Consider the following 144179-nt stretch of genomic DNA (forward strand, 5'->3'; position numbering starts at 1 on the left):
TTTGTGTAATTGTGTTCCAAAAAAATATTTTTGAATTTTTAATAAATATTGAAATTTTTTTTGAAAAAATTATTTTTTTTTGAAAACGAGTGAATGAATTTTTTAAATTTTGTTTCATTTTGTTTCATTTATAATATCTTAAGAATGTCATTCGATATTTTTTTTTATAAAAAAAAACTATTTTATAAAAAAAATCTCCTGCAAACAATTTAAAAAAAAATAAAATCTTTTGAACACAATAAATTCGTTATTCAATTTATTATATGTACCTACTGAGTTTTGTGGTCTAAATACATAGTTTAAAATTATGTTTTTGTAATTTTCTATTCTTTTTAAAAATATTCGAAGGTAACAATGTGGTTACAAAATAATTACTAAGTAGATTTCATGTATTGATAGTTTTGGTCTCTTACAGTTTTACGAGGCAACAACTAAAGAATTTGTATTTTCATAAAATATTTATATGCAATTTTTCGGAAATAAACTACTAGTTTGATGTTTACCTTTACTTGGAAATTACCTTATTTCAATTAGCACCGAAATGCTTCAAGGAGTTCAATTACAAAATATATTTTTTTTTTCTTAAATACAAAAAATAAATAAATGAAAATAAATTAAACTCTAGAAAATGCACGCTTCCAATAGAAAAACTAACATTAAATGGAAACGCTATCTTTGTGCTGTATAAAGCTCAAATGAATTGAAATAAAAATATGCCCTCTAGGGAAGTTTTCTTATTTCAAATAATTCACATAGACTGCAATTGTGTGCTCGTGAAATAGCATTTTATTTCGCCCTCACAGAGTGCGGGAATAGTTGCTTATTTTCATTTCCCTACAATAAATATTGGCTAAACGGTACCAGCGTGTCACATTATGAGCTTTACACTTAACAAGGATAATTAACGCCAAGTGCTTGCAGCAATAGCAGAAACAGCAGCAGTAGAAAAATATCTACTATGCTCCTAGGCTATAAAAATACGTGTGCTATTTTGCAATAATATCATTTCCAACAACTTTTGTTTTTCCAATTGGTTGTTTTTCTTTTCGTGGAGACTTTTTTGTGTCCTGATGGTACTATGGTATATAATAGTGTTACCATAGTCTAAGTTTATCAATTCATAGAAAATGCATGAAATAACTTTTTCTATACAAACTATATAAACAACAATAATCTGGCAATACTGTTAAATAAAGAGACAATTTTTCTCCTTGAATTGTGGTTCGTGGTTTGCTGAATTCAAGTTGAATTTTTCAAAGAAGAGACCCGACCAACATTTTGCTGTGGTTTATCAAATGCAGATGTTGTTTTTTTTTTTCATTTTTTTTTTTTTACATAATAGATAATCTACTTTTTTTGCTAAAAATAAAGTTGGAAGTGTGGAGGACCACAATCCAACAAGCTATGAGATTAAAGTAATTGCAATCCAATATTAAGAAAAACAAATGATATCAAGGCTAAGAGATATAATAAATGAAAAAAAAATTAATTACAAAATAAATCATGAAGACTGAAACTGACTACATATAAAACAGTTATTATTATTTAAAAATTAAAAGGTAAGCTTGTTAGATTTTGGAAGGTTTATGTGCAATAAATTTGGTAGTAGTTTATGAACTGAAAACCATGTTGCCTTGGTGATTTTGGATGTTTTTAAGTCAAATTTAAATTTACTGAATATTTCTACAAAAATTTTAAGTTTTATATAAAAAAAGTATTTAAATCAAATACTTAAATTTACTTGACATTTTACTACTATACTATGGCTAAACAGTCATTTGAAAAATTCCAAACTATTCACTGTTTGTCACAGTTGTAACAAATTTTCTATTAATTTTTAAAATTTAAAATTAAAATATTCACTGTGGTGTATGAGTGACATTTTTTTGTTTAACAAATGTTATAGGATAGGTTAAATAGTACCAAAAATCAATAGATAAAATATGTAGGTATCATAACAGCTGACATATGTAAATTTTGTTTATTTTTTAAAATTGAAAAATTTTCACTTTGTTATAAGAGCCAAGAATCTTAAGAGTAAAAATGGTACCTTTATGAAATTCACTAAGAATATTAACTTTGCTAAAAAAATTACGAAAACAAAATCAGTTGTGCATTTTTTATGTTAAAAATTTTTTCATGTACCTAGGCAAAATGTGGGTTTCTTGCAAAAACTGAGTAACTGAGTTGTGATAATGGTAGAATGTTATGTTAAATTTGAGACTGAAAACAAGAAAGTGTAAAAATAATAATATCATGTTTTTTTTTAGAAACAAAGAATATAGATACTTTTCAACAAAAAATTTCTATGAAAGGGTGTAAATTCTATTATAAATCCCGTTTGTTTTTTTGCAAAGCATTGAGTTTTTATTTTATTTTAATTGCCAGTCTTTTTTATTAAGTTTTTTGTATTCAAAAACTTTTATATTACTTAAAAAAAAAATAGTTATTCTATTTTATAGAAGAAATATGAATCGGTACATAAAAAATTTCAAGAGAATTTATTGTTGCGTTTCAAAAAAAAAAAAATTGAGTTAAAAGAAAATTTCGAATATTTTCTTAAGAATCGAAACATTTTTTTTGCTTGAAAATTTTCATTAATTATAACTTTAAGGTCACTAAAGGGTTATTTCACGGAAGTTTATCACCAATAGGCAAAAAATGAAAATGAAAATATACCTAAAAAATTGAATGATGATATTAAAATACTACTATATATACACATACATTTTACTTAAATAACACTGGCCAACAATTTTCAACTTTTTAAAATGTTCAAGAAAATTTTGTAGATTTGGGTTCAGTAAGCTCAAATATCATATTGGTTTTTTTCTAGCAGCTCTAGTTTTTGAAATGTTTAATTATTTATATTTGGGGAATATTCATACTTATTTTTCAGTTTTCCTTATTTTGAGCGTTTATTAGAGTTTTCCAGAAAAATTTATATTAAACTTAATGTATTTAGGGTCATTTAATCTAAAAATCACATTCACATATTTGTAGGAGCTCTACTTTTTGAAATATTCAAGTTTTCCAGATTTTGGGGTAATTTCGTACTAATTTTAAAGTTATGATTATTTTAACTGTTTGTTATAATTTTCCAGAAATTTTCTTATCAAATCTAATGGATTTGGGTTCACTTAGCCAAAAAGTCACACTGGTTGCTTTCAAGGAGCTCTATTTTTTTAGATATTTTAATTTTTTACATTTTTGGGGTAATTTCTTACTATTTTTTTTTTTTTTTTTAGATTTTATTGTTACAAGCGTCTTTAAAGTTTTGTTGGAAAATTTTGTTTCGAATGTAATGTATTTCCGTTCAGTAAGTAAAATAAAAATACAAAAAAAATAAAATGCACGACTGGGGTCGCACGTACTTGCTCTTGCAGTTCAAAGCAATTTTATGTTAGTCTACTTGTAGATTTTAAAAGCTGGCACTAAAATAAAACAAAATTGATATTTGGGGAAGAGCCGACATTTAGGGCAACATTTTGTTAAATGAAAATTTTTTTTTTTGTTTTTTGACTTTTTTGAGAAAAAATAAAAATGCAGTTTTATTGCCACTGCTTTAAATATTATGTATACAAAGTTTAATCAAAATCGTTAGAGTCGTTTTCGAGAAATTCGCAATATCGTATTTTTTTGTATGGGTGGTATACGTTCTAAACGAGATATAAAAAAACAAAAAAAAACCAACTTTCAGAATTCTATAAAAATCATCTGTACCAAATTTGAAGAAAATCCGTCCACCCGTTTAGGCTGTGGAAATGTGTACAGTGGAAATGTGGACGCACAACCGCACAGACGCACAGACGCACAGACGTACAGACGCACGGACGGAATTGCGAGACCCACTTTTTCGGAATTCTCCATCATGGTAATGTTGGTTTTGATTAAAACCTCAATTTTTTTTTTTCGACACGAAACCAATACTTGCCCTATAGAGCAAGTAAAAAATATTTTTAAGTAAGAAAAAATTTAACAAAAAAAAAATTGTATTAATTTCTATGCCTTTTCATGTATGAATAATTTAGAAAACTAGAGCTGCTAGAAAAAAACTAATGTTATTTTTGGAATCAGCACCCTAAATTTAGTAAGGAATGATAAACAAATGAAAATGAAAATGAGAAAAGAAATAAAAAAGTTCATTTTTTGCGCATTTTTTTGTAAAATATGACTGGGTTAAAAATTTTTTAAATTTGTATTAGCAACGTACAAATAAATGAATAATGTTAATCTTTAGCTTGTTAAGACAAGATAGGAATAAAAACAATACATGTTGTGAATGTTATGGTTTAATTCGTTCATTGCTTATAAAGTTTTTCATGTGAGCGCTGTTGTTCGTTCAACTCGTGTCTGGTGATTAAAATAATTGGTTTTGATAAAGTTGAATGTTTGCGCCAAGCCTAAAAAAAAGTACATACATACATTGCCGGAAAAGAAGTATTAATTCAAAAATTTATTTGAACTCTGACTTTGAGTCCAATAAAAAATATTAAATGAATATTTTTCTTCTTTATCTCGTACTTTCTTATCACGGAACAAAAATTATCAAAAACCTACAGTTTCATCAACAACGAAAGTCTTACTGTTTACAAATGTTATTTTGAAATTGTATTATGTACCCATCTCCTAAAGCCGGTCCACGTGTTTCGGACTAAAAATTTCCTATAAAAATCTAACAACTGCGCAGTGAAACATTTTTGATTTACTCACAACTTTCGGAATTCTGTATATATTTCTCCAAGCAGGTACTTTCAACTTGCATTTAGCTTCAAAAAGTGAACTAAGAATAATTTTCCCACTGTTCGAATAAAAAAAAAAAATACTGGGTTTTCGGAATAAGACTATACGAGAATCTTTGGTCCGAATAATAAATCCTTACAATATCCTTTTGTACACTTCAGTCATACGTTGGATTTACATCGTACCGCAACACCCAAAAAAGAGGACTAAGAGTGTTAAGAAAAAATAAAAAAAAGTCGCCCTAGGGAAAACCAAAAAAAAACTAGCCAGAGTGCAATTGCAAAGGAATTAACAGTTTTTTTTTTTTATTTTCAAATTTTTGACAGAAAAAAAAAATAGTCCTCAATAAGGGTCGGATAATCGGTGATATTCGATATCATTTTCACCCGTAAGACGTGGTCTTGTGAACGGATAAGTGAATTAAAAAATTTAAGGACATTCTGAAATGTCCTCCCATTCCAGTGTACCAGTGAATTATTAATATCCTCCCACCACCGCTACCTTTCTCGAAACGGGTCAGCAATCCAATAAAGTTGTCCCCAGTGCTAACCCACACCAAAGCAACAAAAAAATAGAAAAAAAAAAAAAAAAATAGAAAACCTAGAGAGGAAATCGAAGTCGAGTAACATCTGCTTCCGTGTTAATCCTTGATCAATAGATAGATATAGGGCTCTCCAAATAGAAAGAAAAACGAAAAAAATAAAAAAAAAATAAAGAAAAAAATTGGAAATAGTGCAGAATACTGTTCTCGTGTGTCCTTGTCCCGTTTTGCATGATTTGACAACACACCTGGCATTGCTCTTCCACCTTCATCATCATCACCACCTCCACCATCACCGCCGCCGCCGCCATATCACTCGTCAAATGCAATACGATGAATGAATGAGTTGGCAGCCTTTGCATTTGCACCCTTCATCATCGACCACCACCATCAGGATTCTGCAGCAGGTTGCTGCTCCTGAGCTGCCATAGCCGTCAGTCATTTGAGTAGCATCAGGTCCTGCTATATAGTGCACATTCTGCTGTGCACTAACCACCCTCAATATGCATCAAAGGACGACACCTGGTCTGCTCACATGTACTGCAATTGTACTCCTTTGTAGTTCCGGTAAGTTTTATTTATTTTTTTTTCGTTTTATTTTCTTCGTATTCTTTTTTTGTACAAGTTCAGGCGAATCCTGATTTTAATTGAAAGCAAGGAAGATTGCTCCATGTTAGATATTGAGATGGGTTATAGATAGTTGCTTAGTTGTACGATAGATGCAACTTGGAAATTGTGAGATTGATGTTCTTTCTAAACAGAGTAGTAGAAGGAGAAGTGTTCTATGAAGTGTACACTGGTATATCTGTATATCTCGGATTACCACATATTCGACCCTTAAATAACATCTCGTAAGGACTTTTTTGTATAATGCTTTTGCTTAGTAAAAAAAAAGGTGAATAAGGTTATGTTTGAAAAATCCATACATACACTCTTTGTAGGTCAGTTCTTGTGGAAATAGCATAATTGAAGAAACTGAAGAAATTTGTAGAAATAAACCGAAATCAAAAGATTTCTGTTTTTTTTTTTTTAAATTAGAGCTGTTTATTTAAACATTTTGAACTCTTAAAATGAACTACTTCATTGGTACTTACTTTTATCACTCAAGGCTACAAAAAGAAAAAAAAATACTGAAAGAAGCGTGAAAGGTTAATTAAAGTTTAAGGGTAAAGATAATTGCAAAAAAAGGAAATAGAAAAACCAAGAGAATTTTTTATAAAAGTTTCTCTAGAGGGTGCAAGTACCTATTGCATTTGTATTGAAAAAAAAAAGAATTTTTAAATAAAAGTTGTTTTGTAAAATGAATAGAACATTTTTAGTTCCTTCATTTTTCACAATTAAAATTAAAAAGAAGGACCTACTTGAAATTTAATGTTACTTCCATTGCATAGAGGGCGTAGTTGCCGTTAATGAAAGTTATATAAAATTTATAACTCTATTTTAACAAAAATCTAAATATATTCACAGAAATTACGTAAGAAAATTCGCTTATATAATTTCGCTCATATTGTTTCCCACCCGTGATTAAAGAAAAATCCTTGTCTATTTTCTAAAATACTTAAGTTGGTAGATTTGTCTTTGCATATTTTAATCAATTACAAATTCTACTTTTGATATTAATAAAAGTTTTTGTTAATTTTTTGTTCTTTTAATGTGTAGAATTTTAAAAAGAAAATTTCTTATACAAGTGCCCCACCCGTGACAATGAAATACTCACGTTAAAAAAAAATTTCAAAAATTAGTTTTAATTTCTTATTGACTAAATTCTGATTGTTTACATTAATTTTTTAATGGAGCGATTTCCTTCAAATTTGGTAATTAAGGGTTTTTGGTAATTACCAAGAGTTTAAATTGAATTTTGTTTAGAACAAAAATTAGCGGTACCTACTTTGCGACATGATTAAAATTGAAAAAGTAGTTTTTCTCAAAAAATGGCTCAAAAATTTTGATTTAAAAAAGTACGGGTACTGTACTTTGTAACGTAATTAATGCCATACAACCTTTTTTTTAAATTTGACTTAAATTTTTTTTAAATGACTTGACGGATTTCGACAAAAAAATTTGTTAAAAATGTTTCAGTGAATTTTTTGTTAAAATTTTTTTATATTACAAAAAATTCAAAAAATTAACTTTTGGAGTTTTGAAAAACAATCTTAAGAATTTAAAAATCAATTTTTTGAAAAGGGATCGATACATTTTTTTTTGAAACTTTGTTCTCAATGGCAAATTATTTTTGTTTTTATTTTTTTTTAAACGACTAAGACAATTTTTAAAAAGTTTTTCTAAAAATTAAAATCAGTTTATTTTAAATTTTTCCTTATAAATTAAAAAAAAATATTCTTGCAAATAAAAAAATATTGTACAGTAAAAAAAAAATATTTATTGCAACTGAAAGAATTTGCATTGGAAAAGAAAAATATTTATTTCAATTAAAAATATTTTGCATTAAAAAAAAAATTATTGGAAACAAAAATTTTTTTTTCTGCATCGAAAAAAAAAAAACGTGTGCATTTATAGCTTCTAGGTAGGTACTATTCAAATAGAAAAAAATACAAAAACTGAGAAAAACAAAAAAATCATGTGTGCAAATTCACACGGGGTAGAAGTGAAACCTTAAAAAATATTTTTTCTTGAAAAAAAAAACCGAAAATAAAAACTTTTTTTTGTTTTATCACCTTTAAATTCAGTTTTTATGACAACTTACAATAAATTTTATATCATCCAAAAGCTTATTGTTCAGCTCGAAATATTTATACCTATCGACCATGTCTATACAACATCTACAAAAGGAGCTAGAATTTTTTGAACCCGATCAGTTTTCTCAAAAAAAGCAAAATAATCATTCTTTTTTTTCGGGAACCCGTCAAAAGTGTGAAAACAAAAAGTATTCACGACTTTTAGTATTAGGTAGGAAAGTATGAAACAATAAATGTATTCAAGGAAAAAAGTATGCGCGACAAAAGTTCGAAAAATGGAAAACTATTATTTTGACCGGGTTTTGAGCTGGCAACAATTACAAAGAGAAAAGAGAATTTGCGAAAACAAAATTGGCGGTGTAGTGGAGTCAAATTAACTTTATACCTCGGAATCCAGGGAAAGTCGATGCATCTGAAAAACGAGTATAGGGCTGCATTATAAAAGGGTCAAATAAGAAAGTTAAAAAAAAAAATTTCACCGCTCTCGATTACAACAGTTTTTATGGACCGTTTACTGTCATTCCGTATGCAAGCGTCAATCGGAATTGCTGTCTCATTTTAGATTTTGATCAAACTTTGTAGGGATGTTCTCTAGGACTGTAAGGAAGCAAATCCATGATGATTTAATTTTAAGTTGCGTGGTTTCCCCGCTACCCGCATTCGAACTTTTTCAGAAGGTCATTTTTATGTTATTATAGCTTTGCGTCTACTAAAGATATCTTTTTGTTTGAAACGTCATTTTAAAGCTTAAGAGTAGTAATTTTTGAATATATATTAAAAAATTACGTAATAATTATCCCTGAATTAAAAATAATTTTTGAAAAACTGGTAATTTTGCTGATTTTTCATGGTTTTTGACTGGCTCCAGAACCTTGGCTATTATATGTAGGAAGCTTATACTTACCAAATATTAAATATAGATATTTTTTAACAAAATAAATCTAAAATGAACTCGATGGCTGGACTCCTTATGTAAAAATTTTAAGTTCAAAGTATTGAGTATTTTAAAAAAGCTAATTTTTATACTGTCATTTTCTACGATTTGACTAAACGAAGAACTGTGAAACTTACAGTGTGTTAAGCTAAGAGTACGAACTAAATATACTATTGATTTCATGCTTCTATCTTATGTCAAACATAGTGCAATCATAGCCTTAAGTATTGGTTTTTTTTTGGCTTTTTAGCATTTTTGCGAATTTTCAAACAAGCGGTACACTAAGAAGATATGAAAATAACACAGTTTTATTTAGAGGACTTAAAGTTTAAAGTTTCAACTTAACACACTGTTAGTTTCATGTTTCTATCTTTAGTCAAATCGTAAAAAATCATAGTATAAAAAAATATTTTTTCAAAAAACTCAAAACTTTGAACTTAAAATTTATGCATAAGGAGTACAGCCATCGAGTTCATTTTAGATTTATTTTGTTAAAAAATATCTATATTTAATATTTGGTAAGTATAAGCTTCCTACATATAATAGCCAAGGTTCTGGAGCCAGTCAAAAACCATGAAAAAATCAGCAAAATTACCAGTTTTTTCAAAAATTATTTTTAATTCAGGGATAATTATTACGTAATTTTTTAATATATATTCAAAAATTACTACTCTTAAGCTTTAAAATGACGTTTCAAACAAAAAGATATCTTTAGTAGACGCAAAGCTATAATAACATAAAAATGACCTTCTGAAAAAGTTCGAATGCGGGTAGCGGGGAAACCACGCAACTTAAAATTAAATCATCATGGATTTGCTTCCTTACAGTCCTAGAGAACATCCCTACAAAGTTTGATCAAAATCTAAAATGAGACAGCAATTCCGATTGACGCTTGCATACGGAATGACAGTAAACGGTCCATAAAAACTGTTGTAATCGAGAGCGGTGAAATTTTTTTTTTTAACTTTCTTATTTGACCCTTTTATAATGCAGCCCTATACTCGTTTTTCAGATGCATCGACTTTCCCTGGATTCCGAGATTTTACAAATTTTATGTCTAATTTGACTCGACTAGTGGACAATTCTGATTGGTCAAGAAGGAAGAAATAGACGAATTTATTGTTAGATAGGGCTGGGGTCTCAGAAAAAAAGAGAGTATACAGAAATATTTATTCATAAGGATAGGAGGTCTAAATTTAATTTTCAGTCTCGCAGGTCGCAGCTGCGATGAGCAAGGCAAGAACAAAAGTGTGAATAAATAGACGAATTTATTGTTAGATAGGGCTGGGGTCAGCGTTGTTCCTAAGAAATAAATATAAGGGGCCACTTTCGGGGCCATTTCAACATTTTAGGGGCCATTTCATTTTTCATGTAAAAAAAAATTAAAAAAAAAACACATAACCAAAGCACATAAATTAGGTATATATATTGTTTATTTAATTATTATTTCTAATAAGTTAAACACAAACTAAAGATATACATAAGTAGGTACTATAGTCTATAGATATGTACAAGTAAGCAGTGATGCCGTATCCTTTCTCGTATCCTTTTTGCTTGTGAGTAATTTTGGCAGTTAAATCGAGAAATTATCTCGATAATTTTCTTACACACACAGTTTCATTCACATTTTTCCAGGCTTCCAAGAATTTTTAGACCGAAATATTTCAAGTCGAGAAAATTTTGGTTATAGACACAAGCGAATGTGAGAATTTTCGTGCCGATTCACATCATGTTTGTTCCGATTTGCGTGTTTTATGCTAGAAATTTCTAGATGCTAGAGTTTCAAAACGTAGGCACTGCTGCAATTGCTGTAGATCTACTACATTTCTTGATAAAATAAAATCTACTGCCACTTAATCAAATCTACTGCACTTCTTCAAATCAAATTCCAAGTGTTTTAAGGAAATAATAAACCAATTAGTTTGTAATAAATAGTATTGAAATGTACAAAATCTGCCTTGACTCAAAACCAGCTCTAAAAAAGCTGCAAAACACCAAGATTAACACTGTTTAAAGTGTTTTTGGCCCAACAGATAAAGTCTGGATTTGTGAAAAAAATCTAAAAGGAAGTACAAATGCTTGATTTAAATTCTGTACATGAGTTTGGTTGTAATAAGAGAGGTATTCTGACTGTTAAATCAACTTACTGGTATTGCTTGTTAAGTAAAAAATCTACTGGGAGTTTTTTTTTAATCTACAGCATTTTTTGTATGAATCTACTGCGCAAATTTTGTTTGGAAGTGGCAGCACTGGCCTACGTGACCGTAATAGTTATTAATGGGTGCGTTCACGTACGCACAGATACCCTATCCAAGATACCTAAGAATCCGATACGTTTTTGAACACGAATCAGCTGATCTATAAATCTTCCATAAGATACACGGGTATCCAGAAATTTTTAGGATACCTTTGGATTTTTTTGCTTGTCAACACATGTGTCCGATCAGCTGAGATTTTATATGGGATTACAACAACACAAAGGTATCCAGATACCCTAAGATCCGTACGTGAACGCACCCAATTTTAATGATGCATCACCAGGAGCTATTATGTATATCTTGATAAGATTGAGATAATGTCAAATTTTAAAAAAAATATTTGATTGCTTAAATTTTTCAAAAATGTCCATGAGAAGGGATTCCAACTGCTTTTTAATTTTGTTCCCTTCTGTTCAAGAGAAAACGGAGCAAAATCTTACTGAGCTTTTTAGTTGGGAGTCTCGGAGTCTTAATTCATTTAGGTAATTCAGAATAGGACTGATTTTATAAAATTTCTTGATTTGAAAAAATATTATGATTCATATCGATTATTGCAAAATGGAAGCATTATGCCGAAATATTGTTTCTACAGCAATTTTATCTTCGATGGTTAAAACGCAAGAAGTTTTTTTTTTTTGGTCATAAACTTTTAAAAATCATTTTAGTCTTTTTCCAAATGAAATAAAAATAACAGTGAACTGAATACTTCAGAAGCCTTAATCAATCAGGTTTAAACTAGATACTAGACATAGATACAATTTAAGATTAAAGATAAAGGAAGACAAAAATCATTTGTCTTCCTTTCTCTTCAGTGAATGCATTCGCAAAATATATTAAAAATCTATATTTAGTCGATAACTAGTTAAAAAATCATCAAATTGTTAATACAACTAATTTGTTTTGTAAAAATGCCTGTATTTATTAAAGAATTTCATTAAATGGGGCCATTTGCTGTTGGCTCGGGGCACGGGGCCAAAATATAAATTCTTGGGCCAAATGGCCCAATTGGGCACATTTGCACAACGCTGGCTGGGGTCTCAGAAAAAAAGAGAGTATACCTACAGAAATATTTATTCATAAGGATAGGAGGTCTAAATTTAATTTTCAGTCTCGCAGGTCGCAGCTGCGATGAGCGAGGCAAGAACAAAAGTGTGAATAAATAGATGAATTTATTGTTAGATAGGGCTGGGGTCTCAGAAAAAAAGAGAGTATACCTACAGAAATATTTATTCATAAGGATAGGAGGTCTAAATTTAATTTTCAGTCTCGCAGCTGCGATGAGCGAGGCAAGAACCAAAGTGTGAATAAATAGATGAATTTATTGTTAGATAGGGCTGGGGTCTCAGAAAAAAAGAGAGTATACCTACAGAAATATTTATTCATAAGGATAGGAGGTCTAAATTTAATTTTCAGTCTCGCAGCTGCGATGAGCGAGGCAAGAACCAAAGTGTGAATAAATAGATGAATTTATTGTTAGATAGGGCTGGGGTCTCAGAAAAAAAGAGAGTATACAAAAATATTTATTCATTTAATTTTCAGTCCCGCAGCTGCGATGAGGGAGGCAAGATTAAGAGTGCGCTCGATTATTTTTTTTTAATTAGGGAGAGTGGTGTTTTTGTATGGAAGGTGGACGTCCCGCGGCCAATATATTGTTATAGGCCAGTCATTATGTCGTAAAAAACGGCTTAGAAATGCAAAATGACCGAGAAAGCTAAATTTTGGATATGTTGTAGTGGATGCTTAAAAAAGCTTAACTTGAAGTTTTCGACCAAGATTTCCTATGAGCTTTTTCCGCCACTTTGAAAAAAAGGATAAAATTGGTTTTTTGACAATAACTCGGCTATCCGACGAGATACGAAAATTTTACAATAAGTTTTTTTGTAGCTTTTACCATGTTCTACAATTCATGGATACATATTTTTTGCGTATCATGAACCGTTTTCGAGATATCGATTAAAAAAGTCAAAAATTTGGGACATGCCATTTGTTTTTTGACATTATCTATTTTTGTGTGATGAATATCGAAAAAATTATTAACATAAAATTTGTAGACCATACTCAGACCTACAATTTTGTATTTTTAGTTTTTTTTTTGGACAAAAATTACGACTTCCAGCTGGCCGCAAGGTCGTTAAGTCCGCGCCCACCGCCAAGAAAGCCGCTCGTTCGGTTGTAAAAAAAACAATCATTCATGTTTTTTTTAATGTTTATATTATTATATCATTAACACATGCATACATATGTATGTATTTATTTAATAGATAATGAGAAGAAAATAGTAATGGTTTCTTTTAACCCCAATTTTATTAACCCAAATTTTGTAAGTACATATACCGGCTTTTTGTGTTGAGTGTGCATTTTGTAATTTGTTTCAATCTCTATATTATTTAGTTTATCAAAATTGCAATTAGATCAGTGTCAATAACTTTTGAAAATAAAAAAATTATTAGCAGCATATGGCTGGTTGGAAAATTTAGGATAAATGGATAAATGAAAGGGAAAAAATAAATTGCCCACAAACTAGTTGGTAGAAAGGGGTATCTTCGTATCTCGTCAGATAGCCGAGTTACTGTCAAAAAAACAATTTTATCCTTTTTTTCAAAGTGGCGGAAAAAGCTCATAGGAAATCTTGGTCGAAAACTTCAAGTTAAGCTTTTTTAAGCATCCCCTACAACATATCCAAAATTTAGCTTTCTCGGTCATTTTGCATTTATAAGCCGTTTTTTACGACATAATGACTGGCCTATAACAATATATTGGCCGCGGGACGTCCACCTTCCATACAAATACTCCACTCTCCCTAATTAAAAAAAAATAATCGAGCGCACTCTTAATCTTGCCTCCCTCATCGCAGCTGCGGGACTGAAAATTAAATGAATAAATATTTTTGTATACTCTCTTTTTTTCTGAGACCCCAGCCCTATTTAACAATAAATTCGTCTATTTATTCTTTCTTGACCAATCAGAATTGTCCATCGCCACATTTGTTTTCGCAAATTCTCATTTCTCTTTGTAACTTTTGCCAGTCAAAATAATAATTTTCAGTTTTCGAACTTTTGTCGCGCATACTTTTTTCCTTGAATACTTTTATGTGTTCATACTTTCCTACCTTATAAAAGTCCAGAATACTTTTTGTTTTCACACTTTTGTTCTTGCCTCGCTCATCGCAGCTGCGACCTGCGAGACTGAAAATTAAATTTAGACCTCCTATCCTTATGAATAAATATTTCTGTAGGTATACTCTCTTTTTTTCTGAGACCCCAGCCCTATCTAACAATAAATTCGTCTATTTATTCACACTTTTGTTCTTGCCTTGCTCATCGCAGCTGCGACCTGCGAGACTGAAAATTAAATTTAGACCTCCTATCCTTATGAATAAATATTTCTGTATACTCTCTTTTTTTCTGAGACCCCAGCCCTATCTAACAATAAATTCGTCTATTGTCCACCGCCAATTTTGTTTTCGCAAATTCTCTTTTCTCTTTGTAATTGTTGCCAGCTCAAAACCCGGTCAAAATAATAGTTTTCCATTTTTCGAACTTTTGTCGCGCATACTTTTTTCCTTGAATACATTTATTGTTTCATACTTTCCTACCTAATACTAAAAGTCGTGAATACTTTTTGTTTTCACACTTTTGTTACGGATTCTTTTTTTTCTTCTAACACGATTAAATCCATTTTTTTTTAAATTAAAGCCTATGATAAATAATTTTAAATCATCAATTTTATAATTTCATCTTTCAAATGAGGCTTCAATCATATTTCTATGATGCCTACAAAAAAAGTAAGAATTTTTTAAAGTCAACCATGTCGATATTTCAAACTGAGATTACGGTACTGGTTATCGGCAACAGATCTCCACAGGTGTTTTGGTGAACTTCTCAAGTTTTTCAATTTACAATTGAGTAACTTGTAGAACACGTACTGTTATTTATGATATATCAAATGAAAGGTAATATTATCGGCATGTGTATTAATTTTAAATCAAATTTGTATATGCTCTTGATCAAAAGATATAACGTGTTTAGTAAAAGATTATATTTTTACTGTTATCTCAGGATTTTGAATATGAAGTTGATTGAAATTGTCCAATTATAGTTTATTGTATTACCTATTTACAGTATAAATTTCATTCATCTATCTATTAAAACAAAAAAGTTACAATCAATTGATTTTTCGTGTCGCTTTTTCGTATCATCTTGTTTCAAATCACTACGATACTAAAGAAGTTTTCACTTCCAAAAATTGGAACGGAATGGAAAAGTAAACTTATAAAATCAAGTAAATCATCCCAAATCCATGCCTTTAAAGTAATTTTTATTTCTTCGTTTTTTTCACTATCATCATCTTCAATAAAGTTAATTTCATTAAATATATATACTATTGAAGAAAAACATTTCCTTTTTATGTAGGTAATTTCAATACCAATTCACTCTATCAGACTTGTTTTTATTTTCATAATTAAATTAGTTTATTTTTTTCTTTTCAAATTCCTTCATTTCACTTGCAAACAAAAGCAGGGATCTTTTTTAAGTCTATGTGTTTTTTTTTTTTTAGCAAAAAAAAGTACAAAATTATTTTTTCTTGTAAACATGTTTCCAATAGAATTGCGATGATGCACACTTTTATTTTAATTAGATCAAAACAAGATAAAAAAAAAAAGAAATTTTCTTGTTTGTTTGGCAGTCTAATTAATTGAGTTCAATGTCCCGCGCGAACTATGAGCTATTCATTATCCCGTTGAAGTATTTATCTATTCGACTAGACAAGTTTTCTCCTTTTCATAGGCCAACATAAATTACGTAAAACCTTTTCAATTGAAATAAATCAGTGATAAAGCCAAAGATCATAATCAAATCACACTCAAAATATAAAATTAAATTATACGCCAGCCAGCAACCAGCAGCGTGTAATCCACTTGGTCGTCATTGGCACACAACAATTTGTAAACATTATATCAGACGCAGTGCTTTATCACTCTTCAATATCCTCAATTGATTCATCTACTATTTTAGCTGAAACATCCTGCCGAGTAATCCACTTTGATCCTGTGAGTGTGTGCGATATTGAAAAAAAAAAAAAAAAAAATAAATAAAAATCCCTATAGACCATATCCTCTGATGGTCCTGGAGCCCTACAACATAGGCAAGGTAATTCTATCGATTGCATAATACTAGCACTAGACACACTCGCTCGCACTTGATGTTGCTATTGTATTATGTAATAATGCCCATAATCCTATTCATTATTTACATTAGATTTGACATTATGGTGCGGAATATCCTTATGCTCTCGCTCTGCTATATGCCTTAGACGACGACATAATCTCTACCAAAACAAGACTGACTGAGGACTGGACAGAGGATAGAGGACAGAGAACGGACAGGAAAATGTTCGAAATGAACATAAGGAAGCCTAAAATGGCCCTTTTCTTTGAAGAATTTTATGCGTATAGTATGTTGACATTTATGGGGAATTATATTTGGACAAAACAAAAAATAGTGTTGTTCCAGCTTACAAACATTCGCATTAGACCTTTTGATTAATGATTGTTGTGTCTGGTTGTGGTACATGCCATTTTGAGGAATTATTTATTAGTGTCGGAAGGTGAACGACCGAATTACAATGTCAAATTATTGTAATCCTAGTTAGAGTGCAATTTTTTTAAGCCATTTTTTTCGATATGAAAAAAGCTAACAGGCTTTTAGATTGTCATTAAGAAGTAGTTTTCAAATCTGTTGCCCGTTTTTTGATATAAGTGCAAGTTTAAGAGATATCTTGATTTAAAGTTGTTAAATTTTATGCTTTTTTAAAAAACTTTTGAATTTTCGAACATGACAGAAAATTAAAGCAAAATAATTCCAATTATGACAAACCAACCAGATACCAGCTGAGGTCTATTAGTTTTATTGATCGTTTAAAAGTTAAGTTTGAATAAACCAAACAAAGTAAATAGATATACTCGTAAAAGGTAGGTAAACATTTATCTAAAATAATAACAATGTCAACTTCCTGCTGACTGCGGTTATTCAAGGACATTTACAACAGGAGCTCGTGGCGGGTGGTTAGTTTTGAAAATTTACATAGTGACTCGAGATTGTATAGAGATTATTATTTTTTCAATGAAAATGAATCTCGGTGGTGGTGGTGTTGGTTAAATTGCGTTTATGAAACATCGTGTTATGTTTTGATTACAAGTCGCGATAAGGATTGCGTGAGACTAAAGTTTGAAAGAAATTCAATTGTGTTAAACAAACGAATGGAGTAGAATGTACCTACAACATTCTGATGTATTGTTCCGTACACTTATATTAATTGTTGTTTGAGAAAGTCGGGGCTGATAAATATTTAATAAAGATATTCAATTTTATGACAACAAAAATACTGTAATTTAATCAGCTTAATTGTTAGAAATCTTATCGAAGCTATATAGAGGGTTATTATATGAAGAAAAGAATAAATGAATTTCGATTTCATAATAAATGAAACAAAATTCTTTTTCTGAGCAGATAAATACATATATACAGTGGATATGTAATTTAAAAAAAAGATTTTTTCTTTGCTTCCAAGCTTTATATTTGGGGACTTATTTAAAAATTAATTTTGTTTTCAAATTCACTATAAAAAAAAGTTATTGCATTACCTTTTACACTTTGAATCTTGAAGTATTAAAATAACGGTTGGTAAACTAAGAATATCTTCGAGTTGGGTTGATAGTTGAGGATTTTGGAGTAATTCTCTAGAAGGAAAATTGAAATTTTGTTAAGGACCAAAATTAACTTGCCATATGACCAAAATGGAGAAAATTGTTTTTCTCAAAAACGGTCGTAACGATTTTGGTAAACTAAAATACGTGTACATCTGAAAAAAATTTGTACATACACTGAGGGAAAAAACGCAACGTAAAATGTAAAATGTTCAATGTTGATTTAATGTTGAAAAAATTAACATGAAACTTCTTCAAAATAAAATTGAAACAACGTAAGAATTTTTTAAAGCATTCGCCTAGTAACCCAAGAGTTGTAGGTTCAACCCCCAGCGGCTGCCCATTTTTTCTGTTTTTTTTTTTTAATAAATTGATGCTTTTTTTTAAAGTTGAAACAACTTTGGTTTAAAGATGTTTTATAACGGTAAACCACTTTAAACTAACGATGTTCTACTTTGATTTTAAAATTTTCGCCTTCAACGCAAAAATCATTCCGAAAAATAGTTGAATCAACGTGGTTTTCGATGATTTTAAGTTGTTTTTTCCCTCAGTGTATGAAATAAAGAAATTGGAACCGTTACTAAAGATACTTGCCATAGAATCGTTTTCTATGATTTTATGATTTATGATTTTTTCTTAAAAGAATTAACAGACTTCATAGGTATCAATTTTCTTTACAAATATTTAAAATTTTAAAACTAAGAAAATAATTGCAAAAAAATGATTTTTGGGTTAGATTAGATAAAATATTTATTTTTCCAAAATTAGTTTATGCGAATATTTTTGAAATTCTATTTTAATGTGTGAATAAGTTCTTTTTTGAGAACGGTATACCGATACCATTTTTTTTTAATGTTTGAAAATATTTATTTACAATAAGTATTTCTTTTTGAGAAACGCCTGCAAATTTTTTTTTTTGGCTTCAAAAATGCTTTGTTGTACAAGAAATTAAATGCCATGCTTCGTTTGGAGGTTTAAACAACTTGAAAAGTTCTTTTCGTAATTTTAAAAACAACCTTTTATATTATTTTTAAATTTTTTATAAGAACTAAAATAAAATTAAAATTATTCTTATGAATATTTACATAAAAAGCTTTGATCGTTAAAGCCACTTTTACCATAAGAACAAGTTTGTGAGACCTAATCTTGAATTTTAATTTCCCTTATACACAAAACAAGAATAATAACTGTATGAAATTTCAAGAATTGAAAACTGAGTCAGTTACTGTTTTGTGATTTTTTAAAAGTTATTTCTTATTTCAAAAACTGCACATTGTGTAGCTAAAATTTTCTGAGGTATGTTTTTACTAGATCAACTAATAACACGGTGTTACAAAAATGAGGTTTTAAAATATACGCGGGCGGAGACCTATCACGTTTTGTAGAGCTAGTCGCACTGATTACGAAACGGTATTTAAAAAGTCCCTAACACCCCCAAAATCTGGAGTTAGGGGGTGTTTGAAAAAAATCTACCTTCGTCAAATATTTACCATTTTCGATTTTACAGTTTCTGATAGGAGATAAATATACCTTTTCAAAAATGTATAAAACATGTAACTCGGTTAAACCACCTAGAATTTATAAGCTGTCAAAGTTCAAAAATTCCATTTTTTTCGTCGTTTACCCAACTTCGACATCAAATTAAAGTATATATTTTCACAACAACATGCTGTTTTAAAAATATATTCTAAAATAACATTTATTTTCAAATCAAACGAGGTATTTTTTATGAAAATCAGCTTAAAATTGGCTTAGACAAAAAATTTTAAGATTTCAACCCAGATACAGAAATTCGAACTTTTAGGTATAGAACAAAAATGTTGTTTTGGCACGTAGGAGGATAACTTGGGCGCCAGGATTTGATAACGGGTTTTTGTAGAGGAGTTCAATACAAACATTTTTTTTGTGGGAGGGGGGTCTATCTCCCCCCGTTTAGGTGGGAGGGGCAGTTTTCTAAAAAAAAATTATCAAAATAAAAAAATGATTAAAAAACAACGGCAACACTTACAGTAATAAATGATAACATTTCCGAAAGGCAAAATTTTATATTTCATTTTTATTTTTAAATCAATGTATTATAGCCAATAGTTTTTTGAAATAATCGATTTCAAAGTTAAAAATAGGCGAAAAAACAGTCTTGACAAAAATAGTATAAAATGAGTTAAACAAATTTTTTTCACCTTTTTTTAACTTTGAAATCGATGGGTGAAGGTCAAAAAAACCGTTTTTTGCCCCTAACTCCAGATTTTGGGGGTGTGGGTGTGGGTGGGACTTTTTAAATACCGTTTCGTAATCAGTGTAGCTAGCTCTATAAAACGTGATAGGTCTCCGCCCGCGTATATTTTGAGTGTTACACCGTGTAATGTTACAGTAACAAAATGTCAAATGAAAAAAAATCGAAGCCATATATTTTGTGAGTTATGGGCATTTGAAAAAAAGTCGAACAAATGGTCACCCTGTGACGTTTTTTCATGTGCCGTGATTACAAATCTTAATTTTTCTCATTTTTTTTTTCTTTTGTTACGGAACCTTGAATAACCCTGCTACCAAATGCATTTAAAAATTTTTACTCAGCTGCATCAGTTTTAAAGCAAATATTACTTTTTTGCCCAACTAAGTACTAAAAATTTGTACATGACTCTAATTTAATAAACCGTAGTGTCAAAAAAATGCACTACGGTGTTTCGGCAAGTTACCTTAAAAGTTGGTGTGTTCAATTCTCTTTTCAAAATGGTATAACATTGTTGAGAATATTCCATAAATAACTGACATAAAATTTTTTTCCTTAAGAAATCCTACTTTTCATTATAGGTAATTTTTCCATATAATTTAAGTTTTGTACCCTTTCAGAACCTTTCAGAATACAAAAACTTAAATAATATGGAAAAATTACCTTATAAAAAGTCGGATCTCTTAAGAAAAAAAATTTTTTCCCAGTTGAAATGGGAAAACATTGAAAAACAGTTTTTTTATACTATAACTTGAAATTTTGAGGGTCTATGACAAATTTCAAGTGCCGAAACATGATGTACTCAGTAATACCTACAACCTCTGCTAGGTCACTTCCAAAGTAATTAACATGATTTTTATTTTGTAACACAGTGTTATCATTAATTTAATGTTTTGTATTGTACATTTTTCATATGTTGAATACGCAAGGAAACCAACAAATTTAGCATTATAATTATATAAATAGTAAAATTATTATTTAATTTTTTGGTAAATAACCAAATTTATGAAGAATTTTGTCTCTAAGGCCGTGTGCGAATTGCGTTAAAATGTTAAAATTTGACGTTTGGTTAAATTTTGACACTAGCGTGGTGATTAAAATGAGTTAAAATTTACCCAGCTGCGGAGCAGGGTAAAATTTAACACTAGTGGTTAAAATTTGACGTTTTTTCAGGATAGAAGAATCAAGATATAGATTTGAAATTATTTTTTTTGTAATGCGTTGATATTTTAAGAAATGTAAAAGTATAAATACAAAGTACTTCCTCAAATTATTATTTATCTTGAAAAATTGAAAATGTACGAACTGTTTGTTTGTTTTTTTATTTTTTATATTTCTATTTTCTTGGCAGCGCTGGTGAACTATGAAATAGTGTTCGAAGACCGAAATAATAATTTCTTTTTGATCGTAATGAAGTGGAAATTTATCGATAACAATAAAAAAAAGTAATGTGAAATAAAGTATTTCTTACATTTTCATACTAGAATATTTAACTTTTATATATTTTCAGATGGGTTTTGTAAAAAAAATAATAAAATGAATATAAGAAAAACCATTTTTGAGGGTAATTTTGTTTTATCTTGAGGGAATTTTAATCAAAGAAGTGCTAAAAAAAAGTCCCATTTAACACATTTTTGGGTTAAAAGCAAAAGCACAGCAAAAAAATTATTTTGATCCCTTTTTTAACCAAACGTCAAACATTTTAACGCAATTCGCACACGACCTTAGTGATTCCAAGAAATACCTAAAATTAATTGACTTTAATGTTTTTTTTTTTTAACTTGAATTTCAGTTATAGAATTGTTCCGGGAATTTAAAATAACTTTTATTCATTTAACGACTTTTTTCCTTAATTTTGTTTATGTGCAATATTCATTAAAACAAACAATTTCATAAATACATAATTCAAACGAAATTCCCAAATGAATCCCCGACAACAACAACAAAAAAAATTATTATTTTATTCCACTTCTGATTTCATTAAATCAAATTTGTTCTTTGTTTTTTTGTCGGTAGATATAATAATAAAAAAAAATTAAATCTTATCACATCTCTCGACCTAAAAATAATGAATTTTCCAACAGTGGCCATTTCACAGCTTAATGTATTTTTCATTAAAACAATTAAAACCCGCTGATGGCTGTCGCTTTTTATCCTTTTCAACACTTTGTTGTATGACGAACATTTTTACATTGCATTCCCAATGATTCACAGAGAGACCATCATCATTGCACAGAGAGTTCAGAGGGCAATATATAAGAAAAAATATACAATTCCGCCCTCTCGCCTTGTAACACTGAGTTACACAAAAAAAAATCATTTAATTAGCGTCCAAGTGGCCAGTAAGTAATAAAATCCTTTAGAAACTGTGAAGAACTCTTTGGTTGTTCCATTTTCTTTGCTCAACGAAAAAATGAATTACATTCAAGAGAATAAGTCTGGATCTGTTCGGTGGAACAAGCGAGTGGATTTTTTTATATTTTTATTTTTAATTTTGTTTTATTTTTTTTTTTTTTTTGTTCTTTGTATTTTGTAAGTCGCCCAAGGATAACATTACCTCATATATCCATTTAGCATCCTTCATCATATGAAACTTTATGTACACTACTAAAAAAAAGAGCAGTGCAACAAAAAAAAAAATATATATCTACCACAGGACAAGGGTGGATGAAAAGATCGGGTTTCATGAGATTTTAATTTCCGGGCTTAAAACTTTGTCTAGCCTCTGACGTCCATCCAACCGTCGCCTTTGTCGGTTAGTCGTGGTGTTAGTTAGTTTCTATACTGTGTACAGTGAATATATAGCCTCGACTAGTCCAGGACGAGAGCGAGGTGAATTGTCATGTGGTTTGGCCGTGTACTCATTTTCTCTAGTTTGTATCTCATGAATGTATCTTGGCGCTTAATCCTCCAATGAATTTTAGTTTTAGGTTACGAGGAATGGAAATTTTATTTAGCAAACCAAACTTGTAGGTAAGGTAGGTGGTTGGTTCTCGTGGTCTCATGTTCATGTAGAGATAAAGATTAAAATCTGATGCAAATGTAGTGGCATTTGATATAGAAAAAAAAAAAAAGTACGAAATAATACTGGACAGCTCATTGCAGTTACATTGGAGTGTTTATAATCTACAGTGTTTTTTTGTTTTTTTTTTTTATTTTTGTAATTTAACTGCTGTTTGTTAAGAGAACAAAAATTTGATTGAAAAAGTTGTCATGTATGAAATATTTATTTTTAACTTATACTTTTTTGTTATTTTAGATACAGTTTTTAGATTGTAAAGCTACGTCAAAATAATAGAAAAATGTAAAAATAAGTTTTATGAAAAGGGTTTTAATTAAAACTAATCAAATTTTACAATCGGAAAATAGAAAATTCAATTCAAACTTACTATATGTTTAAAAATAGATATGAGTGGGTTAAAAAACAGAATGAATGTAATCGTGGTCAACCAGGGGCGGACTGGGGGTCAAAGGGCCTCCCGGGACTTTAAGGAAAAGGGCCACAAATACATAATTCACTTTTAAAATTTTTAAAAAGAAAAGTTGATATGCAGAAACTGTTTCTTGATATTAAGTTTTTTCACGTTTATTGATCTATAATCTGTGAACAGGCGGATCAATTTATTTGAGTGATTGAAAATAAAAAAAATGTACAGGGCTAAGTTATATAACATTCATTTTAAAACGTTAAGTGGGTGTTACTTTCAGTTTAGTCAAAAGAAAATATGTATTCTTTATATATCTAATATAAGGCCTTTATATATCAATATATCGAATGTCACTTTTCATAAATGTCCACCTCTTCCAAAAATATGTACAAATACAAATCGACAAAATCTTTATCTTAATTTGTTTGAATAATGTAGAATGTTATTATTATTATTATTTGATCTCAACACAACGTTCTAGAATGATATTATAGCCCATGCAAATTAGTAAATCAAATCGCATTTTTCGCAGGACTAAATTTTTTTTCGTGGAATGTATTTGGGTGAATGTCCTTATCATAAAAGTCAATTTTTTGTCGAAAGCAGCCGCCATCTTGGAAAAGAAGTTGGTACCATTTATATTTAATAGCTCCATTTTTACTCATTTTAACAGTCTTATTCACAATAAAATTATCTTAACAATGATGTTCTAACGAATTCCGTGGCTATATTAAATTCAATTTTATAACTGGTCCCGGTTTGTCTCGAAAGGTGGGGACAAATTGACATTTTTACTTGCGATATTGGTACTACATATAGGGCAAGTTAAAAATTCGAAAAAATAATCGGACTTGAGATAACAATCAGACATGACATTAAGATGATAGAGTATGCTAAAAAAGTGGGTCCCGCTATTCTGGTCTGTCTGTCCGTCTGTAAGTACCGCGAGTTATAGCCTAAACTAATACAGCGATTTTTTTCAAACTTGGTAGTTAATAATTTTGGGTGATTCCCTGGAGGACAAATTGAAATTTTTTTAGGGCCAAAATTAACGGTACCTACCTGTCTTTTGAAAAATCGATTTTTTGAAAACGGGTTGAAAAATTTTATGGAAATTTCGTTTTTTTATTTCTAATAAATGGTATACCAACTATATTTTTTGAAAAATGTTAGAAAAATTTTATATATGTATAAAAAATTATTTTTTTATAAAACGGCTTTAACGATTTTCAAAATTTTTTTCTGAAAGTTCCTTTTCATGGAAGATATCAAATAGCATATGTACTTAGTTTTGTGTAAACGATCATTTAAAACGGTGTTTAATTAATTACAAAATTAAAATTACGTCATTCCGTCCGTCGTCGGTCTGTCCTACGAGCTAGGGCGTAAACGGATAGCTGGTAGATGGATTTCCTTGAAACTTGGTACAGATGATTTTTACCTAGTTCCAAAGACCCGTTTTTTTTTTTCAATATACCGTTTTGGAGGTATTGCAATTTTTTCGAAAACGGCTCTCGAAATTTTGTGTACGTAATAGCATTTTTAGTTTTTCTCAAAAAATTCGGAAAACGGAAATATGGCGTTGTCGTTTTTGCAAAAATTGTCATATTTTTTAGGTTTCTATATTTCAAAATCTACATACAGGTATTTCTTATCATTTTAAATTGTAAAATGCAAAACAAAATTTAAAAAAAGTTTATATTTTAAATCTAATTTTTTAATTTTTTTCTCGGAACATAACAAAATCTTAAATAATAGATATTAAAGATAAAGATACTTTTAACTACAAGAGCAAGTAAGTGCGACCCAGTCGTGCATTTTATTTTCTTACGTGCTTTGACCTAAGGGTCTCGGAAATTACTTTACAAAAAATTACGATGGATACGTTTTCGAGACATAATTTCTCAGTTTTTTGTCGTTGTTTTTTTCCCAGCATAGTTAGTACCCATTCGGGCAATATCTTGAGTAATAAACGACCAATCTGAACCGAAAAACCGGCCCTGATAGCTGAATAAATAAGCAACAAACACTAAAATATTTTTTTGGGTCACTCCAGATGTTTAAGAGCAATGTATAAAAAGATTTTTAAAGTAAATTTTTGACAAAAAATTTCTTACTGAAAGAAAAAATCAAAATCTTTCGAATCCTCATCGTTTTAAATTTTGCATGTGTAGTACGTTTTTTGGAAAAGATAACAAAATACTTTTCTTCAAAATCTATGGATTTTGTAACTATCAATATTTTCGACCCTTTTTGTTACTTTTTGGGTTTTTGTCTATAACTTGAAAACCAAGCTGAATTTGAAAATTTTTATTAAGTAATATTTTGAAGATAAATAAATTTTCTATCGATATGAATCCTTTAAATTTTTTTTTCAAATTAAAAAATTGTAAAAAACTTAAGAAAAAACTATTCAAAAAAGGAATAAAACGACATTTTTGATGTTTTTACTAATAGTTTTTTTGTATCCTTTGAGTATTTTTAGATATAAAGGAGAAAAGAGAATACTACTTTATCTTTCAACATAATGGTCACAAAAATTAAATACGGCTAAAATTGGATAAAATATGGACTTTGAAAACCTACTGTTTTTGATCTTTTTAAGTCATTTTTCTTTAACAAATACAAGTAGCATATTTTTATCAATTATTTTATAAAAAAAAACTATCTCATATGATATTGTTTATCCTAAATCCCGAAACTATTTTCTAAAGATAAAACCGCGGAGTGCTATTAAATGAGAGGGTGAAAATTGAAGATAGGGGTGCAAACGCCCCCTTTTTGAAGTTCTCAATATATCTCGCAAACAAAGCAAAATTTTTATGTATCGCATTTAAAACTTTTTTGTAGAGAATTAAATTTCCTATAAGAATAATGTTTTTTTTCCTATAAGAATAATATTTTTTTTTAAATTCAGATAAAAAAATTGCGTATCTAAACAGTCGAAAAAAACACTAAAGAAAATCAAAAATTCCATTTTTTTTAGTTTTTTTTTTTTGTAACTTTGGTCGTATCTCTTTTTTGGGCTGAGTAAGACATAAATATTGCTCTAAAAAATGAGATTAAATTTCCTCCAAAAGTGTCTTGTCTGTGGGCCACTTAATACAGTGAATGTTTATTATGGAAAGGGGGGAGGGTCTATCTGCCCCCTTTTAGGCGGGAACGGCAATTTTTCAAAAAAAAAATACTTTAAATAAAAAAAAATTATTAAAAAACAACGGCAGCACTTAAAGTTATGAACGATACTATACGTTTTTTACAATATTTTAATTTAAAAAATTTCAAAAGGATGCATATCGATAGGTAGGAACTTTAAAGTCGAGTAACTAAGGCAAATTATTATTGTAAAAGATCCATAGGAGGCCTACATTGACTAAAGGGCCACAAACATAATTCTGTGGACCTCGAAAGATAAATAGGAGGCCTCCTTCATTGACTAAAGGGCCACAAACAAAATTCAGTGGGCCTTCAAAGATCTATAGGGGGCCTACAATTAATGAAAGGCCAACAAACAAAATTCGGTGGGCCTTCAAAGATCTATGGGGGACTTACATTTACTAAAAGGGCCACAAGCATAATTCTGTGAACATTGAAAGATCGAAAGAGGGCCTACATTGACTAAAGGGCAACAAACAAAATTCGGTGGGCCTTCAAAGATCTATAGGGGGCCTACATTTAATGAAAGGGCTACAAACAAAATTCGGTGGGCCTTCAAAGATCTATAGGGGGCCTACATTTAATGAAAGGGCTACAAACAAAATTCGGTGGGCCTTCAAAGATCTATAGGGGGCCTAAATTTAATGAAAGGGCAACAAACAAAATTCGGTATGCCTTCAAAGATCTATAGAGGGCCTACATTTACTAAAAGGGCCACAAGCATAATTCTGTGAACCTTGAAAGATCGAAAGGAGGCCTACATTGACTAAAGGGCCACAAACAAAATTCAGTGGGCCTTCAAAGATCTAGAGGGGGCTTACATTTACTAAAAGGGCCACAAGTATAATTCTGTGAACCTTGAAAGATCGAAAGAGGGCCTACATTGACTAAAGGGCCACAAACAAAATTCGGTGGGCCTTCAAAGATCTATAGGGGGCCTACATTTAATAAAAGGGCCACAAAAATAATTCTGTGGACCTCGAAAGATTTATAGGAGGCCACAATATGTTTATATTGACTAGCAACCGAGCATTTTATGAGAAAGTTTTCTATTACAAAATAGAATTTCAAGTGCTTTTAAACATTTTCTTCTTGCCCGAGGGCCTACCGGGAAAATTCCCGGTTGCCCGGTGGGCCAGTCCGCCCCTGTGGTCAACCAACACTATAAAGGTATTGGAAAATACTGAGATGTTGTAACTTAATCCACAATATTATTAAAAAAAATAAAAAATAAATAAAATAAGTTTCGCAGCAGTAGATATTTTCAAAAAATTGCAGAAATTTGTTTGTTCTTTTTGTTTCTAAAATTAATTTAGAATTTATAAAACTGAGCATTGAACGAACGAATGAGTCAATTAGAAGAAAATTATTATGACTAATAAAAATGTTAATACCTTATTTAGTTTCCCGCACTCAAATCAAATCTACAAAATTGTATGTTAAGTGGAATTAAATTAATCAAAATAAATTGACAAAAATGTAAACTCAATAAGTTTTAAAAGTGGGTTTCATTTTATATATAAAGTTTTTAGCTCAGCTCTTTTGTTTTATATTAAAATATGTTTAAGATTGCCTTTTTTTTGGTGATTTTGACAATTTTCGTGTGAGAAAGTATTAAAAATGTAATGTTGAAAACACTAAAAATTATCTTCTTAAGTTATCACTGTGAGTCCTTGAATATTTTTATGGGTCTGAGATGCAAGAAATGAAACAACTTTCAATTATTTCAGTATTTTGATCTTATAATGATTTATTTACTGCACGAAAATCTAATTCGAAATATCAATCACACGTGATATTACGATGATAGAGAATGTGAAAAAAATAGATTAGGTACGCAATTCTGTCTGTATGTCGGTCTGTCTGCCATTCTGTATCTATCTTGAACTACAGCCTAAGCAAATGAAATTTGAAATTTCTGAAATTGAAATTTAATAATATTTGGCATGTACTTTTTTGAAGGCTTTTGCTGTGCTGAACCTCTTAGGTCAGAAAAATTTGATCAGCTCCTGTTTTTGAAATAATTATTAGGTACCATAAGAAAATAAAAAAAAAAAACTTTTTTTACTTCGGACGTTATTCTTTTGTTTAAATCTTTCCGATATCTTTTTTACTGCCCGAGACATAGTATTAATATTAAATAAGTGTTTTTGGCTCAATATATCACAAAAGAGATTAAAACGTTATATTATACATATAATAAGCCAAAGAACTGAAAATATTTCGAAAGATTTTCACAGTTCTTCAAAGAAGGAAAACTGTTCTTATAAGAACCGTTATGATTTATATTTAAACAATTTTTCTTACATAAAAGAATAACGTCTGAAGTAGTCAAGAAAACATTTTTTTTTTTTATTTTCTAATGGTAATTTTTTCAAAAACGGGAGCTGGTCAAGAAGAAAAGAAAAATATATTTCAAATATTTCAAAAGTATAAGTTTGTAAAATAGTTTTATAATTTGAATTTTTACGAAATTTTATTAAAAAAAAATGCAATAAAATACAAACTTTGTTTTTATAATTATATATAATTCCTTTTATAATTATATATAATTCCTTTTGATGAAAAGTGATTTGGTTTGAAAAAAATGAGCTCTTTTTGTAGATGTTGTATAGACATGGATGATATAAATATTTTGAGCTGAAACAATAAGCTTTCAGATGATATTAAATTAATATAGGTTGTCATATAAAAAACATGTATTTAAATTAGATAGAATAAAAAATAGGTAGATTTTTTCTTTTTTTTGCAAGAAATTTTTTTTTAAGGTTTTACTTCTACCGCGTGTGAATTGCACACATGAATTTTTTTTAAATTTAAAAATGTGTTTCTTAAAAATTAAGAATTACTTAAATTAAAGTTTTACTTCTGCATTAAAGTTTTCGTTGACTAATTTAGTTACGAGAAAATCAAATATAAAATAAAAATCATCCAAAATTGTTAACTACCATATTTTAAGAAAATCGCCCCAAAATTTAAGCTCTACATAAAAAGTAGAGTAAAAAGGAGGGAATAAGATTTTATGTTCACTTAGTATATTCATTTGTTTCATTGTTTTTAATATTAAAAGAATTCCAATTCCAATTCTGAGAAAATCTTTAAATAAGATGTAACGGGTGTGACTTTCTGGGGTCACACACATTTTAAGGAATTCCTTTAAAAAGCTTGATTTTTTTTTAATAAATTTCCGAGATTTGTTAAAATTAAAAACTTTTTCAATAAGCATCAACAAAATTCTTTATTATTTAATTTAAATTTTGGATAAGATTAACCAAATAGAATTAATAATTATCAATTGACCAAGTGAATATAATACTGCAAAACTAAATTCGAAAATTAATTTATAAATTCAGAAATCAATTCAGCATAGAACAATAAAAAAGTAACACCTCTTTAAAACCTCTTTTAGTACCTTAGTAAAAAGGTTTAATTTTAAAATCACTTAATTCTTAAAAAAAAAAACATTATTTTATTTGCGGTAGACAAGACCTTACACCAATAATAGGTATAATTTCACTGTGAAACGAAGCAGAAAAAAAAAGAACCCATTTCCGACCTTCGCATTTCTCTCGCACAATCTCGCACACGGCAGCATCCTCATAAAATAGTCCCATGAGGTAGCTTTGTGAAAGATAAATTTTCAACCGAGAGCCTTTACCGATTAAAAGCTGATTGTGATGACAAAAAAAGATCCTTAACGTCTTATCCTTTCCTCCAAAAGAAAAAAAAAAAAACAACCACTTATCCATCCTTGTGCAAAAAAAAAATTTGGTCAGACGGCTTTTATTTGCTCATTTTCATTGATAACACCGTTAAATTCAGTTTAACTCCATAACTGATGGGAGGGTGTTTCCACCCGTTTGCTGTTCGAAAAGACTCACTTTTTGTTCGGAATTACAATTGGGGGGTTGTGATGAACATGTAGCCATCAGCCAGCTATTCCCAGCGGGTGTTTTAAGTAGAAAAAGGTGCACTTGAATGGAAGTTCAGTGGCTTTACGTATCTACTTTTTACTTTACACGTAGATAAGATACGTATATAGTGCTACTCAAAAAGTGTAACTTACGGCAGTATGCGAAATGATAGAAGAAGGACAACGGCAACGCGAGACGACGACGACGACTATACGATGACTACGCGTCCCGACGATGTGATGGCAATGATAGAGTTTTTCATTGCCTCCAGGGTGAAAGGTTCGCTGGTGGAGGCCTCCATAAAGAGGTTAGGTTATGTAAAGGGAATTTAAAACGTGTCTAGGTCTAGACATTCACTCTCGTGGGTCGTGTGCTAGTTCTTTGTTGCACCGAAATGTAATTAGTATTCTTGGCATGTTAAATGAATGAATTTAATTTTAGTTTCGTTATTTGATTTTCGTGTGCTTCGGAGATTGTGTTGAAGTGGGGAAAGACTATAAATTTCGGATGAGATAAATCGTGTGAGAAATGCGGATGAATTGTTTTGTGTTTTTGTTTAAAAGCTGAATACTTCCGAATAAATTGATTATTGTTTGTTTTTTTTTATTTTTTTAAGAAGATTTATTGGAAAATTTATGGGTAAAAAAAGTGTTGTGTATGTAAACAAAAGTAATGAAGTTATTGGTTAAATGAAATATGAAATATGACTTTTAAATGCAACAGGAACAACAAGTCCAAACTGCAAAAAAAAAAAAAAAATAGACAGATTTAAATATACATTTTATTACTGAGAATTATATACTAATTTAAATAACACGGTGCGACACTAAAATACACCCGAGAAATAACATAGTGTAGGCTGTTCGTATGGTCGAATAATGCATAAAAATATTTTTGTTATATTTTTGGAACCCTCCATTTTTTTTTTATTTACAAAAAACCATTTTTACAGACCTTACGATGTAATCTATCAATATTTCAGTCATTTTTCTAACAACTCTCAATATGTTATATGTTTTTGGAAAGAGGATTTCCAGACCTTTTGAATGATGTATATAAGTCTATTGTTTAAACAAATTAAGTGTAGGTTTTTATCCCACAAATCTTGAAAAAGTGATTTTTTTCCGAATTTTTTCAACTTTACCCATTTTTTTTTGCAAAATAAAACAAACAAAAAAATAAAGTAAGGTTATATTCTGAAAGAATATACATTTAGGCACAAATTGGCGTATTTTTTTATTGAATTTGACCAAAACTGCGGAATCTATGCTATTTTTTCGTAAATAGAAAATGTGGCTTTTCATGATGTGAATTGCAAGGTGCACAATAGGGTGTTCATTATTTTAAAATAATAAGAATTTCTATGCTCCTAGGATCTTATATGGTTGGAAATAAACTAAAAAAAATATTTTCCAAGTTTCAAGTCTCTAACTTAATTCTAACCTGTGCCGCCAAGCGGTTGAAGTTTCTTATGGGAATAACATGGGGTTTCTTGGACCTTGTTCGATCAATTTTAAATTCCAGCCAAACCATTCGTTCAAAAAATTTAAAACTTTACAGACTCAAATTTAATAAGTGTAGCTATCATGTGAAAATTTTTCAGATTTGTAATTGTTATAATTTTAGAGATTTAGCTTGGTAAAAAAAGTCATTTTTTTACCCGTTTAATGTCAAAAAATTAAAAAACATACATTTTTAAACACAAATAAGCGTAGTATGTATATTTAAAATTTATATTCAATTCAAAGTTATATAATTAATTAGTTTTTTGTTTATTTACTACAGTACTTTTTCTTAAATCGGGAACACGTTTTTTGAATATCGATGTGACTTGAAGAATGAATACAAAACTAATTTTTTATATAACTATGAATTGATGAATGCTATGCTTATTTGTGAATAAAAATGTATGTTTTTTAAATTTTTTGCATTAAACGTGTAAAAAGCAATTTTTGAAAAAGTCTGAAAAAATGACTTTTTTTACCAAGCTAAATCTCTAAAATTATAACAATTACAAATCTGAAAAATTTTCACATGATAGCTACACTTATTAAATTTGAGTCTGTAAAGTTTTAAATTTTTTGAACGAATGGTTTGGCTGGAATTTAAAATTGATCGAACAAGGTCCAAGAAACCCCATGTTATTCCCATAAGAAACTTCAACCGCTTGGCGGCACAGGTTAGAATTAAGTTAGAGACTTGAAACTTGGAAAATATTTTTTTTAGTTTATTTCCAACCATATAAGATCCTAGGAGCATAGAAATTCTTATTATTTTAAAATAATGAACACCCTATTGTGCACCTTGCAATTCACATAATGAAAAGCCACATTTTCTATTTACGAAAAAATAGCATAGATTCCGCAGTTTTGGTCAAATTCAATAAAAAAATACGCCAATTTGTGCCTAAATGTATATTCTTTCAGAATATAACCTTACTTTTTTTTTTGTCTGTTTTATTTTGCAAAAAAAAAATGGGTAAAGTTGAAAAAATTCGGAAAAAAATCACTTTTTCAAGATTTGTGGGATAAAAACCTACACTTAATTTGTTTAAACAATAGACTTATATACATCATTCAAAAGGTCTGGAAATCCTCTTTCCAAAAACATATAACATATTGAGAGTTGTTAGAAAAATGACTGAAATATTGATAGATTACATCGTAAGGTCTGTAAAAATGGTTTTTTGTAAATAAAAAAAAAATGGAGGGTTCCAAAAATATAACAAAAATATTTTTATGCATTATTCGACCATACGAACAGCCTACACTATGTTATTTCTCGGGTGTACCTATTTTTTTTTTTTTTTATTTTGTAGCACAGTGTAATTAGTTTTCTTCTAATATCAAAAGTTTTTAAGAATTAAATAAAAAATAATAATTTTTTGCGTAAAAAAAAATTAATGATTACCAAAACTAAAAGCATTGAAAATATAGGATTTTCTCACAAAACTTGTAAACGGTTTTGATTGAGAAATTTTGTATACAATTTTTATGTTATTTGGCAATCTAAAAAAAACCATCAACATGTTTTTTCTAGAAAATATTATTTAAAAAAATATATTTATACAAATTGTTTTGTCAAAAGTCAAAACAGTGTGTTTTTTTTCTTTTTGGTCTTGAATAGAAAATTTGCAAAAAAAAAAATACAAATTACAAAAAAAAAAAACATGTTCTTGTTTAAATTTGCCTAGAATCGAAGTTATGCTAGAAAAATTTGTGAAAAACTGTGTTTCTGAAATTCTTGAGTTTATTTAGATCCGTTACCAAAACTTCATACTTTAGACAAGGTAATAGGAGGAAAGAACAAGAAAACCCATTCAAGGCGCTTAAGGTTATTCATTCATTATTATTACAAAGCATAATAAACTAGTAGAAAAAATTAAGGGATATAAAAAAAATTCCAAATCTTTTAAGATTTTTCGAAGTAGGTATGTACATATTTTCCTTAAAAATTGTCGTACTGGAATAAAAAACAAGGATTTAGGTCCATTTTCTTCACTCGGAGTTGAACATAACTTGAGAATTTTTAATATAAAAATTCTCAAGTTTTGTTCAACTCCGAGTGAAGAAAATGGACCTTAAAATTCCATGTTTTAAGATCTCATGATGAAAAAAATTTTCAATACCGAAAAAGCATGTTTGCAAAATTTTTCCGGTTCGTTTTTTTTTTTTTTGGTGTACGAACATGAACAATTTTTTCCAACTTAATTATTAAATTAAAAATGTTTTTTCAGTGTTTTTATGCATTTTTATGAATAAAAATGTTTGAATTTATGGGAAACCATTTTTAAAAAAATTAAAAAAAAAAAATTTGTTTGAAACAAATTTAAAGAAAAACTAATGCAGGCATCATCATTACCCAAAGCGTACCACGTTTTTTGCAACAAAATGTTTTTTGCCAATGTGTTTTTCAAATATTTTTTTGGAATTTTTTTTACAAAAAAATTTTAAAATTAATGTAAACTATACATACAAACAAAATAAAATAAAATGCACGACTGGGTAGCACGAATTTTCTCTTAGAGTTCAAGTTGCTTAAATTTTTAAGACGTTTTATATCGAAATTTGGGAAATGTAGGCATATAAAAAAAAAAACAAATAAAAAAAAAATAAAATTAATTTTTCAAAAAAATAAAACAATATCTGAAATCAAATTGCTACACAAAACAAGTATGCAGTTTTGATTGATATATTAAGATGCAAAAAAAAAATTTCAAAATCGTTAGAGTCGTTTTTTAAAAAACTATGTAATTTTTTATAAATAATTTTTTGAAAAAAAAGTTTTAAAATAAAATTGGTATGCCATTTTGTAGAAATCTCTAATCAACATCTAAAAACAAAATTTCAAAAAAATTCAATGTCCCGTTTTCGGAAATTTGATTTTTCAAAAAAAAAATTCAAAATTTTTTTAAAAATCCAAAAATATTTTTTTACATTATATAAATGCTTTTGTATAAAAAATTTCAATGAAATACAATAAGCAGTTTTGCAGAAAAAAGCGGTCCTATGGCAGGTAGCGTCAATAATGATTTTCAAAAAATTTTTTTTTCTTCAAAAGATAGACCTTGTTTAGGTAAAAACTAACAATTGAATTTTTTTTAACAAAATCGTTGGAGCCGTTTTCGAGAAATAAAACTTTTCCGAAATTTTTGTATGACAGGTACCGTTATTTTTGGTCCAAAAAAATTAATTCCAAAAACCCCTCTGGGGAGTCTCCAAAAACTGCTACATACATAGCAAGTTTGATATAAAGTAGGTACCTATATCGCAAGTAAAATACTGTGCATGTTTTTAGTATGAATTTTATTCTAGATTTCAAAACCAATTAGCGCAGTGATTGCTGAGCAAATTAAAGCTGAATGAACAAAATGTTATCTGATCCATACCTATAGTGGTTAAGTTGGAATTTTTTTCCAAGTTCGTAGACCAATAAAAACAAGAACCGGAAAATTAAAAAAAAAAAATTGTCCGGCATTAATTTTGATTGAGAATATTCGAATACGACGGTATATATATTTATTTTTGTTTCCGTTTTTGACAGTATTTTTCTACAATAGCAGCCAAGTTTTTCTACTCCGTTTTAAACAAAAAGTTTTAACCAAAAAAATTCTCTATTGAAATATAAAAATTAAAAAAATAACGAAAAAACTTTTACTGAAAATAAGGTTAATAAGGAAAAAAAACATTAACAAATAGAAAAATTTATATTTTGCCTACTTCTCAATTTCGCTTGAAACAGAAATAAAGAAAAAATTCATACAAAATGTGTATTATCAAAAACCAGTTTTTTTTAAGAGGTCTACTTTTGTCAGAAATCGTTAAAAATCATATTTTTTAGCTCGCACCCTTTTTTGAAAATTAAGTTGAATTTTCGAGTCAAATAAAATTAATATTTCAATGAAAGTTTAAAAAAAAAGTAAAAAAGTAGCAGCTACAGTATTTTTGAAAAAGAAGGTAAAAACAGCCCATATTTAAAGATATCGTATCATGATTGCATTAGACAAAAACAGGGTCAAAATGGGACTTAATAACGGCAACATTGAATAGAGATAAATGTTTTAGTAGAACTTATTTTCAAAAATCATTTGAATAGGCGTCTATATCCTTCGTCAAACACTCCGAACAAATTACAAGACCTCACGTATTCAATTCGAACAACTGTTTCAATGATCGTTCTCTTAATGCAACCTTGTGGGCCTAAGTAATTGAGGATACTAGGGCAAACTAAGATTTGGTCATATTGCGTTAAGGCGTTCAACTGTCAAGGATTTCGTAGGATAGCAGATCAATTCGTAAGATTCTTTAGTAAAACTTAGAAACACACGATTATTTGACCAAAACTTCTTTTCTTCTTATCTAGGCAAACCTATAGAAATGTATTTCCAACCTTAACTTCAAAAACAACATATTTTTCTACAACATCAATTGTGTAAAGTGCCTCTTTTATCTAAATCTAACGAGTGACCTTTCTACGTGACTTCACAAATAAATTTTCAACTACACTTTCGTGATTAATAAATCAGTGCCCCAACTATTTATATTCTATTTCTAGAAATTGAATTTTATTTAAATTATACCGTCTTTTTACGATCAATTTTATAATGTTACATATACACTTTTACCTATCCAACAAATGTTTCATGACAAAAAAACTAATTTTTCCAGCTAAATATATACCTCATCGTAGGTAATAATAAAAAATTTAAATCTAACCAATTTTTTAACACTAAGCTCATTCCAACACACTGCACACGCAATAATTCGATTCCAGCAACAGGCAAGGACTTCAACATAAATGAATAAAATATAAATCCTTTAAATTGTTCAGGTCATAGCCACGTTCGTCCACCGCCAACATCATCGTCACCACGGCCACATTGCAATGTTGCCATTCAATTAAACAAAAACTAAAAAAGGATACAAAAAAATAGAACAATAAATTGTAGGTATTCACAAACAAACGTAGCCACAGAAAAACACTGACGTAGGAAAATTTGTTTTTGTTTTGGTATCCTTCGTTGGTCTAGGACACTCCTGCTAGGCTACCACTGACTCTGTGTCATCGGCGGCGGCGGCGTCGGTTTGGCTCTAACAGAAATAAATATGCAACTAAGTTGAGGGCTTTTGTGATGTCATATTTGTGATTTACGATTCAGGCTTTTCCAAATCACTTAAAGGACATTTTTTTTTTTCATAAAACTTTGATGAGAATATTTAACGAAATTCTATTACGAATTTGAGCTTTCCGACAAGGATTCAATTTTTTAAGTCGATAAAAAGAAAGAACAAAACAAAAAATATCAAAATCAAAAAAGGATAATACAAGGACACTTTAATTAAGTGACATTCTTTATCCAATAAATTATCCTTCAGTCCAAGAAAGTCAATATGAAGTAGAGTTTCTGCTTTTTCCCTTCAATAAAAACAAAAAGGATAACCAACTTTGATATAGTCACATCCTTGAAGAGTAAATAAATTTTATAAATATACAAAAAGAACGAAGCGCCCTCAAGTCTCTTCTTCTTGTCACACAGCAATGTCACACTGGATGTTGGCTGTTGTCAACTGTATCAAGGATTTATAAAAGGACATTCTATCCATTCAGAAATTCTTCTCAGCATTTCTATAACAAAAAATATCAGACAAAAAAAAATAATACACACAACAACTGCTACCCTCAAGGAAAGCGAGCAATCAGATTATAAAGATCAAGATTCATAAACACAACGATTGGAAGCAAGCGCTAGGAATGAATAAGGATATTGCTGGCAGCGTAAAAGGAAGCAACTCTCGTCTATATACGGGAAGTACTATCAGAGCCAAATATAACGCAGACAAGAAGCTTACACATACACACTAAGTGAAAAAGAAAGAAAAAAAAAAGATTTATAAAATAAAAAAAAAAAACGATGGAAAAAGGAAACTTTTCAATTTCGACGGGACGCCGTCCTGTCTGGCGCCAGAAAAACACTCTATCTTATTTTTCGTCGTCATCGTCGTCGTCGTCGTCTACCAAAAAGGAACAATGGAAAAACCAGCAAGAAGACGAACAACAAAACACAAAAAAAAAGTACTATGAAGAAGATAACTGTCCCCGTTAAATCTTATGAATCGGATATAGTTTGTAGATGAAGAAGCTGAAGCAAGGACGAAAATTGAATTCGTTCCAGGATGTATGTATTTTTTCCATTTTCGACACAAGATTTTGGTCGACAATGGGGCTGCCAGCTTGAATGTATTAAGAAGAAATTGAGAGAGAGACGGTAAAGTGGGGAGGTAAAGAACGCACATAAAATCGTCATCATATCCTTGGTGATATAGCCCCAATCAGGTCCGAATTTATTTTCAAATTGAAAAAAAAGGTGCAAGATTTGAGAAACAGCTTGGAATGCTTTATCAAATTTTTTTTTTCGAAAATAAGTTTTTCAGAAAAGATTGAAAACTTTAGTTTTTTTTTACTTTCAAAAATCAGGGAAGTAACTTATCTCTTATTGGTTGGTATAGATTGATGTCACAAGTAAACAGCCACAACTGTGGAGGAAAAGTTTACCCTCTTCAAATTACTTAGAAGTTTGTAAGATTTGTAACTTTCCTATAAACGAATAGCTTCATTTGATCGAAACCCAACAATTTTGAACTGATATACCTAATTTATTTTTACATTAGTTTTAGCTATTTATCGTAAGATTGATAGTGGACTGTTAAAACTCAGGGTTGTACAAATTTGTAAGGTTAAATAGTTGTCAAATACAAAATTAAACAAAAGCTATAAATCCGGACATTTGGAAATAACTTCTTTTAATTTTGGCTTATTTTGGCTAAAATTGATTCACAAACGAATTTAGGCGGTATCAGAAATCACTTCAAATGGAGGTTCTCTTTAAAGTGTTTTTTTCTCTGTGCATCCTGGAATTTTGTTTTTTATTGCATTTAACATCCCAAAAATTTTGACATCCCCAAAATTTTATAGATTTCCTAATCAAGGTTCCGAAAAAATCAAGGGAAATAATTTATGAAATGAAAACAATATTTTTTATATCTTGATTGATTCAATCATTATAAAAGATTCCAAAGTGAAAATAAATTTAGTTTGAGAAAAATAACTTGGGTGTTATTAAAAATCAAATGAGTTTCATTTAAGACTTTTTTAACATTTAGTCAAAAATTATTAAATCTAATTTTCGGACAGTGATGACACCGATAAATTGTATGGTTATGGAAAACAATAAATTGATATCCCTAACAAATTACGAATCGACCATTTGGACGCAAATTACATTAAATAGATGTTTGGATGCCAATATGCCAATATCATCAACAATTTAAGGAACGATGACCTGTTCAAAAAATAAAACAATAACAATGTAAATTGTTAATATATGAAGATTTTGATTTTGAAGATTTATTTTTAAAACTACTAGCTCCAAACAATACATGATATTTTAATTCAAGAATAAAAGCAATTTTTAAAAGAAAAAGAGCTATTTTATTTTTTTAATAGTTTTGTATAAAGAAATATTCTAATTTTTTTTTTTTTTCAAATAAAAAAAAGTTCCCTAAAAATCCTAATTCACATCTTAAAGAAATAAAATGCACGACTGGGTCGCACGAACTTGCTCTTAGAGTTCAAGTTGCTTAAGTTTTTAAGACTTTTTATATAGAAACTTGGGAAAAATAAAAACAAAAAAAAAAAAAACAAATACAAAAAAAATACAAAATACAAAAAAAATAAAATTCATTTTTCAAAAAAATAAAACAATATCTGAAATCAAATCGCCCCACAAAACAAGTACGCAGTTTTATTTGATATATTAAGGTGCATTTTTAGAAAAAAAATTTTCAAAATCGTTAGAGCCGTTTTTAAAAAACTAATTTTTTTATAAATAATTTTTTGAAAAAAAAAGTTTTAAAATAAAATTGGTATTGTAGAAATTACTAATCGACATCTAAAAACAAAATTTCAAAAAAATTCATTGTCCCGTTTCCGAAAATTTGATTTTTCAAACAAAAATTTTCAAAAGTTTTTTAAAAATCCAAAAATTATTTTTATCAAAATTTTATTTTTGGCTTATATTAAAAGTATATAAATGCTTTTGTATAAAAAAATTCGTTGAAATACAATAAGCAGTTTTGCAGAAAATCCGATTTGAAAAAGGCGGTCCTATGGCAGGTACCGTTAATAATGATTTTCAAAAAAAATTTTTTTCTTCAAAAGATAGACCTCGTTTTTGTGAAATTAAACTTTTCCGAAATTTTTGTATGACAGGTACCGTTATTTTTGAACCAAAAAAATTAATTCCAAAAACCCCTTCAAAAAATGCTACATACCAACTTTGAAGGCAACCGGTCCATCCGTTCAGGCTGTAGCTCCTTATACAGACAGACAGACTGACAGACAGACGGACAGACGGACTTCCGGGATCCACTTTTTTGGCATTGTCTACCATCGTAATGTCGTGAAAAAATGTTATATCAACTTTTTTTTTTTGTACGAATGCACAACTTGATATATAGTACCTATATTGCAATTAAAAATTGAAATACATCCATTTACCTCGTTTTGAAATCTGTACTAATTTTTTTTTTATTTAAAAAAAAATTATTTTTAAATACTTTAGTAAAAAAGTTAATTGATGATTTTATCGTTCTTTTTTTTATAACTCACTTCGAACGTGCCATCCTCCCATTTGACGATTTTAAAAGACTGCAATTGTCTTAATAACATAACCAATTCTATCAAAACTGCATTTTTAATTTTTCTCATTTTTTAAAACATAAAAAAGATATATATTAATGGTTTTGATTTGCAAATGCCATTTAATATCTGAAGTGTCCAAAGGAAAAACAGCCAAAGTCCATTTCAACTCATTTCGAGAAAAACGTATTTTTAAATTTTATTCTCCATACAACTTAGTACTTAAAGCAGACAATTTATTTATTTTTTCAGCCAGGCTTAAATTATTGTGATAAAGTAAAGATGCCATCAGATAGTGTTCAGTAAATACTACAAGACCTCATCATTAGTTTATGTTTGAGTAAAAGTGGACATGTGCCGTTTTCCCCCTGGACCCTTCATCTTTTATAACAAAAAACTTTGAAGAAAAAAAATTTAAATTGTAGGACCCGTTTTTTTTTTTAAATAGTTTTATTTTATATACAAAATTTCTGTTTTTTTTTTTAATTTTCTTCAAAAAAAATTTAGTATGCATTTAAAATGGAAATATTAATTGACACATAAAATCAAAATTTCAATAAAATTCATTAAACCGTTTAAAAAAAAAATAGTTTTTCAAGTAAACGAAATTTTAACTTTTTTAAAAGCCTAAAAAATAATTAAAAACATTTTTTTAATTCAAATAGGTAACCTATTTAGTTAAGGTACTAAAATATTTGTCTAGAAAAATTTTTTATTAGTGTCGGTAGTGTCGTTTACGAGAAAGTCTGACATTAAGAAAACGGTTCAATGGCAGGCAACGGTCCAGAAAATATTATATTTTTCTCAAAAATACGACATTACATTTCTTCTTATACAATACAAATTCATATTTTAAATATTTTTTGCTCTAACTCTTTTCTCTTGACTGTTGGAATTGACGTTAATCGATTTGAAAAATCAGTATTTTTTTTTAATCTACCTCCGAATTTTCGTCTATTTTGTCTGTACTATTTACTTTACGCAAAAAAATATGTATGGTATATACGAGTAGTTTACATATTAAAACTTTCAGATTTCAGTTAATTGGAATAAGATTTTGGAAATCAACTTGCACAAATTTAATCAAATATCTACATATAATTTGCTATTGTAATACTTATAGAATAAAATGGATTATACTTATCCATTTGTGGAAGATTAGAAATTCTTGTTAATTGTTCTTCACAAGAATTGGTTTATGTTTTTGTTTACAATCAAAGTTAAGGTAAAACTTAATTTAAACCTAAAGCAGATTATATTTTATTTATAGTGAAAATGTATGAACATTTCATAATTTTCTAAACAGTTACAATTCAAAGAATTTTCAACACATGAATTTTTCATTATTCATTTATTTTCTCCTCAAACCTTTTTGTTTTTGTTATAATTAAGTTTCTTTTCTAGGAAATGTTAAGTATTAAAATTGTCGCCAGAGACTACAGAGTCGAAATTATGAACTAATATGAATTTTCGTTAAAAAAAAAAATACGTATACGCCATAGTGACGCAAAACAAAATTTTGTTTTATCTCAGTGAATTCATTTACAAAAAATCGAATTTTATTATAAATTATTGGTTCATTAAGTCTGTGGACTTGGTAAAACCTTGTTCCTTAAAAAAAATTATGTTAAAGGTTTAGAAAATCGAATTCGCAAATGCATTCACCCATCCTTTCTAAGTTATAAACAAGTGCTTGAATGGCCTAAATTCAAAATTTCAGTGTTAGTAATGTTTGGTAAATATTGGAATTTCTGGCTTAAGGCCAAAATTGATATCAACCCATAGCCGATATATGACAAACTCTCTCCAGATGATACCACAATATGCTCTCAGCTACCACAAACAAAATTTTCCCTTAAATCCCTTCAGGACTGGAAACGAAAAAATTCCATTAAATTCCATGTGTAAAATGCGGCCATGTACCCATCATCTATCTCATGCGTATCCGTCACTCAAAAACGCGGTGTTTTAAAAATTCGTCATATATAACACAGACCCGAGAGAACTTGTCATTTGTATGAGGATGATGGGTTTCAACTATATTCCCACATTTATCGCTTCGTGATTCATTTCATCTTTTTTCCCACATAGACATGACTACGGCTCTATACGTAAACAAGAATGACAAAAAAGAAAATAACGGGAACACTAAAGCCACATCACCCATCAGCAGCCAGTCAGTCAGGCGCCATAAAATTGAATGTTTTTTTTTCAGTTATTTTTTTTTCTTGTTTGTTACCTCCCATCCACCCCCATTATGAGCTGCCAACATTTAACGGAAGCCACACTCTATAGACATAACTATAAGCCCACACAGAAGGGGTCTGACGGAACTGACGGGACTTACAATATTTTGAAAAGTCCGCACACAAGACAAAAATAACCCAGCAAGGACACAGAGAAAAGTAACAACTTTCACATAACAGTCACAACATTGGACACAACCACTGACAATTGTTTGGCATACAAACAAAATACAAAAAAAAAAAGAACGTTAGTTTTTGGATTTTGAAATAAAACTGACTCTATACTTCCCACACACACACACACAAACATAGCCACATTGATGGTAGTTTTTGACCTTTTGGCTTATATTATTGTGGCATTATGCTCCAAACCCCATCCTCCCTCCACCCACACATACATGATGCCAGTGGAGAAGCTTGTTGTCTTGTGGAATAGCCATAACGGAAGAATAATATTAATCGAGCAATGGGGGTGGAAGGAAAGTGAAGGACTTTTTAGGAAAACGGAGTGTAGATTATGTTGTCAAACTTGTGGGAAGATACACATACACACAAACACTCTATTACACTGTGAACAAACAATGCCAACACACAGCAAAAATAAAAAAAAAAAATTAAGGACGAGAAATTTATTTTAGGTGGATTTCCTATACACAGAGTTCTAGATGGCATTTTTGAAAAGTTTAAGCGGAGGAATCATGCTTTGGTGAGATAGAAGGCAGATGGTCTTAGGAACATCAACAAAGTATGGAAGAGGATTTTTTTTTTCATTTTTTTTGTTGGTTTTGTGTATATGTTGTTGAATGAAGTCCCTGATAGTGACTACATAAGAAATGTCAACTTGTTTATGGAAGTAATTAAAACACAACTGCAAATGTACATAGAAAAATGTTTGCTATGCAAACAGATAAGTGATTTTGTTTTTTTTTTTACGATGATACTTTTAGAGAGTGTTGGGTCATCTTTAGAAAGTAAATAAATTATGTTTAAAAATAGAGTTTATTTTTTTTAACTTTTACATATTATAGCAAATAGAAATAATGATGTTGTCTTCAGTGGAATGTGAAAAAGTTTTAAATTTTATTTAAATAAGACTGGTACACAATGTTTGTGATAGGTTAACTTCATTTAAATTTGGAAAAAAAGAGGTTGTCTGTAAAGCCGGTTTATGGACGATGATTTAACGTGATAACGTCGTAAGGTTGTGTGCTTTTAAAATGAGTCAATTGAAGCGTTTATTTATTTCAAACAATTATAATTTATAAGAAAAAGCTAAAAAAAATTACCTTTTTTCTTTTCTCATTATATTAATTTTTTTATTTTAAAAGCTTATAAAAAAAAAATTATACCTACCATTAAAAAGCCAAATATTTCTTCTAAATAATAAAACCTTTTTTAAATTCTTACAATGCCCAAAAATTATATTAAAATAATTTATTAAAAACAATCATTTCTTATGAAAAAAGTAAAAAAATCATTTTCATCACCCAAAAATTCATTTTTTTGATATAACAACGTATAATAAAATTTATACCACCTGAAAGCTTATTGCTTCAGCTCAAAATATATATATATCGATCATGTCTATTAGGCATCTCCAAAAAGAGCAACAATTTTTTGAACTCCATGTATTTTCATCAAAAAAAGAAAAACAAAATATATAATTTTATGTTCTCACTCTATTGAATCAATTTTTTTTAGGCAACCTATACAAAATTGTATATCATGAAAAGCTTATAATTTTACCTTTCATATGACGTTTCAATATTATTTCTGCGATGCCTAGAAAAAAAGTTAGAATTTTTTAAAGCCAACCATGTCGAAATTCCAAACTGAGTTTACGGTACTTCCCACACTGGTGGCTGTTCATGATCAACAGGTCTCCACAGGTGTTTTGAAGTATTTCGCAAGTTTTTTAATTTAACATTGTGTAGCTTGTAGTGAATGTACTGTACAGTTATGTGTGATATACCAAATGAAAGGTAACATCATCAGGATGCTCAATGAAGTTAAATGAAATTTTGCACAGATATAATCCTGTCTATTATCTATCTACAATATTTATTTATCTGTTGGAGAAAACAAAAGATAAAAATAAAAAAACGGTTAAAAAAGTTAAAAAAAAACTTGGGACAAAAAAACTTGTTTTTCCCGTTATTCGGTCAAAAACAAAAAATTTAAAAAAATAAAAACTCACGCAAAAATACCCAAAAAAAAGTAGGTGTTTTTCAAAAATTCATATTTCGAGACTCAGAGACATAAAACAAATCCGTATCAGACCCTAACTTTTTTTCTATCATTTTTCGAATGACGTTTTTCAAATTGTCAAAAAACAATTCCCCTACCTATAATCACTACTTTGTCAAAGGTCTACCTCATGTTTTAGTTTTAGAAAACCATTAATATCTTGGTCAGTCTTGCAATAAATTTATCTATTGATTAAAAAAAATTCAACTCTTTACATTGTCGCGTTTAGAAAATTTTTTGAAATATTGTTTTACCCCTATTTACCCTATTAAAAGATGGAATTTTTTTAAAATCCTTCAAATGTATTTAACTTTAGGTTATTATCTTTCAAATAAACTATAGAAGATTTTTGTATCTCTAATAGTTTATTTTTAATTAAAATTTTTGCCGCACTGCGAAAGTGCGAGAGTGGAACGGGAGAAAATGGCGTCACTTTTATGTGGTGGCTGCTATGGTTCATCGATTTATAAGACGTTATCACGTCAAAAATTACTATTTTGATTTTACTTTTTTTTTTACTTTCGTAATAGATTGATTTGATAATAAAATAGCTGAGCCTTGGTGTAAAGCACGGCCAAAAAAATATAAGCTCATTTTCCACATCAAAAAGTTATTAAGAAGAAAAAAATTTCGTTTTTCCTAAATTAGCCGGAAGAAAAGAAATTATTTAAAATAAAAAAATGTACGTATACTCGTGTGTTATGGCTTTTCTTAGAGGCAATAAATTTATTCTTTATTTTGTTTTTTATATCAAGTTGTTTCTTTAAGTAGTTTTTGAAAAATTAAGTTTTAAAGATGAAATTTCGAAATTTTTTTTTTGTATAAAATTTTGTATAATACTATGTCAAATTTTTTCATTGTTCAATGGCCTGGTAGTTTTTAGTTAAATCTCATTTTAATAAATATCATAGTTTTTTAGAAATTAAAAAAAAAAACTGAAACATACTTTTTTCCTTAGCGAGTTTACATTTCAAAATAGATATATCCCGACTAAAATTTTGTGTACCATAAAGCCTTCTTTACGGGGTTGTAAGAATACACAGGTCGACAAAAATAAAAATATTTTTTGTGCTTGGGTTTAATTCGCAATTTTTTGGTTCATGGTAAACCAAAAACAATAGATAATCACCCTTTCGCCTCCTAAGATTTGATTTTGTAGTGTTGGGAGCAAAAATACTATTTTCATACCCTAAGAGCCTAAATATTTTTCAGTTGCAACAAATATATTTTTACTTGCTCTATAGGGCAAGTATTGGTTTCGTGTCGAAAAAAAAAATTGAGGTTTTAATCAAAACCAACATTACGATGATGGAGAATTCCGAAAAAGTGGGTCCCGCAATTCCGTCCGTGCGTCTGTGCGTCCATCTGTACACATTTCCACAGCCTAAATGGGTGTATGGATTTTCTTAAAATTTGGTATAGATGATTTTTATGGAATTCTGAAAGTTGTTTTTTTTTTTTTGTTTTTTTTTATATCTCGTTTAGAACGTATACCTCGCATACAAAAAAATACGATATTACGAATTTCTCGAAAACGGCTCTAACGATTTTTAATAAACTTAATTTTTAATAAACGTAATATTTAAAGCAGTGGCAATAAAACTGCATATTTATTTTTTCTCAAAAAAGTCAAATAACAAAAAAAAATTTTTTTCATTTAACAAAATTTTGCCCTAAATGTCGGCTCTTCCTCAATATCAATTTTTTTAAAATTTAAATCCAGCTTTTAAAATCTACAAGTAGACTAACATAAAAGTGTTATGAACTGCAAGAGCAAGTACGTGCGACCCCAATCGTGCATTTTATTTTCTATGCAAACATTTTTTAATAGCAATAACATGTTTTTTAAGGCAAAATATTTTTAGTTGAAATAAATATTTTTTTTTTTAATGCAAACATTTTTAAGTTGCAATAAATTTGTTTTAATGCAATTTTTTTTTTTTTTTCAATTAATATTTTTTTTTAATGCAAATTTTTATGGAAATAAATATTTTTTTTTTTTAAATTGTAATGGAAAACAAATGCATTTTTTACAACCCTGCTTCTATAAAGCTAGAAAGAAGCAATGGGCTATAGATGATGCTCTGTCCAAAATTTTTGATTTTTGAAATCTAAGCTTTTAATCGCTTTAAGTTCCATTTCAATACTGTATCTTTTTACAGAGATTAGAGATACAATACATCAAAAATCACTTACTAAATAATTTTTTTCTATTTTTGTTTTCAATTTGGTATTTTGTCTAATTTTAGAAAACAAGACATAAAATTCTTTTTTAGTTATTAGAAAATAAAAAAACTTTTTCAAGAAAATCACCTAAACTCTTTGAAACTTAGAGAAAAATCTTAAAGTAAAAGTATAACATTTATCTACCCTACTCATTGAATTGTTAATTCTTTTTGTTCCATATTTAATTTCTCTTAAATATTTTGCTAAAAGTACAAAAGCTTACAAACTGTTTCCAAGAATCATTTTAACTAATAGATTTGATTCCCGGAATCAGTTTACGGAGGAGATGCTTGTATTTAATTTTCTCAAAGATAAAAATAAATATTTTAAAGAAATTTACATGAAATTTATAAAAATAGAATATAAATACATTTAAATCCCAAGTATTTAAGAGAATATTCTGCTCACTACCGTTTTGAATTTAATAAAAAATTTAAACAAAAAAAGAAATAAAAACCCCATTCTTTTATTTCCTAAACTGTTTTCGAAAGGAAACCAACTCCTTTTTTTTCAAATTTATTTGCTTACGTCTTTTTTTTGTTAAAGAAAACACTCCCAAAAGATATCAACCGTGAGATGTTTTTTTTTTTTTTTAGTTTCCTTTTTAAATTTACGAATGACTTGCTACTGACTTTAAAAAACACGAAGAATAAAACAAAAAAACAATCAGAAATAAATAAAATGAAATAAAAAAACAATAAAAACAAAAAAAAAAAAAATACGAAAGAATAACAATGACAAGCACCATTGGTGCTGTTTTCGTCTGAAGATTGATATCAAAATTTATTTACATTGTTCTAACTTCCTTGGGGGAATGGGGGAATGAGAGGTGAGACTGAGGGTCTTCTTTTTGGGTTTTTAAATTCTTTTGGTTTGCTCTTTGGTGGTTTTTGAGGGTTTTGCTTGTTGGTAGAGGGTGCCATGAAAGGTGGCAGTGGCGCCCAACTGTGATGAAATTGGGTTGGTTGAGAAGATTAGGTTGGAAATTGTGGGAAGGAAGTTTCCCGTGGATGAGTGATTCGATTTTCCTTGTTGTTTTTTTTTCTTGTCTTTAAATCCACGGAAATGAAAATTTCTTTTGATTTTTTTTTTTTCTTATTTTCTTTGCCATACAGATGCTCTATGAAAATGAATTTCTTTGTTTTCTGCGAACCCTTTCTTTTTTTGAAAAAAAAAGGAACAAAAAACTTGTTGATGTTGGGTGCAAGAGCTGGTATAATTTATTCTCGTTATTTTTTTTTTGTTCTCTGTAAGGAAAAATATTTCTTTTAGAAAAGAAGAAAAATTAGCTACCTCTGATTGCAAGAGAAAAAAAGTATTTCAAACTTTTTTTTATTTTATTTCCACAAGTTATGAAAACAGTTTGTCGTTTATAACTTTGATTCCACTCGTGTCACTATAGAAAGTTCAGTCTTTTTTTAAGAACTTTGCAAAGGTATCATTTAAGTTCAAGATTTTTTTTATGCATATCTACATAAGTATTTAAAATTAATATTACTTGGCAACTGAATTGATTTAAAAGTGATATTCTGTAAATTCGGTTTACGGACGATAATTTTACGTGATAACGTCATAAGAAAACAGGTTTTTTTTCTTCCATCCTAATGACCATTTTAACATTTCATTTTCATTTATTTAGAAAGAATATATATTTCAGCTATAATTATATGCCTTAATCATATCTGTACAACGTCTATAAATAAGATACAATTTTTTTAAAGCCAACACAATAAAACCTTTTTTAAATTTTTACAATGCGCAAAAAGTATTAAAATAATTTATTAAAAACAATCATTTCTTATAAAAAAAAGTGAACAAATCATTTTCATAACCCGAAAATTCATTTTTTTAATAAAACAACCTACAATAAATTTTATACCACCAGAAAGCTTATTGCTTCAGCTCATAATATATACATATATCGATCATGTCTATTAGGCATCTACAAAAAGAGCTAGAATTTTTTGAACCCGATCAATTTTCATCAAAAAAAGCAAAAAAAAAACATATAATTTTATGTTCTTACGCTATTGAATCAACTTCTTTTAGACAACCTATAAAAAATTGTATATCATGTAAAAGCTTATAATTTCACCTTTCATATGACGTTTCAATATTATTTCTGCTATGTCTAGAAAAAAAGTTAGAATTTTTTTAAGCCAACCATGTCGAAATTCCAAACTTAGCCCACACTGGTGGCTGTTCATGATCAACAGATCTCTTTAGGTATTTCGCAAGTTTTTTAATTTAACATTTTGTAGCTTGTAGTGAATGTACAGTTATTTATGATATACCAAATGAAAGGTAACATCATCAGGATGCTCAATAAAGTTAAATCAAATTTTTATTTGCTTTAGATCAAAAGATGCAACGTTTTGAATAATAAAACTTTATTTTACCGTTTTTCTGTTGAAGAAAAAAAGATAAAAATAAAAAACGGTTAAAAAAAGGTAAAAAAAAAACAAACTTGGGACAAAAAAACTTGTTTTTCCCGTTATTCGGTCAAAAACCATTTTGAAATACCAATTTTTTGAACAAGTATGCGCACAGTCATAGACTACATGTTCTATAAACTTGAGATTTTTTGAATGCTAGAAAAAAATTAAAAAAAATAAAAAGTCACCTAAAAATACAACAAAATAAGCAGGTGTTTTTCAAAAATTCATATTTCGAAACGCAGACACTTATAAAAAATCCATATCAGACCCCTAAATTTTTTTTTATTATCTTTCGAATGACGTTTTTCAAATTGTTAAAAAAAAATTCCCCTACCTATAATCACTACTTTGTCAAAGGTCTACCTCATGTTTTAGTTTTAGAAAACCATTAATAGCTTGGTTTTGAATTTTTTTCAGAATTTTTTCAATACCATTGTCAATCTTGCAATAAATTTATCTATTGATTAAAAAAAAAATTCAACTCTTTACATTGTCGCGTTGAGAAAATAGCCAATTTGTTTAAATTTTGTTTTACACCTATTTACCCTATTAAAAGGTAGAATTTTTTATAATCCTTCAAATATATTTAACTTTAGGTTATTATCTTTCAAATAAGCTATAGAAGATTTTTGTATCTCTAATAGTTTATTTTTAATTTTTAATTGAAATTTTTGCCGAAAGTGGAACACTAGAAAATGGCTTCACTTTTTTGTGGTGGCTGCCATGGTTCATCGATTTATAAGATGTTATCACGTCACAAAATCCGTATAAGATCACTTTTCTTTAGCTTTCCATTGGAATAACTTACATATTTTGTTAAAAATATCAGGTGAAACGAAAGAAAATGACGTCAAATAGAATGAAAATTGTTTAAATGACAAAACGTTTTATAAAAAACTGTAATTTCGTTTTCATTTTCATCTTACTTGTCAAGAAGATAACAATAGCACGCAATCAAACATACTTTTTTTTGAAACACCCTGTATTTTTTGTTCCCCAAACTTCCACATACTTTCTATCTAATAAAAACAAAGATAAAAGAAATATCTTAGCAATCTTAATTAATGATCATAATTTTATCATTATCCCAAGCCTCTTCGAACTTTTACACATCCACAACATCACAGTTTTTTCTTCATCATAATGAAACTTTCGGATTTATGGAGCTGTCAAACTATTTAGCAATCAATATAAATAAGGTTGTGGTTTCTTTTTCTTTAGACACATTTATATCCCCATATACGATATAAGACCTTCTATATAGCAAGCTGCTCGTTTGCCAACAGCAACAACAACAACAAAAAGGCGAATATAGAGATGGTTGTAGGTTGGTGGTATCCCATTAAGATACCGCAGACTCATCGATTTAATTGATTATTTTTGCCAGGCTACTCTTGACTCCCCTCGATTACATGTGTGTGTGAACAATATCCTTTTTCCCCCAAAAAAGCAAAAGTTTCTATTGTATGTGCTTTTATTGGCTGACAGAAGGGATTTATTGCTTCCGCTGTCAAAATGTTTGCAATTAATTTAGTAATAGAAGAGATGGCTTTAAAATAAAATCAATATCCACAAAATTTCAGTCATCCCTTCCTCATGTCTCACGGGTCGTTTGAACGCGACACTACTCTAAGTGTCTTGCACTCCATATGTTTTGATGCAGAAATGTTCCTTGGGATCTAAATAGTAAGAAAAAAGCTCTTTTAAAATTTTCTATCGAGCTATTCGTTTTTTATGAGCTTAATAAGTTATAAAAAAACGTACTTTTACGTACTTTTTCACACGTTTTTGTTAATAATTCTGTTAATAATAATGCTAGAAACTCAAATAATGGCTCTATTTTTAGAAAAAATATCCCTCTTTTTAACGGCATTTCAATCAAATTAGTGGCATTTTTAGATCTTCAGATATTCGAATCTAAGTCCGTTCATTTTTTCTGCCCAATTCGATTTCTCTAATCAAAAAGTTTTTTTTTTATAGAAGTCAGGGTATACTTTTCTAATGGTTTTTCATATGCTGAACTCGAATCCAAAGTCAAAAAAATTCCATCACATCAAGTTTTTAAGATATTACCGTTAGAAAATCAAAAATACCCTTTTTTAACAGTTTTTGAGGTTATGTCATCTTGCGTGATAATTTTTTATAATTACATTTGTAGCGGTTTCTTAAAGAACTAAGTTTCTTCTTTTAAAATCCGTTTAAATCATTTCGATATCGCTTTTCTTCTCCGAGAAATCCTAAAATCAATTCAACATGTTTGGTGAATATTCTCTATGAAAAAAAATCTTATGTTCGTTTGGGTTTCATGGCAAATCGCAAAAAATTTTTGCATTCCTTTAAGTTTTTTGGTTAGTCAAAAATTTTCTTACCCATAAACTTACCAAAAAAACTTAAAGGAATGCAAAAATTTTTTGCGATTTGCCATGAAACCCAAACGAACATAAGATTTTTTTTCATAGAGAATATTCACCAAACATGTTGAATTGATTTTAGGATTTCTCGGAGAAGAAAAGCGATATCGAAATGATTTAAACGGATTTTAAAAGAAGAAACTTAGTTCTTTAAGAAACCGCTACAAATGTAATTATAAAAAATTATCACGCAAGATGACATAACCTCAAAAACTGTTAAAAAAGGGTATTTTTGATTTTCTAACGGTAATATCTTAAAAACTTGATGTGATGGAATTTTTTTGACTTTGGATTCGAGTTCAGCATATGAAAAACCATTAAAAAAGTATACCCTGACTTCTATAAAAAAAAACTTTTTGATTAGAGAAATCGAATTGGGCAGAAAAAATGAACGGACTTAGATTCGAATATCTGAAGATCTAAAAATGCCACTAATTTGATTGAAATGCCGTTAAAAAGAGGGATATTTTTTCTAAAAATAGAGCCGTTATTTGAGTTTCTACAGTTATTATTAACAGAGTTATTAACAAAAACGTGTGAAAAAGTACGTAAAAGTACGTTTTTTCATAACTTATTAAGCTCATAAAAAACGAATAGCTCGATAGAAAATTTTAAAAAAGCTTTTTTCTTACTATTTGGACCCCAAGGAACATTTCTGCATCAAAACATATGGAGTGCAAGACACTTAGAGTAGTGTCGCGTTCAAACGACCCGTGGTCTGCTGTTCGTTATAAAGGATACTCCTCAAACATCAAGCAGAAATCAAAAATAGAACCATGATAATGATAATGATGATAGGTCATTGCGCCGCCAAAAGCAATGAACACAATAATAAAAAAGAAAAAAAAACAGCGATAATGACTTTTTTCATTTTCAATTATCAACATTAATTGCCTTAATTAAATTATAAACTGCTGTTGTCAATTGCCAAATGGGGTATTTCATTTCCATCATCAGTTTTCAGAGCAGTGCTTGAAAATAAAAAAAAAAAAAAAAAATACATAGACTGACAGACAGGATTAAGGATAAAAAACATTGGCTTTTTATCATTTTCTTGTTAAAGACGAAGCTAACACAGACAAGTCTAGTAGGAAAATCGTTTTCATCGTAGTAGAATAGTCGTTGTCGTCGTCTTCAGTGTAGTAGTCGTGAACAGAAGGATTAAAACATTTAATGTAATTATACGTAATTGCTAGGAAAAAGGACTCCTTCATTAACAGAATTTGATTGTGTGTTCTTCTATTTTCTTTTTTTTTTGTTTCTTTGCTTTTGGTTTCCGTTGTTGTTCTTGTTTTCTTGGGAATAAGGATAAGTTTTAAGTTACAACGAATGTTTCTCAGAAAATTTAATAAGTTTGTTATTTTGTTTGGAAGTTTTACAAATGCTTTATAGAGCGGTGCGGCGGTGTTTGGTCTTAAAATTAAAATTTGTGTTTTATAATTAAATACGATTATTGTGTAATTTTGTATAGCTTGAATAAAATACTTAAGCTTTAAGAAAACTTGAATTTCAAATCAATACTTTATTCTCAATAAATCATATTGAAAAGGTTATTTAAGTGAATATTTTTACGAATTGAAGTTTAATCTTTTGAAATATAATATGCTTTGCAAAATTAAACTATCAACCAAATAAAATTCAAGTGGAAATGCTTTTGCGTTAGCATTTGCAGCTATGAGGGCTTTATTTTTTTTATTTTTTCAAAAATTAAAAAATCTTCTTAAAATGAAGTGTCTTCAAAGATTTATTTATAAAAAGCAAACATTTATTCTGAAGAAGGTAGTCATTATAGTCATTATGAAGAAAAGTAATGTAAAATTTAATAATGTACTCAATTCATAAGTTATATCAGAGTTCTTGAAATTTAAAAATTTAAGATTCGTCGTGGGAATTTATCAATGAGCCAATAAATATATGTAGTACAGGTAAAATAGGCATTTAAAAAAGAAAAAATTTTTAAAGAACCAAGTACAAAAAAAGTCTATAACAAAAAGTTGGATGGAAGGGTGTTTTTTCGCGGACAAGAGGAAGGGGGTGAAGGTCAAAAATATACTGAAAAAAATTGTTTGTCAAATATCATCATATGACACATGTTTTTAAGGTATTTTTTGATGCTGAACCTAATGACATACAAATAAAGTAAATACGATTGCTCTAAGAAAAGTTATTGCCGATTTAAAACAAGGGTGCTTGTTTTTTTACTTTAACAAGTAAAATATAACCGAAACCCACGTGAAAAACATGCTACACTGATAAAATTCATGATGAAGGTTTTAGATAAAGCAGGGACAAAGGATTCATAAGGTTCTTAAAATTATTTTTGGTGAAAGGGTGTTTTTTTTATGGGTTAAGTTGTGTGTGAGGAAGGTATCATAACAGCTGACTTTAATTTTATTAATTTTTCAAACTTGGTGTAAATGTTTTGGTTGGTATAAGAATTAAGAATCTAAAAAGTGTACAAAATTATCTTGAGTGAAAGGGTGTTTTTTTTTTTTTAAGAATAATGAAATTCGGAACTAGCACCACAAAAACTAGGAAAAAATTGTTACACCAATGAAAATTGGTAAACATTTTTCATTTATAACAGAAACCAAGAACCCGAAAAGTCTAAAAAAATATTTTAGGTTAAAGGGTGTTTTTTTGGGAAATAGGAAAAATCCGCGATAAGTCCGATAAAACCAATGGTATAAATGGTACAATTACGAAATTCATTAAATATGTTCTCTTTCCCATGGGAATTACGAATAATGTAAGTCTATAAATTTTTTTTATGTGAAAGGGTGTTTTTTTTTGAAGAAACAGTAAAATTTGTAATTGGTCCCAAAAAGCCAATGATTCGTGTAAAACGTCTGAGAACTTAAATATAAACGTTCAATTTGTCATCAAAACCATAAATTAAATGAATCATTGGCTTTTTTAGACCAATTACAAATTTTACTGTCTTTTCGAAAAAAACACCCTATCACCAAATTTTTTTTTATGAAAACTCTTTATTCTTGCTTTCTATCCCAAAATCAATGTTTTTACCAAATTTCATTAGGGTGGCCCATTATTTTTGTTTTCACTCAAAAAAACACCCTGTTAACCATGATATTTTTATAGACACTTTAGATTCTTGTTTCTTATCTTAAAAGTAACATAATTGCTGAATTTCAATAGGGTACCACTAATATTACTCTAGTATTACACACTTTTTCAAATATACCCATATTTTCTTTACTTCTAAAAAAAACACCCTTTTATAAACATATCGTTGTTTATAGACAAATTTTCATAAATCTTTTCTTTTAGAGTTATTGGAGCAATTGTTGATATGATAAGGACAAACAAGTTTTTTCTTTTCGTTCTCAGTTTTGAAGAATTTCAATTATGTGTTGTCCATATTTCATAATTTATATAGCCGCTTACGATAATTTGGCGGGAAGAACTTGATATCTTTAAATGTTTTAACCTTCAAAGGCAGTACATATATATATTAGGGTGGACCAAAAAAAATCATTTTTTCATTATTTTAATTTGCTCTACCGATAACTTGTTTTCTCGACACAAAATAATGGTACCCTAATTTTTTCAGAATTTTTCGATGATGTTTAGGGGTTGCGCGCACCCCTTTATTAAAAAAAATAAGCTCTTTTCGATTAAAAAATTATTTAAGCTTTAAAAAAATTAAAAACTAAAAGAGCTTATTTTTTTAATAAAGGGGTGCGCGCAACCATCGAAAAATTCTGAAAAAATTAGGTAGAGCAAATCAAAATAATGAAAAATAATTTTTTTGGTCCACCCTAATAGGTATATATGCCATTTAGTTTCTTGTGTGTTGTGTAACAAAGAATTTTTAGAATCTTTTTTTTCGAAAATCCTTTTAGTCGTTTTTTTTCTTTTTGAACAACTACAGAGCCGTTTTCTAACAAAAAAAAATTGAATGCTATTTAAAAGAAAATATTAGTCGACACAAAGTTCTAAAAAAAAAGATTCACCTAAATTCGTAGGTCCCTGAAAAAAATTTGAACTTTTTTTTAAAATATACAAAACTTATTTTTTTTTTTAAATTTTTTTCTTAATTTTAACATAGAAGCTATTAAAACTTTTTATACAAAATTTTCATTGAAATTAGTTGTGTCGTTTACGAGACAATCATTTATTAAGAAAACGGTTCTAGAGCAAGCACCGTTAATAAGAATAACTATTCAAAAAATATGTTTTTATGTCAAAACTACGACCTTATTGGTCATGTTACACAATTTTCAATTTTCATTAAAGAAAAACAACTTTTTGCATTTTTGTTTTGTTTTTTTTTTTTTAACTTTCTCAGAAACGGCTTCTACGATTTTGATTAAAAAATTCAAGTGCTAATTTTTAGAGAATCTATTAATGAAAAACGAATTTTGAAAGTTACCAACGGTATATACATCTAACATATATCTACATTAGGTTGTGTCAAACTGCTCAACTATTTTCAAATGTAATAACTTTTAAAAGTTACATTGCTTATCAAAATTAAATTCTGTGTTTACAATTTTTATTTTTATTAATATCCTTGGCTCGCTCAAAATATTGGAAGAAATCGAAGAAACTTGGATTTTCAGAGATTTTTTAAATAGGTATATGTTTTTTTTTTAATTGCACCATTTGGATACAAAAAAAAAAGAAAATAAGTGAAAGATAATTCCAATAAAAACTTTTAAGCTTATCTTTGTTGAAATTGAACATAGTAAAGAAGCTGCAAAATAATAAGCGGAGGAAAAAAAATCATTTTTTTTCATATAACATTGTTATTTTTCTTAACAACTTCAACCGATTTGAGCGAGCCAAAGACGAACGATATTATAAGTTTTTTTTTACATATTATTAAAAGTTAGACCCTAATACAACTTTTGATCACTATTACATTGCAAAATTTGAGTACATTTTTTCCGCCACAAAAAAGTGACACACACTAAAATACATAGACGTTTTTCAATTTCTGATTTTTCAAATGAATGGTTCAATATTAATGAATGTTTGTATTTGAAAACATGAAATTATTTTAATAGAAACAAAAATCCAAAAAAAATTTAATTTTAAAATCCAAATTTTCGAATTAGAATTTTTTAGTTTAAATTATCAATTCCTACAAAAGGCATACCAACTTTATTTTAAAAACTATTTTAAAAAAAATTAATTATAAAAAAATTGTCTTAATTTTTTTTTTTTTTTTTTTTCAAAGTTAACTCTGGTTTAACTTTCATTTACTAGTAAATTTGATACATCGATCCTAAATGAAAAAAAGGTCAACTTATTTCGTTTAGCCTTGATTTTTGTTATTTTAAAATGAACATCAATTTTATATAACAAAAACCTTAATACAATTTAAATACCTTTCGAAATCAATACATATTTTTTGTTACTCAATTTAAACCAATAAATTCAAGAGCAAAAATATTGCAATACACATTGCAATGTTGCAATTCAACATATACCAGGAAAAGGTAGTCAAGTAAAAAAAAAAAACAACACAGAACAGAACAAAAATAATAATAAAACTATTTCCCTATTGACTCTGTTTATACAATAAAAATGCCCTGGACCAAACTGTATCCTTGATTCCGGTTCCACAGGATCTAGATACTATCTCTGCTCTCGATGGATATACTTTCCTACCCTCTTCCAACAGATTATTATATATGAACCTACATTCCAACAGAAATATACGATTTGTTGATGTAGCTTGTTTTTCTGTTTTACTGCTTTAAATTCAAAATAAAAACCACGCCATGGGATAAGGGGATTTATGCTTCGAAAATTATTGTAGAGGAGAATGCATATGAATGTATTTGATGATGCTGGTTGATGGTTCCGTTCTCGAAAAACCCAAATGAAGATGAATTTTATGTTGGATTTATTTCTCTCGTTTTTGGGTTGAAAATATTGTTGTTGAATACCTGAATTCATTATGAAGGGTTATTGGAACAAACTTATCGAGAGGTTATCATTGAAAGTGGTTAACTTAAAATTTATATGAAATAGTGGTTAATCATCAAAACCAATTTTAACAGGTTTTTGTAGTTTATAAAAATTGTATCTCATAGATAAAAGTTGAAAGTGTGATAACCTCAATTTAAAAATTCACAACAATAAAAGGTTTTAAAGTCAATTTCAATCCAAGTGCTTTTTTTGTCAAAATATCGACACAAATTCGATCAGGCTTATTGAAAAAAGAGGGAACAAAATTTAAAATTAAACATTAAAGACTTTAAAACAAACCTATATCTCCAATGGAAACCCAACAAAAAATAAATTGCACGACTGGGGTCGCACGTACTTGCTCTTATGCTTAAAGTAACTATAATGTTAAAGCTTTTTATTCAAGAAATTTAAAATTTGATATTTTGAAGAAATTTCATAATATAAAAAAATTAAATCTGTTTTTATAATTAATTAAAGTCCGTTTTAAATTATCTTAAAAACAAAAACAAATATGCCATTTTATTTCTTGTATAAAAAGGTATTTTTAGAAAAATTTTTTCGAAAATTGTAGGAGCCGTTTTTTAAAAAAATAATTTTTTATATAAAAAAAATTTTTAACATTTTTCAAAAAAAATGTTGGTATGCCATTTTGAAGAAATAATTAATTTACACATAAAAACTAAATTTCAAAATTTTTCATTGATCCGTTTTCAAAAAATTGATTTTTCAAAAAAAAATTTTGAAATATTTTTTAAAAAAATAAAAATGCGTTTTTTGAAAATTTTCTAAAATTTTAATATTATCTTTACTTACACACTTTTGTATAAAAAATTTCATTTAAATCGGGTTAATATTGTACGAGATATTCAGAAACGAAAAAAACCGTTCTATGACAGGTACCGTTAATAACGGTACAAAAAATATTTTTTTTATTTAAAAAGTTGGCTCTTATATGTAGTACTACACACAAAAATTTTAATCAAAATCGTTAGAGCCGTTTTTGAAAAAAATTAACTTTTCTATTTCCGTTATATGGCAGGTACCGTTAGTTTTGGTCATAAAAAAAAAATTTCAATTTCCCCTCTAGGGAATCACCAAAAACTGCTAACTACCAAGTTTGAAGAAAATCACTTCACTCGTTTAGGCTGCAGCTCCAGATAGAGACAGACAGACAGACAGACAGACAGACAGACAGAATTGCCGGACCCACTTTTTTGGCATTCTCCATCATCGTAATGTCATGTAAAATTGTTATCTCGAGTTCGATTTTTTTTACGAATAATAAACTTGCCCTATAGTACCTATATCGCAAGTAAAAAGGGAATAATTTCAACCCGAAAAGTTTTGTTTTTAAATTATCAAGAACTTTCAACTTTAAAGCAGCTTTTTAACTTCTCCAACACCCACTTTTTTCGTTGAAATAAATTTAAATTTTTCATTTCTTCAAAACCTTCTTCGGCCTCTGCACTTCCACTCCACTCAGTGTGAAATAAAACTGCTGCTTTCAAAGTTCTTCGAATTTTTTTTTGTCAAATTATTTTTTCTCAAACCTTCTATTTACCATTTCAATGAGAAAGTCATGAGAAAATAAAAATAAAAAAAAAAAGTAGAAACCTTTCTTTGAAAAAAGAATACAACTTGACCTTCATCATCGGCCAAGTGAACCGATAAGATCTATAATACAGACATTTTTTTTGTATAAGGTTTGTGTGATTCAAGGTGAAATTCATTAAATTGAAAGCGAAGCAAAAAGAGAAATAAAAGTAAGAATCAATTTTCATGAAACTTAAATTGAACTTTTGAACCTTCAAGAAAAACAAAAAAAAAATAGAGTCTTTTCAACTTTTCAATGACTTTTGCGTAAGATTCCTGAAATATTATTTTACCACACGCAAATTAAAGTTCTTTATCATATCTCTTCGTCTTCGTGCAGATGTTAAAAGTTATTCTTTCACTTTTTTTTTGTGTGGCCACAAATCTTAGTCAAAATATTTTCAGGAAGTTAAATCAAAAACCACAACTTACCTAACAACTGTCAGACAGTCATCCTTATCCTTATCCGTGCCTAAAAATGTTTTACTTATATCTTTACTGATGATTTATATTGATTGTAGGAAAGTATTCATCAATCCGGATCTGACTTATTTCTAAGGATAAGCTCAAATCACCACATAGAGATTGAAAGAGGCATGCCATCGAACATACTTTACCCAACTCGTAATATAGCACACACACAAACGTTCAGAGGAAAAGTGCGGGTATATTATACCGAACCAAGTGATATGGTCGTTTCATTTACCACTTTTTGGAATTGAATTTTGATCGATTTACTGCTTGATGGCCTCCAACAGTATAAAAACAATTTATGCGACCAGAAGAAAACGAATGGCCGATCTTAAAGATATTGATATCCTCATGAAATAATGTTTAGTAGAGGTTGTCTTTCCTTTCCTGGTTTTAACCATGTAAGTCTACGTTAAGGGAATTGATATGGCAATATTATTTCCTATAACTTATATCTACGTGAATAGAATACTGCAAGGGAAATTTCTGTGTTGTTTTTTTTTTTTTCTTACAGGATGTTTCTGTGTGAATTGAGTTATGTATAAAATGCACGAAAGAGTTGTACGAACTTGTTCTTAGTATACAATATCTACAAAAACAGCTAGAATTTTTTTGAAAACAATCAGTTTTCATAAAAAAATCAATCTTTTTTCTATTTTAACGCGATTAAATCAATTTTTTTAAAAGACAATATATAACAAATTTTATATCATTTGAAAGCTTATTACTTCACCATTTATATGACGCTTCAATCATATTTCTACCATGTCTACAATAAAAATAAGAATTAGATCTCCACAGATGTTTTGAAGAATTTTCAAGTTTTTCAATTTAAGATTTTGTAACATGTAGACCACTTTATGATATATCAAATGAAAGGTAATATTATCAGCATGCGTATTAAAGTAAAATTTTTATGTGCCCTAGATTGAAAGATATAACATCTTTTCACCGTTATCTCAGGATTTTGAATAAAAAATTCATTGAAAATTTGTACAAATCGTGTTTCATACCACTACAATCACTACGATACTAAAGAAGTTTTCACTTAAAAAATCCAAAGTAAAACAAGATTTTAATCTTATCCACTTGATTTGAATACAATCTCCATATTGGGCAAATAACCTTGAATATCGCGTCTAAGTGGATATAAAGTTTTGATTTTTTGTCAAAATGTCACCTAGATTACTTCCTTGTGGTACCTCAGGCACTTTTTTTGCTAGAGTCGGAATAAATCGTTTCCGTGCTTAAAGCTCAGAATTCTATTCTCTCGGTATTCCCTATGAATGGTATAGGACAATTTGGATTTTTCTTAATTTAAATAGGAAACATGTAAGTTAGGGTGGGTCAAAAAAATCGAAATTCGTTTTTTCGAGTTTGTACTCCAAAAAATCGATTGCTAGGCACCTCTAGAATATACACACCAAATATGAGCTCTTTATATTAATGGGAAGGTCCTCCGTTTCGCAATTTTCCATTTTTACATCAAGCTTCTACCAAAAAAAAATCATTCTTTTATTAATTGCCTTTTTAGCAAATTTTTTTACACATTCTTGCAGAAAATTTAACGGTCTACAAAAAAGGCCTTATTCACTTTTTTCAATTATCTAACCGTTTAGTAGATATTTGAAGTCCAAAAATCGAGAAATTCTTTAAAAATTCGTTTTTTGTTCTTAATTTTGTAAAAAATTGTGAAAAATTATAATAATTAAACGCGCATGACATGTTCTTCTAGGAAACAGATTGCTCCACAAAAAAGGTTTTTTTTAAACTTTTTTCATTAATCTAACCATTCTAAAGATATTCGAGGTCAAAGTTAAAAAAACAATTTTTACTTTTAAAAATTTTCCAATTCAAAAAAGTTTCGGTTTTCTATGTTTTGAACCCAACCCATATTCATGCTGAGATTGAAAGGGTTTGAATGAATCCTCTGGGAAATCTGCGAAAATATTCTCTTTCTCTGAGTTTTATAATCGGAGGTGCTGAGAGTTTTGTTAAAGAAATTTTTAATAATGTGTAAAACTTATGCACAAAAAATTCAAAAATTAAAACCATACAAGTTTACCTCATTAGTAGGTGCATACTATTTTTGAATATTTTTTAAAACTTAGAACTTAAAATTGGACATAGAACAATTCCTATTTTTATACCTACAACCTACAAAAATTCGTAAAAAAAAATGAACTTAAGATAATAAATCAGGTTGTTTTTGTAATTTTAAAAATAACTAAAGTACTTTTTTACATTTCTTATAAAATTAATGATCAAATTAAATTAAAATTTCTGTTAAATGGTTGCCTAAAAATATAATTAACAACACAACTGGGTCGTGCATTATATTTTGGTTAGAAAAGCGTTTGTTTCCAAGTCATTCCATCTTATATACCAAAAACCATTCTATAACTCAAAGACTTGAATTCATGTTCTTTAAAAACAAATTATAAAATCAATTTTTTTAATTTTCTTAACAACACAAATCTACAATATTTTTCATGGATTCTGTTAATGTCTACCAAAAAATAAAAATCATTATTTTTATTTTATCCTTATCTTAAAATCTCAAGCTTTAGACGACCAGATTAGCGTTACAAATAGTGTCGTTTTGGTATCCCATTGAATTATTTGTTTATTGTCACACAATTATTTTTCTCGATGAAATAATTAAATCAATGATTTGATTAAGTTAAAATTCCAATGAACTGAAAATTTGTCAATGAACTGTCATTTCAGGAACGCCAGTTTAAGAATGAGTTAAAATAAACATATATTTTTGAAGTAAAAACTTCTTTAGTATCGTAGTGATTTGAAACAAGATTAAACAAAAAAGCGACATTAAAAATCAATTGATTATAACTTTTTGGTTTTAATAGATAGATGAATGAAATTAATACTGTAGATATGTAATTAAATAAACTATATATTTGCCAAACATCAATTAATTTCATATGGAAAATCCTGAGACGGTAAAAATGTGTTTTTTTTTTTTCTAAACTCGTTATATCTTTTGATCTAGAACACATACAAATTGTATTAAACTTTAATACGCACGCTGATAATATTACCGTTCATTTAATATATCACACATAACAGTACGTGCTCTACAAGTTACACAATCTTAAATTGAGCTTTCGAAAATTCTAACTTTTTTGTAGGCATGGTAGAAATATGATTGAAGCGACATCTTCAAGGTGAAATAATAAGCTTTCAGATGATATAAAATTTATTATGAGTTGTCATACAAAAAATATTTATTTAAAGGCGATGGAATAAAAAAAAGGTAGATTTTTTTCGATATTTTTTTTGTAAAAAAAATGATTTTTTAAGGTTTCACTTGTACAACGTGTGAATTGCACACATGATTTTTTTTTTTTTTTTGTATAACATGAGGTCCTAATAACATTTGTTTAAACATTTTTCGTTTTAAATTGTAAAAAAAAAAAATATAAAAAATGATAATGATCAAAACCTCATTTTCGCAACCTTATTTTAAGGAACGCTTTGGGACTAAAATTGAAAAAAAACTTAAACATTTATAAACTTCATAGAAAATCTTGTGAATTAAGGAGAAGAATATTTGTATTTCCATAAGCAATGGAAATATGTTATCAAGTTGTAGATTTTTAAAAAACGAAAATATTTTTAGTATTATTAGATGTTTTTTTTTTTACTTCTCCGAATAGTGCATTTTTATGCTGTCCCAAAAGTTTCAAAGTTTTTCACACCCAGATTACGAGTGTAACGTAAAAGTCGAATCTTTATATTTTTTGAGCCAAAAGAAATTTGTTACGAAACAATGTTTCAATTAATTTTTTTTTTTTAATTTTCGTTGTTCAATGAAATTTTTTGTTCCAAAATGAAAGGTATGTATATTTCAACATGATAAAGCTCAATTCTTGTCTTGAACAAAAATGTTTTTATTTTTCTGTTCATAAAATAAATTGCTCTACCGGTATGTTCCATACCTTTACCTTTAGGAAAACCCATCTGAACTCAGAAGTTACATTTGAATAATTGTTGTGTGTCTTCCAACTGAATAAATTTTTCCAGAGCGAAAAACTACGAAAAAAAAAAAAAAAATAATAAAAAAAAAATCAAACAATTTCCTGCAAGCAATTCTCTTATTTGTTATAAAATTGTTTATTCATTTTATTAAAAATAAAGAAATAAAAACACAAAAAGAATTACAACAACAACAAAAAAAAAACTTATTTTTGTATTTATTTGTTTTTATTATTTTTTTCAGGAATAAAAGCAAGCTGGGAGGAATGGTGGACGTATGATGGTATTTCCGGTGAGTAATTAAATGTGCCAGAGTCACATTCTCTTTTCGTTATTTCGTTTGTTCAGGTTTTTTTCTTTTTTTTTTTTTTTTTTTATTTCCATTTTTGCATTTTCATTTAAATTCAAAATCCGTACGTGTATCATTCATTGTATCTGTATCTTTTTTTTTTTTTGTCGAAAAAACGTTTTATGTATATTTTGTAGTTGGCTACATGCAAATTGACAACAATTCTTTTATATTCTATCTGGCGATTTTAAGAATGATGAACTGCAGTAGTCACTGGGGGCTGTGTTTTATGTTCGATTTTAGGGTCAACAAATAAATGGGGATTGTAAATTTAATGTGAACCGGATGTAGCTAGATATTTGTCTAGTTTTTTATTTGTTTAATTTTTTGTTTGTGTATGTTTTAGATTAGTCGAATTTTGTTTGAATTGAAATTCGATTTAAAGTTTTTCAATTTTTTTTTTAGATGCAATAAATTATCTAAAATAAAAACACAATTTTTATTTATTTTTATTACTGTTTTAGGACCTAGTTTTTGGGGCCTTATAAATCCACAATGGAATATGTGTAATAAAGGACACCGTCAGTCGCCTATAGATGTAGTTCCAGATAAATTATTATTCGATCCGTATTTGCGGCCTTTGCACGTCGATAAGCACAAGGTAAGAAAAAAGATATTTATTACTGTTTCTGGTTTTTGCTTTTTTTGATTTCATATTACATTTAGTCGTATTTCGTATACCTGCCACAAAAAAAAAAAAAAACAGAGAAAAAATAAAATTTATTTCAGGTTTCAGGTACACTACACAATACTGGCCAATCGTTGGTCTTCCGTGTCGACAAAGACACAAAACAGCATGTGAACATCTCTGGTGGCCCACTTGCTTATAAGTACCAATTCGAAGAGATTTATATTCATTATGGTACAGAAAATAGCAAAGGATCTGAACATTATATACAAGGATACAGTTTTCCTGGTGAGGTGAGTGTTACTGTGTTATATCAAGATTTCAACTTCAATATTGTTGTTGAGTTTTTTTTGTTTATTTCGAATATGGGAGTTAAATACATTTTATGAGAGAATAGGAATTGAAGTGTTGGAAATAAGTTATGGAAAGTCATAACTTGGGGACAGTGTCAACTTTGCTTAAATGAATCACATAATTCTAACACAACGTATATACGAAAGTTTCCCGGACTTCAATATTTATGGAATAGAACCAAATAACTTTTTGGAGTAATTTTTCCATTAATATACTCTTATTTTTACAAGAATTTTATTTCTTTTTTAGGTAAAATACAATTTTTTAGAAATTTAACCTTTTCTGAGGCAAATAGAGCCTTTCTTCAGTATACCCCTGACTCCTAATGAAATTTGAGAAGCAACCTTTTCGTTTTGAATAAAATTGTAGAGTTTTTTTTATTATAATAAAATAAAACAGAGGCTCAACTTTTTAAAAGTCGTTGCGATATTCATATTTCATATTTTAAATCCAAAACTAGTTTACTTATGGCCATTTGTTGAATCGAAACTTAAATAATTTATTTTAAACATAAACTTTTATTCTCTGCCTTTTCCTCTGTCAGATAGGGATTTATGTTGAACTAAAATGCTTAAGTTTCGATTCAGCAAACGGCTCTTACTTGGTTAGGGAATATTTGAAGCTTCAATCCTTAACAAAATTGGTATAAGAATTCGGATGATACAGGTTAGTAGTTAAAGTTTCCTTATTTTTTAAATCAAGGATGGAATTTTTTTTTTATTAAAACATTTAAGAGTTTTGGTGTAAAAATTAAAAAAATAAAATGCACGACTGGGGTCTCACGTACTTGCTCTTATGCTTAAAGTTACTCTAATGTTAAAGCTTTTTATTCAAGAAAATTAAGAAAATTTAAAATTTGATATTTTCAAGAAATTATATAATTTTTATAATTAATTAAATACAGTTTTAAATGACCTTTCACAAAAAACCAAGTACGCATGTTTAATTCTTGTATAAAAAGGAATTTTTAGAAAAAAATTTTCGAAAATCGTTAGAGCCGTTTTTTAAAAAAATAATTTTTTATATATACAAATTTTCTAACATTTTTCAAAAAAAAAGTTGATATGCCATTTTGAAGAAATAATTTATTTACGCATAAAAACGAAATTTCAAAATTTTTCATAAATCCGTTTTCAAAAAATTGATTTTTCAAAAAAAAATTTTGAAATATTTTTTAAAAATCCAAAAAAGAGTTTTTTTAAAAATTTTTTAAAATTTTAATATCACCTTCACCTAAACGCTTTTGTATAAAAATTTTCGTTGAAATCGGGGTGGTCTTGAACGAGATATTCATAAATCAAAAAAACCGTTCTATGACAGGTACCGTTAATAAAGGTAAAAATATATTTTTTTTATTTCGAAAGTTGGCTCTTATGTGTAATACTACACTCAAAAACTTTTATCAAAATCGTTAGAGCCGTTTTTGAAAAAAATTAACTTTCTATTTCCGTTCTATGACAGGTACCGTTAGTTTTGGTCCTAAAAAAAATTTGAATTTGTCCTCTAGGTAGGGTGTCCATTTGGGACCTAACTAAAAAGAGAACATTTTACTCTCGAACCTTTAAAATAGAGGACTTAGAAGAAAAAAAGAGAACAAAAAGAAGGTAACATAAGCAGTACAAATTTATTTTTTCTAAACAGTTACTTAAAAGTAGTGGATCTAGGACACAGGATTATACTTATCAAACAGGAATTACGTTAAAAATGATCAAAAATTTGTTTGTTTTTTTTTTTCAAAGAAGAACGCCGGTGAACCCCACATGCGGAGCTGTAGTGTGAAGCAGTAGAGTGGGAGAGTTGTGACCCCATCCGAGATCATGACTATGGTCGATAATGAAGAAGAAGAAAGAAGAACACCTCCATATTGTCAGTTATTGTAAAATGTAAATCCTTTTGAATGGATGTTTAACTTCTCTACAGAAGTAAACTTTGGAATAACTTCACAAGTCTCTTTTTTGGAATATTTGGTAAAAAAAAAAACTTAACATAAACCCAAACCTCGCATCCACGCAATATCTATTCGTGAGTAGAGTCGAGGAAGGTACTAACTAGTATGTATTTGCATAAATATATTCAAAGTTGTCTATCAGCTTTTAAACGAGCCACAATTTATTTAAATTGTTGAAAATGTTGAATAGATAAAAAAATTGAAATAAAAAGAATCGAGCTTGAAGACAATAAGAACAAACTGAGATCCGTGTAGAAAAACGAATTATAAAATATGTGAAAACGAAAAACAGAACATCTTTTTTAAATTTCAATGCGATGAACACTTTAACTGTGAGTGGGCAGAGTTGAAACAAATTTTTAAGGTAGGAAACAGATAATCGTAACAATCTTAAAAAAAATATGGACTAAAATAAAAAAAGATACTTAAAAGAGGACATTTGAAAAATAGAGAACAAAAAAAGAATTTTATGAAAAAAGAGAGTGTAAAAAAGATCTGAGTTCAAAAAGAGAACATGTTCTCTTTAAAAGAGATGTTCTGGAAACCCTACCTCTAGGGAATCACCCAAAACTGTTAACTACCAAGTTTGAACAAAATCACTCGAATAGTTTAGGCTGTAGCTCAAGGTACATACAGACATACAGACAGACAGACAGACAGACAGACAAACAGACGGACAGACAGACAGAATTGCCGGACCCACTTTTTTGGCATTCTTCATCATCGTAATGTCATGTAAAACTCTTATCTCGAGTTCGATTTTTTTTACGAATCCTTAACTTGCCCTATAGTACCTATATCGCAAGTAAAAACTTAGTTCGAAAAAAAATTTAATAGACCTTGTAAAAAGTAGTGTTCTATTACAATTCTGATCCATTTTTTCATTTTGCAAAATTTGAAGACTTTGGGAAAATTGTTTTGACTCACTTTTTTTAAAATTGAGTTTAGTTACAAAATTTTTCATGAAATTAAACCGACCAAACTAAACTGAAATTTAATCTGTTACTATTTTTGAAACATTTACTTAAAAATCAGTTTCCACTTTTTGCTCATTTTGAGTTTAAGAGGGATTCTTATGAAAAAAAATTATTTTTATTCATTTATAGCTTAAAGTGGAAAGTTTTTTTTTTACTATGTAATTGATCCTTGGTCTCGATTTGCATACAAAAGAAATAATAGAAAATTTGAGATTTTTCATCCACTCATTTTCGCTGAATTTTCATCAATTACTACAGAGCACTTCTGATTAAGGCTGAATCTTAAAACTTTGTAGATTATAAGAGCTATATTACTTTTCCTTCTATACATAATATTGTAAAACACTTTATTTTGTTACAAATAAAAATACGTTATAATAAAAAAAATAAAAAATAAATTAAAGACAAGATTCTGAAACACCCTGTCAACCAATTTTATTCATACGCATCAAATTTATTGTTGTTTGTTTAAGATGTATTAAAAAAAAAATATATATTTAAATATATCAACTCGTTCCAAAAATATGAATTTTGCAGTGAAAAATAAAAAAAGAGTGTGTGTACACATGTACACGCGACTGAAGTTATACTTCTCATTGTAAATGAATTTCATTTGATATTTTTAATTTCTATTATGAAGTAATTAATCCACACTTAGTTTTTTTTACATTTTTATCAAGTGAACAATAAATTAATTCTTTCATCATCCTTGCGTCCATGTAGTTTTTAATTTATTCTGTGAAATTTACTCATGTTGTGCGGTTCAGAACGTACAGTATATGGTTAACGAAAGTAAATGAATTGCGCATAAAATGTTTGATATGGTAATTTTATGAGAATTGTGTGTGCTTCAGCACTAGTAGTAGCAATATGGAACTTGCAGGGTTTCTACAAAGCTCAAAAGTTAGCTGAGCTCAGCTCACAGCTCAGCTCAAATTTTGAGCTAGCTCACTTTTGAGCTATGTTCCATAGCTCAGCTCGTTTGAGCTGAGCTGAAAGTGAGCTGAGCTGATGGTTGAGCTGAGCTGTTGGGTGAGCTAAAGTAAAGTGAGCTGAGCTGAGCTGAGCTGTGATGGGTGAGGGGATACATTGATTTTTATTTGGAAAGTATAATGAAATATGAAGATATTTTAAACTTTTATAAAACACTATAGCTTAAGATGTTTGGTTCTAGTTATTAATGGAATTATTTTAACACATGGATATTTTTATAAATAAGACAGATAATTTTTCGTGATCTTTTTTCTTGGTTTTTTTAATAGTAAATATATTTCTATTTTTTTAGTAAAATATTTCTTTTTTTATCATAAAAAAAAAATTCCGGTACAATCCGGTTTTTCGACTTTTTTCAAAATTTCGAGAAAATCGCGTTTGAAAGTTGGGGTAAATTTTTTTTTCGAAAAATCCCCGAATCTTTGAACGCTCCTGGAAGCTAAACCGCTTGAGAGCATTTTTTGGGAGTGATGCCAAATGATCGCTTGTGTCATGGGCCTACGCTTTGCACATTATCAGATTTTTAAAAAATCGCCTTCCATGTTAAACCGCCACATCATGCCTTTTTTTCAGAATCGTGCCTATTTTTTTTTTTACTTTTAAGTTCTCCCGGTTTGAGAACGCGTGGACCTACAAAGATGGGAGTTGTACCCAAATGTAGGTTAGAGTCCCCGCTACCTTTTTTCATCAAAATTTTATTTTAATTTTCTTCAAAATTCCGCAATATAGGCGTTGGAAGTTGGGGGCGCGAAAAAACTTCTGGAAGCTGAAAGCTTTCATCTAGCGACAGGGGAGTGGTACCATATGAAAGCTTATATTCTCAGCTACCCGATAGTGGTATAATCCGGTTTTTCGATATTTTTCAAAATTCCGAGAAAATCGCCTTTGAAAGTTGGGGTACAATTTTTTTTTCGAAAAATCCACGAATCTTTGAACGCTCCTAGAAGCTAAACCGCTTGAGAGCAATTTTTGGGAGTGATACCAAATGATAGCTTGTGTCATGGACCTACTCTTTGCATATTATCAGATTTTTAAAAAATCGCCTTCCATGTTAAACCGCCACATCATGCCTATTTTATCAGAATCGTGCCTAATTTTTTTTTACTTTTAAGTTCTCCCGGTTTGAGAACGCGTGGACCTACAGGGATGGGAGTTGTACCAAAATGTAGGTTAGAGTCCCCGCTACCTTTTGGCATCAAAAAAATTGTTTTCATTTTCTTCAAAATTCCGCGATATAGGCGTTCGAACGCTTTCATCTAGCGACAGGGGAGTGGTACCATATGAAAGCTTATATTCTCAGCTACCCGATAGTGGTATAATCCGGTTTTTCGATATTTTTCAAAATTCCGAGAAAATCGCCTTTGAAAGTTGGGGTTAAATTTTTTTTCGAAAAATCCCCGAATCTTTGAACGCTCCTAGAGGCTAAACCGATTGAGAGCAATTTTTGAAAATGATGCCAAATGATAGCTTGTGTCATGGGCATACGATTTGCACATTATCAGATTTTTAAAAAATCGCCTTCCATGTTAAACCGCCACATCATGCCTATTTTTTCAGAATCGTGCCTATTTTTTTTTTTACTTTTAAGTTCTCCCGGTTTGAGAACGCGTGGACCTACAGGGATGAGAGTTGTACCCAAATGTAGGTTAGAGTCCCCGCTACCTTTTGGCATCAAACATTTTTTTTCATTTTCTTAAAAATTCCGAGATATAAGCGTTGGAAGTTGGGGGCGCTCACTTTCAGCTCAGCTCAGCTCAAATGAGCTGAGCTATGGTACCTAGCTCAAAAGTGAGCTAGCTCAAATTTGAGCTGAGCTGTGAGCTGAGCTGAAATGTGAGCTTTTTGCAACCCTGGCAACTTGCCACATGGAAATTACCACGTGCAACTTGTCACATGCAACTTCCCACATGCAACTTGCCACACGCAACTTGCCACATGCAACTTACCACACGCAACTTGCCACATGCAGCTTGCCACATACAACTTGCCACATGCAACTTGCCACATGCAACTTGCCACATAAAACTTGCCACATGCAACTTGCCACATGCAACTTGCCACATGAAACATGTAACTTGCAACGTGTTGTGTGTTTTATGTTTGCCGTACTGCGGCGTACTGCATTTTTAAATACTAAAGTACTGCCTACTCTAAAGGTGAAACGACAGCCCTGCTACCCAGGGTGATCGCGTCATAATCCCTTTGACATTCTTGTCAAAAAGTAAATTTTCATACTCACCCTCCCATAAGAAGTATAACTTCAAAAACTGGTCCACTGTGCAGCGGACTCATCTTATGCGGCAGCTTAGTTGCACAATATATATAGCATATATATACACAAATATAATTCAAAAAGTGTGCATAACTAGTATCAATTTTTTCTTCCAATCAACTTACTTTTATTTGTAAAGATGGTACACGCTGGCGTATGCGTAATTTTTTTTTTTTTTTTAATAGAAAACAGTAAATATAAATTTATCGGTACCTGCCACATGATCAAAATACGAACGTATGTTTTTTTTTAAACGGCTCGAATGACTTTAATAAAAAATAAAATGCACGACTGAGTCCCATGAAATTCCAATTATGTTAAAAGTATACATGAAGAATGTTGTATGTTATAGAAATTTTAAAAACCGGGTATGCCAATAAAATTATATATCAACAAGCATTTTAAAACAAAGGCTAAATAAAATGTATTTATCCGTTAAAAAAAAATTATTTTTCAAAAAAGTTGAAATCTTTTTTTTTAATCTAAAACTTATTTTTTTTTTTGAAAATTGTTTTTTATTTCAAAACATTTTTTTACAACTATTTTCTTTGAAGTTGGTTATAACTCGTTTACGAGAAAGTCATTCATCAAGAAAGCGTTTTTATGGCAGGAACTCTCAATAACAATTTACAACCATGTGATCAAACTATGTAATGTTTTCATCCAAAATAATGTATTGTATGTATGGTAAAAGCATCGAAAATTTCACTTTCTGTCAGAGTGTATGTAGAAATTTAGCTGATCAAAGAATTTTCATTGGTATTTTATGTTCTAATGACCCCACGTATTTTTTTTTTTTTTTTCATTTTGTGGATTAACTTAAAGAGAGCTTAAACCAAAACTATTCTGTTAATCTACTTTCACAAAAACTTTCACCTAAAATCTTCCTAAACATAATAATTTTCCCCAAGTGTGTCCTCTCGTTTTCAAGTAAAATTTTGAAACATCAACAAACGACAAACTTCAAATAATAAGGAGCTTGAAACAATGTCACAATAAATCCTTTTTGGGTATTAACAAATTTTGTTAGTATATGTGAAAGCAAGGTGGAAAACTCATTATTATTGCATAATAGTCATCATCTGAAGTATGACTTATGAAAATATAGCAGCTTTTTGTTCGACCACATTCTAACATGAGTTTCTTCCTCTTAAAGTCTCAAAAGTTTCAAACTTTCTAAATCCATTTTTCTTTCATTGTTTGGTTTTTGGGTTCCTTGGCTGTATTTTCTGTCTTGTTCTATTTTTGGTTGTTTCTTCATAATATTTTCGAGGCTAAATAGAATGTACGTACGAAACTTGTTAAACATGACCACATTCAAATTATTATTGTTTTGAGAAATATTTTGTTTTGTCAGCTGTTTTAGTAGAAGAAGACACCTCTCAAAATACAAGGGGGGATGAGAAAAGGAAGATGACACACTTTAAGATGGAAAATACTTTTGAAGTGGCTTCATTATGTTGTTTTCTTTCTTTTTTTTTTTGGCCTGGTTAGGTCATCACCTGCTCTCTCTTTTTGGCAATTTCAAAAACTCACATCATCATCGTCTTCGTTTCGTTCCAAAGACAGACTCTGCTGGAAAATGTTCATCTTCAAAAAAATAATATGTCCTCGTTTTGTGAAGATAAATTTACTTTTTGTGTGTGAAAGAGTCTTTTGAAAGGCATATAATCGCCTTAGGAAACCACAGACAAAGAGACAAATGTAAACTTAAATGTTTTAATAAAACTCTTCTTCATACTCTCACTCTCTTTTTTCTGGTTTTCTCTATATTTAGATTTTATAGAGTTTTCTTAAATACTTTTGAGATTGTTTTTAATAGCTTCTATCTGACCAAAGTGATTTAAATTAAGTTGGTTAAGCCTGCAAGCATTTAAAACTGGAAAATCAATATTGAATAACCAAAGAACAAAGTTTAGATTTTGAGTAACTAGGTTGGGAGAGGGTAAATTGATTGTATTGTTGTTCTATTTGCATATAAGACAACAATTGCCTTAGGCACGTAAATTGATGTATGTACGTTGTTCCTATAGCATCAGCAAAAACTGGTACAAATATAGACTTTAGAGACAAAATGCTAATTAAAACACAATATATATCAATAAGAAGACAGAATCTTTCAATCAATCTATTTTAAGCCTGGAGAGCCTGAGGAAACTTGACCTGTAGGTAGATATTGAAAGGTAATCTCTTTATTTAAAAATTTTTGAAAGAGATTTTTAACTCTAATGCACTTATATATTTTTTTGTTATAAAATATACCTTTTTACAGGATTTTGAAATCATTATTTCAAGAAAAAGTTATTTGTTTATAATGTCAAGTGCTTATTTAACTAAATTTAAGAATATTTTCAACTTTAAAACTTTAAAATAAAATAAATGACGAACCTTAAGTGTTTTTTAGTTATTTTTTTATATGCAAAAAGTAGGTGTTTTTTAAACTTTATTTGACGTGATAACGTCTTATAAATCGATGAACCATGGCAGCCACCACAAAAAAATGACGCCATTTTCTAACGTTACACTCTCGCACTTTCGCAGTGCGGAAAAAAATTTCAATTCAAAATTAAAAATAAACTATTAGAGATGCAAAAATCTTCTATAGCTTATTTGAAAGACAACACAGAGAAAAATATGACCCGCTAAAAACTAACAGATTGCCATATTGTTTTACCGTCCATACATTTCATAAGGAAATCTTATTAAAATCAACGATTAATAAGGTTTTTTTAAGGAGATTTCTTATTATTTTTATAGAGAAAATCTTATTAAAATTTGACTGAAAAGTTGATTTTTTTTGCAACTTAGCAGTAGAACAAAAATCGCGATCAATATTTTCATGGCAGGTTGGTTCAGGTGGTAAGGTGGGCGACTAAAGATTTGAAGTCTCCAGTTCGATTCCCAGCCTGGTCATCTTTTTTTTTATTTTTTTGCAGATTTTAAAACAATAAGGAAAACCCGATTGTTTTAATAAGGTTTCCTTCTTGGATGAAAACCATAGAGAAATCTTATTGTTTTTGTTCTATTTTATGTGGTCTATTTTTCTCTGTGAATAACCTAAGTCTTAATAAAAATGAAGGACTTTTAAAAATTCCGTCATTTAATAGGGTAAACAGGAGTAAAACGGAAAGATGAAATTTGGGCTAAAATCTAAACGCAAAGTCGTAGAGAATTGCTATAGATAGATGAGATTAATTTAAGAATAACTGCATTTAAGACAAAATTCTAAAAAAATCTTGAAACAAAGCTATAACGTTTTGTTTGAACGTTGTACACGTGTTGGCGCTATGACAAAATGATGATTTTGGGTAGAGGAAATTTTTTTTTGATAATTCTAAAGATGCCAGGTGAAAGATGAGAGAAAAAAAATTAGGCGTTTGATACGGATTTTTTCCAACATTCTGCGTTTCGAAATATGAATTTTTGAAAAACGCCTTGTTTTTAGGGGTATTTTTGGGTAATTTTTGATTTTTAGCTTTTTTTTTTTTGAAAGTTCAAAAAATCTCAAACTTATAGGACATGTAGGTTTTGGCCTTTTGCAAAAACTTGGAATCGTTTAGTGAGTTTTGACTGAATAACGGAAGAAACAAGTTTTAAAAAAACACGTTGTTTGACAGTTTTTAACCGATTTTCATCGTTTTTTGTTTCAATTATTTTCGTAAACACAATTTTGAGATAACGGTAAAATTAAATTTTAGCATTCAACAAGTTATAACTTTTGACCAAGAGCAGATAGAAATTTTATTAAACATTTATGAGCATCCTGATACAATTACCTTTCATTTGGTATATCACACATAACGGTAGACTAACTACAAGCTACACAATGTTAAATCAAGAAACTTGCGAAAAACCTCAAAACACCAGTAAAGATCAGCCACCAGTGTGAGAAGTACCGAAATCTCAGTCTGGAAATTCGACATGGTTGACTTTAAAAAATTCTAACTTCTCTTGTAGGCATCTTTGAAATGAGATTGGTACGTGATATGAAAGGTGAAATAATAAGCTTTCACATGATATATATTTTTTTATAGGTTGTCAAACAAAAAAAATTGATTCCATAGTATGAGAACATAAAAATAAATGTTTTTTTTGCTTTTATTAATGAAAATTGTTCGAGTTCAAAAAATTCTTGCTCTTTTTGTAGATGTCTCATAGACCTGATGGATATATATATTTTGAGCTAAGACAATAAGTTTTCAGATGGTATAAAATAGGTTGTTAGGGAAAAAAAATGGAATTAATGACGTGAGAAGATAAAAATTCATGTTTTCTTTGCTTTTTTTGATGAAAATGATTGTTTTCAATAAATTATTTTTATACTTTTTGTGCATTGTAAAAATTTAAAAATGGTTTTATTCTTAAGAAAAAATACTTGGCTTTTAAAATGCATAATTTTTTTTTGTGAGCTTTTAAAATAAAAAAAAAATTAATATAATTAGAAAATATAAAAGGTATTTTTGTTTTTAGCTTTTTCTTGTAAATTATGATTGTTTGAAAAAAGTAAACGCTTCAATTGACTCATTTTAAACAAAAGCATACAACCTGTTTTCTGTAGACGTTATCACGTAAAATCATAGTCCGTAAACCGGCTTTACAGACAACCTCTTTTTTTTAATTTTTATCGTGTCGTAATGCCATGTCTTATTGTTTGCCCGTTATTACTGATACCGCAAGAAAAAATAAAAATTATCAAATCATGTTGTGTGTCTGGTTGGAGATTTATCTGTATATTTTATTATTTTGAAAATGGTTGTGTGAATAAAAAAAAAAATTTAAGGTAAAATTTAATAATGCTAACATCAATTTAAATTGTATTTTAAAAATTTTTGAATTTTAGAAATTTTTCATTCTTAAAAAATTAAGTTCAAAATAGCGGACACATAAAAAAACGATAAAATTTTTATAATTTATTTGTTAGTTTTTTAAGCTTTAAAATAACAACGATTTCAAAAAAGAATTAATTAAAACCCTTTTTATACAAGAAATCAAATGGCTTTGGGTGTAAATCATTTAAAAGTATTCAAGTTATTATAAAAACAAGTTTTATACCTACATTTTTAACATGTCTTTTGAAATTGTTTACAAAATCGAACTAGTCCTCAAATTTTTAAAGGTTTTTATTAAAATTAGGTATGAATTTTTGTAACTACTAGGTATATCAGAAATGTTGTTTTAACATTTTTAATTTTAAAAGTTTCTACTTTTGTTCTTATTTCAAAAAATTCTTTTTCATTTCAGATCCAAATCTATGGATTCAACAAAGAACTGTACCACAATATGTCCGAGGCACAACACAAATCACAAGGTATCGTTGGCCTGTCACTGATGGTTCAAATAGGTGAAACTCCAAATCCTGAGCTTAGAATTATAACAAGTACTTTTAACAAGGTGCTTTTTAGAGGTAAGTTATCCTTATTTTTTCTCTCAAATTATCATTACTTTTCCTTCTTCATATCATGTCCTTTTTATTCAAATTTTGAGTACAATCTACCTTTCGTTTTTTTTTTTTTTTAACCTGCTGTTACATTAAACTGCTTTATTTCCTCTCTACTCTACTCAATAAGGTAAATGTATTTCTACCCAAAACACATACCTTTTACCCTAGTTTTGTAAAGGTGTTGTATCTACTACTTATATTGCCTATGATATAGAAGATTTCAAGAAACGAAGAAGCAAAAAAAAAAATGAAGAAAAATCCTTAATTTAGGTAACAGTTGTATTAGATGGCTTTACCACACGTTCCTTGTCTACATCCGCTGTTATTACCAAAACTATACGAAGTGTTTCTTCCTTTGGATTCCACCTTTTTAAACAGATAAATTGTTTTTTGTTTTCCTTTTTTTTTTATTTCTTAGAGTAAGACTTTTGCTGAGATATGAACTTTGAGAAAAAGTTGTGCAAGAGTGTTTCTTTAACCGGAAAGAAGCTATACTACCGATTTGAGTTGTTGGTTTGATGAAGAAAGAAAGCCAATCATAAAAGACTTAGGAAAGGAGAAGAAAAAAAAAAGTTCCTTTTCCTGACATTTTTCCTTTCGTGTTTCTTCAAGAATTCCTGTTGTTTGTACACAAGGAAGCCTTAACTATACTTGACAGGAGGAATTGGTTTCATTTTATTTTTGTTTTCCGGTTTATTGTGGTGAAAATTTCTGTTTACAGAAACACTTTCGGAGTATTTCGTGATTCAATAGAGACTGCAATATTTTTGATACTTTAAATTCGCCATTTTATTAAAAGACTTGTTAAGGTGTTTTTCAGCTAAAGGGAATATTTTTATTTTTTTTTTTTATTTTTACGTTTGAAATTGATTAACTCAAACTTACTCATAAAGTCTTTTCTTATTTTCAGGATTCTCAACACCAATTAGACACATTTCAATACGCTCTCTGCTGCCAAACACAGATCATTTCATAACCTATGAAGGATCAACAACACATCCTGGTTGCTGGGAGAGTACAGTGTGGATAATTGTTAATAAACCAATTTACATAACAAAACAGGAGGTAATCTTAAATAAATATTCGTATAATTAAAATGTTTAAATATTTAAATACACACAATTACGAATAGCAAATAAATTTTTTTTTGTTCAATTTAAAATAAACAAATTAAATGTTCGATTCTGAAAATTTCATTAATTTAATATTTAAATTGGTATTATGTATTATTATTTATTTTTTTTTTTTTATATTTTTCATTGATTGTTTGTTAAACACATTGAAACCTATTCATATACTAAAATTAAGAAACACAATAATTCATATTTTCAATAATTTTTTGTTTGCAAATTTATTCATTAACAAAAAAGTGTCAATAATAATTAAAATCGCTTAAAATTTTAAACGGGGGATTTCGTAGATTTTAGGAATTTATTTAAAGAGTGTTAATAATTTGAACATCAAATCAAGTAATTTGAAGGATTAATTACGTAAAGTTGTTTTTTTTTTTTTTTTAATTAAATTAAAAATATTAAATATGTATTTATACATACATTTGTAATGCATTTCTGTATACTGTATAGAGGGTGAATTACAGTTTAAATTGTTGTAACACATGTTATCACAAACAACAACAAATATGAAATCAAAACTTGGAAAAGCTTCTGCTTCTGCTTTTACAAAGTTGAATCTTAGTCAAATAACGGTTCAACCTCACACAAAATCTTGGTTAAGACATTCTCTCAAACCTCATTCTTATTATCAAACGATGCATTTTGACATTTCTTAGTAGAGTTAGGTACACTTGGGCGTATGCGTACTTTTTTGAGGAATCGAGAGCTAAAATAAATATATATAAAATTGTAGCATGATGAACGAGTTCTAGTAACTATTATTTATTTAAGTTTTAAATCAAATAATTTCAATCAATAGTTTTTGAAATATGTAATCGATTTCAAAATTAAAATTTGGAAAAAAAAGTTAAAAAAATTATATTTAATAAATTTTTTTGTAAAGGCTGTAGATTTCAATAAAAAATTTTCTAATAAAATAAACTGCCTAGATTGATTTTTAATCAAACCCTGAAAACCATAAATGTTCCTATGCTAGTTTTTGAGAAGAAATTTTATTGCACGTGATTTAATGATGTTATTATAAAGGGGGGGTTTAGTTCCTTTTTTTTGGCGGAGGGGACCAGGCAAAATACTTTTAATTAAAATGCCTATTGACATAGCGACTTTACATACCCTAAGCGAAGCAACGAAGTTCCTGAGCAGGTTCAAATCCTGAGAACCTGCGAAGTGGGCAAGCAAGGTAGTTTTTAGATAATAATACCTATTGACATTGGCGCCTGGCTGGCGAGGTATCTAGTGTTTTTTCTTGGAGGTACACAAAGCTCTCAACTAACTTACATTTTTAATGGTGGCAAATTAAAAGTCTGATAAATATGTAGTTTTCGTATTTTTCAATTTTCTCAAAATCTATAATTCATAAAACCATAAGTTTTTCAATGTTTGATCAGCAGTTTTCAAAGTTCAAAGTCTTAAGAAAAATAGTATTCAGTGCGTTTTTCAGCTTTTTAAGCTTATTTCACAATTTTTTACTTTGAATTCGATTCTTTCTAAAACTATTGATTATATGTTTATAGAATTAAACCAAAATTTTTTGATGAGGTTCTTGTCTACATTAAACAACGTTGTCAAAAAGGTATAAATCATTTTTCTAGGACCGCAGGGGTTTAGTCAGGACATGCATGTTTTAATTTTAATAAAACATGCTTGCTTTAATAAACCTAAAAAAACATACATGCCCTGACTTTACCCCTGGTCTTAGAAAAATGGTTTACACCTTTTTGAAAACGTTGTTTAATGTAGACAAGCTCCTCATTAAAAAAAAAATTTGATTTAAGTCTATATCTAAAAAAATGGCCTCATAAGTCAACACATACCTATTTCAAATGAGAAAAAACTTTAACCCTCTTGGGGTGCCATCTAGTGTCAAAATAAAAATCTGAAAAAATTAGGGTATTTTTTGTTATTATTTAGAAACAGATTTTCCACTTAGAAACTTGATTCTCGAAAAAAAACCTAAATAACGAACGCCCTAGTGATTATATTACTTTAAGACCTTTAGTTAGAGGGAAAGTTTTGGATTCAAAAATTTAACATTAGAGGAGGTACATGAAAAACAAAATAAAAAATCATGTATACCATAAACTACTTCGAATAAATATATTGACAAGAATCAAACCGCAAAAAAAAAATAAACAATGAAGGGCAAATGCATGAAAACATTAGACGAATAATTGATATAAAAAAAAATACTTTCATGTCAAGAAATATTAAGCAATGAATACTCTTGAAAAAATATGATCCATTCAAAAGAGTCTTTTAACTAAACTTTTTTTTGTATTTAATAATATTTTTTAATAAAAACAAATAAACTAAATTTTTTTCATGAAAAAAAAAAAACAGGCAATAGTTGGTTAAACATTATATTTAAACCAAAGCCTAAAATTGGCTCATACAATTTTAATTTAAAAAAAAGAGTGTGTGTACATGTACACGCGACTGAAGTTATACTTCTCATTCAGTAAATGTAAATGAATTTCATTTCTTCTTCTTCCTTTTTCTCGGCGCTGTTATGATCTCGATGTCGAGGGGATCATAACCTTCCCACGTTACTGCTTCACACTAGTGATCCGCCTGTGGGGTTCGCCGGGTTGACCTCAGAAATCGGCGGCAAGCCTCCCGGTTTTGTATTGTTCCGTTTCTGAGGCCAACTGAATGCTGGTGTTTTTGCATTTGCTTGTACCAGGAGTTTTTAGGCCTACCTCTCTTTTTATTTCGTGTTGGAACGTTATATGATATTGCTTTTTTGACGGGGTTCTCAGGATCTCTCCTTTGAACATGGCAATACCAACTGAGTCGGTCGTGTTCAATTTTTTGGGAGATGGTATTTTTAACATGAAGGCTTCCTCGGATCTTTGTACTTCTAATTCTATCAAGCTTTGTTACTCCTGCTGTCATGCGAAGCATCTTCATCTTCATCATCTTCATCATAAATGAATTTCATTTGACATTTTTAATTTCTATTATTAAATTAATTAATCCACACTTCGTTTTTTTACATTTTTATCAAGTGAACAATAAATTAATTCTTTCATCCTCCTTGCGTCCATGTAGTTTTCAATTTATTCTGTGAAATTTACTCAGGTTGTGCGGTTCAAAACGTACGGTATATGGTTAACGAAAGTAAATGAATTGCGCATAAAATGTGCGATATGGTCATTTTATGAGAATTGTGTGTGCTTCAGCACTAGTAGTAGCAAAATGGAACTTGCAGGGTTGCTACAAAGCTCAAAAGTTAGCTGAGCTCAGCTCACAGCTCAGCTCAAATTTTGAGCTATGTACCATAGCTCAGCTCATTTGAGCTGAGCTGAAAGTGAGCTGAGCTGAAGGTTGAGCTGAGCTGTTGGGTGAGCTGAGCTATTGGGTGAGCTAAGGTAAAGTGAGCTGAGCTGAGCTGTGATGGGTGAGAGGATACATTGATTTTTATTTGGAAAGTATAATGAAATATGAAGATATTTTAAACTTTTATAAAACACTATAGCTTAAGATGTTTGGTTCTAGTTATTAATGGAATTATTTTAACACATGGATATTTTTATAAATAAAACAGATAATTTTTCATGATCTTTTCTCTTGGTTTTTTTAATAGTTAATATATTTCTATTTTTTTAGTAAAATGTTTAATTTTTTATCATAAAAAAAAAATCCGGTACAATCCGGTTTTTGACTTTTTTTCAAAATTCCGAGAAAATCGCGTTTGAAAGTTGGGGCAAATTTTTCGAAAAATCCCCCAATCTTTGAACGCTCCTGGAAGCTAAACCGCTTGAGAGCAATTTTTGGGAGTGATGCCAAATGATAGCTTGTGTCATGGGCCTACGCTTTGCACATTGTCAGATTTTTAAAAAATCGCCTTCCATGTTAAACCGCCACATCATGCTTATTTTTTCAGAATCGTGCCTATTTTTTTTTAACTTTTAAGTTCTCCCGGTTTGACAACGCGTGGACCTACAGGGATGGGAGTTGTACCCAAATGTAGGTTAGAGTCCCCGCTACCTTTTGGCATCAAAAATTTTATTTTCATTTTCTTCAAAATTCCGCGATATAGGCGTTGAAACGCTTTGATCTAGAGACAGGGGAGTGGTGCCATATGAAAGCTTATATTCTCAGCTACCCGATAGTGGTATAATCCGGTTTTTCGATTTTTTTTCAAAATTCCGAGAAAATCGCGTTTGAAAGTTGGGGTAAAATTTTTTTTCGAAAAATCCCCGAATCTTTGAACGCTCCTGGAAGCTAAGCTGCTTGAGAGCAATTTTTGGGAGTGATGCCAAATGATAGCTTGTGTCATGGGCCTACGCTTTGCACATTGTCAGATTTTTAAAAAATCGCCTTCCATGTTAAACCGCCACATCATGCCTATTTTTTCAGAATCGTGCCTATTTTTTTTTTACTTTTAAGTTCTCCCGGTTTGAGAACGCGTGGACCTACAGGCATGAGAGTTGTACTCAAATGTAGGTTAGAGTCCCCGCTACCTTTAGGCATCAAAAAATTTGTTTTCATTTTCTTCAAAATTCCGAGATATAGGCGTTGAAACGCTTTGATCTAGAGACAGGGGAGTGGTGCCATATGAAAGCTTATATTCTCAGCTACCCGATAGTGGTATAATCCAGTTTTTCGATTTTTTTTCAAAATTCCGAGAAAATCGTGTTTGAAAGTTGGGGTAAAAATTTTTTTTCGAAAAATCCCCGAATCTTTGAACGCTCCTGGAAGCTAAACCGCTTGAGAGCAATTTTTGGGAGTGATGCCAAATGATAGCTTGTGTCATGGGCCTACGCTTTGCACATTGTCAGATTTTTAAAAAATCGCCTTCCATGTTAAACCGCCACATCATGCCTATTTTTTCAGAATCGTGCCTATTTTTTTTTTTACTTTTAAGTTCTCCCGGTTTGAGAACGCGTGGACCTACAGGCATGAGAGTTGTACTCAAATGTAGGTTAGAGTCCCCGCTACCTTTAGGCATCAAAAAATTTTTTTTCATTTTCTTCAAAATTCCGAGATATAGGCGTTGAAACGCTTTGATCTAGAGACAGGGGAGTGGTGCCATATGAAAGCTTATATTCTCAGCTACCCGATAGTGGTATAATCCGGTTTTTCGATTTTTTTTCAAAATTCCGAGAAAATCGCGTTTGAAAGTTGGGGTAAAATTTTTTTTCGAAAAATCCCCGAATCTTTGAACGCTCCTGGAAGCTAAACCGCTTGAGAGCAATTTTTGGGAGTGATGCCAAATGATAGCTTGTGTCATGGGCCTACGCTTTGCACATTGTCAGATGTTTAAAAAATCGCCTTCCATGTTAAACCGCCACATCATTCCTATTTTTTCAGAATCGTGCCTATTTTTTTTTTTACTTTTAAGTTCTCCCGGTTTGAGAACGCGTGGACCTACAGGGATGGGAGTTGTACCCAAATGTAGGTTAGAGTCCCCGCTACCTTTTGGCATCAAAAATTTTTTTTTTTCATTTTCTTCAAAATTCCGAGATATAGGCGTTGGAAGTTGGGGCGCTCACTTTCAGCTCAGCTCAAATGAGCTAAGCTATGGTACCTAGGGAGCTGAGCTAAAATGTGAGCTTTTTGCAACTCTGGCAACTTGCCACATGGAAATTACAACATGCAACTTGCCACATGCAACTTGCCACACGCAACTTGCCACATACAACTTGCCACATGCAACTTGCCACATGCAACTTGAAACATAGAACTTGCCACATGCAACTTGCCACATTACCCATGTAACTTGCAACGTGTTGTGTGTTTTATGTTTGCCGTACTGCGGCGTACTGCATTTTTAAATACTTAAGTACTGCCTACTATAAAGGTGAAACGACAGCCCTGCTACCCAGGGTGATCGCGTCATAATCCCTTTGACATTCTTGTCAAAAAGTAAATTTTCATACCCACCCTCCCATAAGAAGTATAACTTCAAAAATATGTATTTACTGTGGCACATAAGATTCTAGTTTTGAAATAAAACAAGCATGTATTTTTTGACACGTACTGTTATTAGGGGTACCTATTCTAGAACCGTTTTTTTTTTGTATGGAATTTCTCGTAAACCATTTAAAAATTAATAAAAAATTTTCAAAAAAAATCAATTTTGGATTTTTAAAAAAATAATTCATTTTTTTTTAAATTAAAATTAAACAGATCTAATTTTTGTGTAGTTGTAATTTTGTTCAAATATTATGTGGACTAATAAATTCTTCAGAACGGTATACCTTTTTTTTTTTTGAAAAATGTTGCTGTCATAATTTTTTTTAACGACTCAAAAAGCTCTATTAAAATTCAAAGAAGTTGATTAAGCAACTATTAAACTATTTTTTTTTTGTTTTTTCATTTCAGTTGTATCAGCTTAGGCGACTAATGCAAGGATCTGAGAATACACCAAAAGCTCCATTAGGCAATAATGCGAGACCGGTGCAGGGGTTACACCATAGAACAATAAGAACTAATATAGATTTTAAGAAATCAAAGGTAAGTCTAAATGTTTATTCCACAGGCATTTAAAAATATTATTACCTTTTTTTTAAGTTTTAAGTAAAATATAAATACGAGTATGTTAAAAAAAATTTATTTCAATGATTTCTTTTTTTTTTTTATTTCAAAGCAAAATCAAAATTCGTGCCCATCGATGTACAAGGATATGTATTATCGGGCGAATCGATGGTCGCCAGATAGTGGACTGATGATTCGTTGACCCAACGCTTTATATGATTTCGGCTCTGTTTTGAGTGCAATTAATCTATAGATCCTAGAAGAAATCCTTATATAAAAAAATATAATTCCAATAAGTTTAATTATATTTATTTAATAAGTTTTTTTTTTAATTAATTCTAAAATTAAAAAGAAAAAATTAACGACCCCTATGTGTATGTGTAAACTATTAGATATTTTTGTTATATAAAAAAAAAAAAAAAAAACAATATAAAAATATAAATAAATTATAGGTACATTATAAAAAATAACAGTAAAAATAAAGAAGAAATATAAAAATAAGCCGTTAACTGGAGGGTGGACAATAACTACACTATAAAACAAAAATAATTTATAGTAAAATAATTATAAATATATTTAAAATTAGAAAACAAAAAAATTAAAACAAAACACAATATTGCATAACCAAACAAAAAAGTATACATACTTAATTATAATCTAAAATAGTTGCTACTGCTACATAAAATAAAATAACAACAAAAACCCACAAAAAATACAAAAATAAAAAATGCTATACAAACAATAAAAAAAATATGGTGAATGTAACTTCCTATACAACCGATGAAAAACTCGAACAACTGCAAAATAAAACAAAAAAATATATAAATATTTATTTATTATAAACAAAAGGCAAATTAAAATTGAATTACGTAAAAATAAAACACCTTGAAACATTTTAAAAGAAACAAAATTCGAATTGATACTTATTTTATTGATAAAAAACAGATTAAGTTACTGCAAAGTTAACTAAGTATATATTATAATAATTAAGGAACTGAAAATAAAAATTAAAATTAGTGCATATAAGACACTAGCAAAACAAATTACGAAATTAAAATATTGTAAAAATAATAACTTACTAAAGTAAACAAAAATGTAAAATTAAAACGAAGAAATAGTTTTATTACATAAATAACTGGTTAAATAACGAAGTAGTGTAAAGCTTATTATTTTATTTTTAGCTATTTTCAAAAATGATAAAGTGTAAATAGAATGATTTTTATTTTAATATTTTTATAAATGTATAACTTTCTTAAAACTTCATTAATTTAACTGTGCCAACATTTTCTTTTCTTTTGCTTAAATAAAGTTTTTCTGTCCATATATGTTTTTTTTTTTAATTTTTTTTTTTTTTTTGATGAAATGCAAATTAATAAAATTAAAAAAATAAAAAGTATTAAAATTATACAGACATTTAAATTTTTTATCAAATCCTTAACATTTTTTTTTTCTAAACAACAAGAATTTCCAATGAAAAAAATGTTTCTAATACAAATTTTGGTAATAGATTAACTAAATAGAATCAACTTTTCGAACTTTATTAAACTTTTGGTAAAGTGTGCCTGTCTGTACGTGACGTTTTTTTTTTGTTTTTTTGGGTAAAAGTTCAATTTCTTGTCATTTATGATGAATGGCGTCGACAAATACGACATTATTTGAAACGAGAAATTATGAAAATATTAACTGTTAACAAAAAATTTTGTCTTTGCTTGCCGGTGAAACGTATCAATATGAAATAATTAAAAGTATAATAGTGAGCTCATAAGTTAAACAGAACATTTATCCATTATCAAAGAAATGAAGCTATCATTATACAGCTTTTAACTAAGGTTGCTTTAGTTGGTTAAGGCTAAAGTTCAAAGATTTCAAGAGAGTCTTAACTTTTAGGGCTGTATTGATTAGTTCAGTATTGAACCTGAACCTGAAAGGGAAACCTAGAATCCCGAATTCTCAAAAATCCAAAATCCCGAAACCCCAGAATTCCAAAAATTCGAAAACCCACAATCCTGAAAACCCAAAATCCAGAAAACCCAAAATTCGAAAAGGCCAAAATTTTACATACAAAAAAAGACAAAAACAAAATAAAAAATTTTTCCAAATTGTAATATGTTCTTTTCACCTTTACTTTACACATAGGATTATTTTTCTGAAATCGAAACTTGTGCAAACTTTTTCATTTTATAACCATTTCCGGGATTTCGGGATCCAATTTGGGATTTGAATTTTGGGGTAGATATTCTATGTTCTTGGGGTTTTGTTTTATTTTTTGGTGGGTTTTGGACTTTCGGAAATATGGACTTTCGGGATTTTGGATTTTCTGGATTTAAGGGTTTCTTTCTGGGATTTATTTTTTCAGGATTTTGGTTCTCAGAACTTTGACCCTATAATTACCAGAGCCTTTAAAGTGGTCAATGGTGGTCAAAAAGTGAATTTTGATGAGAAAATAACATTTGGGCTAATAGGTTATTTTGGACTTATCTTCTTAATATAATGTCCATTGAAATCGGAAATGCTCATAGTAGGACGTAATAAATTTGGCCCTGTCAACAGAGTTTCTGAGCATTTAAATTTTTGTCATCACGTTTACTGGCCCATTTTACCATCCCTTCAAATGCTTGCAGAATTTGGTAAGACTTGTAAAACATAAAAGCATTTGAGTAGAAAATACATAAACTCATACAAATATGAACTAATTCACTTTGAATAAAACGAGGCGTTAACTTGAGCTTTAGCTGATTTTTTTTTTTTTCATTTTCCACCTTTTGAGATTAAAGTCCAGAAAAGAAAAAAAGTTGAACCTCGAAAAAAGCATATTTTGGCTTTTTATGATTTCATGAAATTTTTATTCAAATATTTAAATACTTTATGAATTCAGAATTCAATAAAATATATTTTTTTCCTTTTTTGTTTTTTTTTTTTTAATTCAATTTTTAAAAAAATCCTCTCATCTGACTATGACCATCATCAACCACCACTCTACAATATACACAATTTATTCCACAAGAGGTGAAAATTGATTTAATTAATATTTCATCTCATTTTACAGATAAACACCTCATAATACATTTTAATTAGCCCAGCTTATTTAACATTGTATACGGAAATCCGAAAAAGGATCCTATGAATGCCGAGTGTATGTAATTTAATCTACGTAATTTTCCTCCATCGAACAAGAGTACTATATAAAGCTGGGTTGGGTTGTGTGCTCCTCCTCACGCATGAAATTATTTTACCTTCATTAAAATCATATCAAGGATGTTAAAATTCGAACATGAGTCATTTGCAAGTTGTTATACATTTCATATAAATTTGAATACAAAAACCAAAAAAAACAAACTAAAAAATGGCGCCCAATGTGAAGACTCGTCGTCATAGTTGTTGTCATCACCGCTGCCGCTGGCAGTAACGTATAATTGACGCCACACCGGCTGCTGTATATGTCTGGTCTTTATTCCACAGAATTGTATCGTATAAATTCCCAATACATTTGAACTTTGTTCTACATCGATTAATATTGATTGCGAAATTAATTTGCTGTGATTTTCAATTTGGCATTATTTTAGAGAGAGGAGAATTCAATAAACGCTTTTGTTTCATGATAATTATTTATCAATTGAAAATACTATAATGCGATTGTTATTTTCTCTCTCTCTGTGATGTTGTTTTTAAGCGCGTGCTAGCTAAATAAATCCTTATTTGATAGGTGTGTTTCTATGTTGTTTTAAGCTGTGTAAATTCTTTCAAATTTGATGTATGCATTTTGTATAGAGCTAATAAAAATAAATCAAAATTTTATGTGTACATACTTGTATTGCAATTAGAGCTTTTTAATGACCATTTTCACGGCTAATAAAATTCAAGCATACACTGATTATATTTTTGTTTGGTGTTTGTGGTCTATTAATATTTAAATGGTTTTATATTATCACTCTTTCTCTCTTTTTAAAGTGTGAATTCAATTGAAATAATTATTTTTAAAACTATTTACATAGACATTAACATGAGATTTAATTGATTTTTTTTTTCTAGGAAATTTAAATGTTGGCAAAGTTGAAGCACATTTTTGTTTTATTTGTTTTTATGTCAAATAATTATAAATTGGCTATTAAACTTTAATAGTTTTTGTAAATATTGAAAAAAAAAAAAAAAAAATAAGTACTTAGTTAACAGGATTAAAAATTATAATTATGTGTTATATAAAAAAAAATAAAATACCTTATACGATAGTATACAAAGCTTTTTAAGGAAAAAAATAAAACGCAAACAATAAAATACAAAACAAAAAAATTGGTCCCAATATTAAAATGTCAATTGTTTATTTATTTTTTTATTTTTATTTTTTTAATTAAAAATTAAAATTGAAGATGTTATTTAATTTAATTAATATTTAAGTCTTTTATTTAAAAATGTGTCAAAAATTGGTATAAGTTATGTGGAAATCTAAACCGAAATATAATTTAACATTTATTTTGAATTATAGAAAAAAACGCTATCTTTTTTGTCCCTGAAATATGAATAGAAACCCATTTCATCCAATTTTCTAGTTTTGTGTGCTTATACTTAAAATAAAGAATTCTTATTTGAAAAGTGAAATGAGTGATGTGAGACAGTTGAAAATTCTGTCCATTTCTGTCCCCTTCCTGCTTTTTATTTGTATTTTAAAAATAATATCAAAAGCTTATTTCTTTGCCGGGTGCCATTTTGAAAGAAATATCAACTTCTGAGAGAATGAAGTCATTGCACTACAGTCAAATTGTATACAGTTTTAATCCTAGAAGTATTGATTAGTTCAATGTGTTATATCATTTCGACTTAAATGAATTGAAATCCCTTCCCGGGCGCCACTTTAATTTAATTTAATTTTTTTTTTTTTTTTCAAAATAAAACTGGTGGGAAAAAATAATTGGAGATGTGTTGTAATAAGTTGAGTTTGAATTAGATGAGAAACGTTGAGACGAATTAAGATGAGTATAGATATGTTAAGATGACACTGTGGACCTATTATTTCCACTTTGAATATATGTTTTATCGAATTTTTTAAATATTACATTTTGAATGTTCTCAAAAGGAGAAAATTAAATATTTTCATAAATTCACTAATAATCTGAAAGTCTGTTATAAAAATATTTAGTTTTTACAAAAAATATGTCATATTTTAAGGATAGACGAGATAGCGTAAAATATTTTTTTTTGTATCGAAATTTATAATATTTTTTTTTTGTAAAAAATATTATAATTTAAAACTATAGATAAGTTCAATATACATATAAATGCATCTTAAAATTAAAATATATAATGTAAAAATAAATAAATAAGAAAAAAAAAAGAAAATACGATTAAATTGGCATAAACCATATAGCTTAAAAAAATGTAATAGAAATTGTGAATAAAAAACAAAACAGATTTTTTGACAAACCGGAAACTCTTTCATATTTATTTTATTATTTTTAAAATTAGCTATTTATTTTCAAACATAAATTCTAAGTTCCAGCCACAAGAAGACCTATCCAAAACCGTAAAATTTAATATTTGAGAAATAATTATAATAATTTACCAGGTATTTTATAAATTGCAAAAAATTCTGACTCGTTCTTGTGTTGTGGAAGAAGATTTAACTTCGAGCTAGCCATTTACACGCTGTCATAACTATGTAAAAACCTACTGTGTTATTGCTTTAATTTCCAAAACCCCTTGTGAGAGGGAATTGTACATTTCATAGGTAAAAACACCTTTCCAAAAATACCACTAATTTATTTGCTAAACAAATTCAAGAAACATTGAGAAATCATGCCAAATTTGAAACAAACTGATTCATCCGTTAAGGACGATACAGAAAGTGAATGGTTTGAAGAGGTCAACTAATTTCATAATTTTGTCAGCGATTAAATTTGTGTTGTTGAGCATCAACTAAGAAGCTCACTGTGGCGTATGTGTAACTTTTTATTATAATAATTAATAAGACTTGATGGAAACTATTTTATTTTTAAGCATAAAATTAAGACGAGTTGCGTATATGTAAAAAACAATTGTTTTCCATAAAAAAGAAAAAATTAAAAGGATTTTTCATTTTTAACTTAAAAAAAAAAAAATGTGTGCAATTCACACGTGGTAGAAGTGAAACCTTAAAAAATCTTTTTTCTCAAAAAAAAGTTAAGGATTAAACTTTACATCTACAAAAAGAGCTAGAATTTTTTGAACCCAATCAGTTTTCATCAAAAAAGCAATCTTTTTTCTCTTCTAACACCATTTCTTTAAATGACAACCTATAATAAATTGTATATCATCTAAAAGCTTATTGTTTCACCTTTTATATGATATTTCAATTATATTTCTACGATGCCTACAAAAAAAGCAAGAATTTTTTAAAGCCAACCATGTCGAAATTTCTAACTGAGAAAGTATATGAAAAGAAGCCATGCATGGGTTCACTGTAAGACATTTTAAAAAATAATTGCTATTTTTCTAGAACAAAAACAAACAAAGAGAAAACATGCATAATAAGTAAGTCAGTCTTAAAATTTGTAGCCTTAAAAATCTCTTGTAAAAATGGCTCAATATTTTTAAAAATAACGAAGTTTCATTCGAAAAGGTAAACCTTAACTTTATTAATTTAATCCCCAAATTTAAAAATCTCAAATCTTCGATAAATGAAATTCCCCAAATCAAGTTTCATAAAATTAAAAAAAAAAATGTAATGATTGAGTGTAATTGTCAATCACACATCCATACAATAATAGAGAATGTGAAAAAAGTGGGGTCCCGCCTTTATGTTTATCCGACTGTGTGTCATCTATCTACTTCTGCAATGGCTGCCACTTTGTCAAAAATTGTTATTTTGCAAAAAAAAAAAAAAAAAAAACAACTAAAAATTAAAAAAAAAAAAAACTTCAAAAACAGGCAGTTTCTTACTAAATAATCACCAATTGAATAGATTCTTATCCCGAATTCAATTTATTTGAATCCCGAAAAAAATCGAAAATAAATTCGATCGTATGAAAAAATTGAAAATGGAATTCGTAATGAGGCCGATTTGTATTTGTGTCATATTAAGATATCCTTCTTTTTGTCTTATTTTAATACAATACATATTTGATTTGATCACTAAGAAAAAGTATGTTTTAATTTTTTTTTATTGAGATTTTTTAAGAAACTGCATGAAAAATGAAATAAAATTTATTTTATTTCACATATTCCACATGGGTTAAAATTGACATGTTAAATGTTTCCTTTCATTGCATCTTAAAAATGTAAGTTTCCTCTCCCAGCTGCTAAACTGGAAGGACTTAAATAAATATTATACCCCTATGAAACTTCTGTCAATGATTCCCAACACTTTCACCAAAAGTGTAATATGGTGACAAAATTTATTGCCTGTTCATGGGTCATATAACTCAATTCCATCCCCTCTCCCCCACACAAACCCACATGCAATTATTGCATCATACATCCTGTTGCCACTTCTTGCCTAGACCTCGATGACATGAATTTCTAGTTCTTTGTCAAGGAATTCAACTGAAGTGGTGTGGATTTATAGAAAAAGTATGGGAAAAATACTTTCCTAAACCATAGGTGGTCAGCCCCACATTCGAGTTCATAAATATGGACCGATGAATGGAGTAAAAAAAAGAGTCCTTTTCCACATGGCACTTATTTTTAGGCAACAATATTGCTTTGGTAAAAGTAAGTATATCGAGGGAAGAAGCACGCAAAGCCACCAAGCGAATGCATTTTCGGTTTTAGTTTAGATACTTAAGTTGGCCGGTGAAGAGCGACGACGACGACGATGGTGAAGCCCACAAAACACATGCTTCTACGAAATTGGCAAAGTCGAACGATATAGTTTTCGAATGAAAACGAGGGCTTTTTTGGCAAATGCATATGTTCCAGGAGGAAGAAAAGTTTCTATATTTGCTGGTTTTAGAAAGTTTTGGTTACAAAATGTCGGCATTTTATTTCATTGCATGTGGTTAAGTTTGCGGAAGTGAATTTTATTTCTAATATTTTTTTTTTTTTCTTTCAGCCAACTTTTTAAAGTCGGCAATTTGAAGTGAAAATAATAAGCTCTTAGCAAATTGAGTTGTAGGTCGGTAAAAATATTGTTTGATATGGATTTTCTGCTAATGAATGAAATAATGAGGATATAAAGTTTCTAACAATGGATTTAGTTGATTTATATTAGAGGGAAATTTGACAAATTTTAAGAAAGCCTGTGACGAACTTGATTTAATTTTTTTTTTTTTTAAACCAATTTTCTAATTTTATTTTTGTATGTTTAATGGATGTTTATTTTCATCTAAAAATCAATTTCAATATTATTCAATCGCAATTTGATTTTTATACTGACTGTGTTTTATTTTTTTAATTACCCCAATAAAAAGCTTTTAATTAAAATGTTTAACTGTTGTTTAATTACTATTTTCATTTTAGCACAAAGAGAAAACTCTCTTTTTTTTTCCTACTCTTGCTAATTGCCCATACCGCATACTTTTCACTTTCAACCTCAGCCTGATTCATTTAGACTATTAACAAATCTGTTTAATCCTTAATTGTGTTGAAGTTGAGGATACACCTACCGTTCAGTAAATTGTTTCAATTTGCTTCATTTTTGTTGAATTTATTGAAAAGATGTAGACTGGATATTGGATAATGGAAAATGGATAGTGGAAACTGGAAAATGGATAGTGGATAGTTTATAGTGGATAGTTTATAGTGGATAGTGGATAATGGATAATGGGAAATGGATATGCGATAATGGGTAATGGATAAAGGGTAACGGATATTGGATATTGGATATTTATAATGGATAATGCATAATGGATAATAGATAATTGATAATGAGTATTGGATAATGAATATAGGGTACTGGATATACTAAATACTGGATAACAGATATCGGATAATGGATATTAGATACATGATACTGGATATTGCATACAAGACACTCGATAATGGATGCTGAAACATGGATAATAGATATCGGATACTGGATATACTGGATACTATAAACTGGAGTCTGAATACTGGATACTGAATATTGTATACTACCCAACTAACAATTTTACTTCCACAAGGTTAGGATCTTTAATTTCTTGCAGCTAATATCTCTACAGGGCTTGTATTTAGTTTGTGAATCGAAAATTTAAACTTCCGAGGCTTAACTTTCGGTAACCGCTTCCTAGAAACCTAGTGCAAGTGGAATTTAAAAATTTAATGAAAACATTTCGTTTAAATTTCTATATGGCCGCATGAAATTCCATTGTAGAAGCACAAGAAATAAAAGCCAATAACTGACTTCTTTTAAATGACTTTGCAAAAGAAATTGTATTAGAACTGCTTACAAAGTCTTTATTCCCACAACGGAATGTATTTTTTTTGCTATGTATTTTTTTTTATCCAATTCGAAAATTATTAGACTCAAAAATTACTTAGGTAGGTTTTTTAGTATGGTAGAAGTACCTACAACTTATACAATTGCCTTAAATGCATTTATTATTATAGTTCTATATTACCAAAATTATGTCAATAGTATATGAGTCGTGATAATTATTAAAAAAAAAAAAAAAATTACGTTGAATTTCAAATAAACCGCAGTTAAACGGTTTTGCCTTTTTAAACAAATATTCCACAAAATAAATGTGTTATAGTTACTCCATTCTAATATTTGAATTAAAAAATTGTTGAATCATTGTTTTTGATTGAAAATTATGTTTAATACCACTTTCAAATATAACGACTTACATAATTGTATGTTTTGCATCTCTGTGTGAGAAAAAAAGAAGTTCAATTTCCGGCGCATGCGCGAAAAGCTTTTAGTTTTATATGTTTGCCTTAGAGAAGTTAGGTGATATTTATTTATATTTGTAGAAGTCCTTTAAGTACAAGCAAAACATTGTTAAAAGCATTTAATTTTATAAGTTTGCCTAAGCGAAGTTAGGCTCCCTAATTTTATTTCTAGAAGCCCTGTGAAAGTGAGGAGTACAAGCCAAATTTTTTAAACTGTCAGGCAAACTCATGAGAATAAGAAATATTTGGATAAGTGCCATTATGGTGACCATTTTTGGTTTTTTTATTCATTGTTATAAAGAAATAAATGAAAAAGTGAATCTTTTCATATCGGTAATTGGTTTAAAATAGTGATATTAAAAATGGTTTACTGACCAATTCGGAGTTCATATTCAAGTAAGTGGAGAAGAAAGGAAAACAAGATTTTAATCTTCTCCACTTATTTAAATATAAAATAGTGATGGAAATTTTAGATTTTTTATCTGAGTTCAAAACAAAGTTAATTCTCTAATTTTTAAGAAAAAGCCAAAAGCTAAAAAAAAATTAAAGATTTTTTCTGCTTCGGAAAAATGGGGCTTGACGGCATCCGGGTGAAACCTCTAAAGTCTAAAAAAAAAAACCGAATTTTTCAGATATTCCAGAAAAAATTGTTCTTGAGTAACAAGTTATTCTCTTTCATCTTCTCAATAATGACATGGTTTGACAATCAGTATATAATATTATTTAGTCTTTATTAAATAATTTTGTACAAGATAAAAAAAAAAACAGAAAATAACCAAAAATAATAACTTTGAAAAAAAAACACAAATGGTCACCATATTCTTTAAGATAGTGCAACTCATCAGGAAGTTAAATCGAAGCCCTTAGGAAGCTCTGGTTTCAACTAGTCCAAATTTGAAACTCTTTTATTATATACCTGAGTAGCTCGATGGGTAAGGTACCGGACTATCAATCAGGATGTACGTGGTTCAAATCCAGCAAAATGCGTCAAGTAAGTAAGAAGTTTTTTTCTCAATATAATTGTGTTTGGAAATTTAATTTCAGAAGCAAAACTTGTCTGGATCGAAAACAAAGAAGAAAATAAAAAAAAAAATAAAATGTAGTAGGTACAAACAAAAAAAAAAAAAATTAAATGAAAAAAAAATATTTTTTTTTCTTTATTCTATTTGGGATATACCTCGTTTAGACTTTCACAATCCTTCGACAAATCTACTCAGAGCTTCTAAATAAAAATAAAAGCCTGCAACAATAATACACATTTTCAAATTTCATATGTTGGTTGTTTCTATAAGGCATTAAAGACATGTTATGAGTCTCTCCAATCAACTTGCATATGACTCTTCTAAGGCCTATCAAGCTTCTCGGGTGGGCCAGATGGGCTTCTCTATGGTCGTATACAAGCAATATTTCTAAAATCGAAACAGATTCGTTAGACCCTTGTGGAAGTAAAATTGTTAGTTGGGTAGATACTTGGAACTGGATTCTAGATACTGCATAATGTATATTGGATTCTGAAACATGACTCTGAAATATGACTCTGAATCATGATTTCGAAAATGGTTCAGAAAAATGATTCCGAAACATGATTCCAAAAAATGATCTTGAAGCATGAAACTGAAAAAAGATTCTGAAACATAATTCTGAGACATGGTTCTAAAACACGATTCTGTAGAAAAATTCTTAAACATGATTTTGCAACATGATTCTGAAACATGATTCTGAAACATAATTCTGAAACATTATTCAGAAAAATGATTTTGAAACATGACTCTGGAACATGATTCTGAAAAATGATTCTCAAAAATGATTGTGAAACATGATTGTGAAACATGATACTGAAACATATTTCTGAAACAAAAGCTTTATTACCAATGTTGCATAAATGTCATCACTGTATCACTGCACTTAAAGTCTATGTTTAGCTCAACAATTAACAAAAGGCAATATTTAAATACCAATTCAACAAAAATGTTTCCTTGATAAATTTTTAATGATGAACACAACTCAACTCAATTTTCATAATTGCTTCAAATTCCATAAATAGAAAACTCCATCATCAGTTAAGGAAGACATATAAGGAACTGACAACACACATGACAATATCCAATCTTCATCTAATTGAATTGAATTACAACACCTTAAGACTTCATTAATAGAAAGAATAAAAATTCATTCAGTCTTTTCCAAAATGGTCTTCATTCAAGTACACTTTGTATTTTTACTTTTGTTTTCATTTTCGCCAATAAATGGTCGATTTGAGTTACCAATTTACTCAAAAGACCATTATATTTTGGGTGAAACGACAGCACAAATAATTCGAAAATTCTTCAGTCCAGAATCGACAACTATTCAAGTTATCGAAAGAAGTGTATTTTCGGAGTTGAGATTGTTCAACAGACAAATTATGGAATATGTTTTGCAAAATCTTAACGAAAGTATAAGTGTTCAACTTTATTGTGGAAAATCAGAAAGTCAACCTTGGGAATTTCACATTTTTATAGTTGATAGTGAAGAAGCTTTTTCGTAAGTTTAAAACCGTTTTCAATTGAAAAATATTTAAATTTTGTGATTTTTTTTCAGTGAAGTTGCATGGAGTTTGCCTGACAATGAATTCGATGGTGAATTTCAATTTCTCATCATTTTAACGAACTATAAAAGAAAATTCCTCCAAACAATTCGTAACATTTTCAAGGCTTGCAAAAATTATAGTGTTTTAAATGCGAATATTCTTTTAAATCATGAAAAGTTGGGTGTTTGTATGTACACTTACAACATGTTTTCGAAAACTAAGTGTCATTCTGTTCAGCCATATTTGTATTATCAACTTAACGAAGGTTTGGAAAATCTTACCGAAATTTTCCCCCAAAAACTTATGGACTTTCATGGATGTTCAGTAAGAGTTTGCGCTCAGCAAAATCCTCCTGTATTGACGTTTTATGGTAATGAAAATGATCCTAAACCGGTAAAAGATTGGACTAATCTTCAAGGCATCGATGGGCATTTGATGAGAATTTTGGCATACAATCTGAACTTCACCATCGATTTGATACCTTTTCCCCAGGAAATAGCTTATTTGGAAGAAAACTACACCGGATATGGATGTTTTGGAAAGGTAAGGACATTTTGAACTTGAAAGCATAAATCAGAAAATAGATGAAACATGATTCTGAAACATGATTCTGAAACACGATTCTGAAATTAATTCTGAAGAAACATGATTCTGAAACATTATTCTAAAATATGATTCTTAAACATGATTCTGAAATATCATTCTGAAACCTGATTCTGATATATGATTTTTAAACATTTTTCTGAAACATGATTCTGAAACATGATTCTGAAACACGATTCTGAAACATGATTCTGAAGAAACATGATTCTGAAACATGATTCTGAAACATGATTCTGAAACATGATTCTGAAACATTATTCTAAAACATGATTCTGAAACATGATTCTGAAGAAACATAATTCTGAAACATGATTCTGAAACATTATTCTAAAATATGATTCTGAAACATGATTTTTAAATATGATTCTGAAATATCATTCTGAAACCTGATTCTGAAAAATGATTTTTAAACATTATTCTGAAACCTGATTCTGAAACATGATTTTTAAACATTATTCTGAAACATGATTCTGAAACATTATTCTAAAATATGATTCTGAAACATTATTCTGAAACATGATTCTGAAACATGATTCTGGAACATGATTCTGAAACATGATTCTGAAACATTATTCTAAAATATGATTCTGAAACATGATTTTTAAAAACGATTCTGAAATATCATTCTGAAACCCGGTTCTAAAACATGATTCTGAAACATGATTTTTAAACATTATTCTGAAACATGATTCTGAAACATAATTCTGAAACATGATTCTGAAGAAACATGATTCTGAAACATTATTTTGAAACACGATTCAAAGAACGATTTTGAAACATGATTCCAAACATGAATCTGAAACATGATTCTGAAACATAATTCTTAAAAATGGTTCTGAAACATGATTTTGAAACATGATTCTAAAACATAATTTTGACAGCTTTAAGATTCTTTCAAGAACTTGACGGGCTCTATTGACTTTTCAGTTACTCAACAATAAAGCAGATATTGCCATTGGAGGATTCAGTGGATCGGACCCTAAACGAAGCATCATAACTCCCTCAATATTGTACTATAATTCACCAATTGTATTTGTTATCCGAGGAAAGCGAGAACTGGGTACTGTTAACCGACTTGGGAGACCCTTTAGTGATACCGTTTGGGTTTTGATTGGAGGACTTATACTTATTGGAGCTATTCTAACTCAAACTTTGAGAATCTTAAAACATTCAAACAGAGAACTTATTATTGGCGAACAAAACTACACTCCATTGTTAAACTTTTTGGCTGTCTTCTTGGGCTATCCAGTTACCAGAGTTCCTCAAGGAATTTCAGCACGTTACCTTCTAATTCTTTGGCTTGTTATGACCCTAGTCCTTCGAAGTGCCTATCAAGGTTCTCTCTACGATTCCATTCGAATTGATAGATTTGAGAAAATCCCACCAAAATATGAAGAACTTTTTCGAAGAAATTATAAATTTTTCGTAACAAAATTCTATCATGACTATGAATTATTTCACGATAACGAAACTATTCTTGTTTATCAAAATCATAATGGAAGATTGAAATTAGTTGAACAAACTGATGGCAAATTTGCCACTATTGCTTTGAGAGATCATGTAATTGCCTATTTGGAGAGTAACTATCGAAATGGTTCTGATTTGAGAATTATTGATGAACAAGTATTTCAATTTCGTTTAGCAATGTATTTTCAAAAACATTCAATTTATGTTACAGTTATTAATAAATATTTAATACAATTTAGTTTTGCTGGATTGATCGATCATATTGCAAGGAATAGTGCAAAAGATCGACAAATATTTATTGATAATAATGCGGATAAGCCAATGGAACCGATGAAAAATAGTCGAATATGGAGTTTGTATCAGTTGTTTATGGTTTTGATTATTTTTACTGGTGGTGTTTTTATTTTGGAATGTATGTCAATTTATTTTGAAAATTTACGCTTTATTTTAGATTGGTTTCATTGAAAAAGTTTTATTTTGAATCTTGATATTTGTGTTAATAAATTTATTAGAAAAATTCTTTGCTTGTTTATTCTTCACCAAAACAACTTAAAAAAAAGTTCAGAGAAGACAGAAGATTATAACGATAATAACTGCATTGTTATTCTGTTAATACCGAACGCTCAACCTATTTTTTTTTAACAAGCTTATAATTTTCTAAAGCACTTGGAATATTAATTATATGTCAGCAAAAAGTTACTATGACGAAGCTACTAAGTTATAAATTCGTTTTATTTAACTGAAAAAAGGTGTTACTTTGGTTTTGGTTAAGTTACAAATGACGAAGAAATATTTAATTTTGTAAGTATGACAAACATGAAGAGAAAACAGAAATTTTTTACAGCTGATAGAGAACATAACTAATCTTATCGTTTAAACTTTAAAATGTCATATTAAATTTTAACTGCCATCTGATAAAACTTGATAAGACAATTTAAGAGAATTGATTGATAGGGTAAATAATACAATTATTTATAGGATCAAACAAATAAAATGAATGAAAAACACTGCAAACACAAATATCGTTCACTTATGTCTTATTAGCATTTTTTGCGTTTTTTGGACAACGTTGCTCGTAGAATTTCTTCTGCAAAGGAAGTCGTTGTAGTCGTTGTTACTTTTCAATAATTACTTGACCATAAATAAAACATCTCAAAAAATTCTATCATATTAGAAAGATTTTGATTACATATTTCATCGACTAAGGTTTTTTCAAGAGGTTTTATTTATTATGATGTTACATTGTACTTAAAAGTATTGTAACTTCCAAAAAACTAATTGTATGTTAAAATCCTCATTCGCAATCCTCATTCTACGTGTCGCAATTTATACAGATGTAGAAATTATAGATTTTAGTAGGTTTTTAATAATTTTTAGGTTTTAATATTTTTTTTCCTGTGATTTTGGAGGGACATTATTTTTATAAAATAGGAAAAAAAAACATTAAAATAAGTAAAAAATAAAAATTTCAAAAATTAATAAATAGAAAAAATATTTTTTAATGGCTCATAATACAGTCAAATAAGGAGAAAAAAGGGGTAAATCTCGGAATGAATGTTAGTAGAAATTTTTTTTGCTCAATATCTTCCTTTTGCCATTCTATAACATATCTCAAAAGTCTAGAAAAATCTCATGTCCGCTTGTCGCGATTTCAAGGTCAAATCGCGAAATGGAGATTTTCAAAATTAGCAAAAGTAGGCTATGGTATTATATACACATATGATACATGATTTCAAGGTATTTTTTAATGCAAATTCCAAAAAATCTAAAATCAAGACAATCTGACGTCTCTGGAAAAAGTTATACCTGTTTTTCATCTGTCAACTCATATTATTATAACAGTTGCAAACTTACTGCCGAAAAACCCTTAAAAGTTATGGTAGATGAACCAAATTTTGCATGAAAATTTTAGAATCCATCATTATTAAAAATCAAAACAATCCATTACAAAAAATATATATACCTACGAAATAATGGTATTTTTTGATGGAGGGGCAAATTTTAGGATATGCACTAAAGAAGATTCTTGTTCATCTTAGGAATAAGTGCTAATAGGCTAATTTTTTCATTTTAATCTTTGTTTGGATATTCTTTAACTACCCTCAAAAATCTAAAAAAATCTCATGTCCGCAAGTCCTACTTTTCTTGGTTTGAAGATAAGGTGCAGATTTTAAAAAATTGAAAAACTACACTTCAGATATTTGTGTCAGATCAACATGAATAAGGTGCATTACTTTTCAAGGATGGTCAGGTTGACTTGTTTGTGAGTTTTATTGGAATAAGTGTTAAAGAATACCTTTATATCATGTCGCTTATGTTGGTATACCTACATATAAAAATTTAAACTTTTCTTATTAATTTTTTAAAATCTGCACCTTATTTTCAAACCAAGAAAATTAGGACTTGCGGACATGAGATGTTTTTAGATTTTTGAGGGTAGTTAAAGAATATCCAAACAAAGATTAAAATGAAAAAATTAGCCTATTAGCACTTATTCCTAAGATGAACAAGAATCTTCTTTAGTGCATATCCTAAAATTTGCCCCTCCATCAAAAAATACCATTATTTCGTAGGTATATATATTTTTTGTAATGGATTGTTTTGATTTTTAATAATGATGGATTCTAAAATTTTCATGCAAAATTTGGTTCATCTACCATAACTTTTAAGGGTTTTTCGGCAGTAAGTTTGCAACTGTTATAATAATATGAGTTGACAGATGAAAAACAGGTATAACTTTTTCCAGAGACGTCAGATTGTCTTGATTTTAGATTTTTTGGAATTTGCATTAAAAAATACCTTGAAATCATGTATCATATGTGTATATAATACCATAGACTACTTTTGCTAATTTTGAAAATCTCCATTTCGCGATTTGACCTTGAAATCGCGACAAGCGGACATGAGATTTTTCTAGACTTTTGAGATATGTTATAGAATGGCAAAAGGAAGATATTGAGCAAAAAAAATGTCTACTAACATTCATTCCGAGGTTAAACCCTTATTTGACTGGATTATCAAGCAATTAAACAAAAAATACAATGCACTACTGGGTCGCAAGTACTTGTTTTAACGGAAAAAATTGCTTATAATATTAAATCTTTGTACGAGTATTTTAAAATTCTCAAACAATCTATTATTATACATATATATTAAAGTTTGGTTTTGTGTACGTTCGCTAACCGGCCACACCGGCTGACTTATTGTCTTAATTTTTTTTTTAATCAAAGAGGCATAAGAGGAAAAGGTTTAAGGCAAAAAAAATTTAAGATTTTATAGGGTAAATAGGGGTAACATGACATTGAAAAAAGAGGCTATTTTCTAAACGGTAAGTCGTAAAGAGTTGACTTTTTTTTTTAATGATAGACAAATGTATGCAATAGTTAAAAAAGGTATTGAAAAAATTCAAAAAAATTTCAGAACCAAGTTGTGAAGGTTTTTTTTGCAGTCATAGACCTTCGGCAAAAGACTAATTACAGGTACGCAAAATTTTGCACCGAAATTTGAGTTACACCATTAGAAAGATATTTAAAAAAAATTAGGGGTCTAATACGGATTTTTTTCATAAGCCCTGTATTTTGAAATACCTACAAATTTTTGAAAAACAACTAATTTTTAGGGACATTTTTGAGTAGTCTTTTATTTTTATGGAATTTTTAAAAGTCTGCAAAAAATCTCAAACTTATAGGAAAATATACAGTGGCGAGCAAAAAAATAGCAGCGATTTGAAAAATATTTTAAATAAAGCATTAAACATTAAAAGAGCTTTGATTTTGGAAATTTTTTTAGGTAAAACTCGTTAAGTTTCATGAAAATTTAAATTTTAGTAAAAATGGAATTTAATTTATTTCTATTAAGCTAAGAAATAATCCAAAAACAAAATAAGCCTCAAATTTAAGCGAGCAAAATAATAGCAGTGATTTTCTTTTTCTATTAAATTTAAATAAAACAAGGGCGAAAAAAGTTCAATTAAACGGTATTTTATTAGAGAAAAGGTAGTATTCGCTCCCATGACCGTTATTTTTAACTACCGCTTCGCAACGACCTTCCATGAAGTCGTAAAGTCCATGAGATTTTTGAGGTGCTATAGATCACCAAACCTGCTGAACAACGGTTTATAGCTCCCGTAATTTTAAGTTTTGGCTTAAGACACATCTCCTTTTATATCCCCCCAAAGTTTCTAGAAGGGATTGAGGTCTGAAAGACTGAGCAGGTTACTTAATGACCTCAATTTTAGTATCTTGAAACCATTGCCTGGCTGCTCTGCTAGTGTTTTTTGGGTTATTATCCTGTTGGAAGACCCATTTAAGCTTCATTTGGTGTCGGAGTAATAGAAGCATAATGTTTTGCAAACTATTCAGGTGCCAGAGCTGTATAATTATACTTTTGATACAAGATATAAGGCCAAGTCCATAGTAGCAGAAGTATCCCTAAAACTTTATACTGGATCATCCAAGTTAATTAGTTTTTGTAATGTATCTAGTTTTAAATTTCGTTTTCCTTGGTCGTTACACAAATTGCCGAGACCCTAAATCACCATAAAGAACCAATTTTCTCTAATCAATCCAGAGAATATTCAAAAGAATAAAGAGTGTTTAATATTAAGTCTTAGGGATACTTCTGCTACTATGGACTTGGCCTTATATCTTGTATCAAAAGTATAATTATACAGCTCTGGCACCTGAATAGTTTGCAAAACATTATGCTTCTATTACTCCGACACCAAATGAAGCTTAAATGGGTCTTCCAACAGGATAATAACCCAAAAAACACTAGCAGAGCAGCCAGGCAATGGTTTCAAGATACTAAAATTGAGGTCATTAAGTAACCTGCTCAGTCTTTCAGACCTCAATCCCTTCTAGAAACTTTGGGGGGATATAAAAGGAGATGTGTCTTAAGCCAAAACTTAAAATTACGGGAGCTATAAACCGTTGTTCAGCAGGTTTGGTGATCTATAGCACCTCAAAAATCTCATGGACTTTACGACTTCATGGAAGGTCGTTGCGAAGCGGTAGTTAAAAATAACGGTCATGGGAGCGAATACTACCTTTTCTCTAATAAAATACCGTTTAATTGAACTTTTTTCGCCCTTGTTTTATTTAAATTTAATAGAAAAAGAAAATCACTGCTATTATTTTGCTCGCTTAAATTTGAGGCTTATTTTGTTTTTGGATTATTTCTTAGCTTAATAGAAATAAATTAAATTCCATTTTTACTAAAATTTAAATTTTCATGAAACTTAACGAGTTTTACCTAAAAAAATTTCCAAAATCAAAGCTCTTTTAATGTTTAATGCTTTATTTCAAATATTTTTCAAATCGCTGCTATTTTTTTGCTCGCAGCTGTAGGTTTTAATCATGCGCATGAATGAGTATTTGGCATAAGCCATTTTTGCTAAAAGTTTAAAAGTGAATATTTTTAAGCTCATTTTATGAACTTTTCAAGTTTTGATCCTCTTTATCATTTGAAAATTAACTAATTACAGAGTTGAAAATTAGAAATAAATACAAGAAATGGCGGAACGAAGTCCGCAGGGTCAGCTAGTAATTTTATAAATGCAATTAAAATTTAAAAGATTTCTTTTTGAACTGTTAAGAACTTCAAACGCAGCATGCCATCTAATTTATTTAGTGCCAAAGAATTTTTAGAAATTTTATTTTGTTTTTTTATAAATTAAAATTTACAAACATATTTCATGCCTTTCCAATTTTCTATGATTTTTTTTTCCTCAATGTTCCCTTGAAGTAGGGAATCGCATTCATTTCTTGTAATACTCGCCAAGACATGAATCATGAATGCTCATCAGTTCACGCTGGAACCTAACTTCGGACGGAGGCGTGCGGTAAGATATAGGGATTCTTTCTTTAGCCGAACAACACGCATTTGGAATACCTTACCAAACTCGATATTTTCAACCCATTAAAAAATACTTTAAAATGAATTATAGTTTCAATTATAGGTAAATCCGTTAAAAAAAAACGTTCATCGGATTCTTCGATGTGGAGAAAAAAATCATTAAAAAATTATTAAAACATACTTTTCAAAAAAAAAAAAAAAATCATAAATTTTAAATATTTTTAAAAAATCAAAAAAAAAAAAAATTGGTTTTTGACAATTTTAATATTTAATATCAAACGCATCTACATTCAAATTTTCTTTGAAATCAGTTATGTTTATGGTTCTATAACAAGTACCGTTAAATGGTTCAAAAAATTATTTTTGTTTTTTTAAAATATGTATACTATGTGCTTAGGCCCACAGTTTCTTAAAATTAAAATCGTTAGAGCCGTTTTTGAGAAAAACAAGCTATTCTATTTCTCTGGCAAGTACCGTTAATTTTTGCGCTAAAAATAAAATTTTGAAAATAGGTATAAGTATCTACTATTTTTTGCGATTTATAAATTGGCATGATGAAAACCCCTTTACCTTTAAAGTTTTGTTTAACATTCTTTATTCAACTAATATTGGGCTTACAGCGCCAGCGGTATACCATGGAGTCGCTAAAATATGGTTTCCATTTACAAATTACCATTATAAAACGTTCAGTATTAATTTTTTTTTTTAATAAATTATCACTAATTTTAACTTCTAATCTTATGAGCTAGATCGCTCGATACTCCAACCTACGACAACATCACATTAATTCTATTCGCCATTTTCTAAATTTATGAAGCCTTTAAGCTTTCATTTTAGGACTCATCTATTAGAAATTTAACCACCGATGGTAAGACTTGGTATTTCTAGAATATTTTAGAAACCACCATTCACAATTCCATGAAAAAGATCAAAATTATCGATATATTAGAAATGAATCATTTTTTAAAGCACCTGCTTCCTCACTTGACTCATATTTTTCGATATATTATTATTTTTTTTTTTTCACAAAGACTTATCTATGTTTACGTTTATACTATCAACAACTACGTAAAAAAACCACTTGACCAAAAAGTTTTCATATCTTTTTAGAAGATTTTTTGTTATCATTTCTTCAGACGTCGAAAATCTTATCAATTTTTTAATCGATTCCATTATGATTTCTTTTTTACTTTCTTTTGCTTTTAATCGAATTAATTTGAAGTTGTTTACCAAGAATTCACTATCAATATTTGTCAACTTAACACACAATATCTAAAAATTCAATTAGCGTGTTACAATATTATTGCCATATTGATATAAATAAACGAATCGAGATCAATGTCAAATTAGTTATCGACAGTTTGTCAAGAAGAATTGTTATACTCCTCCGAAAAAAAATCGAAAGCAAATTTCAAAAATGAATTTCATTCTCAGTCTAAGTCTAGTTTGTGTGGCTCTTATGACTGTCACAGTCAGTGCCAAAAATGTCCCAACATCAGTTTCTGGAAAGGAAATTAACGAAGTCAGAATAATCGATGATATTCGCAATTATGCCAGAAGTCATCCAGGAACAAAGATCATTCCCATGATTAAGGAACAAAGTAAAGCCCGCACTCAATCAGTGCGATACACTTTGGGAGGACGTGTTTCTGGTAAGTTATTTTTTTGAAAACCTAAAAAAACTGGATAAAAAATTAATAATGTTTTTTTCGAAATAACCTAATAGGTGACAGTCTAGTTGCTCAAGGAACTGATACTTACTCTTATGCCGAACCAAATGACGTCAGTCTCCAATTGAGCTATCCCGAAGAAGGCACTGGAGCTGTTGTTACACATGTTGAAATCGTTGCTATTCAAAATAACAATCTCGGAAATGCTTACGTGGTATCAGGAGGAATCGGTCAACGAAGCATCTCAATCGTTATCGAAGCTCAGGAAACTGATTACTTCTCCTACAAAGCTTTATACTATGGAGCGTAAAATTATTGTGATAAATTAAATGAACTCGATTAAAGTGAATACAAAATGGTTAGACAATTTTAAAGGAAGCATTTTAATTTTTTTTTTAAGAGCAGAACCAAAGATTCTAAGGCTCCGTGAAGCCTCAAAATTTTTAAGACAAACAAGTCTAATTCGTTTATCCATCTTTTGTCCATGTTTGTCCACCCTTCACAGTCTGAAAAATCGTCTAAAACGCTCGACTTATCAGATAGTCGTATAGAACTAATTGCATTTTGCTCATCAAGTTCTCCGTTTGTTTATACACAAAATATATATATATATACAAAATATCATTTTTTTAATAAATCATCAAAAATAATTTTTTGAATTTTTTTAAAAAGTACTTTTTTGGGGATTTTACAAAAAATGCTAAAATGTGAAAGAGTTTTTTAAATAGAACACTTATATGAAAAAATTCGTTTTTTAAATCAATAAAACAACATCTGAAATCAAATTGCCCCACAAAACATTTTTAGAAAAAAAAAATCAAAAACGTAAGAGCCGTTTTTAAAAAAACTAATTTTGTATAAGAAGAGGTTTGTGTATAGCTTTCATACTTGCATTGCAGCTGCTTATGTAATCAATTTATATTGAAGATAATTTTGTATAAATAAATTTTTGGAAAAATATATTAATTAAAATTGGTAGGGTAAAAGTGGGTGAGATGGCGCGGCGCACAGTGGGGAACCTTGTATGGGAAAGTGGAAAAAACTCCGTAAAATCTAAACTACTGAACAGTTTTGGATGAAATTTTCAAGAATAAAAGGAAATAAGAGGATAAATCAACACCAGTAATTTCCCACTGCCACCCCCTACTAAAGTGAAAAATGGCTATTTAAGTCGAAAAAACTCGAAAACTAGTACTTTTGTATGAAATTTAACGAAGACAACGTGACTTGTCGTAACCAAAATATACTTTTCTGAAGGTTTTTTGGTGGGTTGAACTAGAATCCTAAGTCATAAATAATTTATCAGCTCCTGTTTTTGAAATATTACCGTAAGAAGATGTAAAAAAAGTTTTTTTACTATTTCGGACCTTATTCTTTTATATTTACATATACTCCAACATTTTTATAAAAAAGACGACTAGTTGCAATCTATTATATGGCATGCATTGGTGCTTGACTCCTGCACATCGTTCAAACATTTGTGAATGATTGTGGCAGTTGAAACATAAAACAAACTCATGCAAGATCTCACCTACCAGGGTATGCCATCTCACCCACCCTATAGGGGGGGTGGGTTTTTGTTGATTTTTTTGCTATATTAATTTAAAAATATAAATAAAAAATATAAAATTCTGTAAAACAAATAACAGGTTGGAAATTAAATATATAACATTTTTGCATTGTTAGAAATTTGAAATGTGGTTTACTTTGAAAAATATGCCAAAAACAAAAAAGGTAGGTGTGCCATCTCACCGCTTTTGTTTTCTACAATTTAAAAAAAATGTTCGAAAATTTGATTTTTCAACAACAAAAAAATTCCAATTTTTTTAAAAACCCAAAAATTATTTTTTTCAAAATTTTATTTTGAATTCCTACGAAAATTATATAAGTTCTTCTGTATAACAAAATTCGTTGAAATTGAATTATTAGTTTAAAAAAAAAAAAAAACAGATTTCAAAAAAAGGTTCTATGGCAGGTACGGTTAATAATGATTTCCGAAAAAAATTTTTTTAACAAAATCGTTGGAGCCGTTTTCGAGAAATTGAACTTTTCCGAAATTTTTATATGACAGGTACCGTTATTTTTCTTCCAAAAAAATTAATTCCAAAACCCCTTTGGAGAGTCTCCAAACAATGCTAAATACCAAGTTTGATGTCAATCGGTCCATCCGTTTAGACTGTAGCTACTTAGATAGACGGACTTCCGAGACCCACTTTTTTCACATTCTCCATCATCACAATATCATGGAAAATTAGTATCTAAACTTTTTTTTACGAATGCATAGCTTGTTATAGTACCTATAGTACCTATATCGGAAGTAAAAAAAGTTTTTTGAATATAATAATGCTTCTAGAATTTTCTTAGCTTTTCCTTCTTTTTTCAAAAACCATTTCGTGTTAATTTGTCTTAACGATGTGAATGTAATTCGTGTTTTTTTGATTTCTGAAAAATTTCCGATTTTTTTTTATTTCTGATTCCTCATTGCACGTATGAATGATTTTTTTCTTCATTTGAACGCATTTTGAAATTCTTGTCATTATTTTCTTCCAAGTCATTATGTTTTAGTGACTTTTCAATTCATTGCATCACGCCATTACTACATTATGCTTGTTGATCCCTTTAGGTGATGTTTTCGTCATCATTAAGAAGAGTTGAACTTTGAGGTAGGTACTCGTATGTGACTTTATTCTCTTGAACAGTCAACAACAGGATGGAATTTCTTCCCTCTCATCATTATTCATTACATACAACGAGGGAAGTATTAAACCTCCTTTCAAAAAGGCAAAGATGTCAATAGTTCACATCGTTTTAAATATAGAAATGCATGCGTTAAAAAAAAAGTACCATCTTGTGCACATTACTTCTTGAGATACTCTGAGTTTTATCAAAGCCTCATGCACCCACACACATACCCATAAAGAGAAGATTGAAAAAGGCAGTAAGGCACTTATCTGAGTTGATGTTGATGAATGTATAACGATCTTTTAGAGATGTTAACTTCAGCTGTGTGCATGGTAAATTATTGCAATTTAGATTCTTGATATACTTGAAAAGTGCAAGTGTGCATAAAGTAAAATAGGGAGGCTCTTGCCAATCAATTACCACAATTTTTGTAAAAAAAAAACGAAAAGCACTTGTGTTCAATTCATTAGAATGTGTTACAGGAAATGTATCTTGTAATTTATGACTTTAATAACAATAAGGATGATTTTGAGATGGAAAGAATTGAAAAATGCTTATTAGAAATAATGAACCTAAACGACCTTTTACGTTCAAAATTTCGAGAATATTAATACTCAAGTGTATAAGGCAACAGTTTTGAAAGAAATGTGAGTGTATACTTTTAGGCGTTCAATAACCTTTTTTTTAACTGCTCCAGAATGAAAACAGAACTTTTGGTCACTGATACTGATACAAAAGTTAACATTTATACTAGAAAAGTACACAAAATTTTTGGAAAGCTTTGGTGTTCTTTAGATTATTTTTCCGTGGTACTAGTTTATTAATTATCTCATTGAAGCTTTTAAAGTCGATGGCTACAAGTCCTGTAGCCATAACAATTGACCTGGAAGGTTGCAAGGTTATTTTTATGAATATTTCAAAGGTATTTGCTCAAATTAAAAGTAAGAAATGCAATATTTCCATAAACATCTATACTGAAATATTTTTTTATACCTTCTTCACCTCTCTTTTCTGAAAGTAAAACTTTTGTAAAGAAAGTCGCTATTTACTCAAACAGCATTTACATTTATGTCCTCATAAATCGCATCTTATGGTGTAAACGTAACGGATGTAGGTGAATAATTCCCCTCAAAGACTTGACAGTTTGATACAAATTCTTTTGCAAACATTTCCGAGAACAACCCCCAACCAAAAATGCCATCAAAAGTGCTGTTTGACAAAACGGGCTGATGGTGGCTGAAAACAAAAAAAAAAAAAAACACCAAAGAGGTGTGTGCATCACTGTCACCTTCCGCCAAAGTTTTTCGAGGACGAGAGAGAGTAGCACCCAAGAAGTTGCCTGCCTGCCTGACTGTCATGCATGTGAAAGGTGTGACAACATTGAAATTTATGTCATTCTTCGCTGAGAGAAAGGATATAATTCTATGGCAGGAGGAGAAATGACTGCAAGAAAAGTCAACCGTCAACCCTCTAAGCAGTCCTCCTTTCAAAGGAGTTTATTGACTCAAGTCCATCCTCTATATGTATAATATGTATATTTTGGGATAGGAAAATTGTAAAAATTCTATTTTCTTTCTTCAGCTCCTCTTCGCGTCTATCTTCTGCGATATATTAGACCTTAGCTAGCGTCATATTTTAACGTAATTAATGCAATAAACTTGTTTATCCTTCCTTCTAGGTGATTATCCTTTAAGACAAATGAGGGAAGAATGCACACGTGCTCTAATGCTCTCGTGCCCATGCTCGCAAGCTCACATGGTATCTACACAAAGCGATGGTGATGTCGTTATACCCGATACGCGAAGCCGAAGTCAAGGCATTTTCAGTTCAGTTGAGCTGTTTTCTTTTTTTGGGAAAATTATTATGAAGATAAAATACTGTTATTAGTGCAACGCACGTTTTGTGTTGTTGATGAACATAAATTTGCATCCTTGTTAAATGCAAATGGGTGTCAAGTTGTGAATGCACGAACGAAAACGGTACGGTATAGTCTGAGAAAATACTCTCATGCAAAAGGTGGATATAATAAACGAGCAACGAGCGTGTTGTTATAATTTATTTTCATGTTTAAGTTAGCTTATATAAGAGTATATTCCTTTAAACATGTGTATCTGAATGTATACCTAGGCTTGAAGAAAATTAAAATTCTTATTAAAATTTAATCAACATTTCTACCAATTTGTATTAAGAACTTGTCTGTTGGAAGATGTTTTAACTGTAATTTTTTATTGTGAAGCCTATTTAAAGGCGGTGAAAGAATTTTGAATGCTGAAATTTTGAAAACTGAAAGTCATTAAAATTCTTTTAAACGGTTTGAAAATTTAATTTCAAAACTGAAAACACAAAGTATTGACAGTTCTTTATCCAATGATATTTTCTACTCCCTGAAGTTATAATACATTGTGACGACTTTTTAATGAGGACTTTTTACTCCATGAAAGCACACTTTTTACTCTCTGAAGCTCTCATACATTACTTTAAATGCCGACTTTTTAAACCCTGAAGTTTTCATACATTACCTATGAAATCTATGAAAAGAGTGATGGACTATCTTCCATCGTTTAGGCTATAAATGCAATTTTCTCACAAATTGACTTCATTTTTCATTTCATTTATTACGTATTTTTATATACTAACACTGTAAGATAATTCTTATAAAATAGTGCAAGTTTGTGAATAATATAATACATGGAATATAGAAATATTTTTGTACATATTAAGTAAGGACTAAAGGTTTTATGGACAGTTAAGTTGAAAATGATACAATATAACATTAATTATAAAATAGATGTAAACCTAGAAAAATTTACTTCAAATACAAAAAAAAATATTTGAACACAACGGCAACATCTACAATATTTAAATATACATTTTTAAAAAGCTTATTCATATTTGTAGAATTAAAATTAAGTAAATTGAGGAATTTTAGATTTTTGAAAAAAAAAAAAAATATTGAAAACATGTCCTTTTAAAAACTTTTTCGTGATATAAAATGTATTTTTTTTTTTTCAAATATTTTTGGCCACAATAATTATGATTTGAAATTATAAAAGGAAATGTCAATTTGTATTAGAGTTTATGAAAAAAAATTAAAAAGTATTTCATTTTCGAAGAACTTTTTTTAAAAGAAGTTTTTTAACTTACTTTTTTACTTTACTTACTTACCTTTTTTTTAAGTTCAACATTTAAATATAAAGTTATTTTTTCTTCATTCACTAGCCCTTATTGTTGAAAGTTAAATAGCTAAAGTTTAAACTTCTTATTTGCCAAAGTCTTTGAGAGATCAATTTTCAATACAAAAATTCAGCCTGTTTTCTTCATTAAGATTTTTTATTTTGAGAAATCTCATTCCTCTTTGAAGCCTCTTTTCATAATAAAGGCTTTTTATTTTGTGAAGTCCCATTCCTCTTTGAAGCCTCTTTTCTTCATGAAAACTTAATTTTGTGAAGTTTCATTCTTGTTTGAAGTTTTTTTTTCTTCATGAAACCTTTCCTTTCTTCATCAGGACTTTTCATTTTTGAAACCTCATTTCATTACTCTTTGAATGGCAGTTAATCTACATCCAAGCCATTTTGAGTTTTCCAAATTTTTAACAATTTTTTTGGGCTGTCGTGATTTTTTTTCTTTAAAATTATCACATAAATCAATAGAAAAAAAAATTTGGACAAAAGTTGTTAGTTTTTACTTATACAAAAATTTATAAAACGGAAAATTCTTCATCTAAGAAGTCCCGGATGTCCTTATAAGTAATTTTGTAGTAAAATAAAAGATGTAACATTTTTGAAATACAATTGCCTCCTTCTTTTAGTTGAGAAATTCTATGCAGTTCGTTAATATTTTGTTTGAAGCTAAATGTTGCCTTGAAACAGAAATTGCATGCACATACAAATCTAAAAGCAAAAGTTCATGGTCCATTGTTATGCTAATTGCTCAGACTCTATCGTTCCATGTAAAGTCTTACACGTATGGCATTATTTTCCAGCAGTGTCCTGGTACAGTGACACACAAATCAAAATTACCATCTGTCCACTAAAATCTATTGTTTCGACCCACAAAATTACAACACGTCTAACGTCTACAATAGAATATCACCCAAGTTGTAGAGTGAGAGTACAGAATGTTGGATAGGTCTCTTACAGCCGCCCAAAAACCATTGGAATCTCTCAAAGCACAACCAATTTTACAGGGTGTCTTTTCTGTTGATGTGTTGGAATGAAATTTTGATATTTAATGAGTAATTATTTTGATAAGATTTTTTGTATGAAATGTCTTATATACAAAATAGCTGATATTGAAAGTGACACTTACTGACAAAAGGTTTTTAACTTTCAAATCTAACTTGGTAATTGGAAAGTATGAACAAAAAAACACCCTGTGAATTATATGACTTGAACAAAACAATAAGGTCCTTCGAGTTTTGGCTTAATGAAGACTCGCCGGACAAAAGTTATATGTACCTACTGTTGGCACATCCTGTACTCTGTACTCTACTGTGACATCTCTTGACAGTATATATTAATAAAAATACTCTCCTTTTTTTTGCCACACAAGGCACTTGGTTAGGAAGCCTTCACATTCGATATGGAACATCACACAGAGGACGAGGATAATTCTTGTCTGGCATTGCCATTGTGTTGCATATATAGCGCAGCGGTTCTGTTTGATGGTATAGAATATCCTTTTGACTATATAACATATATGTAGTTTGTGATTTCTATGTGACTCCAAAGACTGTGCCACACACAACATAACCAACCGAGAAAGAAAGAGATGAATGAATGATTCTATTATTATTCAAATCATATAATTTCATCAAGAATCCCATCCAATTTTCAGTAACTTTTGATTAATTTTTGCGCACTTCTATGAGAGAATGAAACACAGGACAGGATGGAGAGATGCAAAGAAATATATATGTAAAAAGATGTGAAATGTGAATATGATTTTAAATTTCTTTTGTCCATATTCGACACAGAACAATGGAAAATGTATATTTCGTTTTTTTTTTTTAACTGGCTTCGAAAGAATTATTTTTGATATGTGTTAAGGATTTTTTCAAGCACTCAGATTCAGATTGAATTTTCCATTTTTTCATATAAAAGAGGTAATCCTTTGAGGAAATTAATGGAATTGTTATGCCTTATATGTAGGTATATACCTTACCTATAGAAAGGATGCATGTCCAAGGCATGTTTACAAATTGGGTTACTATTTTCTTATTGTTTTTTCTCGAAACAATATTTTTAACGTTGAGATTAAGGATTTCATAGTGTCTTTTCAAGCTTTTGTAAACTTCTAAAACCATTAAAAATCTATTAACTTACAATTTTGGACACTTAACATCTATTACAGGTATCGCGGAATTTAGCTGAGTTTATTTTGTTAGAAAACTCTGTTTAGCAATAATTCAGCCATTTGAATTGTCAAAGAATGGACAACCAAGGTCAATTCCTCTAATTACATTGATAATAAAGAACAGAATAATTTATTCACTCTAAACGTTAAGATTTCTCAATAAAAAAATTACGCACGCATATACCATAGTGACCTTCTGAGTTATAATACTAAGAATAAGCACAGTGAAAAACATTAGCACGATTGTGTTTCACCTACTTTACTGTAAAAATTGTTTAGAATGTTTATATTAAAGTTTTTTGTAACATTCATAAATCAAAAATTTTAATTTTTTACTTGCTCTACAGGGCAAGTATTGGTTTCGTGTAGAAAAAAAAATTGAGGTTTTAATCAAAACCAACATTACGATGATGGAGAAGATCAAAAAAGTGGTTTTCGTCATGCCGTCCGTCGCCATCGGTCTGTGCGTCCATCTGTACATCGAGCTAGGGCCTAAACGGATGGATGGATTTGCTTGAAACTTGGTACAGATGCTTTTTAGGTTATTCCCTATTTTTTTAATATTTCTTTTTTAACGCATATCTCCCATATAAGGTTTTTGAAGTATTGCAACTTTCTCGAAAATGGCTCTAACGATTTTGATTAAATTTGGTATACGTAATAGACTCATTGATTCTTACAAAACTGCGTTTTTAGTTTTTCTCAAAAAATGCGGAGAACGGAAATATGGCGTTGCCGTTTTTCAAAAATTGACATGTTTTTAAAGTTCATATATTTCATCAAAGCATAAGTCAATTTTATTCAAAATTTACAGACATCATAGGTATTGAAGTGTAAAATGTAAAAAAAAATTAAAAAAAAAAGTTTTCAAAAAATATTTTAAAAATTGAATTTTTTTAACTTTCGATTTTTTTTTTTTTAAATTTTTTTTTTCTACACAAAATCTTAAATTTCCAATAGATATTTAAGATAAAGATACTTTGAACTACAAGAGCAAGTACGTGCGACCCAGTCGTGCATTTTTTTTTTTTTAGAAATTTAATTTTTTTTTTAAACAAAATACTTTTTTAAATGGTTTTAATCTCCAAACTTAACATGCCTTTTATTTTCGTATATAGCAAAAGGTTCGTTGATTTTATTATTAAGGTTGTCTAAAATTATTATATACACTGCCCAGTAAAAAAAACAGTTCAAAACCATGGGCATAACACAAGACGATACCTGCAGAATGTGTAACGAAGACGAAGAAACAGCAGAACACATACTGTGTAACTGTAATTGCTTAATCAATACACGTCGACGTCACCTAGTTCACCTAAAAACATAATAAGTTTTCTAAACTCAGGATTTCTACGTGAACTTTAAAAAGAGGAAATAGGCCCATTAGAGGCCGCAGTGATAAGGCGAATTATTCCCACCTCTCACCCAAATCTAATCTAATCTAAAATTATAGAAACCTTGTTTTTAACGAAATTTCAAAAATTTTTAAAACCATTTTTACCAAAAAATCGATTTTTCAAAAAAAAAAAAATGAAATATTTTTTAAAAGTTCAATAATTGAAGGTTTTGAATTTTTTTAGACATTTCAATGTAACGGCTATTTTTTTTTTTTTTTTTTTCAAATCGGTTTAATCATTAATAGTTATAGTTGAACAGACGACTATCACATAACTACTAATAGTGTCATATCTTTGAAGTTTGGTATATACAAAAAATTTAAGTGCAAAACACCATCCTAAAAAGTGAAAAAATTAAAAAATAGGAACACAATAAATAAATAGTGAATCTATTATATTAAAGTTTGGTTTTGTGTACGTTCGCTAACCGGCCACACCGGCTGACTTATTTTCTTAATTTTTTTTTTTTATCAAAGAGGTATAAGAGGAGAAGGTTTAAGGCAAAAAAAAATGTAAGATTTTATAGGTTAAATAGGTAAATAGGGGTAACACGACATTGAAAAAAGAGGCTATTTTCTACACGGTAAGTCGTAAAGAGTTGACTTTTTTTTTAAATGATAGACAAATTTATTCAATAGTTAAAAAAGGTATTGAAAAAATTCAAAAAAATTTCAAAACCAAGTTGTGAAGGTTTTTTGCAGTCATAGACCTTCGACAAAAGACTAATTAGAGGTACGCAAAATTTTGCACAGAAATTTAAGTTACACCATGAGAAAGATATAAAAAAAAAAAAAATTAGGGGTCTAAAACGGACTTTTTTCATAGGCCCTGTATTTTGAAATAAAAATTTTTGAAAAACAACTAATTTTTAGGGACATTTTTGAGTAGTTTTTATTTTTTTGTAATTTTTATAAGCCTCCAAAAAATCTCAAGCTTATAGGAAATATAGGCTTTAGTCATGAGCAAGCATATACAAATTTTTAAATTTTAAAATGATTTTGGACCGAATAACGGGAAAAGCAAGTTTTTTTGTCCCAAGTTTTTTGGTCGTTTTTAACATAGGCCATATTTTACATAGGCCACTTTTGCTAAAAGTTTAAAAGTGAATATTTTTAAACTCATTTTACGAACTTTTCAAGTTTTGATTCCCTTTTTCATTTAAAATGTTAACTAATTATAGAGTCGAAAATTAAAAATAAATACAAAAAATGGCGGAACAAAGTCCGCCGGGTCAGCTAGTAGATTAATAAAATACTATAAGAAATATAAGTCCACAAATATGGCAACCCTATTCAAATGAAAAAATACTACAGAAAATCTTCTTTGAACAAAAGAATACAATTTTGTATACAATATAAACCTAAACTTAGACACCAAACACTCTCTTCTATCTTAAAAATGTCAATTGCCATCTCTAAAAAACACTAGTTTTTCAGCCAAGGTGAAGAAAAACCATGACGTATAATAGAGGGTAAAGAAATATATTAATCAATAAATAAAACCAAAATTTAAAAAAATTCATCGAGCCGTTGTCACAATGTTGAATTTTAAAAGGAATTCGAATTTTTTTAATATTGTCTTGTTTTAATGTACAGGTTTTTAAAGAAATTCTATATACAAAATTTCGTCGAAATCAGTTAAAGTAGTTTAAGAGGAAGTCCAAAATCAAGCAAACGGTTCTATGACAAAAACGATAGTAGAAATATTTTTCTAGTCAAAATCTCAGATTTTTTTTTTTTGAAAAAATAATATTTTAATTTTGGTTTTAAACTAATTTTAATTTGCTTTTCAACCATTTTACCTAGTTTCAAGCTTCAGTTTTTTCAGCTGCAGCTTGAGAGAGATTGCAGAAAAATTTTTGGAAGCCACTTTTCTGCAAAGGATTAAGCAAAAATTTATTTTGTACCTCCTAAGAATAATTTTGTATTTTTATTTTAAATTCAAAAATTATTTTTCTTTTATGTTTTTTTTTCTGTACAAACTTCTACAAACATAAGGCGTGTTTTTTCTACAACTCAGTAGCTACTCATTTTTTTATTTTATTCGAAAAACAATAAAAACAAATATTTACTTGTGTAATTTTTATTATTGTTTTGCGAATAAAAAGAAAAATGAGTAAATATTGAGTATTAGAAAAAACACGCCTATAATAATTTCTCAAACACTTTTTAAAATATTCCAGGTTTGTTTAAAAACGTGAGCTCAAAGCAACAATTACTGACAAAAAAACTTTCTAAAAAACTCTTTTAAACTTTCTTCGAACCGTATTTCCACTTTTTTTTTACTTCAAATTAAAATAAAGATTTACCAATACATGAACCAAAATTGGGATAAAAAAGGTCCCAAAGTGTGTTTTACTTCTTTAATAACACTGTGATAGTTCGATTTTGCAACAGAAGCGAGACAAATCGATTCTAGTTAATTCGAGTATGCTGAATTCAGTGGTGGCAACCGTTTTGAAAGTTTGGCTCAAGTTTTCGAGAAATTTTGAAAATAAAATCTTAGGTCGGGACTATTAAAATACTGATAATTTTGAATAAATAAGTTTTTTTTAAGCAGTTTTTAGTTTAGAGAAAAGCTATTCCTGTATATAGCTATATGTTTAACACTATTCCAACCTAGGTTGTTATGTTTCGGTCGCTTACAAAGCATTTTATAAACAAAAACTTCACTTCACTTTTTTAATATGGAGGCAATTTGAGTTTAACATTGATTCGGGATATTTTATATTATTTAAATAGCATATCATTCCAAAAATGAATAAAATACTGCAAATCTGAAAAAGTTCACTAGTGAAAATCAGCCTACTAAGCTACGGAAATGTATCAAAACGTGAACTTAAGATTAAATTAAGATAGTTTTTGGATTTTCAGCTTAAGCTTAAGATATATCAGAAAATAAATTAATGAATTAAACAGTTTTTGGAAAAACAAAAAACGTTCTTATATACTTACATCATGTCGGGATAAAAGCAGTCAAAATAACGTTTTTTCCCTTTTATAGCTGTAATATTTAAAAAAAGGAAGCCAAATAAATATGTATGGCTTTGGATTCGAGTTAAGCACCCCTTTCACCTTCAGAAAAGTATATTTTGGTTCTTGTGGCAAAAAAAAGTTCAATTTTGCTTACCAGTGTTATTTAATACATTTCCGTAGCTTAGTAGGCTGATTTTCACTAGTGAACTTTTTCAGATTTGCAGTATTTTATTCATTTTTGGAATGATATGCTATTTAAATAATATAAAGTATCCCGAATCAATGTTAAACTCAAATTGCCTCCATATTAAAGGCTTTGAAAGTCAACAAAATAAAAAAAAACATGAAAAAGTGAAGTGAAGTTTTTGTTTATAAAATGCTTTGTAAGCGACCGAAACATAACAACCTAGGTTGGAATAGTGTTAAACATATAGCTATATACAGGAATAGCTTTTCTCTAAACTAAAAACTGCTTAAAAAAAACTTAATTATTCAAAATTATCAGTATTTTAATAGTCCCGACCTAAGATTTTATTTTCAAAATTTCTCGAAAACTTGAGCCAAACTTTCAAAACGGTTGCCACCACTGAATTCAGCATACTCGAATTAACTAGAATCGATGTGTCTCCGCTCTGTTGCAAAAAAAAAGTTCTAAAAACTATCACAGTGTAATTTTTGGTCTTTCTTTTAAATTTTTTTCATTGAATATGAACAATTATACGTTAATCCAAGCTTAATTTCTAGCTTATTATAAAGTTTTAAAAAAGAAAATGCTATAAACGCTAAAAAAAAAAAACAGTTTCTCGACACATTCTATATACAATTATACATACTATATCTATATATATCTATTCAAAATCGGTCACTTTTTTATGAAGGCAAAATGACTATGTGAATCCTTCATTTCAAAAACTCTGTGTATAGCTATAGTGTTGCACTTTTGTACCAGAGTTTTTTTAAACTCAAACAACAGTTATACGATGCTCTTGTAGTTCATACGCAAAGATTTCTGAATTCTGACATTTAAGTTTTTACGCTCTTCAAAAAATATTTCTCAGAAAACCTGCATCCTTTTGTAATTCTTATTTCCCTGGAAACTACATAATTTCACGTTTCGCCTTCTCCCAAGAAATTTACTAATGAACATTGCATTTCATGAAAAAAAAAAATTTGCTGGCAGAATTGCAAAATCCCAAATTCTCAGTTTTCGCCACAGATGCACCCTTTTTTCTTCTAATTGCCAAAGCTTTGAACCACAAATGCAAAAAACATAAACTTCCAAGAAATTTATGAAAATGAAAAACCAATATTTCTTAACAATAAAACCAAAAGCTATATTCCAAAATGAGTGTAGGAGGTATACCTATCGTATCGAAATAAATCGATGAAATTGGTTTCCCTATAAAATGCAACTACGAACTGTTACAAAATTCAAAAACTAAAATTGCGATTCTGTGGTAGAAACAAAAAAGCTTCAGAAAAAAAAACTGCAAATTTCATTTCCTTGGAAGGAAATATCAACTAAAGCTGCTGTTTGTATTCTTAGAAATGTAAGGAAAAAAAAAAACAATTTAGTTACACAAAAAAAACGAAGCAATATCACAACCTGGAGGACCTCTTTTAGCTTAAAATTGTATTTCGCCTGAACTGCATGGCAGATTGGCAAACCGAAACGAAGGCAAAATAGCACAAAAAGTCCTTTCCACTTTAATCAAGAAAAATGAAAATCATCCTCCTCTTCTCTTAGATCTGGTGGAAATAGTAGATACCAAAGCCTAAGCAAGATGTGCGGTCGAGGCTATTGCAAGTGACAGTAAGACAGAAAGAGACAGAGAGAGAAAGTAAGAAAAGCAAATTTCACCCACAAAGGATAATGAGAAATTCATAATAAATAAATTATTAAGATTTCGGCAGATGGTACTCCTGTCGGTTAATTGTTTTCCTTAGCCAAGGTGAGGTTCAAACAGCACCAGCAGCAGCAGAATGTTCTTCCATTCTTGATGGTTGCTATACTCTTCTAACGTTTTTCTCCCTCCTTCTTCGTATTTATATTTCCTGGTTTAGAAATTTTATATCTGCTACTTTGGTTGATGGGAGATAATGATGATGTTTCAAACTATACGAAAAGACCTGTGCTGTGGTGGTGTCGTAACCTACCTTTTCCTAACCTATATAGTTGTTATGGGTGTTATTTGAAAATGGTTTTCCACAAAGTAACCATAAGACTTTTGAGGCGAGAAATTACCTTTAAAGATAGAAAAGATTAAAAATAATATTTTCTTCTTGATGATTTTAGGGTTAAATTTGCAGTAGTTGCTGCTGATGATGATGGTAGAGGTATAAAGGGAGTTGTTTTTATGAGTATTTTTTTAAATTTTTTTTATTGTTGTTGTTGTGGACTTTTGGATAATGAGAGAATTGGGATAAAACATTGATTTAAGAGGAAAGTTTTTTAAGCACCGGAAATGAATATAAGGATTTTTATATGGAGATATACAAAATTGAACATAAAAATTTCGAACAAAAGTTACAGAAATTTGGTAAAGGAAATTGGTCTTCCAATTCGATTTTAAATCTTTCCTGGAAATTGATATTAAAACTGATTTACAATCAGAAGATAAGAAGCTTAGAGTAAATCCAGGAATATTGATGAGGTCTTATTTTTGATTTTTGTTTCAATGGATATTTGTTTCGAAGAAATTTGAGTTCAACTTTTGATGATTTCGATAACTTGAAATTTCTTAAGAAATCAAGTTAATCATTTGGAAATGAAGTAATAAATAATTTACACCGGAAATAACTTTGCATTCTTTTAATTTATAGGTATTTCATTGAATTGCTTATGATTGTCGATAGCAAAACTGAAAAATTTCCCAAGAAATATTTATTAAAAGATTTCTTAGTAAAATAAAATCGATGGTATTAAAAAAGTTTGTTAGAATTGATTTTTTCTGAAACTAAGTTTACCTCGAAATCCTTAAAATTATAAATTTTAGTTTCTTGTCGAGTTAAATTCTGTTTTCAAGTAAATGATTTAACTTAAATATCAACTTGAATCCTCCCAAAAATGAATTGAAAAAAATTTCAAGGTAATGAATTAATGACAGGAATGGGAACAAAACCTAAAACCAATACCGAAAACATTGCACACAACTCACCCAAAAACAACAAAATTCCAAACTCATTTGCATTGTTTCATTTCTCTTTTCAAATAGTTTAATTGGACCAATTCAGAATACAACTTTAGTGCTTCCTGTCTGAAGTAATGTACTCTTTTTTGTTTGTATTGTAATGGTGACCAAAGCTATGTCCGTTTCTTTTTGCAATAAATTGAAAAACTTTCTAGACAGAAGGACCAAACAAATCTATTTGTATTGTATTTTGAAATATATATGCGTTTGTACTGTTGAGTTTTTTGTTTTAATTAAATAAATTAATTTTAAAAATTTTATTTTCAATTTTGAACCTTATCGATGTGTACGTCTAAGGTCCATTTTCTTCACTCGGAGTTGAACATAACTTGAGAATTTTTAATATAAAAACTCTCAAGTTTTGTTTAACTCCGAGTGAAGAAAATGGACCTAAATCTATTTGGTTGAGAATAGGTATGAATTTTGCAATGCTGTTGCATTAAAGCATGATTCTTCATTCTTCTTTCAAAAACAAAATTTATACCGAGTTCATAACGACTAAGGACTTCACGAATCGAAAATTATGACCTTAGACCTCTTTTAAGATGCTATTTTATGAGAAAGAAATGTCTTCATAACAAATAATAAGGAATTCATGAAGCAAAAAGTATGAGCTTAAGACCTCTTTAAAGATGCTATTTTGTGAAAGAAAAATGTTTTCATAACGAATAAGGACTTCACGAAGCAAAAAGCATGATCTAAAACCTCTTTAAAGATGCTATTTTATGAAAGAAAAATGTCTTCATAATGAATTAGGACTTCACAAAGAAAAAAGTATGACCTTAAAACCTCTTTCAAGATGCTATTTTATGAAAGAAAAATGTCTTCATAACAAATTAGGACTTCATGAAGCAAAAAGCATGACCTTAAGACCTCTTTAAAGATGCTATTTTATGAAAGAAAAATGTTTTCATAACGAATAAGGACTTCACGAAGCAAAAAGCATGACCTTAGGACCTCTTTAAAGATGCTATTTTATGAAAGAAAAATGTCTTCATAATGAATTAGGACTTCACAAAGAAAAAAGTATGACCTTAAAACCTCTTTCAAGATGCTATTTTATGAAAGAAAAATGTCTTCATAACAAATTAGGACTTCATGAAGCAAAAAGCATGACCTTAAGACCTCTTTAAAGATGCTATTTTATGAAAGAAAAATGTTTTCATAACGAATAAGGACTTCACGAAGCAAAAAGCATGACCTTAAAACCTCTTTAAAGATGCTATTTTATGAAAGAAAAATGTCTTCATAATGAATTAGGACTTCACAAAGAAAAAAGTATGACCTTAAAACCTCTTTCAAGATGCTATTTTATGAAAGAAAAATGTCTTCATAACAAATTAGGACTTCATGAAGCAAAAAGCATGACCTTAAGACCTCTTTAAAGATGCTATTTTATGAAAGAAAAATGTTTTCATAACGAATAAGGACTTCACGAAGCAAAAAGCATGACCTTAGGACCTCTTTAAAGATGCTATTTTATGAAAGAAAAATGTCTTCATAATGAATTAGGACTTCACAAAGAAAAAAGTATGACCTTAAAACCTCTTTCAAGATGCTATTTTATGAAAGAAAAATGTTTTCATAACGAATAAGGACTTCACGAAGCTAAAAGTGTGTCCTTAAGACCTCTTTCAAGATGCTATTTTATGAAAGAAAAATGTTTTCATAACGAATAAGGACTTCACGAAGCAAAAAGCATGACCTTAGGACCTCTTTCAAGATGCTATTTCATGAAAGAAAAATGTCTTCATAACGAATTAGGACTTCACGAAGCAAAGAGCATGACCTTAAAACCTCTTTAAAGATGCTATTTTATGAAAGACAAATGTTTTCATAACGAATAAGGACTTCACGAAGCTAAAAGTGTGGCCTTAAGACCTCTTTCAAGATGCTATTTTATGAAAGAAAAATTTTTTCATAACGAATAAGGACTTCACGAAGCAAAAAGCATGACCTTAGGACCTCTTTCAAGATGCTATTTCATGAAAGAAAAATGTCTTCATAACGAATTAGGACTTCACGAAGCAAAGAGCATGACCTTAAAACCTCTTTAAAGATGCTATTTTATGAAATACAAATGTTTTCATAACGAATAAGGACTTCACGAAGCTAAAAGTGTGTCCTTAAGACCTCTTTCAAGATGCTATTTTATAAAAGAAAAATGTCTTCATAACGAATTAGGACTTCACGAAGCAAAAATGATTACCTTAAGACCTCTTTAGAGATTCTATATTTGACGGTAACGTCAAGCATAATTCGAGTATTAAAATCTTTTATTTTGGAAAGTGTTTAAGAACAAGTACTTAAAATTAAGAAAATTTATTGATTCACTATTATTATTTTGGCCACCAAATACTTACAAATATATTCAATCAATTAATATTTTGAAGACTTGAACATTCTTATCCCTTATTTATTCGACCTTTAACATAAAAAAATTCAAGGTTTGAGGATGATATCAAATGGACAGTTTCTTCAAATTAATTTACAATAAGTGTTGGTTATTATTAATAATAGGTAAGGTATTTAATAATCAAAATAACTTATTGTACCAAGTTGAAGACAGCTGTTAGTGATTCAGATGAATCAATAGTACGCAAAACTTATTTTTTGTTTGAATTTTAATTTCACACCTTTAACTCACGTAACATTTTTATTTCCGCCCACAAAACATTGTAATCAAGATATTCATACCACAGGAATGTGATAAGTTCATGCTTCCGACACCCCTCCCCAAAAAAAAAAGGAGAACCAAATCCTCATACCACAAATTTAATACAAAGTGTCTCTAATTCTTAGACAAAATCTCTTATTCATGTCACACATAATGTTTGGGAGTACAACTCAATGAAAATGTAATTTTCCACCAATAATCCGAGCCCACATTTTCATGACACCACTCATATAGCCCTAATATCGACGTAGGAGTTGCGCTTCTATAAAGATGTACGTCAATCCTTATAGTGTCATACACCCTCAAAAACTCAATCGAGAGTGGGTGCCAGATGAGGAACTTTAGCATAAACGATGCCAGAGATATAGAGAGCCCCATGTCACCAGGTGTCGTATCTCGTGTGTGTCGTTTCCTGCTACCGCTTTTACTTCTTCGTTCTAACTTCACCTCTATCACTTCATCCATCCACCAGGAGCAAATTGAAAGGAAATTTTGTGGAAAATCAAATCTCACTTTGAAGTCAAAATAACTGACTGCTGATGCTGACTCTCTGGTGTGTCTATGTCTGTGTTTGTGTGTCTGTGTGACTAAATTGGGGGTTCAAATTGAGAAATAATGCGATTGACTTTTTGGTATGTTAACGGCCTGAACATGAATGTTAAACGTTTTTCCAGGACCAGACTAGTTTCTGTAAGAGCTAGCTCCCTTCGAGCGAATGTTTGTCAACAAAAGAAAAAGAAAAGAGAATAAATAATGGAATCCAAATCAGCAGGATAAAAGGAGCAATTCATTCAGCAGAAAATCCAGCTTCAGTTCTATAAGTTTTTTCTATTTTCAATCCTGATTGGTATCCCTTTTCTATCCGCCACATTCGAGAGAAAATCCTAAACGGAAGTCGATGTGCTAGGTCACGAAGCTCAAATATAGGAAGTTAATAACGTGCGACATGCCCCTTGTATAATAGTTTTTTTTTTTTATTTTTTCGTCCTTTTTTTAATACAGTGAGACTCAATATAACGAACAATGCAAGAGTATATGTGTGCATTTTTGGCATGCAATGAATAATAATTTTGTGTGCAATTCATGTCCTTTTTTTTTTGGGTCGTGTTTCTTGTTTGGCGAATATAAGAAAGCAAAGTTAAAAAAAAAATCAACAAACTCTTTCAAGATATTTGGGCACGTTTTTCTCTGGATTTGTGTGTGGAAAGATGGAAGTTTGATTATATTTTTCTTTTCATGAGTTGATTTATTTTTTTGTTTGAATGGTGCGGTGTTTTTTTTTTTAGAGAGGAACTCATGTAAGAGCATAATTTTACCTTAGGCAAGATTTGTGATTTGAAAAGAAAGCGTTTTACAAGAATTGCAGTCGAAAAAAAAAATATGGATAAGAATGCAATTTTCAGGCTTTAAGTTATTTATTGATTCAAATAATATGTAAGAATATAGTAAAGCATCTTCAATTAGGTCTTAAGGTCATAGTTTTTTCTCTATGAAGGCCTGATTCATCGTGCAGACTTTATTCTTTTATACATTCGTATCCTTAAAGAGGTCTTAAAGTAATACTTTTTGCTACGTGAGGTCCTAATCCGTCACACAATTTTATTTAATAAATCTTTATCTTTAAATATGCCCAAAAGTCATACTTTTTGCTTTGTGAAGTCTTTATTCGTAATGAAGACTTTTTTCTTTTTTAAAGTAGCAATTTTAAAGAGGTCTTAAGATCAACCTTATTGCTTCGTGAAGTCCTAATTCATTATAAAGACTTTTTTGTTTCATAAAATAGCATTTTAAAAGAGGTCTTAGTTTTGCTCCGTGAAGTCCTAAAACGTTTTGAAGACACTTTTCTTTCATAAAATAGCTTCTTAAAAGAGGTCTTAAGGTCAACCTTTTTGCTTCGTGAAGTCCTAATTCATTATAAAGACTTTTTTGTTTCATAAAATAGCATTTTAAAAGAGGTCTTAGTTTTGCTTCGTGAAGTCCTAAAACGTTTTGAAGACACTTTTCTTTCATAAAATAGCTTCTTAAAAGAGGTCTTAAGGTCAACCTTTTTGCTTCGTGAAGTCCTAACTCGTCATGAAGACTTTCTTCTTTCATAAAGTAGCATTTTAAAAGAGGTCTTAAGGTCAATCTTTTAGCTTATTGAAGTCCTAATTCGTCATGAAGGCTTTTTTCTTTCATAAAATAGCATCTTAAAAGAGGTCTTAAGGTCATACTTTTAGCTTCGTGAAGTCCTAACTCGTCATGAAGACTTTTTTCGTTCATAAATTCGCATTCTTAAAGAGGTCTTAAGGTCATACTTTTTGCTTAGTGAAGTCCTAATTCGTAATGAAGACTTTTTTGTTTTATAAAATAGCATTTTAAAAGAGGTCTTAAGGTCAACCTTTTTGCTTCGTGAAGTCCTAACTCGTCATGAAGACTTTCTTCTTTCATAAAGTAGCATTTTAAAAGAGGTCTTAAGGTCAACCTTTTTGCTTCGTGAAGTCCTAATTCATTATAAAGACTTTTTTGTTTCATAAAATAGCATTTTAAAAGAGGTCTTAGTTTTGCTTGGTGAAGTCCTTAAACGTTTTGAAGACACTTTTCTTTCATAAAATAGCATCTTAAAAGAGGTCTTAAGGTCATACTTTTTGCTTAGTGAAGTCCTAATTCGTAATGAAGACTTTTTTGTTTTATAAAATAGCATTTTAAAAGAGGTCTTAAGGTCAACCTTTTTGCTTCGTGAAGTCCTAACTCGCCATGAAGACTTTCTTCTTTCATAAAGTAGCATTTTAAAAGAGGTCTTAAGGTCAACCTTTTTGCTTCGTGAAGTCCTAATTCATTATAAAGACTTTTTTGTTTCATAAAATAGCATTTTAAAAGAGGTCTTAGTTTTGCTTCGTGAAGTCCTAAAACGTTTTGAAGACACTTTTCTTTCATAAAATAGCATCTTAAAAGAGGTCTTAAGGTCATACTTTTTGCTTAGTGAAGTCCTAATTCGTAATGAAGACTTTTTTGTTTTATAAAATAGCATTTTAAAAGAGGTCTTAAGGTCAACCTTTTTGCTTCGTGAAGTCCTAACTCGCCATGAAGACTTTCTTCTTTCATAAAGTAGCATTTTAAAAGAGGTCTTAAGGTCAACCTTTTTGCTTCGTGAAGTCCTAATTCATTATAAAGACTTTTTTGTTTCATAAAATAGCATTTTAAAAGAGGTCTTAGTTTTGCTTCGTGAAGTCCTAAAACGTTTTGAAGACACTTTTCTTTCATAAAATAGCTTCTTAAAAGAGGTCTTAAGGTCAACCTTTTTGCTTCGTGAAGTCCTAATTCATTATAAAGACTTTTTTGTTTCATAAAATAGCATTTTAAAAGAGGTCTTAGTTTTGCTTCGTGAAGTCCTAAAACGTTTTGAAGACACTTTTCTTTCATAAAATAGCTTCTTAAAAGAGGTCTTAAGGTCAACCTTTTTGCTTCGTGAAGTCCTAACTCGTCATGAAGACTTTCTTCTTTCATAAAGTAGCATTTTAAAAGAGGTCTTAAGGTCAATCTTTTAGCTTATTGAAGTCCTAATTCGTCATGAAGGCTTTTTTCTTTCATAAAATAGCATCTTAAAAGAGGTCTTAAGGTCATACTTTTAGCTTCGTGAAGTCCTAACTCGTCATGAAGACTTTTTTCGTTCATAAATTCGCATTCTTAAAGAGGTCTTAAGGTCATACTTTTTGCTTAGTGAAGTCCTAATTCGTAATGAAGACTTTTTTGTTTTATAAAATAGCATTTTAAAAGAGGTCTTAAGGTCAACCTTTTTGCTTCGTGAAGTCCTAACTCGTCATGAAGACTTTCTTCTTTCATAAAGTAGCATTTTAAAAGAGGTCTTAAGGTCAACCTTTTTGCTTCGTGAAGTCCTAATTCATTATAAAGACTTTTTTGTTTCATAAAATAGCATTTTAAAAGAGGTCTTAGTTTTGCTTGGTGAAGTCCTTAAACGTTTTGAAGACACTTTTCTTTCATAAAATAGCATCTTAAAAGAGGTCTTAAGGTCATACTTTTTGCTTAGTGAAGTCCTAATTCGTAATGAAGACTTTTTTGTTTTATAAAATAGCATTTTAAAAGAGGTCTTAAGGTCAACCTTTTTGCTTCGTGAAGTCCTAACTCGCCATGAAGACTTTCTTCTTTCATAAAGTAGCATTTTAAAAGAGGTCTTAAGGTCAACCTTTTTGCTTCGTGAAGTCCTAACTCGTCATGAAGACTTTCTTCTTTCATAAAGTAGCATTTTAAAAGAGGTCTTAAGGTCAATCTTTTAGCTTATTGAAGTCCTAATTCGTCATGAAGGCTTTTTTCTTTCATAAAATAGCATCTTAAAAGAGGTCTTAAGGTCATACTTTTAGCTTCGTGAAGTCCTAACTCGTCATGAAGACATTTTGCGTTCATAAATTCGTATCTTAAAAGTGGTGTAGTTCCCACCTTTTGGTCTTTCATGAAGACTTTTATTTTTCATAAAATACCATTTTAAAAGAGGTCTTAGTTTTGCTTCGTGAAGTCCTAAAACGTTTTGAAGACACTTTTCTTTCATAAAATAGCTTCTTAAAAGAGGTCTTAAGGTCAACCTTTTTGCTTCGTGAAGTCCTAACTCGTCATGAAGACTTTCTTCTTTCATAAAGTAGCATTTTAAAAGAGGTCTTAAGGTCAATCTTTTAGCTTATTGAAGTCCTAATTCGTCATGAAGGCTTTTTTCTTTCATAAAATAGCATCTTAAAAGAGGTCTTAAGGTCATACTTTTAGCTTCGTGAAGTCCTAACTCGTCATGAAGACATTTTGCGTTCATAAATTCGTATCTTAAAAGTGGTGTAGTTCCCACCTTTTGGTCTTTCATGAAGACTTTTATTTTTCATAAAATACCATTTTAAAAGAGGTCTTAGTTTTGCTTCGTGAAGTCCTAAAACGTTTTGAAGACACTTTTCTTTCATAAAATAGCTTCTTAAAAGAGGTCTTAAGGTCAACCTTTTTGCTTCGTGAAGTCCTAACTCGTCATGAAGACTTTCTTCTTTCATAAAGTAGCATTTTAAAAGAGGTCTTAAGGTCAATCTTTTAGCTTATTGAAGTCCTAATTCGTCATGAAGGCTTTTTTCTTTCATAAAATAGCATCTTAAAAGAGGTCTTAAGGTCATACTTTTAGCTTCGTGAAGTCCTAACTCGTCATGAAGACATTTTGCGTTCATAAATTCGTATCTTAAAAGTGGTGTAGTTCCCACCTTTTGGTCTTTCATGAAGACTTTTATTTTTCATAAAATACCATTTTAAAAGAGGTCTTAGTTTTGCTTCGTGAAGTCCTAAAACGTTTTGAAGACACTTTTCTTTCATAAAATAGCTTCTTAAAAGAGGTCTTAAGGTCAACCTTTTTGCTTCGTGAAGTCCTAACTCGTCATGAAGACTTTCTTCTTTCATAAAGTAGCATTTTAAAAGAGGTCTTAAGGTCAATCTTTTAGCTTATTGAAGTCCTAATTCGTCATGAAGGCTTTTTTCTTTCATAAAATAGCATCTTAAAAGAGGTCTTAAGGTCATACTTTTAGCTTCGTGAAGTCCTAACTCGTCATGAAGACATTTTGCGTTCATAAATTCGTATCTTAAAAGTGGTGTAGTTCCCACCTTTTGGTCTTTCATGAAGACTTTTATCTTTCATAAAATACCATTTTAAAAGAGGTCTTAGTTTTGCTTCGTGAAGTCCTAAAACGTTTTGAAGACACTTTTCTTTCATAAAATATCATCTTAAAAGTGGTCGTAAAGTCACAATTTTTCAACAATATTTACTTAAATTTTCCTCTTGTTTTTCCGGTTAATGCATGTATTGAAAACCCTATTAGAACGATTTTATTTTACATCAAATGAAAGGAAAACAAAATTGTTTTTTTTTTCCTTCATCACTTTGAATAATAAATTTGTAAATTCAATTTTTCTTTAACTCTTTAATGTACAATATAATATATACATAAAAGCAATCATATCTCCATTCAAGTAGGAAGGTAGACGGTAGATGTAAAACATTTCTTCTATGAATTTTATTCTAAAGAAATAAATCAAATTTTCAAAACACTTGACATCTATAAATGTAACAATAGAGGTACACAGAAATATATATGTAAGGCTTCTAGTATCGTTTTATTTATTTCCTGTCATCCCACATTCACATTATAATTTTTTTTTTCGTTTTCTTGCAATTGTGTTTAAAGGAAAAGTATTTGTTTCTTGATGATGAAAAATATTTATATGTTAGCAAAAAGTTTTTAATAACGCGTTCGGAATAAAACTCAGACTGTCTTAATTAAATAATGTTGAGGACTCTTTACTTTTACTCAAGTAGAAAAAGTTTTTAGTATCAATTTTGAGCAACTACTTAAGACCAGCTGAATCATTTAGTTTTTCTGTGACAATAACCTTCTTTTTATAAATTACGGGTTCATTGATTTCAATACTCCTTTCCAATATTACAATATTTCAGCAAAAAAAAAAAAAACAAGTAGTAGGTACTTATAGCAAACTGCGTTGACTTTGAACATTGCAAGTTCACCATTTACTAATATCGTTGTATGGCACACAAAGCGATTTCAAAGGATCTAAATTTAAACAAAAACAAAAACATAAATTATTTATTTACAAAAATGTCACAGAGTAAAATTATGTTCAACATGATTTATTATTATGTTTTGTATAAAATCCACTTGTTGGAAGTATTTTTTCTAGGCAAATTTAAGCTACCAAACGAGTACTGAATTTACGACAGTGTTTTGTGGGTAAATTTGGATGGTTATACAAAACTATGTAACGAGTAATATGAAGGTTTAATTAAATTTGAAACAATTACTCGAAAATAAAAAAGTGTTTTTCGAACTATACCTTGTAAAAAATTAATCTAGGCCCTGGGATCTCATATATTCTAGTACAAAACACAACTTTGATAATAAGGAAATGCTATGAAACGATTCATTCCCTGTCAGTCTTACTTTCATAGAACTAGTAATAACCCTTTCATTTAAGGAAAAGAAAATAAAAATTAAATAAAGAAAGATTAATAACAAAACTGTCAGACGATAATTCTTAGATTGTGTACACAATCGCACTAAGTCAATATGAGCAAAAAAAACAAAAACCGACCATAACGTATTTTAAATGGATATAATCTTATTTTTATATACAATTAATTAATTCTATTAATTTGTTATCAATTATTATCATTTACACTCGAAATATAGATCACAATTATTGTTATCAACACAAAAAACGTTTAAAGTAATATCGGCATTTAAGAGGTTTGATTTAATATAAATTAATTATAATCGGCACAACCAACCAGACACGTTTTAAGCGTCATTTTTAATTTTAGATTAATAAATATAATAGCCAAAATTTTCAAACATTTAAACCTTAATCTTTAAATGAATTTTAAAAACTAAATTAATACTTAATAAAATTTTTAAAAAAATTAGTTTGAAATTATTTTTTCCAATTTTTTTTTTTCAAAATTTTGATTTTAAAAATTAATTTTTTAAAAACTGTGCCATAAAATGGCTTTGTTTAAAATTTTTATAAAAGACTAGGATTTTAACTTTACAAAAAGGTATAGCACATCATAAAAATCACTTGAAGCTTGGACTTTCTTTTAAATAATTTTCTTGCAAGTTGTTTATTTTGTTCTTTTTTTTTTGTAAAGGTTTGTTTGACTTCTTTTATTACGTCAATTTTAGACGTGTTCAAATAAAAATTAGCCTACGTTTTACAACGTGTCCTCACTAGTTAGAAGAGTTGTTGTTTGAAAATCAGAAAAAGTTAGACGAGGATTTAGAACTTAACGAGTGCCCTAACTAGAGTAGGGTTTATCGCTTATTAATTATTAATTAATTTAGTTGGACCAAAAATTACGGTAGGTACCTACTTGTCATTTACCAATTTTGGAAAAACTTAATTTTCTCAAAAAAGCCTCCTAAGGTTTATATTAAAAAAATCAAGTAATAGTATTTGGTTAGGGCCTATATTTTGGTAAAAAAAAAATTTGTTTTCAAAAATCATTATTAACGGTACCCACCATAGAACCGTTTTTTAAATCTCTTACTGTCTTCTAACATATTGTTTCAAATTTAATGATTTTATTTATACAAAAGTAGTGGAGTAACTAAAGCTCAAAAATTGGCAATATTAGGGAACCCGGCCGAACAGCTTAGATTTTGATGATCTTTTTTTTCAAACGTCGGTAATTAAAAATACTTTAAAGTCTATAGATTATTATAGTCTATAGGTATTGCCGTTTTGATTTTTTAAATTTAATTGAAGATTTTTATGAACAAAAACAAATTTTTTTCAAAAATTTTTCTTAAATTTCATAAATTAATTGATGCCAAAAGATTGTCTACGAAATTCAAGGAAAAAAATATATGGGAGTGAGGGACAATCTTCCATAGTTCAAGCGATAGATGCAATTTTCTTATTAATTGACTTCAAATACAAAAAAAAATATTTGAACACAACGGCAACACCTACAATATTCAAATATACATTTTTTAAAAGCTAGAAGCTTAGTCATATATGTAAAATTAAAATTAAGTTAATTGAATGAACGGCTTTTGAAAGAATGGTAATTGAACTCAGATTTTTGAAAAAAAAAAAAAAATATTGAAAAAATTTTAACATGTCGTTTTTTAAACTTGGTCGTAATATAAAATGCATTTATTTTCAATTTTTTTTGGCCGCATTTATTATGATTTCAAATTATAAAAGAAAAAGGCAATATGTATTACGGTTTATGAAAAAAATTAAAAAGTATTTCATTTTCGAAGAACTTATTTTAATAAAAGTTTTGAATAAAAATGTAACTTATTTTTTTTTTAAAGTTCAACATCTAAACATAAAATTATTTTTTATTCATTTAATAAACCTTACTGTTGAAATTTAAATAGCAAAAATTTAAAGTTCCTTTTTACCACAGTCTTTGAGAAAATTAATTATTTCAGTGCAAAAATTCAGTTTTAATAAAAAAAAACCATTGAAATTGAAGTAATTTTTCATTTTTTTTTCAAAAGTGTGATAGGTATATTTTATTTTTTTTTTTTGCTTCGAAATTCAACTGATAATATTTACGGCTAAAAATTTTTTTTTAAATAAATTCATATTTTATTAGAAAAAGTTTGGAAAAAAGTCATTTTATATTTTTCTAATAACATTTTTTTTTTTTAATTCTGAGTTTGAGGACCATTTTTTCAAAAAGTCTTGATTAAATTTAGTTGATTTAAATTTAAGACATAAGAATGAGCTTCTGGCTTTTTAAAAATATATTTTAAAATATTGTAGGTGTTGCCGTTGTTTTCAAAATATTTTTTTTTGTGTTTGAGGTCAGAATGTTAGAAAATTGCATTTATCGCTTAAACGATGGAAGATTGTCCCTTACAGCCTTTTATATATTTTCCTTAAATTACTTAGAGAATCTTTTGCTATAATTTGTTTTATGAAATTTAAGCAAAAAAAAAATGGTTTTGTTAAAAAAAAATTAATTTTAATTTTAAAAAACAATACGGCAACACCGGCAATTTTTAATCTATAGACTTTAAAGTATTTTTAATTACCTACGTTTGAAAAAAAAATCGTCAAAATCAGAGCTGTTCGGCCGGGTTCCCTAATAACTTGCTTAAGTTACTCTACTAAAGCATTTGTATAGCCTTAATAAAAATTAAAAACAAAATTTTTAACAAAATAGTTTATGAATTAAAAAAAAAAAAAATTTAAATAATTTTTTTGAAAAATCAAATTTTCGAAAACGGGACATTGATTTTTTTGATATTATGGTTTTAGGTGTTGATAAATAGCTGTTAACAAATGACATACCTACCAACTTTATGTTTAAACTTTTTTTTTTCAAAAAATTATTTAGGTAGGTATATAAAAAAATAAGTTTTTTTAAAAAAAAGTTTTATTAAAGAAATTAAACTGCATACTTTTTTTGCAGTTCAATTTCACTTAAAGAGTTGTTGTTTTCATTTGAAGAACGAATTTAATCTTATTTTTTATTTTTTTATTTTCTAATGCATTTAGGTACCAAATTTATATATGAAGTCTTAAATTTTTCAGCAATTTTAATCCTAAGAGCAAGTACGTGTGACCCAGTCGTGCATTTTATTTTATATGCTGCTCACTGCTATCACTGTTTTTTAAAAAACCGCTTTTTAGCACACCCCAAGTTATCACTTCTAAATTTTGCAATTTGATCTTAACCCTTCTATTTTCATCTAATCCATCTTTTTAGTTTGTAGCTTTTTAAACAGAAAAACAGACAAAAGAATTGCCATCTCTATTATCGTTTCATCATGTTTCATTGTTCGATGTTTTTTCAAAATGATAATTTGACAAGAAGTCCTACAATGAAGGTCCTACTATCATTTGTTGAAGTAGTATAACGCTGAAAGAACGTCTCGCAATTTGTTGTTCATAAGAAAACTAATATACCCTACTTAAGCAACCATTAGTTTTTCGATGTTTTTTCCCAACTATGGCAAAGATAAAAGGAGGTTTATGTGCTAAACTGGTATGTAATATGCATGCAAGTTCATTTCTTCCATCATATCATCTTAACTTCTAATCAAAATTCTACAAATAAGGTATCGTTAGATGAGTCTTGCTTGTCCGCAAGCTATGTGACGTGGTGTGAAATTGGATATGGCACCCTCTAGCTGCCATTATATTTTTAATTTGTAAAATGTAGGTAATAGGTACCATGACAATAAAAATGATTTAAAGTTCAAAAACAAAAGCTTTACTAGGTACTCCAAAAGGACTTTCTTAAAAGTATGAAACAAGAAAATGTTCCTCGAAGATTGTTATGTGAAGCACCATTTTAAGATCCAGAAAGTTAAAGTTAAATAATGGACATCTCCAAAATGACATTTTAAAAAATTGCTAAAAATTTGGAAAATTTTGTTTGATCCACTTTTCTTAAAGACTTTTCCCTAAGGTTGGGCTTCACATGAACTGCTAAAAGTTAAGGATCTTAATTATTCAAAAAGCTTTTAAATTGAATTTACTAGAGGTTTATCTAGTGGTTAGCGATTATAAAAAAAATAATTGAAAACAGCGGCAACGGCAACACTTGGATGCAATATATTAATACGTGAGTTGAAATCCTAAAATCTGTCTGATCTTCTAATTAAATCAACATGATTTATTTTCCATTATTGTTATTGTTATTTTTTAATAATCAACGCTTGTGTATCAAAAATACAATGACTGATCATTTTTAGGCTCACTTATCTTTTGAAAAAAAAAAAAAAACTGGTTCTTATCGTTTCTCGAGAAGACTCCGGTGCTCTTATCAACTTTTTAATCGACTCAATTATATTCTGGATTTCCTCAAATTTTATATCAAATTTGCACGTATGTGATAGTGATTGAAATTACTACCCCATTTCATATAAATAAAGGAATTAAGGTAGCTGTCAAATTAGTTATTGTCAGGTCGTCAAAAAGAATTGTCTATCTCCCATAACTGAAACTAAAACTCAATACCTCTCAAAATGAATTCCATTATTCGTCTTGCTCTTGTTTGCGTAGCTCTATGCGTCGCAGTTAACGCTAATACCGTTCCATCATCGGAATCTGGAAATCAGATCGGTTATAGTTATTACCTGGAACAACTTCTTAAAGAGAATCCAGATCTTGAGGTCACTCCCATAACTAAGGTCCCACATGGAGGTAACATCAAATCATTCAGATACACCATTGGAAAACGTGTTGAAGGTAAGTTATAAAAACATTGATGAAATTTTCTAAAAATTGATATCCTTTTTTTTTATTTTTTTATAGGTGACCAGGTAACATTTTCAGAAACCCAAGCCTATTCAAACAAGTACGCAGAGAACTCCACTCTGTTAATTCACTATCCACCAAAGCCCCCAAAGGTAGATCGTTACTTTGTTCCAGAAACTCTTACATGTGTTGAAATTGATCTGACTGCGACCAGCGATCTTGTTGATGCTTATATTATTGGAGGAGGAATTGGTGAAAAAAAACTTGAACTCCTTATCGAAGTGGCGAATACTAAATTATCATATTTCGAAGCTAAATTCTTTACACGCAAATAGAGATACAAAAATATATGCTCTTGAAAGTGGATAAAATGGATTTGAAATCACATTGTTCAATATCAACATTTTTTTTCAAACTAATAAAAAGAATCATTTGTTTTACGATTTGAAACCATAATTGCAATTATTTTTTTTTTCTTTGGAAGATGAGCAGAAGTTTTGATATCAACGAATTTGATGGGTCTTTTTTCAAATAATTTTATTGAAAACAATCTTAAAACCTAAAACGTGTCAATAAAAGTTTGCTTCAAAATCTTCCAGTTCAAAATATTTACTTCTAAGTCTCGATCTATGACGTTTTTGAGATATAAGTTTTTGAGTTAAAAAGTTCAAGATGAATTTGTATTTTTATTATTTTTTAGTTCAGATTCGAATTTAGAATATTAAAATCTATTAGAAAAGTATATTTTGGTGTACCTAAAATAAATACTCAGTTTTATTTAACATGATAATTATGTAATCGTATTATTAGGTATTTCTTAATAGTAGAGTAACTAAAGCAAATTATTAGGGAACCCGGCCGAACAGCTCTGATTTTGACGATTTTTTTCTTCAAACGTATGTAATTAAAAATACTTTAAAGTCTATAGAATAAAAACTGCCGGTGTTGCCGTATTGTTTTTTTTTTTTTAATTAAAATTAATTTTTTTTAACAAAACCATTTTTTTTGCTTAAATTTCATAAAAGAAATGATAGCAAAAGATTCTCTAGGTAATTTAAGGAAAATATATAAAAGGCAGTAAGGGACAATCTTCCATCGTTTAAGCGATAAATGCAATTTTCTAACATTCTGACCTCAAACACAAAAAAAAATATTTTGAAAAAAAACGGCAACACCTACGATATTTTAAAATACATTTTTAAAAAGCCAGAAGCTCATTCTTATCTCTTAAATTTAAATCCACTAAATTTAATCAAGACTTTTTGAAAAAATGGTCCTTAAACTCAGAATTAAAAAAAAAATGTTATTAGAAAAATTTAAAATGACTTTTTTCCAAACTTTTTCTAATAAAATATGAATTTATTTAAAAAAATTTTGGCCATAAATATTAACAGTTGAATTTCAAAGCAAAAAAGGTAAAATATATCACACTTTTGCAACAAAAAAAAATGAAAAATTACTTCAATTTCAATGGTTTTTTTTTTATTAAAACTGAATTTTTGCATTGAAATAATTAATTTTCTCAAAGACTGTGGTAAATAGGAACTTTAAATTTTTGCTATTTAACTTTCAACAGTAAGGGTTATTAAATGAATTAAAAATAATTTTATGTTTAGATGTTGAACTTTAAAAAAAAAAATAAGTTACATTTTTTTTCAAAACTTTTATTAAAAAAAGTTCTTCGAAAATGAAATACTTTTTAATTTTTTTCATAAACCGTAATACATATTGACATTTCCTTTTATAATTTGAAATCATAATAAATGCGGCCAAAAAAATTTGAAAATAAATGCATTTTATATTACGACCAAGTTTAAAAAACGACATGTTAAAATTTGTTCAATAATTTTTTTTTCAAAAATCTGAGTTAAATTACCATTCTTTCAAAAGCCGTTCATTCAATGAACTTAATTTTAATTTTACATATATGACTAAGCTTCTAGCTTTTAAAAAATGTATATTTGAATATTGTAGGTGTTGCCGTTGTGTTCAAATATTTTTTTTGTGTTTGAAGTCAATTAATAAGAAAATTGCATCTATCGCTTGAACTATGGAAGACTGTCCCTCACTCCCATATATTTTTTTTCCTTGAATTTCCTAGACAATCTTTTGGCATCAATTAATTTATGAAATTTATGAAAAATTTTTGAAAAAAATTTGTTTTTGTTCATAAAAATCTTCAATTAATTTAAAAAAATCAAAACGGCAACACCCTCAATTTTTAATCTATAGACTTTAAAGTATTTTTAATTACCGACGTTTGAAAAAAAAGATCATCAAAATCTAAGCTGTTCGGCTGGGTTCCTAATATTGCCAATTTTTCAGCTTTAGTTACTCCACTATAATATTAACTTTAAAACATAGTTGGCAACCATATAGTCCAAAAATAAATAAATAGAAGAGACGTCAAAGTTGAGCTTCTTAAAAACAAATCCATGAAAAAGCGTAAAATGAGGTCTTAAAGTGTGTTTTACTAATTTGGCACGTTCAAAGCACCAAAGGCACCACTGTGCGCTGGCCGTCCATCGGGGGGTGTTTTTCAGAATTTTTGAATCTATATATGATATTATGATATTACAGGATTTATCATTTCCGTAATACTAAGTAACAATTTGGCTCATATGCAAAAAGAATGAGCTTAAGCTCTATCTCACTTTTCAGTACATTTTCTAGAGATCTATCTCAAGAAAATGAGATAAATCTCAAGAATATGTACTGAAAAGTGAGATAAGAGCTTAAGCTCATTTTTATTGCATACGAGTCTTTGGGCCGAAGCTACGAGTAACATGCTAAATGAAAAACAATCTAAAAGTACACCACGGTACTCGGTGTAAGACCGTGAATCAATTGTTGCATACACTCAGGAGTCATTATTATACAAACATTTACTCTATTTAGTTTTTTTTTCTATGAATTGAAAAAGGAAACGGATGTCTAGTTGCCTGAAAATAGCTTTTAGTTTTTAAATAATAACGATCTGTGATTTTAAATTGAATGCATTACAGAAAGTAACATCTAACGTACTACACAATCTTAACGAGTATTTATTACAAATCCGTTATAATACACAATCTTTTTTTAATTTCAAAATAGTATCTACCAACCAAATGCACTGCTGGATCGTACTTACTTCCTCTTAAAAATAAAAGTTTCTTAAAAATTTAAAGCTTTTTATAGTATTCATAAAAGAATAATTTCAATTCAAATGTACCATTTAATTTTGAAGAAATTTAGAAATAAGTATGTATTAAAAGTAAATGTACAAATTTCGGAAACACCTTTTTAGTTTACTTTTTTTTGAAAATAATTTTAAACAATTTTATTTTAAAATTTAAAAAAAAAAAATATTCTGAAAAAATTATTAATTGACATATTTACAAATTTTCCATAAAAAATGCATTAATCCGCTTTTTGAAAAAAAAAAAATTGATATGTATGTAGGTATTTAAAATATAAATGAATTTTCAAAAATTAAAAAAAATACCTACTATTTTTTGTATCTAAAGATAATATTTTTAAATTTTTTTCTTAGTTTTTAAATGAAGATTACCTACTAAAACTATTTTTCATAAAACATACCTAATATAAAAAATTATTTTTTTTTTTTAATCAATTTTTTCAAACTCGATTTATCGTTAGAAGATATGGGTTGGGTTTCATTTTCAAGCACGGTTTAATTGCCACAAAATGGCATCCATTTTTTTTTTTAATATTTCTGTGTCAATAAGTTAAAAGAGCTTAAGTCAATTTTTATAATTTTTCAGTATTAGCAAACTAGATTTTTTTTAACTTTTTTTGTGATTACTTTTAAACTGTTGCCGCTAGACTTACTTTCAGGATACAGGCTTGTTATACCCTTAATTTTCATATGTATATTTTCTCTTGAAAACGTTCGGGACGACTGTTACATTTGAAAAAGTAGCTTACTTTGACTTAAGTATACAATTTTGCTGACATTTCAAGGAACAAAACAGCTTATGTTACTTAAGCTGCTTTGCAAAATTGAGTTTGGGTCAAAATGCATTTTTTTTTAAATGGCCTAGTTTGACATAAGAACACAAATGGTTCACTCGAGTGTTTAAAATAGGTTATGTTGACCTAAGCAATGAATATATTTGTATTCAAATTGTCATAATAGCTTAGGTATGATACATGAGACACTGGGTTCGAAAGGGTTAATATTGAAAGGAACATCGCTTTTTTTAGCTGTTAATTCTTACCCCTGTTTCTTTAAACCCTACTCTCCCCTACTCAAAACCAAAAGTTCAAAAATATTTCTTAACCCGGAAATATTTCTAAAATCGGAAAATAGATAAAAAAAAATATTCCATATCGCAAGTAAATTGGCATCCGGTTTGAATTAGAAAAAATAAAAAAATATTAAAATATTTTCGTTCTTCTCATAATTAATTTTTGATAATTATACATGAATTACCATATAAGCTATAAAATTAATATGCCGAAAAAAATTAATGAAAAAATTCCCTCTATATGGATATTAATTCTATTAATATATCCCCATAGTGATAAGTCACTGATATAAATTTGACTTTCTTGTCGTTTTTTTATGTCAAAAACTATTACACATATTTGTTTACCAGTGGAAAATTGTATTTGACATTTTTATTAAGTTATGTGTGTTGATCCGATTTGTTGTGTGTCCCTTGAGATTGAATTCCATCTTTCATGATATTTATTGAGACTTTTTTTTTTCTCTCTTCCGACTCGTAGTTTTTCTTCTTTTTTTTTGCTATATATTTTGCCCTTGGTTGGCGAATCGATTTGGAATTCTGAAGCAGGTTATCAGTATTGACGGGTATTAAGGGAATTATTATTTTTTTGTCAATGCCACAAGGGCATTATATTTGGGGATGTGGCAGGATGTGCACATATAAATCGGCCTTACTAATGTTGGATGGTCAATTGGATATATGGGCATGGATATTGGACATAGTATAGTTGTGCATATGGGCTTGACATGGATATGTATAGAAGATAAGTGTTTCCAAATGAAATGGAAAATCACTAGAGATTTGGTTGTAAGCATTTCATTCAATCATTTCAATGATATTTAGTTTAATTTTGGATGAGTGATTGTGTGGTGACTCTTGAATTATGATTTGTGATTTAATTTTGTATTTCTTTTCCATTTTTGTAGACGATAAGTGGATGTCAATTTTTGGTATAGGAAAAGTTAATAAGAACTATTAGATGTGTCTCAATATTGCATCTAATGCACGGTCAATATACTGCAGAAGGAATACACAGATTTGTGAGCTCTTAAAAAGCAGGCTTTTTTATTTGTCTTTTTGTAATGCTTTCTTCCGGAATAGATAAACAGAAATTTTTCTTTCATAAATTCGCATTTTAAAAGAGGTCTTTAGTTCAAAGTTTTTGCAAAGTGAAGTCCTAATTCGTTATGAAGACTTTTTTCTTTCATAAATTTGCATTTTAAAAAAGGTCTAAAGGTCATAGTTTTAGCTAGGTGAGGTCCCAATTCGTCATGAAGACTTTTTTCTTTCAAAAAATCGCATTTTAAAAGAGGTCTTAAGGTCATAGTTATTGCTAGGTAGGTCCCAATTCATCATGAAGACTTTTTCTTTCATAAATTTGCATTTTATAAGAGGTCTTAGGGTCAAAGTTTTAGCTAGGTGAGGTCCCAATTCGTCATGAAGACTTTTTTCTTTCAAAAAATCGCATTTTAAAAGAGGTCTTAAGGTCATAGTTATTGCTAGGTGAGGTCCCAATTCGTCATGAAGACTTTTTATTGCTAGGTAGGTCCCAATTCATCATGAAGACTTTTTCTTTCATAAATTTGCATTTTAAAAGAGGTCTTAAGGTCATAGTTTTGGCGACGTGAGGTCCCAATTCGTCATGAAGACGTTTTTCTTTCATAAATTTGCATTTTGGAAAAGGTCTTAAGGCCATAGTTCATAAATTCGCATTTTGAAAGAGGTCCTAAGTTCATATTTTTTGCTACGTGAAGTCCTAATTTTTCATTTGTCATTATGACAAAAAGTTATGAGGGAACTTACATGCTTACATACATAATAACTTTTAAATACACAGCTTTGATGCATAGGAGGTCCTGTTTCTTTTAGATTTTTTTTCTTCCATTTTTGAAAAATAAACTATAAGCAAATTCAAATTTGCTAGATTTATTTATACATAATATACTCAAAAAATTTATTTCAACTCTCAAAAGGTAATGACACTTCACATGTATTACCCCGCCCTTCTAGGCTAGGCTAAAAGTCTACAGCCATTTTCATAATCATTATTGTCATTTGGTCATGCAGAAAAAAATATCTCGTTGCAGGTTTTTTCTACGAAACTTTCAACTTTATTTTTTCTTTTGTTTTCCCAGACTTACACACGTTTGTCGTAATAATTAAGGCCATAAAGGAAATGGGCAAAAATTTGAAGTGATGTAGATATTATTGTGAAAGTTTCACTTAATGGTTTGCCTCTGTGTTTCTTTATTATTTTTGTTTTGTCTAACAAAAAGGTGACATGATGCTCAAGAGGAAGACAATCGGACATAAAAGGACTCTCAATCTCCTGATGATGGTCTAACAAATGATGGCAATTTTGAAAACTTATGCTAAAAAGTTTCCTATGCCATGTTCTTATTTCTACAAATCTTCTCCCCACACAATATATACAGTCTAGGTGGTATTATTGTGTGACAAGAATAAGTCAGGCATGGATTAGACCTTTTTATATGGAAGGTGTTTGGCACCTTCTACGAGCATAATGTATGGGATATAAGATGGATAGATGAATGTTCAAGAATGGAAGTCCATAAAACTTTGAATAGGTGAGGAAGAAAGTCTATTGAATTTTTGCTCCAGTAGACATTAAAAAGTTTTGTTTTTCAAGAACTAAGCTTGAGTGAATGATAATAATGGACTTAAGGAGTCATTTTCGCTTAGGAATGATTATGTCCTGGTGGATAAAGGTTTTGAACTGCAACCAGACGGAAGAAAAGGTGGGTAAACTATGAATGATGCTTCGTGAAGTTCTTATTCATTGTGAAGACTTTTTTCTTTCATAAATTCGCATCCTTAAAGAGGTCTTAAGGTCTTACTTTTTACTTCGTGAAGTCTTAATTCATTATGAAGACTTTTTTTCTTTTATAAATTCGCATTCTTAAAGAGGTCTTAAGGTCTTACTTTTTGCTTCGTGAAGACCTAATTCATTATGAAGACTTTTTTCTTTCATAAATTCGCATTCTTAAGGAGGT

The 144179-nt window shown here is 29.1% G+C and overlaps 2 protein-coding genes across 2 annotated transcripts; both read left to right on the forward strand.

Annotated features, from left to right (window-relative positions):
- Positions 1-4621: 4621 nt before the first annotated feature.
- LOC129912349 (carbonic anhydrase-related protein 10) lies at positions 4622-85314 on the forward strand. The gene is made up of 8 exons (XM_055990568.1): positions 4622-5851; positions 64625-64672; positions 65194-65330; positions 65459-65650; positions 77143-77305; positions 78252-78406; positions 84805-84936; positions 85070-85314. Exons 1-8 carry the CDS (start codon positions 5788-5790, stop codon positions 85157-85159), a joined length of 981 nt encoding a protein of 326 aa, XP_055846543.1. The 5' UTR covers positions 4622-5787; the 3' UTR covers positions 85160-85314.
- Positions 85315-106566: 21252 nt separating this feature from the next.
- Positions 106567-107279, forward strand: LOC129912350 (uncharacterized). Its single transcript, XM_055990569.1, has 2 exons — positions 106567-106887; positions 106962-107279. The coding sequence occupies exons 1-2, from the start codon at positions 106653-106655 to the stop codon at positions 107213-107215; spliced, it is 489 nt and encodes a 162-aa protein (XP_055846544.1). The 5' UTR covers positions 106567-106652; the 3' UTR covers positions 107216-107279.
- The last annotated feature ends 36900 nt before the right edge of the window (positions 107280-144179 follow it).

The sequence above is a fragment of the Episyrphus balteatus genome, chromosome 2 (assembly GCF_945859705.1).
Source record: "Episyrphus balteatus chromosome 2, idEpiBalt1.1, whole genome shotgun sequence".
NCBI lineage: Eukaryota > Metazoa > Arthropoda > Insecta > Diptera > Syrphidae > Episyrphus > Episyrphus balteatus.

Excerpts from the sequence above, each read along its gene's own strand:
- LOC129912349 (XM_055990568.1), top strand. The coding sequence starts at position 5,788 with ATGCATCAAAGGACGACACCTGGTCTGCTCACATGTACTGCAATTGTA. Across the intron at positions 65,331-65,458 it reads TGCACGTCGATAAGCACAAG|GTTTCAGGTACACTACACAA; the intron begins GTAAGAAAAAAG and ends AATTTATTTCAG. Across the intron at positions 65,651-77,142 it reads GATACAGTTTTCCTGGTGAG|ATCCAAATCTATGGATTCAA; the intron begins GTGAGTGTTACT and ends TTTTCATTTCAG.
- LOC129912350 (XM_055990569.1), top strand. The coding sequence starts at position 106,653 with ATGAATTTCATTCTCAGTCTAAGTCTAGTTTGTGTGGCTCTTATGACT. Across the intron at positions 106,888-106,961 it reads TTTGGGAGGACGTGTTTCTG|GTGACAGTCTAGTTGCTCAA; the intron begins GTAAGTTATTTT and ends ATAACCTAATAG.